General features: G+C 39.7%; 12 protein-coding genes and 2 long non-coding RNA genes across 19 annotated transcripts; 7 read left to right on the plus strand and 7 right to left on the minus strand.

The window, feature by feature from the left end:
- Positions 1-7,437: 7,437 nt before the first annotated feature.
- LOC137582483 (uncharacterized) lies at positions 7,438-9,260 on the minus strand. Its single transcript, XR_011033289.1, has 3 exons — positions 9,081-9,260; positions 7,796-9,018; positions 7,438-7,723 (listed from the first exon to the last, which is right to left on the minus strand). It is a non-coding gene; the product is annotated as an uncharacterized lncRNA (long non-coding RNA).
- Positions 9,261-11,795: 2,535 nt separating this feature from the next.
- srl (spargel) lies at positions 11,796-18,924 on the minus strand. Of its 2 annotated transcripts, none has more exons than XM_068295987.1 (7): positions 18,579-18,924; positions 16,427-16,534; positions 16,199-16,358; positions 15,447-16,133; positions 13,490-15,384; positions 13,278-13,423; positions 11,796-13,221 (listed from the first exon to the last, which is right to left on the minus strand). In XM_068295987.1, the coding sequence occupies exons 2-7, from the start codon at positions 16,525-16,527 to the stop codon at positions 13,016-13,018; spliced, it is 3,195 nt and encodes a 1,064-aa protein (XP_068152088.1). In that variant the 5' UTR covers positions 16,528-16,534; positions 18,579-18,924; the 3' UTR covers positions 11,796-13,015. The 2 variants fall into 2 exon arrangements, with proteins under 2 accessions (XP_068152088.1, XP_068152087.1); XM_068295986.1 differs by having other exon boundaries at positions 15,447-16,136.
- Positions 16,508-18,221, plus strand: LOC137581739 (uncharacterized). The gene is made up of 2 exons (XM_068295988.1): positions 16,508-17,838; positions 17,897-18,221. The coding sequence occupies exons 1-2, from the start codon at positions 16,758-16,760 to the stop codon at positions 18,199-18,201; spliced, it is 1,386 nt and encodes a 461-aa protein (XP_068152089.1). The 5' UTR covers positions 16,508-16,757; the 3' UTR covers positions 18,202-18,221.
- Positions 18,925-24,701: 5,777 nt separating the features above from the next.
- On the minus strand, positions 24,702-28,778 carry eIF3a (eukaryotic translation initiation factor 3 subunit a). The gene is given in 4 exon segments (XM_068298216.1): positions 24,702-25,046; positions 25,109-27,320; positions 27,322-28,421; positions 28,571-28,778. Coding segments are annotated over 4 exon segments (3,411 nt in total). The 5' UTR covers positions 28,620-28,778; the 3' UTR covers positions 24,702-24,996.
- Positions 28,779-28,830: 52 nt separating this feature from the next.
- Positions 28,831-30,557, plus strand: LOC137583255 (tRNA (guanine(10)-N2)-methyltransferase homolog). Its single transcript, XM_068298217.1, has 4 exons — positions 28,831-29,028; positions 29,099-29,894; positions 29,954-30,152; positions 30,211-30,557. Exons 1-4 carry the CDS (start codon positions 28,900-28,902, stop codon positions 30,548-30,550), a joined length of 1,464 nt encoding a protein of 487 aa, XP_068154318.1. The 5' UTR covers positions 28,831-28,899; the 3' UTR covers positions 30,551-30,557.
- On the minus strand, positions 30,541-31,345 carry Lipt2 (Lipoyl(octanoyl) transferase 2). The gene has a single exon (XM_068298218.1). The coding sequence runs from the start codon at positions 31,258-31,260 to the stop codon at positions 30,568-30,570; it is 693 nt and encodes a 230-aa protein (XP_068154319.1). The 5' UTR covers positions 31,261-31,345; the 3' UTR covers positions 30,541-30,567.
- A 1,362-nt stretch (positions 31,346-32,707) lies between these two features.
- Positions 32,708-36,485, plus strand: LOC137582371 (uncharacterized). Its single transcript, XM_068296884.1, has 6 exons — positions 32,708-35,190; positions 35,261-35,414; positions 35,476-35,600; positions 35,659-35,761; positions 35,822-36,138; positions 36,232-36,485. The coding sequence occupies exons 1-6, from the start codon at positions 32,879-32,881 to the stop codon at positions 36,341-36,343; spliced, it is 3,123 nt and encodes a 1,040-aa protein (XP_068152985.1). The 5' UTR covers positions 32,708-32,878; the 3' UTR covers positions 36,344-36,485.
- A 2,833-nt stretch (positions 36,486-39,318) lies between these two features.
- On the minus strand, positions 39,319-74,242 carry LOC137582640 (very long chain fatty acid elongase AAEL008004). Of its 5 annotated transcripts, XM_068297260.1 has the most exons (11): positions 73,907-74,242; positions 49,281-49,535; positions 45,897-45,979; positions 45,435-45,542; positions 45,150-45,230; positions 44,122-44,205; positions 42,651-42,707; positions 42,384-42,489; positions 42,171-42,307; positions 41,937-42,092; positions 39,319-41,232 (listed from the first exon to the last, which is right to left on the minus strand). In XM_068297260.1, exons 2-11 carry the CDS (start codon positions 49,336-49,338, stop codon positions 40,885-40,887), a joined length of 1,218 nt encoding a protein of 405 aa, XP_068153361.1. In that variant the 5' UTR covers positions 49,339-49,535; positions 73,907-74,242; the 3' UTR covers positions 39,319-40,884. The 5 variants fall into 5 exon arrangements, with proteins under 5 accessions (XP_068153361.1, XP_068153360.1, XP_068153356.1 ...); XM_068297259.1 differs by lacking the exon at positions 44,122-44,205 and having other exon boundaries at positions 73,907-74,241; XM_068297255.1 differs by lacking the exon at positions 45,150-45,230 and having other exon boundaries at positions 73,907-74,240.
- On the minus strand, positions 59,331-73,538 carry LOC137582643 (reactive oxygen species modulator 1-like). Its single transcript, XM_068297262.1, has 3 exons — positions 73,492-73,538; positions 59,782-59,869; positions 59,331-59,724 (listed from the first exon to the last, which is right to left on the minus strand). Exon 3 carries the CDS (start codon positions 59,705-59,707, stop codon positions 59,468-59,470), a length of 240 nt encoding a protein of 79 aa, XP_068153363.1. The 5' UTR covers positions 59,708-59,724; positions 59,782-59,869; positions 73,492-73,538; the 3' UTR covers positions 59,331-59,467.
- Positions 74,243-84,112: 9,870 nt separating the features above from the next.
- LOC137582642 (very long chain fatty acid elongase 7) lies at positions 84,113-100,229 on the minus strand. The gene is made up of 8 exons (XM_068297261.1): positions 99,881-100,229; positions 86,616-86,765; positions 86,357-86,547; positions 85,992-86,072; positions 85,763-85,925; positions 85,534-85,670; positions 85,156-85,449; positions 84,113-84,543 (listed from the first exon to the last, which is right to left on the minus strand). Exons 2-8 carry the CDS (start codon positions 86,674-86,676, stop codon positions 84,391-84,393), a joined length of 1,080 nt encoding a protein of 359 aa, XP_068153362.1. The 5' UTR covers positions 86,677-86,765; positions 99,881-100,229; the 3' UTR covers positions 84,113-84,390.
- A 19,114-nt stretch (positions 100,230-119,343) lies between these two features.
- LOC137582488 (uncharacterized) lies at positions 119,344-120,180 on the plus strand. The gene is made up of 3 exons (XR_011033290.1): positions 119,344-119,577; positions 119,689-119,814; positions 119,895-120,180. It is a non-coding gene; the product is annotated as an uncharacterized lncRNA (long non-coding RNA).
- A 696-nt stretch (positions 120,181-120,876) lies between these two features.
- On the plus strand, positions 120,877-123,534 carry LOC137582674 (uncharacterized). Its single transcript, XM_068297302.1, has 2 exons — positions 120,877-121,140; positions 123,195-123,534. Exon 2 carries the CDS (start codon positions 123,205-123,207, stop codon positions 123,457-123,459), a length of 255 nt encoding a protein of 84 aa, XP_068153403.1. The 5' UTR covers positions 120,877-121,140; positions 123,195-123,204; the 3' UTR covers positions 123,460-123,534.
- LOC137582673 (uncharacterized) lies at positions 121,683-122,321 on the plus strand. The gene has a single exon (XM_068297300.1). It carries the CDS (start codon positions 121,931-121,933, stop codon positions 122,249-122,251), a length of 321 nt encoding a protein of 106 aa, XP_068153401.1. The 5' UTR covers positions 121,683-121,930; the 3' UTR covers positions 122,252-122,321.
- Positions 123,535-134,105: 10,571 nt separating the features above from the next.
- On the plus strand, positions 134,106-135,081 carry LOC137582826 (uncharacterized). Its single transcript, XM_068297526.1, has one exon. It carries the CDS (start codon positions 134,314-134,316, stop codon positions 134,845-134,847), a length of 534 nt encoding a protein of 177 aa, XP_068153627.1. The 5' UTR covers positions 134,106-134,313; the 3' UTR covers positions 134,848-135,081.
- The last annotated feature ends 7,264 nt before the right edge of the window (positions 135,082-142,345 follow it).

Consider the following 142,345-nt stretch of genomic DNA (forward strand, 5'->3'; position numbering starts at 1 on the left):
GTCAACATCATCAACAGGAACAAAGTCGCACAGCCGCTCTTTAAAATCGAGCTCCAACCAGATGCAAAGCGGTCGAAGCCAAATGAAGTGCACCCAATCTACAACCTACAGCTCCTATTGCACAGAAGAATCACCGTAGAGGAGCCCCATAAGAGACACCAACCACCGCAGTGTAAAAACTGCCAGGAATACAACCACACCTCTAACAACTGCAATCTCAGGTCAGTGTGTGTTGGCTGTGGCGAACATCATAAAGATGGCATTTGCACCAAGGACAGAAACAATGTCGCTTTAAGATTATGCAGTAACTGTGGAGGGAACCACACGGCCAACTACAGAGGATGTCCTGTCTTCAAGGATCTTAAATCTCACCTAAACGGGCGCAAACCCCCAGCTGGACCAAAAATCACCGTCAACGCCTCTAAAACTACACCCGAGGTATTCTTCGCCAAGGCTGTTAGATCATCTAACTTGCCTGCTACATACAGTCCTAGTGTATCCTTCGCTAGTGTGCTCCGAACTGGACAGACGGAGCCCGCAAAAGAGACCCCGTCACTTCACCATCTACAGAATCCGCAACCTAGCGCACCAGAGCTTGGCCAGCAAACTCCAAGTGGCTTAGAAGCCCTATTGATCTCACTCAATCAAAACATGACCACTTTTATGACGTTCATGCAAAACTGTATGCAAGAACTGATGCGGAATCAAAACCTGCTTATTCAGAAGCTTATCGAGAATAAATAATGGCTTCCCTACGTCTATGTCTTTGGAATGCTAACGGCATCTCCAAGCACAAAAATGAACTGCAACTATTCCTAGACTCAAGTGAAATCGACGTTTTGCTGATTTCGGAAACACATTTAACATCAAAAAATAATTTTCAAATACCAAAATATACCTTCTATGCAACAAACCATCCAGACGGAAAAGCTCATGGCGGGACTGGTATCCTAATCAAAAACCGTATAAAACACTCGTTCCTCAACAGATTTGAAACACAGCACCTACAAGCAACTGCTATAACCGTTCAAACCAGCTGCGGCAACACTACATTGGTTGCCCTGTACTGCCCACCACGCTTCTCAATCTCTGAAAAGGAATTTACCGATTTCTTTAACACACTCGGAGATCGCTTCATTGCAGCAGGGGACTATAACGCCAAACATACGCACTGGGGATCTCGCCTGGTAAATCCTAAAGGCAAGCAGTTGTACAACACAATAGTCAACCCTCTCAATAAGATGGATTGCGTCTCACCGGGTAGGCCTACTTATTGGCCTACAGATCCACAGAAAGTGCCTGACTTGATTGATTTCGCAGTAACCAAGAGAATTCCACGTAATCGGATCACTGCGGATACACTGCTAGATTTAAATTCCGATCACTCTCCAGTATTATTCACACTATTAACAAGACCTCAAGTACTTGATCGCCCAAATAGGCTTACAAACAACAAAACAAATTGGCTTAAATTTAAAATGTACATGAGTGCCCACATTGACTGTTCGCCGAAACTGGATGCTGCAGAGGACATTGATATGTGCGTCTCTGCACTTGAGTCTATGATGGCAGCTGCAGCAAAAGTATCTACTCCACCTGCCTCTTCTTACACTAAACCTGTTGATAGGCCTACGAACCGGCGGATAGAACAATTAGTAACGGAAAAACGACGTCTAAGAAGAGAATGGCAGATTACTCGCTCACCAGCAGCAAAACTTCGCCTAAGGCATGCTAATCGCAACCTCTCCAAGGCGTTAAGACAAGAGGAAAGCTGGGCTCAAAGAAAATACATAGAAAAGCTCAGCCCAACCAGCACTAAACATCCTCTGTGGAAAGCCCACCCAACTTTAAGCGCTCCTGCAGAGACAATTTCACCGATAAGGAGTCCAACCGGTGGATGGGCCCGCAGTGACGAAGAGAGGGCATCCGTATTTGCCACACATCTTAAAATGGTTTTCCAGCCAAATCCAACATCAAACTCATCTGTACTTCCCCCTTCGAGCACACTAACGGATAGTGAGTACTCGGAACTCCAATCGGACGAGATCACTGCAGTTATTAAAAACCACATAAAGCCAAAAAAAGCCCCTGGCCATGACCTAATCACACCGAAAATGATCCTGGAACTCCCTATCATTGCCATACAATACATCTGCAAACTGTTCAACGCTATAATAAGAATTGGCTACTTCCCAAGAACATGGAAAAGGTCCACTATCATCATGATTCCTAAAGTGGGAAAGGACAAAACCCAGCCATCATCCTATAGGCCAATTAGTTTGCTGCCATGTCTTTCGAAGCTTTTTTGAAAAGGTCCTGCAGATCCGACTAAACTCATTTCTGGCATCGGAGAACACAATCCCTTCACACCAGTTCGGCTTCCGCGAAAAACATGGTACAATTGAACAAGTCAATCGCATAACATCCGAAATACGAACAGCATTCGAACTAAAAGAATACTGTGCGGCTGTCTTTCTCGACGTTGCCCAGGCTTTCGATAGAGTTTGGCTGGAGGGTCTGATGTTCAAAATCCGGCAAAAACTGCCACAGTACACCCACAAACTCATGGAATCTTACCTTTACAATAGGCAATTCGCTGTAAGATGTAATGGCTTCGTCTCTGCTGATTTTGAAATCAAAGCTGGTGTACCGCAAGGCAGTGTACTCGGCCCATTGCTCTACCTACTGTACACTGCAGACTTACCAACGAGTTTAGGACTTACAACGTCCACTTTTGCCGATGACACGGCAATCCTCAGCAGATCCAAATGCCCAATACAAGCCTCTGCAAAATTAGAGGAACACCTCAAGGTGGTAGAGGAATGGCTAGCAACCTGGCGTATCCGGGTCAACGAGCAGAAATGCAAACATGTTACATTTACGCTTAACAGAAGAAACTGTCCAGCTCTAATGCTAAACAACGTACCAGTTCCTCAAGCCGAGGATGTCACTTACCTTGGCATCCACCTAGACAGAAGACTAACTTGGCGCAAGCACATCGAGGCAAAAAAGTCACAGCTTAAACTGAAAGCAAGTAGCCTACATTGGATCATCAATGCTCGGTCCCCTCTACGTCTGGAATATAAAGTCCTCCTATACAACTCCGTACTGAAACCCATCTGGACTTACGGAGCCGTACTATGGGGGAAGGCAAGTACCAGCAATGTCGATATTATACAAAGAGCGCAGTCAAAAATTTTAAGATCAATCACGGGGGCCCCGTGGTACATACGGAACGACAACATTCAAAATGATTTAAATATACCTAGCGTAAAATCTGAAATAGGTAGTCAACAACTAAAGTATTCTGCGAAACTGGATGCACACCCAAATGTTCTTGCCAATTCCCTTACGCGAACTAATAATAGAACTCGTCTTAAAAGAAATGACAGACCAACCCAATAACAAGTGATTCGGGCCGCCTGCAATATCCCCAGGATTTATATTAAGTACTAGATTAAGAAAAATATCTCAAACTTGTTGTTAGGCTCTAATTTAAGAGTAGATTCAACAAATATATATTAAACGTTAAAAAAAAAAAAAAATTGTCTTGGACCAAAACTGTGGCAATGACACAACGATATGTGCATTCTTTGTCCTGCAACAGTCGCTAGTCACTTGCAATGTCCATTTGGCTGACAGCTATACAGGAGGAGGAGGAACAGGTACGTTTACAATCATACTCCGAAAGGGCATACAGAATGAGTAGAAAGATGAATTGAAGGTGATGGTGAGTGGAAGAGACGGAACAAGTTTTAAAGGCGTTTGTCCTTCTTGCTTTGTTCAACCTAAAGGAGCATGAATTTGACACATTTCAACTGTCGGCCAGCATTGGCAAAGAAAACTGGCATTAGTACAGCATTTCCACTTCAGTTTTTGCTGTTTGTCCCCCATTTCATATGACCATACAAAAGGTTGTCACAATTGCATTGTCTCCGCTCTCGTTTCTTCCCCACTCTTTTTCCCCTCAGCAGTTAGTCGTGCCTCTCCCCCTTGACTTACGCCCCGTCCGACACAAGTTTTGCCTCTGTTACACATGGCGTATGCGTGTTATTATTCTGTTTACCAGTTCAAATAACAATAACAACATGCGAGAGGACAATGTAATTAATTGCCAGACATATATATATGCATATGTTTGTGTGTACAAGTGTGTGTGTGTGTGTGTGTGTGTCTGTGTGTGCATGGTAAATGGCAACAATTTATGCTCAACAGACACACAGACAGACAGACACAGAGAAAAAGTTCCGCTCCCCAATGCCCCCATGAACTGCCATAAAGGTCGACGCAAAATGCGATCTCTATTGTAAATTCCATGTGAATAATGGCAACTGTTTTTATTCAGTATTTGTGATTTCTGTGTAAACAATTTCCCTGAATCTGGTTGCAGTTGAACTTGTTGCTGATAAAAACAATTGGAAAACTCAATTAGTACGCAAATTGTAATATTATTAATAAATTCATTGTCGTCCAACGGAATTTGTGTAGCAAGGGTGCAATAATACAATGAGACTTTGGGATGAATTTAAGAGTTCAGTAAGCCACAACTTTCCGGTACCATGCATCCTTAGGGTGAAATAGCATCAACAGCCTAGTTGATCTACACAAGTCTGTCCTTTTGTCTTTTTTAACTCCTCGATCTCCATAGCTATCACACATGGCCTTGTCAATTGAATGACTGTCCACTTGGAATCATTGTTCCTGACTACCAATATCATTGCACGAAACGCAAAAGACAAGTACGCAAAAGATGGAACTTTAGGAGCCCACAGATAATTCTGAAGCCAATCAAGCAATCGCTGAATCGGCAAATTTGGAAAAATCTTAATTCCTCCTAGATTGGAGATCCCCAAAATAGTCTGACCGAACACTATACTCAAACATTTTCTTAATAATTTTAATATTTTTATGAAAGTAGCGTTACCTTTGTTTTCGTATTGTAACTCAGATGAAGTTTCCTCTGGGCTATTTATAATAATACCAAATTAAAGCATTTGTTCATTATTTTCAAGCTCTCATCACTGAAAATCGGAATAAAAGTTGAACCTACTGCCACATACTAATTTTCTTTCTTTTTTCTTTTCTAGGTGACACTAGTAACTTGAAGTTCAAGCTGGTATTACAGTTGTGTTCGTCAGTCTACATTCTTTTTAAACGTACAAGCTCTCCAAGTAGAAAAAGAAAATTGCTGGAATATATACATAAGTGGTGGCAGTAGCTACTTCATACGCATATGGCTATTGACTTAAACATTTTGTTGCTAACAAACAAAGGGAGTAGAAATTGTGCAAAGGACATATGTTCCTTGGCCACTTGGCATTACTGGCATTCAAGTGACTGTAAATCTTTGCTGTTTTCTCTTAAACCTTTATTCACATTCCCAAAGCACCGGGCTCCCAATTCATGCAGTCCCGGTGAATTGGAGGGAAATGAAGACTTGTTGCAACAGCTTCTGACAATGTGTTTGCTTGTTGCATTTTGTGCTCGGATATTTCTGTGCTGCGGCAGTCAGCCGAGGAGGCGAGTCCACAAAAGCACCAGACCAGAGGGACATTCGGAACTTTAAGTTACTTAAAGCGCTTTAAAATTCAGGAAACTGCGACGTAACAAGGAGACGAGAGATCTTTCTCTGGCCAAGCGATTCGATGGTAATGGTAGCAATAATGCTGAAAATGAGTACAAAAAGTGACATAAAGCTCCAGTTGCCAGTGCTATGGGGAAGGCTTAGCAGCTGTCATTGATACTGGCGTCTCAATGATTGCACTTGCAACAAGCATTGAGTATGGCATTGAGTACTTTGGATGTTGGGGAGCTTCTTCAGCTGCATCTTGCAAAGCAATTAATTCTAATTAAACTTAATATAGACATAAATAGAGAGCAAAAATGAGTGACAGACATTGTGTGTTCCACTTGAAGCTTTTCATTTGTTTCATTAGAGACTCACTCTAGTTAAAAGTTAGTCTCCTAATGGGCACTAACTTTTGGTGAACTTTTGACACAACTATTCGTTTGGACAAAGATGTAGGTACTTTGGCGCACTTGGTTCAATATTATTGATATAATTATGCGTAATTAAGCTCTTGGGGCTAAATGCTGCGCGAATTTGACTTCGATTTCCATTTTCATTTCTTCGGCGCCTTTCTCATCAAATATGCAAATGGGCCATCGGACAGGCAGGATGACGACGCCAAGGCGCCAGTGTCCTTCTGCTATTCGTGTATCGTACAGAATGAATATGTACATATTGTATATATTTATGTATCTATATAAAGGTACATATAAAGTATGTATCATTCGGCTGCAAGAATCAATAATCCTTATTGTGCTGTCGCCACTCGTCTTTCAATTGAATGAGATGATGTTTTGCAGCTTATAGATTGAAAGAGTCCACTAGTATCTGCTAGCAATATACATAAACTTTTGCCCTTATAACGGAAATTTTATAACGAAATTAATGAGGTAATTTTCCACTGGCATTGACAAAGTTAATGCATTTTGAAAGGTTTTCCCTCTGGCACTCTGGCCATTGATTTGAGATTGTCGTAAATATTTATGGCGTAAAAGGCCAAAAGAAATATATCTTTGAAACTCAACCACGTGGAAAAAACTTGAGCTCTGACAAAAATACCAAAATGAATACCTCCATACATACATATGTATGTATATGTTTGTACCATGAATGAAAGTCAATAAACTTCAAAGCCAACATCCTACCTGAACTGCCGTGCTCACTTGTCTCCTTCTGTATATGATACGTACCTGGACATATGATTCTTAGCCCAGCAGATTAACAGATTCTGCAGTTTTCAATTCCTCCGTGTCAAAGCAGTTGAAATCGCCAAAGGCATACTGTTAACGTCAAGGATAAGCAGAGGCAGAGGCAGAATAAAACGCAGCAACTGTTCAAATAGCCCTCAGACAAATGGTGGACGCAACTGCATAAAGAAATTGAAGGGTCAAGCAAAACTTTAAACACAGAAGAAGATTCTGTACACTTAAATATCGAAAATTTCCGGTCATGGTCGAATAAATAGCAAATACAATCGACAAAACCGTGGTCTACTTTTGTTTTAAGGACAAGAATCTAAGTCAAAACTCAATTCCATATTATTATTCTGTAAATAAAGGCTTTAAAAATAAGTCACGCAATTCAAACTCAGCAGCCTCAAGTCCTGATAGCAATTCAGCAAATGCGCAAACATCATATCATTCATTTGAACAAGGATATATTATCCTGACTAGGAGCACATTTCGTCCCATATGAACGGTTATGTCATTGTGCAAGTTTTTACAATATTGGTTGGCCTCAATTCCGGATGTACTTCCTTTGAACATCTTCGCTCATTTTAACAATCTCCACTAACTACTTTTATTTCACTTATAAATAAATATTTTTATTATTAAAGGTTATCGAACTAAGCCCCAAAATCCAATCCATTTCTTTGATTATTTATAAACCAACTGGAATTCTGCCTGGCCTGTTATTTTTATTTCAAAAAGAAATCTTAACACATTAAAGATGCTAACAGATCGTCAAATTTTCACTATATTAATTTCAAATAACAGAAACTAAAATATACATTGCTTGATTACACATTGCTAAAGACAAGTTGATTTTGGTCTAATAAGCATCTGAGCAGATTTAAGAGATTCGAAAGGAAAATGCCAGTTCATACTCTCGACATCGGTGACTCCACTTTTAAAATATTTGCCGGTAAGGTGACTAAAAATGTAATACAGAAATATATCAGTTGTTAACTTACTTGTAACTCATGCTAATTAATAATGCACTTACACTTTATAACATGAATCGTACCACCAACCACCAGTGAACTGAAGGGCACAATTTGACTCATGCCGATTATCATTGTCACTATCAGCTGTAGTAAACTTCTGACTTAAATGGTATTCCATATAGTTCTCACTTGTCCCTTTAAATTCTCCCAGCGACTTTAATTCATATTTTTCGAATTCATTACCAATTTTAAAATTGTCATGACTTGCAAATTTCACATCTCCATTAAAAAATCCTATTTGTATGTACAATTCATAGCGTTCCGACTTGGTGATGCGATGCAATTTTTCGAGCCCAATAAAAAATTCCCCACCAACGTCACCAAATCCATTGCGATACTCATTCCAAGTTCTATCAAAGTCTACGCTACCATCAAATCGGTTTAGAATAACTATCCATCCACCACCTTCTATATCTCCGTTGCACGAAGCAGAAAACAGATCAAGTCCTTCAACTTCAAGTTGATGAACTCCGGATGGAAGGCCTTTACAACCGGATTTCGGTAGTTTTTTCTTGCACTCGAGTAAATTTTTCTCTGTTTGATTTATACGCAGAGAATTGCTTTCAAGTTCAGTACTTTTATCAGCTAATTTAGTTTGAGTTTCATTCAAAACATTTGTACAAGATGTCACTTTGTAATTTAATTCCTTTACTTCATTACTGTAACTCTCTTCTTTGGCCCGATAAGCTTCTAATTCTTTGCTTTTCGAATCAAGGTCGTCTTTAGCTTCTTCTCGTTTTGCCTTTTCGTTTGCCAAGTTCATTTTTAAATTTTCTATTTCTTTTTTCAAGTTTTTCTCTATGTCCTCCATTTGTTGCTTATCAATTTTCCTTAATTCAATTTCTTTATTTAAATCTTCCTGATCTTTAGTTGCTTTAAGTTTCCCTTCTTCAATCTCATTTTTCTGCTTGTTAATCACGTCTATGACAAACCTTTCAATTCTCGCAATGTTATTTTGTTGCTGAACAGATAGCCCCAGAGATGTTCTCAAGTCTTTATTTGCCGTACGCAATTCCTCAATTTGTTCACTTTGACCTTTGAAATTGGCCATTTCTAATAATCGTTTTCGAAGGTCGACATTTTCTTGTTCAATCTCGGATTGTTTTCCTTCCAGCCCTTTGATTTTCTCCTTCAACTCCAGAATATAACTGAGAGAAGGCTTCACTGAATTGTAGCAATAAGAGGAACACAGATGTTTCTCAACATCGGAGAATCCGCAATACTATAAAAAAGATTTAGCACTTAGAAAGATTTTTATTTCTCTCTTTTCACTTTTGCACTTACTGCCAGGTCGTTCGATATTGTCGTAGATGTTGAGGATACTTTTTGGAATCCAAAATGGAATAAAAAGATACAAAATGGGATGATTCCTCTTGGTAGTTTCATGTTTGAAAGTACTTTGAATCAAATTGGATTAATGATTCCTTTTCAATATGAGTAATCGTTTTGCACGTCCGACGACTTTGCTGGTTTAAAAGGCAATGAATACTGTAAGTTTATTCATTGAATTCAGTATGAGATAAGGTTTAATACGAAAAGATGGGACGTATCAATCTGTTATCTCCCATTAATGCGATGCGATTTTACTTATTTAATACATATATAATTATAATAATAATAAGAAAGTCTAGCTTTTATTTGTAATTTATTATTGGCAGTACTTTGTTGCATTAGACTTTTAGCACTTTTTATTTTCTCGCTGCTTTTATTTAGGATTTTTTAACTTGACTATTTATTCGGCTATCAAATATATGATTTTTTATTTAGCACAAACCGCGTTATTTAAAAAGATATTAATCAATCTTTAACTTAACTCATTAAATAGGAAAAAAAAATGAAGTAGGAGGGATATGAGCACCCTGGCACCGCCAACATGCAACGGTCATCTCCGGCCTTAAGGAAACCCGTTTATATGGATAACTTGGCTATTTTTTGTCCCCTTTGGGTAAAATTTGGAATGTTACTGGATATTAACATTAAATTTTTGAATGCAGAACACTTTCTTGGGCAAACTATTGAGGAATATATTCAGATATATCAGTAAAAACCAAAAGAAAGAGAAATTTTACACGAGAGCCAATTGTAGTCAAATAATCACATTCTTATCATTAGGTAAAAGGAAATAATAAAAATTAACTCAATAGATTTCAATCGAATCATAAGAGTTTGACCAAAAGAATATAAGCCTAACTAATTCTTTATTCCTTACGTATGTATATTTTGTTTGTATTAGCAAGTGTTCATTTGAATATTAATTAATAATTTACCAAAAACTGCTGATGACAGAATTTATTGGTTCTTGAAATAGCCACACAGACAACAGTAGCTCACCTTTCTGTGCTGCCTTTGAAATAATCTTGTAGATTGACTTCGATACGCATTAAACTCAAATGTCCTAATATAAAACTAAAAATCATTATCATTAGATTTTTATTCTTCTCAATGCCTAATTTAAAGCAAATATGTATTACCACTGTATCTTTAAGATTTAGGGACGATTTCTGTCAATATTAATAGTACAAATACTATTAAACAATTATTTGTTCTATGGCAAACTTAATTACAGATTCCACAGAAAGTTCTGATAGTGACGTGTTGTCGTTTAAATAATAATAATACGCATACGCCCTGCCAGAACTAGGTAACAGCGTGCATGTCTAAACACAAACCTTTGACCTCGAGACTAGCAACAAAGTATTGGGATCTGGGGACATTTAAAATATACAAGTGGTAAGAAGATTTGCCGCCTTCATAATGGATTAATTTCCGAAACTTGAGGAATGTTCTCTGCTGTTCATACCATATATGAAATTTCCCATGAAGGCGACAAAATTTAAGGGGGAACCAATCTTTGATGTACTTTTAATCAATCGATCAATAAAGGCAATCCTTTTTCTCTGTTGTAAACCAAAAATCTGGACTTTAGAAAGAAAGGGCATAGACTTAATTCTAATCCAAATAATAAACACGGGTTAGGCGAAAAGTGCAAGCTTTTAGCTAAAAAGTCAAATTTCTCCAAATTTTGCTCATAAAGCATACAATTTTATGTGTTTAATAAACGAATTCATGAAACTTGGTATATTTATTATGAGTATTTTAAACTAACAAATGTAATATTCTGCGTCAATTGCTGGTCGTGAGACAAAAATATATACACTTATGATGACAAAAAATACGTACACCCTAATCATTTTACTCTAGTGACTTTGGACCAGCACAACTTTTTTTCTATTCCTTTAATCATCAAAATTTTAATGATCCTTTGTGTATTGAAGATTTATTAATGGAAATTTACTTATGTTATAGTTTTTGGTTTAAAATAAATATATATAACTACATATATAAATTATAATTTCCCCAAATTGGAAGCAAAACACTCACACGCGTACAGACGGGATGAAGGGAAGAATGGTTGGTATAGCGATATAAAAAGGTACATAGTGATCCTTGGTAGGTTTTGTTTGTGCATTGTTGAATTGAGGAACAGAAAAAGAGTTTGGAATATTATTACGGCCAAGGACTGTAAGGACTTCTTTGATATTTTTAGTTTTTGTTTCATTCTAACAAATTCATTACTCCAAAATTTCTGTAAAAACACAAAGTTCTAAATGAGGTAGGATTCAGAATTATGCCAACGTTGAGACTAACGATTTTCAGACGATTTTGTGTCGGGTTATCCTCCAGCCACCAGCAGGATGCTTGCTTTTTTTAGTTTAGCTTTGGGGGCCTTAAACTTTTTGAACAATTTGTACAAATTTTCTTATTCTTCTAATCTTAGAACACAAATTGGTAAGTTTGATAGATTAATTCGAGGTAAGGCATTCAATTTGCGATTAAAAATTCATTTTAGAAACGATCTTCTGGAATGTTTATGACACAATCCAAATTTCAGTGGATAAAGTGCATAAAAATCTTTGAAATTTGTTTATAAAAAGTTTTAAAAGGCTGCAAAACAGGTTCCTTTCCCTTTTGGCCTTTGGCATGTAAACATCGCAAGGATTTAATTTCAATTTGCTGAAATTAGCACGCATTTATTGAACCATGAAAAAAGAGTAGTGTACAAAAAAGCTTAAATCAAACAATTTGTTTCGGCTACTTAATTACATTTCGTTAGGCTAATAATAATTCATCTTTTATAGAGGTTGGATGATTTCGCTTTCCAGTTACTTATATTTAGGGTTTTTAACAAGAATTGCTTTTGTTCAATGAGTTGCAATTAACTAAAACAAGGAAGCCAAATTTAGATTTAATTGTTATAGGTTTTGTCTAGGAGCGATTGGTCAGTTAACGGTTAGGCCCTGCCTGTTGGTCGCTCGGCCTTTGTGGTATGAATGTATAAAAAATTTGAATAAATTAACAATTCGCTTGGGTTCAGCTTAATCGCGGTCTTGATTTTAAATGTGGTTACTGTTATTGTTGTTCGTTTTATTGGGATGGGAAAGGATAAAAATAAGGGATTAGTTTTTTCTGCTCTAGAAAGGATAATCGCGAGATAGCCAAAGTAAATTAAAAATACATACAAAATATTCTCTTTACAAACTAATATCAAAGTTTAGTTATCAACAGTTTAATTTGTGGTCTACGCATGCAGCATGCGACTTCCCTGCTCTCTCTCCAACTATATTCATATCCATATATGTATATTTATATAAGTATATATAAAGTTTTCTGTATGTGTGTATGTACTTTTGTGTGGGGATTCGTTTTGTATCCGTTTGTTATGTTGTTTTGTGGTTGTAGTTCTTCGTTTGGCTTTAGTTTTTGGATATTTTAGATAGACATGTGCTTTGCTTTCTCTTTGTGGATTTGTTATTCTAGTTCTATGTGGCCTTCTGCTAACTTAATGCAATAAATGACTTTGTATGCATAACTCGTTTATCACAATTTCATATTCACTTTCCACTATCAATTACTTAGATTTTTTCTTTCGCTTTCAGTTTCATGATTTCTTTTAGTTTCACTCAACAACTTATTGCAATCGGTTGCAATGAATGGCGGCTCTTGCTCTATGAATATGTATGTCAACTTTTTTACAATAAATTACAAATGATAATCAGGCTTTTCAGTTAGATTGTACAATTATTGATTTGCGGTGTTCGGGTCTAGTCGTTCAATTTACAAACATCTAGGATAAAGTAGTTATGCCAAAATCTCTTCAACTACTTATTGGCAAATCATACAAGTAGGAATACAAAAAGAGGCGAATCGGAGAAAAGATGTCAAATCTGATTGTTGTGATCGGGTGGTATACTCGGTGCTGTGGCAGTTGTCCCCGACAGTTCTGGCTGCGCGGCATCTGGTTTGCCAGCATTCAATTTGGCCTTTACTTTAAGTAACAGAGCCTCAAAGGAATCCTCCTGCGGCTTTGGAGCCGGAGCAGCCTTTGGATACACATAAGAGTGGTAAGTATCCATTCCGGCATTGTCTGCAAAGATTTCTTTGTTAGTCACGAGTTGAGGCAATTGATGGTTTATAGCTTACCCAAATCGGCATAGGAGGCACGACAAAAGGCACGTCTACCGCCAAAGCTAATGTCATACATATTTATTTGTGGATCTCTAGCACTAGTATCGATGGCTGTAAAGGCGTCATGTGCTCGCTCGTATGTCACAAATCCGTACTTCATGCTGTGCGGACCAAAAGGAACAATATGAAATTCTCAGCTAAACCAATTCAAGTTGATAGCGGCTTACCCATTCTCCTTGTAGTGTATCGTGATTTGTTTAATGCTGCCATAGGGCAAAAACTTTCGTCGCAGCATCTCCTTGGTGGTCTCTGTCTCGATGCGTCCCACATAGACAATGCGACGCTCTTCTACCGCCGGTTGTGATACATTTCGATCAACGAATGCCCGACGATTGTTATTGTTGCTGTTGTTGTTGTTACTGTTGGACCTGGCACGGGAACATGCACGATGTGGACTACGGCTACGTTCACGATCGCTGACATCTGAGCCCGAGCTGGAAAAGTTGCTAGTCCGAGTGTTGGGATTTTTTAGACGACGCTTGTTGTAGCTTGTGCGACGTTGACGTCTCTCATATTTGCCAGCCTCTGAGTAGGATGAGGAGCTGACCGAGCTGCGATGGCGATGGGTACTGCGCGATGAGTAGCCACCATGGCCAATACTACTGTTGCCACAGTTACTATTTGGAGCTAAGCTGTCCGAATGACGCAATTCCTCTAGGGAATTGGAACGTGAACGGCTTCTATAGGATTCCAAACTGCTTGAGCTCGACGATGATGACCCTCTCGAGCTACTAGACCCATCTGATCCCGATTGGTTGACAACCTGACGACAGTTACGATTTTTGCGCTGGCGCTGCCGCGACTGGCGTTTGGTATAGAGCGGCGTGAGCAATGGAAATTCGGGTTGCAAATCAGTTTGAGTAGACATGCTGGATAAAGGCTTGCGGACGCGATCTTTGGGCAAGTGCATGATAACCATATCCTCGCCATGTTGTCTGGACTCGGACTCACCAGCTGGCTCACATGGTGCTATTGGCTTTTTAAGAGTTGTGCAACTGGTCTGCTTGACCACCTCACTTTGTATGCTGGCTATGAGGGAGCTGTTAATATTCTTGCTGGCATCTTGGCTATTGGAAATGTTGTACAACAGCACCGACGACTTAAGCAACGAACGGGGTGACGTGCGGCTCATTTGATTTGGTGGTATCGTAATCTCCGTATTACATCCAACCGAAACGATGATTATTTCCTCATAGTCTGGATGCAAACTGTTGGTTGGTTTGCTGCTGATGCTTGTGTCCGATTTCGCTTCAGCGGCAGTCTCGTCCTCCTCCTCCTGCTCCTGCACCATGCAATAGGTGTCTTTGACAATGTCTTTGAGGGGCGGTAATTTTGTTACGCGCGGTACCTTGGCATTGACACGAGAATCAATTATCTTCAGTTGTTGTGCTCGTTTCATTTCCAGCATGCGCAGCACTTTGTTCTTTGCTATGGTTATAGGATCCATGGGTATATCGCTAACCGGAGCTTTATCGGGGCACTTCAGACTGTTAACAATACTGGCAATCGCCAGTTTCTGCGGTGGTGGCTGTACCAATGGCTGGACCAATTGCTTTGCGACCGCCGTCGTCGTCGCCGTACTTTCAATCCTTGCCTGTTTGGCTGGAGTAGGAGAGGATGTGGTAGTAGGAGCAGTATTAGGTCTGGCCGCTAAAACTCCGCCACTTCGACGCTGCTTGTATTCTTCCAGATTAAGTTTACGCTTCGGCGGGGCAACTTTGGGCGGCTGCTCTGCTACTGCTTCTACGGCCGCAGACTCTCTCTCCTGCTTGAGTAGCGCTAGATTCTTACCGCCCAAACCCAAACCAGTGAGTGAGCTACTGCAAGGAGCTGCGGACGGCATGTTGTTTGGTTGCTTGTTAATTCCCGATTTTTGAGTCTCTGGACCTTTCTTGGCAGCTGCCATCAGCTTGGTCGACCTGCCGCCATTGACTTTACGTTTAAGAAAGTCGCATTGCTTTTTACTGGGCACCAGGCAAATGTTGTTACTGGATTTCGGCTTCGCTGTGGTGGTTGCAGCTGCAGCTACGGGACTCTGCTGATTATCCTGCATCAGCTTTGGCTATAAAGAAATTCAAAATTCATTTATTTCCATTCTTAAAGAGAGCCATCTAATAAACTCACCTCTTTGTGACCTGTGGAAGCGATGGTCTTTTTATTGGCGCTTGATTTTGGGGACCAAGAGGGATCAGACTTTACATTGTCCACATAACGCAGATCATCTGGTCCTGCAGTCTGGTGTTTTGCCCGCCACACGGACTCATCTACGTCAATGACATCGACCGTTTCGACATCTATAATTGAGTCCGTGTCATCATCGATTGCTGCTGCAACTGCTGAAATTGAAGCCGTAGCAGTAATCTCAACTGCACCTGTTTCTGGAGCAGCACAGGGGGATACCTCTAATGTCTGTGATTTTTTTTCATTTAAGCGAACTGCATTTAAGTTTTCAGCAAAATCGTCTTTGGTGATAAACTCGGCCAAATCAAAGTTGTTAACATCGATATTTAGGCCGAAAGCATCGGTTTCCGAGTTAATGGTATTGGTACTCAGAGTTCGATTCTTGCGCTGCCCATCCAGATCATTGTTATCCGGTGCATCGTTATCATCGTCATCATAGTCACTAGTATGCGATTCATAGTCACCAATGGACGAGCTGTCAGTGCGAGTGCGAAATGTCGAATTGCTGCACTGACTTTGGGCATCATCGTCATCGTTTCTCAAAGCATCTCGTTCATATTGGACCAGGGCACTTAACTGCCTATGTTGCTCATAGGCCGATTCCTGATCCATATAGTCACTGAAGATCAGCTGCTGTGTCATACGATCAGGGATTACAGATCATTTGCATTACAATCTCTCACAGTGAGACCTACCAAATTTTTGCTGTTTCCCCCATGGTCCTCACCATCGCCATCGCCATCATCATCATCATCATCATCATCATCGTCGTCCTCACCACGGTGACTGCCAAGTAGCGATACATCTGTAGGAGCTATGGGTAATATTCCATTTAGTGTATCCGTTAGCTGCAATCTTAAATTGTATACATATATATTTAGTTAATTATATCCGATTAATGGATCCAAGTACTAGCAACTTACTCATCATCATTGGCTGTCCAGAAATTTGGTTCCGTCTCGTACTTGGCGAAATTTCCTTCGAACGGATCCTCATGGAACACATTCAACATGCCCGAGTCCATGTCTTGGCTAAACAAAGTAGATACAAATTTTGTGTCATACATAATTTCATACTAGAAGGCTTTGAAAGAAATTTTAAAAATGTTGCTCGAAAATAGTTCATAGTCCCATTTATCTGCCATATTTCATTGAAAACAAAACGGAATAGAAATAAATTCGGTATTAACTTTCGACAAGAAACAAATTTTTATTAACCAAAAACAAAACAAAAAAAAAAAAAAAAAAAAAAGAAATGCCGAAAAAGGTCATTACAAGACGTCAGCGTAAGGCTGCGGAGGCGAAACGAAAGGCTGATGAAGATTCTCGTCTTGTCGTGGCGGGAGATAAGGGGTCTCCAGTAACTGCTGATCAGTCTGCAGGCGCCACCTCCTTGCCTCCTGTGGGAGGACCGCGAAGACAAAAAAAGAAGGCTAAACAGAACATAGAAACGTCGACGGCGGCGTCGGAGACGCCAACATCATCAATCAACGGATCATTAGTCCGTACACCGAATAGATCCACATGTTGCGAGGCTGGTAAACCAATACCCATTTCTCAATTACCCCCAATCAGTGAGGCGCTAAAGGAAATGGAAAAACAACGATCGACGGAGCAATCAAAAAGATTGGCCGGAATTCTACCATTTGGCGCTAGGCTGTGTAGACGTATTGCCCGCCGATTTCGATCTGCATCTGCATCCGAATTATCTAACCCACAGCAGTCACTGGAGGAACCCCAACCAACTTTCAAGCAGCTCAACGCCCTCCATAAAATGTTATTGCAAAAGAGAAAAAAACCTTGGGATGATGATTTTTACAGCAATCTAAAATATTCCGGCCGGAACCGCTCAGGGTCGAAGGGGTGTGGTGAAGTCGAAAAGCAAGCTAACAAACTGATGCAAAAGTATTTGCAGCGATTTTACGATGGATTGGACGACTACTCCGAAGCCAATCAGAGAAATAAGCCAAAGCCAAAAGCGGCAAATCCAAGCAAACAAAATTGTGAAAAAGAAACCACCCATCCTAATCATCCAATTCCTGTCGTTCCCAGGTCCACCATGGACCAGCGTCCTTCACTGAAGACTATTGGAAACACGGGCTACTTTATTTTGACCGGAACCGATGCGCAACTGGCGCTGCAGCTTAAGGATTTGACAACTCAACACGAGTCCTTAGGAGAAAGCCTGCTTCTCCTTGGGGGCATGTCTGACAATGTGGAGGAGCAATTGTACTCATTGGATGCAAATCGGGATCAGATCTTTAAGCAGATGGATGAGAAGTACGCCATGTTGGAGCCAAAACGACAGCGCCGCCAAAAGAGACCAAAGAAATACAGTAAATATAGAAAAAACGAATCCTTTTAAATGATCTCCCACATTGCATTTATCCAAAGAAAAAAACATTTCTCCTTCTTTTTCCACACCCCCACCCCCCACCCCCACCACAAATTTTAAATTTCAGACAAGGTTGGGAAGACTCCCGCTGCCGCTGCTGCTGCTGCTGCCGCTGCTGGTAACAAGAATTGCATTCGAAAAGGGAGCGGGATCCAGAAAAAACAGCGTGTCACGGGCACGGTGTTGGCACCAGCCGCTGAACGAAGAGCAGCAACATGCTGATTTTTATTTTATTTTTTTTTTTGTTATCAAAATATTACATACATACTTTACCAAAATGCAAATATATTGTGATGTAGAATAAAATCATGAGGAATAATAAAAGACGGTTATTTTGAGAAAAGTTGTATCTTTTAAATGGTATCGCGCAACTCTCACGCACACATCTCTAGACCCAACCACGTGCGAGTGTATGTGTGCGTGAGAGTCGCCGTGTGCCATGTGCTTTTTTATGCCCAACAACAAACAAATACGCATTTTTTGCTTTCTTTTAAACTTTACTATCACATTTCACAAACTCACTAACACACCGACAGCCAAAATCCACATCAAGTGCATTTTGTTTAGAAAGTGGTTTTCAAAAGAATCGAAAAGGGAGACAATCAGAAAACTGAGATTGTTTCGAAGCCGGAGCACCCCCTCCACAGACGTGATAGGAAACACCTGTCATCAAGACATTACCTTTAAACGATTTCAAACGATTGCACACTGCACTTTTTTCACCTTTCTGCAATTAATTGTAATTGTCCGTCGCTTTTTCTTTCAATGTTTATTTCTCGCCTGGGCTTAACCTCACATGTTGAGCCGCCGACAATGAGCAGCCGCCAATTCTTTAATAATTATATATTTTTTTTAATTCCACCAGGGGTTTGATATAATTCACAATTTTCTTTTTTTTCTGCACGCTCGCGGTCCGTTTTTTAGTTAATAATACTACGCGAAATCACATTGCCAAAATATGTTGACGTGCACGTGGAACGTGGCGGCAAAAAGTCAAACACCCCGCGGATCCCCCTTTGCTAACGAACTCAAACTAGAGCTGGAAAAAACATCGATGGTACTATCGATACATCGATGGTTTAGTATTTTTATAAAACAGGTAAATGTTTACTATTACTACTCGAGATTTCAGTGTTGAAAAGTGGAAAAATCGGGTAAAGCTAGATTTCAGTGTTGTCAAACGCTATTTTTTATTTGGCGCGCTGTTTGACCGCCCTGGTAGCCAAATATTTGGTAAATGTTTACTATTACTACTCGAGATTTCAGTGTTGAAAAGTGGAAAAATCGGGTAAAACATCGATGCTTGGCCAGCACTACCCTCGCGGACCTCCCTTCGCAATCGAACTCAAACGGTTCGATGCAACTTGCGCGGTCAAGCCCGGTTCGATTTGAAAGGTCGAGAAAAGCAGGCATCAAGCAAAGGAGTCGAACTCGAACTGATGGTGCCAACATTAGATGACAACGTCGAACAAATGACTCACTGTGAGTCCGTTAAAAATTACCGTTTTATAGAAGAAGCGCGGGACTTTAACACACATTTGAAATTAAACGAATATACACACAGCAGCGTTGACGTTTTGTCCAGATCTTTCCTTTTTGAAATTGTGATTGACGGAAAATTTTTGAAACCTCCCCTGAACTGAAGAAATGTCTTTTTATTTAATTTAAGCCTTTTTTTTTATCTAAAATTGTGTGGTGGCAGTTGGAGTTGAAGAAGACCGTACCGTCCTTAATTTCAATAAGGTGCGTGTTGTAAGAGAACATTAAACCTACTCATGGTTTTTAAAGAGTTCAAGTAGACAGATGGCTTACCTAAGATTATAACAGGTCATGAACAGTGATCAGGTAGAGTAAAGTAGTCGTTTTTGTGGTTTACATACATAACATTATTCCTCCAGATTATTAATTTGTGTGTGTGTGTGTAATGTTTTAACCACGTACTATAAGTTTATGTTGTCCTGAAACACAGAGCCCCCGTGATTGATATTAAAATCTTCGACTGTGCACTTTGTATAATGTCGACATTGCTGGTACTTGAATTTCCCCATAGTACGGCACCGTAAGTCCAGATGGGTTTCAGTACGGAGTTGTATAGTTGTTTGCCATCATCGGCTTGAGGAACTGGTACGTTGTTTAGCATTAGAGCTGGACAGTTTCTTCTGTTAAGCGTAAATGTAACATGTTTGCATTTCTGCTCGTTGACCCGGATACGCCAGGTTGCTAACCATTCAGAGGCTTGTATTGGGCATTTGAATCTGCTGAGGATTGCAGTGTCATCGGCAAAAGTGGACATTGTGAGTCCTAAACTCAGGCAGGTAGACCAGCTTTGATTTCAAAGTCAGCCGAGACGGAGCCATTACATCTTACAGGGAATTTTCTATTGTAAAGGTAAGATTCCATGAGTTTGCGGGTGTACTGTGGGAGATTTTGCCGGATTTTGAACATCAGACCCTCCAGACAAACTCTGTCGAAAGCATGGGCAACGTCGAGAAAAACAGCCGCACAGTATTCTTTTAGTTTGAATGCTGTTCGTATTTTGGATGTTATGCGATTGACTTGTTCAATTGTACCATGTTTTTTCGCGGAAGCCGAACTGGTGTGAAGGGATTGTGTTCTCCGATGCCAGAAATGAGTTTAGTCGGATCTGCAGGACCTTTTCAAAAAGCTTCGAAAGGCATGGCAGCAAAATAATTGGCCTATAGGATGATGGCTGGGTTTTGTCCTATCCATCATGATGATAGTGGACCTTTTCCATGCTCTTGGGAAGTAGCCAATTCTTATTATAGCGTTGAATAGTTTGCAGATGTATTGTATGGCGATGATAGGGAGTTCTAGGATAATTTTCGGTGTGATTAGGTGATGGCAGTGATCTCATCCGATGGGAGTTCCGACTATTCACTACTCACCGTTAATGTGCTAAAAGCGGGAAGTACAAATGAGTTTGATGTTAAGATGTGTGGCAAACACGAATGCCCTCTCTTCGTCACTGCGGGCCCATCCACCGTTTGGATCTCTTATCGGTGAAACTGTCTCTGTACATTTTAAATTTAAGCCAATTTGTTTTGTTGTTTGTAAGCCCATGTAGGCGGGAGAGTGATTGGAAGTTAAATCTAGCAGTGTATCCGCAGTGATCCGATTACGCGGAATCCTCTTGGTTACTGCGAAATCAATCAAGTCAATCTGTTAAAAATAACTGTTCATGGAACAAGGCGGTGAAAGTCACTCTGCGTTAAAAATTTCTTCAAATTTACCTTTCTGAATACCAAAAGCTTGTGATACATTTATTAAATACTGAACAAATTCTTCTAATAGTCTAACTATACTTACTCAAGGACGGGGACAAATCCGCCCAAAGGAATGGCCTGAAGGGCCATTGAAAAGAGAAATGATGACTGGCAAGATAAAAGGATACTGAGACCAAGGAACGACAATACTAATAAGAAACGTATATACATACCAATCAGTCGGAAAAAACGACATGGAATCAACATTCCAGTATGAAGATAATGCCTTTAAAATTCTAAAAAAAATTTTTAATAAAAACTCGACAGCGTTGCCTGGGGAATTTTGTCCTTCAACTAATGAAATTTGATTTTTTCATATGATGTTTACCGCAAACCACTTTTTTTTCAAGGCCGGCGATTGCCTATATCTCACTCAATTTTCAATATTTTTGGATGCAAATTTTCACACATATTGTTTTAATGTTGTATTATCACACAGGCAAACAAAAATTGAGACTATCTGTATCTCAAATAAAAATGACCGATTTTAGCATGAATTAACTATACCGCCCTTAATCGAAAAATGAGGCAAGTAAGTCGACTTGTCGACTTGGGTATACCATACACCAGGTGAAACAAATATTTAAAATTTCGAAGACCAAATGTATGTCTATTAAATTGTTTTTGTTGTGCTGTCTCGCTCACTCTACAAACACACGAGCACTAGCGCCGCCACTAGCCAACGGCCAATTCTGGCCTTGTAGACTGCTTTGTAAAATATGTTCATACGCATATTTTTTTGATAAAATCAGTTATTGTTTAATTTGCGGGGGCGGAAATGGGCGTGGCAAAATTTTTAAATAGCCAGTTTCTGCGCATCTCTTAAACTAGTCTGCATACCAAATTTGATGTCTCTAGCTATTATACTTTTTAGGAAAAACAGTTTTATGTGATTCCTGGGGGCGTAAGGGGGCGTGGCAAAAAGTTTGAAGAATTATTTTCTGCGCGCCAACTAAACGGGTATACAAACAAAATTTGATGTCTCTAGCTGTTATACTTTTTAAGAAAAACAGTTTTATGTAATTCCTGGAGGCGTAAGGGGGCGTGGCCGAAATTCCAATTAACTTTATATACATATGTACATAATACACGAGTATACATACCAAATTTGGTGGCTCTAGCTCTTATAGTCTCCGAGATCTGCGTGTTCATACGGACGGACGGACAGACGGACATGGCTAGATCGACTCGGCTGTTCATCCTGATCAAGAATATATATACTTATAGGGTCGCAGAAGCTTCCTTCTGCCTGTTACATACATTTTGGCGACTTTAATATACCATTTCACCCTATGGGTGTATGGTATAAAAATTTAAATTAATGAATGCACTGATATTTAGAAGTATCTCTGAGCAAAGAACGTACCAGTTTGCTGGCTGAGTGCGGTTTTTTTTTGTCGCTGGGTTATAACGTCCGCCGGTTGGAGCTATACTTATACACTCAGCGTAATTCAATTAAAGGCTTCATTTTTTGAAAGTCGGCTTGTGGAATTCGAGCTCATTCTTGAGAAATCGTTACTCTAAGCTCTTCCACCGATTGAAATTTACGTCCGCCAGCATAAACACGTCTGGCAAGGTTCCCCCACATGTTCTCGATAGGATTTAAATCAGGAGATCGAGTAGGCCATAACATGGTGGAGGCTTGTTTCTCCTAAAACCACGCTCGACTGGCCCGTGAAACATGTATTTGTGCATTATCCTATTTAAAAATTGAGTCAGTAAACGGTTCTTCCTCGAAAAAATCCACAAGAACATTCTCCAACAATTTTATATTGCCTTGAGAGTTTAAACGACCGGAAACTTTGCAAATTGGGGTTCGATTGTGGTAGCTAAAAGCAGCTCACACCCTTAACGATCCTCCTGCACTGATTAGCTTTGTGGAATAACGTTCAGGCTGCCGAATGTCATGCCAGTAGTAATTAAATCCATCAAGTCCATCTAAATTGAATTTTTTTCATCTAAAAAAATTACATTCTAATTTTCTGACCACGACATGTGCTCTTTAGCTAAATCTAGCCGAGCCACCTTGTGACAGTTCGTTAGAGCCGGCTTAGACTTAATTTTTTTCCATTTCAGCCGGTTGCTAGTTGCTAAAACTTGCGGCACATGTCGTTTTGTTATCGGAAGGTCTAATTCGGTCACAATCCTAGATTCAGTGGCATTTTTTGAAGTCCTGAGCGTACTGACACCTTTTCATTATTACATTTTTGTCTATTTTTGTTTTATTATTCTAACGACAAAACTAACTGTACATTTCGCTTAGCGTATGAAAGGGCCTCCGGTTAGTACGTTTTCCGCCTTTAACGACGTAGTTGTATCCCTAGCAATGCTGTTGAAAAAGAGGGAGCTGAAGGCAATGACACGTTGCACGAATGTTCACCAAGTGCAAGTGCAGATGTCATCACTTATCCCATGGGATGTCCCGTATAGATTCGTTTCCCTTTTTATACCCTTGCAGAGGGTATTATAAAATTGGTCAGATGTTTGTAACGCACAGAAGGAGACGTTTCCGACCCCATAAAGTATATATATTCTTGATCAGCATGAGAAGCTAAGTCGATATAGCCATGTCCGTCTGTCCGTCTGTCCGTCGGTGCGTACGCGTTTTACTCAGCCATCTTAAGAGCTATCGGGATGAAATTTTTTTTGGGAGCTTTTTTTTACCCGGGTGAGATAAAGTATGAAAATCTTTGGGATCGGACTACTATATCATATAACTCTGGAACAAAAATTTTTGCAAAAATTGGAGTATCCCCATGAAATTTACCAATATAATAGAATTTGATATAAAATCTCAGATCCCAAAATTTGACCCTGATCGGATAAATAGAACACAAGTTACAGTCTATATAAATCGGTTCAATCGCTGCCGGCAGCTCTGCTTGCTGCCTACTACGTCATCATCAAATCAACAAAGCACATGCATACACACACAGACGCAACGCTACATAAACTGTATGTGTATGCGTGCGTTGCTTTGCTTAGGGAATGAGGGAAGAAGAAGAACAAATTGTACATAGTATGAAGAGTAAAATTGTTTTGTTTGTATATTAATGAATTGAGTTGCAGAAAACAAATTTTGAACATGTGAAATTATTATTGTCAAGGACTGCAAGGGTATATAAACTTCGGCATAGCCGAATTTAACTTCTTTGATATTTCATAGTTAAATTTGATGCTGGATTGTGCAATAGTGAGCCCATTCAGTTTAATATTACGTATACGACTCCCAGTCTTAACTGGTTTTCAGGATATAACGCATGAAATTTTCAGTCCCTCGATCGTCGTCATAAATTTAAAGTACGAAATACGTTGAAATTTTGATCTCGACTTACCGGGTTTGTCTGGTCAACTGTATTAAAGTTAATTAAAAAAAAAAAAACACAAAGATTCAAATTGAGCGGTTTTATCAGATCATATTTCTTTGCTGGGATTATACTTTTATTTCTATCCTTAATTATCTCGAAATTTCTAAGGACGAGACGCTTCAGACGTTTTCCCAATAAAGTCTCACTGAATATTAAATTTGAAATTACGGGTATATTTTATTATTTGATCTTGTTAGTATAACAATTATACATTCTGTTCTTATTACGATGTTTGAATAAGGTTTTTAATGGATTCAGCCGAGTTTTATGACCCAAAGGACTAACTATTTGTGTGACTTATCATATTTCAAATTTGCTGGCACAAGCATAAAAACATTCAACTTGTTCAAGATAAAAAATAAAAAAAAAGAATAGAATAAATTTGTTTCCTTTATAGATTTATGTAGTACGAAAATGCAGGATAACTCTAAAGATTACTTGGCATATTTAACGGCGCTTTACGCTGGTCCATTCACCATCGTCGCCAGCCTTGTTTTCTGTAAGAGATAGTTTAAAAGATAAGTTCGAGACTTAAAAGAATGTTCCAATTTCTTCTTACCTTTGTCCTGGGGCTGATCTCGCTGCTTGGGTGCAGGTTTCTCGTCACGAGGGGCAGGAGCAGTGCGCCAATTGCCACCACCGCCGCCGCTACCTTCCTTAGGACCAGCTCCGCGTACATCACGATCACGGTCGCGGTCACGTCTATCGCCGCCGGCAGGACGACGGTTGTCACTTTGACGTGGAGCGTCGCGCCAATTGCCGCCCGATTCGCGCTGCTGTTCCTCATTACGACGTGGACCATCGTTGCGGCGGAAACCACCACGATCGCGATCGTCCTCACGGTCTCCTCCACGGCGTGGAGCCGGTCCATCATTCCGGAAGTCGCGATCCCGTTCCCGATCGCCACCACGACGCCATTTGTCATCGCGGGAAGGTTGAGCTCCACCAGAGCTGCCGCCACCATCCTTGGGTGCAGCATTACGCTGAGAATCGGGCTCGCGGCGTACGCGCCAAGAATCGGAGGCGCCACCAGCTTCGTTGTCTTTGCGGTCACGATCTGCTCCACGGTCGCGATCTGCACCACGATCACGGTCAGCTCCACGATCACGATCTGCACCACGGTCACGATCACCTCCACGGTCACGGTCGGCTGTTGGAGCGGGCCTACGCCATTCGCTGGCGCCGCCTCCTCCTGCAGCGGCGCTGGGTCGTCCTTCTGGACGATCACCACGGGGACGCCAAGTATCGCGTTCCTTGTCGCTACGCTCACGTTCTACGGCCACCTCACGGGCCAGACGGTCCCGATCTTCCTTGATCTTGCGCTCGGCCTCCTCCTCCTTTGCGCGCTGCTTCTCGTATTGAGCACGACGTTTCTCGTCCTCAGCTTCGCGCTCTAGACGCCGGGCCTCAGCAGCAGCTCGCTCCTCAGCTGCTTGGGCCATACGAATTTCCTCCTCTTTGCGGAGACGTTCCTCTTCCTTTTCGCGCAAGTGAGCCTGACGACGTTCCTCGCGGCGACGGATAACACGATCGGCCAAACGCTTCTTCCGCTCTGCCTCCAGGGCAATTTCGAATTTCTCAACCTTCTCCAAATATAGCGAGGCGCGTTCTTTTTTAAGGGCCTCCAGATACTCATCACGATCAGGATACATACGCTTAAGACGTTCCTGCTGGCTAACGGCATCCTTGCGCTCGGTGATGGCATTCTCGATACGCGTGTGCTCCGTAGCTTCCCAGAACTCCTTGTCCTTCACTTGCTTTTCGGTCAGATACTTCTCGAAAAGTGGAATCTCTTCCAAGCGTTTGGCTCGCTCGAAGTAATCGATTTTCTTCTCTTGCGATTTGAGCTTGGACTGCAATTCCTTCGCTTCGCGCTGCAATTCCTCGTTCTCGCGCTTGGCAATCTGCTCGGCATCCAGTTTCTTGATTCCCTCCTCGTCGAGCTTGGAAAGCATTTTCTTGCCATGGGCTGTCTGAGAAATCTGTTGCACCTTCTCTTTGAGACTCTTCTCGCGAATAGCCTGAATCTCGTTCTGGTGGCGTTTTCGTTCGCGCTCCTCCTGTTCCTGCTCCAGACGTTTCTGCTCGGCCAGTTTGGCTTTGCGTGACTCCTCCTCCTGGCGACGGGCCTCCTCCTCCTCGCGTGCATTGTTTTGCTTCTCGATAAACTCCTTGCGGTCCTCGATGATTTTCTGGCGCTGAAGAATGCGCTGGTGTTCCCGGTCCTTGATTTCATGATAATGGTGTACCATCTGGGTGCGCAACTTGGCTCGCTGCTCGCGCTCCCTGTCGGGATACACAATAGAGACGGCACGAGTCAACACGGTAGACATGTTGACCAACTGAGAGCGGATCTGCTCCGACGGCATTGACTGCAATGTCGGACCATCCGGGCGATACTCACGCTGGCTCTCGGTAAGATCAGTGCCAAAATAGATGCAATGTTTCTGGTGATCGATACGAATCTGCATGTCGTTGTGGCGGACCGACTCCACCAAGAGCTTTTCCAACTCGAACACGTTGCAGAAGGATGCCAGCTCCAGCAGCCGCTTGAACTCGATGCTCTCATAAACTTGAGAGATTTGGCGAATTAGCCGCATTATAGTCACATCTTTTAAAGACTGGATGTACGGAGTTAAAAGTGATGTCTCAGCTGGTCCGCTCTCAATGGTGTCCACAACGGACTGAATACGCTGGCAGAGATTCAGTGGGTTGAAGTCAACCTCCAGCCAGTTGTAGAGGTTTCGGAAGTCCTCCGATACGAGTTGGGGGGACATTTAGACGCACAACTTCACGAATGAGGGAAACTCGAGTCGGTGGCTGAGGCAGACCCAGCAAAATAGCCAGCTTTTGGGCTTTTTCCAAGGGACTCTTGTCAGCCTCTATGAATCGATCGAATTCCGGATGAGCCGATGGCAATGGGATCGATAGAGTGGCCAACAGGACATGAGCAGCCATGCGCTGCAGATCGTCCTTTGTCAGATTCTTCTTAAGTTCGCGTGTTAGTTGGAACAACTTAAGCAGAGCAGCTGCATGGAACAGTTGGTTGCCAGCCTTGCTGAAGACCATTGCAAGTTTTTGGTAATAGTTCGCCATGGTCTTGGGCACGGGCGTCTTCTTGGAGAGAGCCATCAGACCATGAATATCCTCGATGGCCTTGTAAGCTTCCTGCCACAGCTCCATTTGAATGGCTGAGTCCAACAGATAGAGCCTAGTGTCAAGGCAGAGCTGCTGAGTCTCAACCTTGTTAATAGACACTCCCGTGGTCTGGTTGCTGCTCTTGCAGATGTCCTCCAGATGTTTGCGAAGCTTGTCGCACAGACGACGGAATTCACTCTTGCGGTTGTACTTCAAACAGAACTGGAAGGCCATGCGGGCAATATCATGGTATAAAGTCTCGCAGTGAGTGTTTACACGCAGCAACTCCAGACACTGGCAATAGGACTCCCACAAGAACTTGACCCAGGGCAAGAGAATGGTGCGATCCGAACGATCCTGGGCATCTTCACCGCACACTGCACTCATTAGAATGCTCTCTGGCGTTGCGATATTGTCCAAATCGTCCAGCTCGAGGACTGCAACAGCAGCCGATGACTGGGCCTGGGCAGCCTCAGTGTGCTCCTCGGCCATCTTAAGGTAGCCACGGATTACATTCTCCAGCGAATTGACGTTCACCAGCTGGAACATGTTGCGGTACTGGAAAAGACCCTCCTTGGCAATGTGGGACTTCTTAAGCTCCACGCACAAGTACAAATACTTGAACATGAGCGGCTCAATGACCGTCTCCGAGTAAGCATAGTTCCATCTCTTGTTCCGGAACACTTCCTGCAGAGTATCCAAGGCCCGCAAAGGTTTGCCCACCTCAATAAATTCTGCCGGTAGAGAGAGAAATCATCATTTAATAAGAATATAAAAACACGAAGTGAGAAAGAGAGGCACAGAGCGAAATCGGCCTGTCATTTTGACATTTCATTTTCCTTCTCTTTTCTACCGCCGCATGGAAAATTCTGCCTGTGCTTACCATTGGCCCTCTTCAGAGCATTTTCCGGACGTTGCGTGTAACGCGCCATGTTCACTTAATCGCAATTCAATATTCGTCCGCTTAAAATTTACTTTTTTATTAATTTTTAGCAGCTGCGAGGCTTGCTATAGCTGAAAATTTACAAATAAATCTTCGGCTCGCCTACGTGTTGGCCACGAGTTTTGGCAAAATGGCCGATTTATTCAGGTACAGGGTTGTACGCCAAGGGTCCAATCGAAAGTTATCGATAACAACGTTAACGCATTACGTTATAAATGTAAACAAATTGCAATATTTTTAAAAAATACAAATTAAAATAAAGCGTGGAAATGACCAAGTTGTGGAAGAAATATATACTCTGGTTTGCCCAGGAGCATGTGGACTTTCGTTTAGCTGAATTTGAGTCACTGTCCAAATTGTTTGGCTTTAAATTTCAGCATTTATCCGATCAGTTTTTGGTACAAATCCGTAAAACGTTATTATGAATGAGATTTGAAATAAAACCCAATTTTTTTTTTTTTACATTAGAAACCGTTCTGGCTGGTAGAGTTTCCCAACGACGAGACTGCCCTACAATATGCCTCCAGGTCGGTTGCCCTGCGTGCCATCTTCGAGTTGTATGCCCACGGTCAAACATTGTCCGCGTTTCATGAAAGACTTCGCAACCATGTGGAAACGCATCCAGCCAAAGTTGAGGCACATTTTGGAGCCAAAACTAGTTTCAAGATCACTGTGGAGACCTATAATAAGCATTTCAGTCAGCGCGAAAAGATAGAAAAGATTGAAACAATGAATTATTTACCATTGTCTGGTCCTGTGGATCTTAAGCATCCTAAAGTGGAGTGGTGGTATATTGAATTCTGGGGATTGGATCCTACGGCAGTGCCACCCGTTCCAGATGACATACTTTTTGGACGCTTGCTGGGCTCAGGCCAGAGGCATTTAATCAAGGACCTATCGCTGAAGCAGCGAAAATTTATTGGCAATACCAGCATGGATGCCCAATTGAGTCTTCTTATGGCCAACCAAGCAATGGTAGCTCCAGGAGATCTGGTGTTCGATCCCTTTGTGGGCACCGGCTCATTGCTAGTAAGTGCAGCTAAATTTGGTGGATATGTAATGGGCGCCGATATAGATTATATGATGCTACATGCCCGCTGCCGCCCCAGTCGTATAACCCAAAAGGTGCGAGAGAAAGATGAGAGTATTAGATCAAATCTAAAACAGTACGGATGCGCCGATCGCTATATGGATGTTGTAGTTGCTGATTTCTCCAATCCCCTGTGGCATCCGCGCGTCTCATTCGACAGCATCATAACAGATCGTGGGTACAATTTCAAAAGAAAAACAGAGAATTATAAATTGATTTCCTGTTCCTTGCAGCTCCCTATGGCATACGCGAGGCTACAGAAAAAGTGGAAACAAAGGTACCTGTCAAAGAGAGCACGCGAAATGCTGATATGACTCATTATCCCTCCACATCGCATTATGCCTTGCAGCATTTGTATGCTGATCTGCTCGATTTCGCATCCAAGCACTTGAAAATAGGCGGCCGTCTCGTCTGCTGGCTTCCATTTCACCGGTAAATGAGATTTATAATGTTTATAATAATTCATTTTGATACTGACTATAACTTTTAGAGAGGACTACAGCGAGGCTACACTACCACAGCATCGTAATCTCCAACTTGTGGCAAATTCAGAGCAATTGTTGACGGGCCAAACGGCACGACGTCTGCTCACTTACGAGAAATGCTCCCAAACAGAGCCAAGCGATAACGGGGCGCCCATACAAGTTGCCACTCCGTCAGAGGATTTTCGGGACCGTTACTTTAACAATTGCGTGGAGTCGCGTCAGGAGCGACGCATGCGCAAAGCTGAACAACGGGAGCAGGGGCGCCTTGAAATGCAAAGAAGAGGCAAAGTTCCATCCGATGGTCGGGCAAAGAAATGCGATTTAAATAAATCACGTTTTGATTAGAAATTAATATTGATTTACTAGAAAATTTCATTATTGTCACATTGTTCGGCCAGGCGACAGTCAAAAACTTTTGCAAATTTCGCTAAAAGCACTTCACTGGCCATATCCACACTCGTGTGCCTCCCCAGCTGCTCGGTTATGGAAGTTACTCCTTTGCCCTCAATCCCGCAGGGCACTATGTGCTCAAACCATTTGAGATCCGTGCAGCAATTGAGACCAATGCCATGAGTGGTGACGTAACGAGACCCGTGAACGCCAATTGCACAGATCTTTCTATCGCCAACCCAAATGCCCGTATCCTGGGTTCTCCCTGCATTTGGTATGCCCATCTGTTGGCATGTTTCAATCACCAACTGTTCCAATGTGGCCACATACCACCGCATACTAGGCTTAAACTGGCGTAAATCCAATACGGGATAGGCGACCAACTGGCCAGGACCGTGGAAAGTAATGAGACCACCGCGATCCGTGCGATGAAAATCTGCTCCCAGGTGACGTAAGCGCAGCTCATCCTCTATCGTATATCCACGGGTGCGTATGCCAATCGTGTAGACAGGATCATGTTCCTGGAGTACAATATAATTACGGAAATCAGCGAAATCCGGCCTATTCTTGGTCGACTCGGCCAACTTTCGCTGCAGCTCCAAACCAGCGGTATAACTATGGCGTCCAGCACGCACTATAGTTACCAATGGCTGTCGAATGGCCATTCGTTAGACGTTAAAACTAAAAATCCTAAATAAACATTTAAAATGTTTCGTTTTGTTATATCGATAATTTATGGGTTCGATAGTCAATCGTGGAAGTACACTGTCTAACAAAATTGTGAACTCATAAGTGGTAATCTACGTATTGGCAAAGCTATTTGTTCTTTAAATTTCTACTGTAAACAGCAGTTTTGTGTTGTTGTAACCTGCTTAACAATAGCAGGATAGAAATATAAATTAATCCTCGTCAGACTCCTGCTTTCTTGGACTGAACGATTAGATGCATGTTCTTTGACCATGTCGTCTACAAGAAGATCGTTTGGTGTTATCCACTTTTTTTCGTCATCGAGCACCTCCTTTGCTGCTTTATAATCGACCAGATTCTTTATATTTACACGTTCCTTCATCGCCGATGACCGCAATTAGGAGAATTTGCTTTCAAACTCCTCGACAGTTGCACTGGACGTCTCCAAAGTTCGGCTATTTGGCTCAGGGGAATATCCCTACTTTCATCTAGCTTTTTTTTACTTGATCGCCTTCATACTTTTGACATCGTTGGCTACACTTTTAAATTATTTCCCGGTAAGGTGACAAAAAATTTTATAAAAAAAATAGATCACAATTGTTAATTCTTTCTTGTATAACACATTAATTAATTATGTACTTACACTTCATAACAAAAAGTGTACCACCGATCACCAGTGTAGTTAATTGCATTTTAAAATTTATATAATATAATAAATTACCGATTTTGTTCATTTGTTTAAGAAATCTTAATAAATGCGATGGTTTAAATATTGGGGAAGCAAATCCATCAGATTGTCGAATAGGATCTTCAAAAATATTAAAATAATGCCAAAAAAATTGGGTGAAAATGCGCCAATAACAATTAAGTCATCGTGTATTCACTTGTATTTACTTAGGATTCTTCAAAGTCATCTTGTCAAGTTATTTAATTAATTTCTACGGTATGGAGGAGCGGGAACTCAAGGTATACCGATACTTGTGATTGTTAAAATAAATTTGAGACTTATTTAATGCTTTATCACAATGTTGTTCGAAATAGAAACTGATGAATTGATTAAAATGTCATATCTTCGTATTTCGAATGTAAATGCGAACCACATAGGGAGTGCCCACTGTCCCAAGTGAATTTCGCTTTCGCCGTCAAGTGAACGTAAACGTGAACCTTCTACGTCGCCGTCATCTAACAAATGTTTTATATATTTTATTAATGAATATATTAACACTCACACACAAACAAAATAGTTAAAAATATATAATTAAAAAAATATAATTAATAGAAACTGATAAATTGATTAAAGTCATATTTTGGATTTTAACAATGCTCAAAAATATAAAATCGAACCACATAGCGAGTGCCCACTGTTCCAAGGTGAAATTCGCTTTCGCCGTCAAGTGAACGTGAACGTAAACGTTAACGTAAACCTTCGCCTTCGCCGTCATCTTACGGAGTTTCGTGTTAAAAAATTGATGCAAAAAGTGTGGCAATTGTCAATACCTATTGATTTGCCATCAACCAGGCAAAGGACTCGGGAACCAGAATTGGAAGCATTCGAATGAAATTGCCATAGTAGACGGAGGGACCCAGATAAGGGACATGACGACACGTCAGGATGAACGCGTCGGCGATGAGATTAATATTGGAGGTGGCGTTGGCAATGAGGCTGTGGCCGCCACTGCCACTGGATATCGCAATTTGCCGCACAGTCCCGAGATGGCTAACTATTTGGCCCATCAACAACACCTGATTCATCACCAGCAGCAACATCAGCAGCAGCACCAAGGGCAGGGGCCTGGTCCAGGAGCAGCCCCAATGATGTGGCCCCCGCCTCCTCCACCACATGTGGCTGCCTCATTTCAGCATCATCAGCATCCACAGCAACCACATCAACAACAAGCACCGCCGCCACCGCCGCATATGTACAACGAATACTTATACAACTTGACCTATTCCGGCCAGGCTGGTCCGGAAACCTATTCTGTGCTGCCTGTGGGCCATGGCAACTTTCTCAAGGTCTACCACCGTCCCGAAAATCCGGTCAATGATGCTAATGCTGCCCTTTATACGCATATCAATATGACGTCACTAAACCAGCATCCCCAACATCAGCACGCCCAGGTGCAGCCAGCACCGACTCAGGCACAGGCCACCCCACTCTACGAATTGTTTGCCACCAATCCTCTGCTGCCAAAACCTGAAATGAATTTGGCAGGAGCAACTCAACCGCAAACGCAGCCGCCAATTCCCCATGCTCCTTCTGCTTCGGCTGCACCGATGTATCAACCATTTGAGGAGCCACCGAGTAATGCCAATCTGCTGATAAATAATCTGGTAAATAATTGGTCGCCCAATCTCACAGGAGGCAGTTACATACAATTCGGTGGCAGCGACGAGGTCAAGGAGAATGTCAATATCAATATCCAAAAAGAGTCCTCGCCCATTCACCAGCAACAGCAGCAGCCACTGCCACCCGTGATATCGGAAGCGCCAGTTTTGAAGCCTGTCCAAGCTATGCCGTCTCCTACACCGCCACCAAAGCCAACCAAAACTATTCCCCCATTGGCCAGCAGCATTCCTCCCAAGTCCACGTCCACTGCCCAAGGAACCAAGTCGACAATCGTGGTGACAGATCGGCCGGAGGCCAAAAAGCGGATAGTTGCCGAAGTAAAGCCCATGCCCATGTCCTATTCGGATGTGCTAAGTAAGGGAACACACAGCAGCAGCAATACGGCCCGAAATGAAGGTCGCTCCGAAAGTCTTGGCCAGCAGCAGCAGCAACAACAACAGCAACGGCGGCAAGGCAAGGATCTGGGAGATGGCAACAATCGAGATACACGTATGTCAAAGCGTTCCCCATTGCATGAGCCAAAGGATATGCAGCAATCCAATCAAGGCACTACAACAACTGGACATGGACGTAGTAAGAAGCGTGGAGGTCAGAACACCCATCAGACAGGAAGAGATTACAAACTGCCACCATCACAACAACCACAACAGCAGCAGCAGCAGCATCAACTGCCATCCGTTCAAGCTCCTCCTCAGATGAAGACAAACAAGGCAAATGCGATTAATCAGGAGAAGAAACGTTTCACCCAGCCAAAGATAAACCATAATCAGGCCAGCAATGGCTTTGCCCTCAAATCCTCAAATGATCATAGTAAAAATAATTCATCCTCTGCTTCCTCCTTGGCATCATCGTCTGCATCGTCCTCATCAGCCTCCAGCTCCAGCAGCCAACCAACTCCAGTTCCCACTACACAATCTCGCAGATTCATCAATAATAACAAAAGCAACTCCAATACCAATCAATCGAATCAATCAGGTGGCAGCAAACGCTATTCATCCTCGTCAAACACAAACATGGGTTCGAATAGCACCAATTCCGGCTATTCATATTCATCGAAACGCAGCAATCGTAACAATGCCTATGCATCCTCATCCTCCAATTCACCATCTCATCATGCCGGTAGCCTTAGCAACGGCGGCGGCAGCAGCTTAACCTCCAGTCGCAATTACGAGCTGGCCAAACGCATTCTTCGCACCTGGTGGATCTACACACTTAAACTGCTTACCTGGCTATTCTATCTGGTCTACGACATCATTGTACTTGGCTGCAGCATGGCCTATGAGCGTCTTACGATTGGTTATGTCTCCGGACTGGCCTATGCCCGGCAACTGCACAAAGAGTTAAAGCAGAATTCTGGCAAGCCAAGCATCTGGTGGCGTAACTATTGGCGTCGTTTCGACGCTCGCTTTGCCAAGACATCGCGATGGGCCTTTTGGCGGCGTTTCTATAAACGTAAGCCGCCCGAGAACACTGCCGAGCAATTCAAGACTGGACGCCTGCCCCAAACGGGTGAAGAGGCCATGTATTCGCTACTAAATTGTAAAGGCAAAGATGCATACAGGTGAGAGATTTGAAATGTTTTGGAATTCGCTTTCGGCTTTTAACATGCTTTTTGTTCTCTTCTATGGCAGCATATTGGGTGTTCCGCCGGACAGTCCTCAGGAGCAGATACGTAAGCATTATAAAAAGATTGCCGTGCTGGTGCATCCCGATAAAAATAAACAGGCTGGCGCCGAGGAGGCATTTAAGGTGCTCCAGCGAGCATTTGAGTTAATTGGTGAACCAGTAAGCTACACCAAAAAAAGGTCCTAAGCAAACAAATCTAAAAATTACCTTATTGATACAGGAAAATCGTCTGATCTATGACCAAAGCATAGCCGAAACGCTGCATGCGGAAAAGGCCTGGACAGAGCTGCATGATTTGTTGTCCCAACTGCAAACCAAAATGGCCGAAGCAGCTAACACTATAAGGTAAAAAACAACGAATTTAAAGAGAAAATAGTCAGAAGTTTCATTCAATCTTACACAGATGCAGCACCTGCGCCCAGCGTCATCCGCGCAAACTGACCGATCGTCCTCATTATGCCGCCCGTGAATGTGCCTCCTGTAAGATACGTCACGCGGCGAAAGATGTGAGTGTTTGATTTAGCTATTTTTGATTCTTTGAATAATTTCTGCTTGCAATGTCACAGGGCGACATTTGGGCTGAGACGAGCATGATGGGACTACGCTGGAAATATTTGGCTCTCATGGATGGCAAGGTGTACGATATAACCGAATGGGCCAATTGCCAAAAGGGGGCGTTGTCGCATTTGGAGCCCAATTCGCATATGGTACAGTATCGCATTGTGCGTCACTCTACACAGCAGCAACAGCAGCAGCAGCAACAACAACAGCAGCAACAACAGCATCAGCAGCAGCAGCAACAACAGCAGCAGCACCATCATCAGCAACAGCAACATCACGACCGTGGCGGTCATCATCCTGGCGCTGGTGCAAGTGGCGTGAGGTGACTAAACTTTGTTTCTTTTCCCACACACACACTATAAATCATAATCCCTCCTTTTTTTCTCTCTCTCTCTCTCCATTTTCCTGTTTGCAGCGAAGCAACGTTGCACGAGTTTCTGGACAATTTGTATAGCGGTCAGCATCCAGGTGCGCCCAATGCTCCGCCTTTTGCGGGCAATACACGTCGCCGTACGCGCCGTAACTAACCGGAGCACTCCGCCCTCCCCTAGTGTGGCCTAATCTTAAGTGTTTTTAAAATCTCTAACCTAACAATTAATAATGATAGCAACATAAACATATAATATACATAAATATGCCCATGCATTGCAGTCGGCTGCATGGTTTTTACTCACTTTTCTTCATACACATGTACATGCCTGCAATTGGCAGTCTCCCCCTCAACGAACCCCTTTTGTTTCTTCATAAGCGTGTCCAACCCAATTGAAATCCTTTTTCTTTCGTTTCTTTTGATTCCCCACTTGTTTCTCTTTCTTTTCTTATCGTTAGATCGTTTGTATGCAATGCTTTACAATTTTCGTGTTGATAATTCTAATGAAATTGTCTCACAATTGCTTACCACTTACTTTATAGTTTACATTTGTACTACCTACTATTTAACTTTTACATTTTTTTTTTTTTTTGCCCAACATTCATGGACAGAATAACACGCCCACATAGCTCGTAGCAACTATGCATAGATTTAAGTTACGTACATACTTATAAAAGATATATATATATAAATATTATTGGCCCTCGCCGATTTGCATACGTCCGTCGTTTGACGTACGCGGCGTGCGGCGTGTCGGAATGTAAATTCTTACGCATTCAAATTAAACATAAATGTTGATTAAAACAATATCGAAAGCATAAAACAAAAAAAAAGTTTTATTTCAATATAAAGTGTTGATTAACTAACTAAAAACAATATTTTATATGTCTAACAAGTTTATTTAGGTTCTTGACCGATTCTTAATTAAGATGTTGTAATCCAGTCAAAGTAATAGCAAAACCCCGCCCTATACCGAAGGAGCGGACTACAGACATCGGCTTCCTTCCCCTATGTTAATATCGTCACAATAGGAATTCAAGCACTTAGACCTAGACTCAATGGCCATCTAAATGATATGAATTTTCTAATTGAACATCCTCCACTAAGATCCTAAACAACTTAAGACAATATTTCTGATTTATTTTAAGAGTTACTCTGATGCTAGAAATTGAAAGAAGAACCCCGGCGTTTCATCCTTGTAAGAATTGTCTTTATATTTCGAATGATTTTGATGCGAGTTTGTATCTATATACTTTCAGTACCCATTGTCAATTTGACAAATTTTTGTAATATGTGCAAAGAAATGAAGAGACTTTCTCATTTCCGACAAACCTATACCATATCAAGATCAAATGTATTATCGAGAAGAAATCCAGAATCCATAACAATGGGAATCCAGCAGTGTTGCTAACTGTAGCTGTAGATTGGATAAAGATATCCAATCCAGTTTATGTCAGATTGGTGTGAAAATTTTTGTTGAAAGCGAAAGCAGCATCTTTGAATCCTACACACAACTTATTTTTTAATGCAAAGCCGTTTGTCATTTCGCCATTACGATTCAGCAATCCACGAAGGAAGCAGGTTAGCTACTGAGCACTCAAAAAGATTACCATCTTTAGGGTCCTTAGTCATCAGTCACTGCTTGCGATATGTGATTGCCCCCTTTTTAATCCCACCAACTAGAAGGACTACTCACAAAGTTGACTTCGTTGAACCACAGATTCCCTGTTCCAGTCAACCTACATAGACGAGCTTGCGTCTCCCAATTCTGTCCCAGTTTCCTTGTATTTTTGTAGATATGACTTCAGTAGACAGCTTTTTTAAAGTACTTCTAAATAAGTAATGAAACAAAAACAAACACATTCTTACATTAGCTAATCCCCTTGGCGAATTTGTATTACTACTAAGTCTAGTTTTGTTAAATTCAAATGGAGAAATACAAAAACTTGCTGTACATTTTGAAAAAAAAAAAATATTCTGGTATTTGCAGTCCTGAATATTTGTCCCAATAACCCAATTGTAGATCTATATGTTGAGGGATGTGAAAGCGAAGATCCAGTGGGTGACCAATGGGTTCGTGTGGTCATCCAACCACTCGCAATGCCAAAAATAAAACAATGCCTCTTCCATGAATGATATGTAAATTTCTGCTGGAGCAGCTTGCGGTTCCCTAAAGCTAATTGTCAAATGTCCATATAGACTTTCTTAGGGATAAGTTTGTCTCACAATCCAGATATTTTATGAAGAAGATATGTGTGGTTACTGAACTATTAGAGAAGACTGAGCAGTAAACATTCGTGTCCAGTTTTATGGCTATGTATATTCCAGTCCCTTAGCCAGGTTTCAAGGTCTAAAAACTGAGGCTTTGGTTTCCATCTCCAAGTGCTGGAAAGGCACTCCAACATCATCAGGATAGGTGCCACCGCAGTTTTTAGTAATTGGTAGGACACGAAAGGCATGTGGAACATAATCGGATGTAGAACATGTTTTCGGGGATTGACCGGTTAGTAAATAAAGATTTTAGGATACGAAAATTCAACAATTTTCGAGGGAGAGACTTTGTCGCTTGGAGCATCTATTAAAATTGCACAATTACTTCAAAGATTTACTAGATTAACGTGAAGGCAATCGCAAAAAGTAACAAATCAATATCGGACTCCCCCTTTATCCGTCCATAATGTCTGATGGCCCAGCACACTTGGGGAACTCAAAGACCAACCGCTCTAACAGATGTTTCCCCGATGGTAATTTGGTGTAGAATCGTCTGTCGCTCAGGAAGAACAGGGTTCTTGGGAGAATAGTTTTCAGTGTATACAGGAGTTCATGATACTTTGAAAAATGCCTGCTGGACGTCAAGAAGAACTGTTGAACATTATTCTCTGTTTTCGAAATGTTTGTTTTATTTCAAATCTTTCCCAAATGGATAGATAAACGGTATCAAGGTCGTACAGCTCCTTCAGGCCTTAGAAAAAGAATCACCAGTCCAGTTATTACACTTAAGTGACAGGATGAGTTAGACGACGTGCCCTACTCTTTAGAATGTCCTTGCAGGGGCTGAGCTCGAATCTCGTGCCGTTCATGTCACCTTTCCAGGTTAAATTGAAAAAATAAAAATAATACTTTTAAATACAGTTGGTTTTTGAATTTTTTTGTTTTTTATTGAAAAAATGCTCCATTCCATTTTCGCCTAATTCTCTACACATTTTATTGTTGGTTTTTGCTTTTGTTTTTTTTTTCTTTTCCGTTTTGTTTTAATTTCATAATGGATTTTTGTTTGTTTGTTTTTTTTTTTGTTGTGTTTTTGTTTGTTGTTTTGTATTTTTGTTTTTCTGTATAATAATAATAATAATAATTACATAATGTTTACATACTGATCCACAAAAATGGCTACTACGCATACAAAACGTAATGCAATTGCATACCCTATAGAACCTAGAGTGTGTGGGACTTACAGTCTATTTTGTTTGTTTTGTTTGTTGCTTTGCTGATTTAAATTGGATTTATGCTTACACACACACATATACATACATACATATGTATAGAACATTCATCATCATCATTTTTATATATGTATATAGTATGTATTTGTATAACTTGTGGGGGGATATTTCGGAATTTGTTTCAATGTTTGTTTTGTTTATCAAAATGAGAGCAAAAATTTGCACATGGCTGCGGCATAATTTATTTATAATAAATTAATAATACACAATCATTTTAGTGATTGTGGTTTTTTGTGTATTTGAATTGAGTTTTGTTTTTGTTTTTGCGATTTTCTGTTTCACTTAAATAGCTGATGACTATTTTCGCTTTGACTTTTAGTTGTAACAATTAATGTGCCTAAATTTAAATTACAATTTCCTTTTTGTGTCTGGGTTTCCTTCTCCATTTTTTTGTTGTTTTTGTTTTTACAAAAGTTGGTTGACTTTCGGTGTGCCACATTTAACTTGTATATATAATTATGCAGATTATGGACTAAATTCTATGCTTAAATAGGTGAATTCCATGTTTGCACATTTTGAAATTTAATAAACATTAATTTTTAGTTTATAAACTGTTTTATGCTGGGCTGCCGTTGTTTTGTTTGCTTTCCATTTGCTTTGTTTGATTTTTTTTTGTTTGTTTTTTTGTTTTTTTTTGTTGTTTTGTTTTATACAATTTTGTAGTATGTACTTATAATTTATAAGCTTTGTACAACTAAAGTAGTTAAAAAAAGAAAAAAGCAACAAAAATGTATTTTTATTTAATCGTTAGTTAGAAGTATGAATGCATTTAGCAATGCCTATACAATCTCTCTATATATATTTCTGTATATATATTATGTATGCATCGAATATGTTTAGCAATTGCTTCTCGATCGCCAGCTGCAGAAATACATATACACATATACATATATATATATATATATATATATATTGGAATATCGATTTTCTATCAATAACAATATGTCCCTTCAAAAAGTGTTTCCACGCGTTTGTCCGTTCTTTTGCTATTTACTTAACATTTCTCCACATTGGATGTATGCATGTTGTGTATGTGGGTGAGTGTGTGGTTGTGTGGGTGGGTGCGTGGTTGGTTGGTTGATGGTGGTGTGTGGTTGTTGTTGTTGCTGTTGTGTAATTATGACTCTGGCGCTGCTGCTGCGGCTGTGCTCCTTGCTCCCTAAGCTCTGTGTTGGCGCCGACCCGCTTTCTGCCTATATTATTTCTGTATCTTTCGCTGTGTCAGCTCCTGGGCCACATCGTCCAGCAATTTGGTGGCATGTCCATTGCCATAACCATTGGCCAGCAGTGTGCCATTCGTTTTGTGCGCACTGCCATTGGCCAAGCCCGACGTCGTCGTCGTCGTGCCATTTGCCAGTGGCTTATAGCCGTTCTTGACTCCATTGACATGACCATTGCTGAAGGTGGCATTGCCATTTGCCTTCGATGCGATCGTCTCGGTTTGTGGCTGCGGCATGGCTAGATCATCGTGGGCATTGATACTCTTGCAGTAGCCGTTGGGTTTGGCGTGTCCATTGGCCGCCGCTGCCAGAGCGGCATTCTTTTTCTGAAAGAAAACACAAGAAGACGCAATCAGAGAGTGTGAGATGAAGAAAGAAACGCCAATATGTATGTTAAGATATTATTATGCAATCAACTGAACTAAATGATTTGTAGCCCCTTCTCCCGTACCCCCTCCTCCTCCTCCAGAGCACTCTCGATTCAACTTTCACTCCGCTGCGGCGGATGCTGTCTGGCCGATGCTGTGGGTCGTTAAACGGCATTCGTTTTGGCATTGTTTTCTTTTTGGGTTACTGCTTTGGGCGCCTCTACACCCCCCTCGGCAATCGAGTTCCCAGAGACCCAACACTTGACGAAATCTTGTTAATGAATTTGGACCACAACCACAACATCAACGCTTCGGTTTGCCATAGGCCCGTCGCAAGGTGCAGAGCGTTGATAGCGATGATATAACCGCTTTGGTTTTGCTTTTCGGTTTTCATTTTCATTAACACAGACCGGAATCTGGAACACCGACAACGACGCGTCGCCGACGACGACGTCACAAGTTTGCCGCTCGCTTAGAGTAAAAGATGCTTTTTGTAAGCAACGTGGGAAGTGCCTCCACCACCACCACGACCACCACCACTTGAATGAGACTGATAACAATGGTCCCTAGGCCCGATGGCCATTAACGATAATGAGACGACCGTAAAGGTTGCTAATGTCGTCACCTAAGTGCTGGCCGAAAGTCATTTCCGGAACACTTACCATGAGACGGCTTCTGTAGGCTGCCTTGTAGAACTCGTTGAACAGGAAGAAGAACATGACGGCATGCATTCCGATCCACCAGACAAAGGCCTTCGGGTAATTGCAGTCGATGAAGAGCAATTGGAAGGCGTGCACCATGATCAAAATGAACTGGACCTAAATGCCAATGCAAAAGCATTAATTATCATAACCATAAACTGGGATAATTGTGGGCTTGAGATGGGAAAAACCTACCATTTGCAGGGTGGTCAGGTACTTCTTCCACCAGAGATACTTCTGATATTGGGGACCCATGGCCGAGAACATATAGTAAGTGTACATCACAATGTGAACGAATGTATTGAGCAGACCAAAGAAAGTGCTATGGCCACCTAGATGGGATCGGATCGGATTGGAATTGAATGACATAGCATCGATTTACAGAGTCAACACAATTTGGTTACGTACCTGGCGTGAATTTAACACCGAACCAAACCGACATGGGCATACAGCCGTGATGGATGACATGCAGTGTTGTTACCTGGCTAGTCTTCTTGCGCAACACGAAGAAAATCTGAAGAGACACAAGACAAGCGAGCACCCGCCATCAAAAGTTATTTTAACGTTGATTTATGAAAGCAATTATTATTATTATTATTATTATGACGATGCGACAAGTATGGACAAATGACTCCATTTCACATCTTGTCGTCGTCGACGAAACTCGCTACTCACCGTATCCATGAATTCTGTGAACTTGGAGAAGTAATACCACCAACAGGCATGGACCATCTACACAAGGCGGCAGCAAAAATAGATTAAACAAACAAATTAACATTAATTTCAGGAATATTAAGTGGATATACATTATTCTCATTCGTTTCTTTTTGTCAGACAAATGCGATTAAGAAGAGTTCTTGAGTTTGCCTTAGCCAAAAGTGAATACCTTGAACTTCTACTTTTAAGTAGAATTATAGGAAACTAAATAATATTTCCAGCTAACTTGCAGTAGATTGGTTAGATCAGACTGGTTGATTCGATTTGCTGTCCGAAGCAATTATGTTAATGTTTCAAAGAAATATTATGAATTGCATAAACAATCAAGTGATAGGAATATATATGTTTACATATAATCAACAGATTTCGACTTTTTGTAGATGTTTGTTTACTTTAAGAAAGCTTGTGGCTTATTCAAACTTTTGGCTATAAGGGCATAGCAAATGATCGGCTAGGCCGATAGATATATGCAAGGGCGTAGCCAGTTATGGGTAGGGGAGAGTTGAATAAAGCTCGGTTTGGCATTTTTATAAATTTAAATCAAAATTTATTACAAAAATTAAGTCAACAAAATTTCAGACTTTCTCAATTTGAATCTTGGCTACGCTCTTGGATATATTCACACATTTATACTCTCTCACACACACTCACAAACACAGACACACACTTGGGTATTCTATTCTTGATACTATTTAAATTAATTCAAATTCATTTCAAATAAAAATTAATGTATATATTCATCATGCACACACACACTCGCTTTAATATAGGGTCGGGCGGGGGAAATTGTAAATTTAATTACAATATTTGATCTAATTAATAGTGGATATATATTGAAATCATTCCTGGGGTGATAATAAGAAAGTTGTGAAGGGGTCAAAGGGATAAACATTCAATAAAATTAGAATCGCTTAGAGAGCCAAAGAGTCCTAGATAGATACATAGATAGAAAGTTAGATGAAATAACTTTTGCATTTAGTAACAGAAATATGGGGTAAAGAAGTGGAGACAAAGGGTTGGTTGACAGTTATATACACGGCAGACACATGCTTAAATCGGGGTTATACTCGTAATCGGTTAGTTGTCCATGACAATGTGTTTAGGTATATAATGATAAGCCCATTAAAACATTTAGTATCCATCCGACCAAAGAAACCGTGGGACTTATGTATTAGGTAGAATATAGTATGTACATACTAGATATATACATATATGTGTAGGTATATAGGAGATTATATAGTATAAAGACCCCATTTGCACGCACTCACACCAAGCGAAAACCAACACTCAAATACTTAACCAAGTTAAATTAAAATAATTGTTATCATTATCGTTATCTTACGGCTCATATTATTTTGTGTGTGTTTTTTTTTGTGTTTTGTCTGTTTGGTTTTTCTTTTCTTTTCTCGTGGATGAGGTTAACACATACCCTTAATGTTCTAGGATTATTACTATAGTCGACTGGCTGACATCGGAAGCTATAATGTCCAGTTAGCCAACCGGAAATGCCTATCTGCAAATGTACAGAGATACAAGAGATTGGCATTTTACATTACATAGTCGATCTTCAGTGGGTGAGTACAGATTTCGTGTGGATGAGATAATGTCATCGACGTTGTCATCGGGTCGAGGTCGAGGGCGGAGATGTTGTGTCTTCCATGGATAGATTACTCACTCTGTTTTTGTTTTTTGTCTCTGTTTCTGATTCTGTGGGCTATTTACACTTGTGCAAGTTGCAATTATTATTAACTTTATCGGGGCCGGGGGTGTGGGGTTAGTAGAAACAGCGTTTAATTGTCTAAATTATTAGGCATCAATGATAAGAGTATCAAAAGAAAGCATAAATGTGTATATATAAACGATTAAACAATAAGCACATTCTGCTTAATTATACAACAGCAATGAAAATTAAAAAAAAAAATTATAAAAATTATTATTAAATATATATATATTATTCACCAGTGTTGCTTGGGGTTTTTGTTTTCTGTTGTTTGCTAGCAATTTATATACAAAACAGATCTTTGTTTGTAGCGACTCCGGTGAGAGAGCGAGACAGAGACAGGGATTAGTTAATAGTAATAATAATAATAATCGTAGATAACCCTCCCAAGGCTTCTATATAGCTACACATTTGCTCGTGATCGTGTAGTTAATTAAACCATAAATCAATTGTAATTTAAATATTGTGTATAAATAAGAATAACTAAGTATATTTTGTATAGAAAGCATTGTTTGTTAATATGGCAATTGCTTAAAGTAATATGAATTAAATATATAAAGCTTCAGATATGTTGTCGTGTAATCGAATAACTGTAAAAAGAGATATCTTCAATCGAATCTAATGTTCAAAGAGATGGCTGACAGGGGATAAAGGGGCAGGGCAGGGCCTAATACAGACACTGAGAGCTAGGCTAGATCACAATAGGGACTATAGAGTATATATGGGATGGCACTTACTCTCCTCGATGTGGCACTATCTGTGTAGTCCACCGGCTGGCAGCGGAAGCTGTATGCGCCCCACCAGCCGCCCATTAAACACTAAAATTAAATCAAAAGTTAATTGCAAATCAAGAAACAACAGAAAAAACAAATAGAAATCATAAATTAAATGTTCAGTTTATCTCTGGTTTCCATCTCGGCCTCCTATGACGACGATGACAACATTAACAGACGCGACGCGATGCGATGCGATCGTGATGATGATGCTGATGTTGGTGGAGGGATTATCTTTCGAATACCTACCTCATAGAAGAGCCACGCGCTAAATACAACCTGTATGGCATTATAGACGACCAGCATTTGTTGTAGATGAAACGGTTTCCGATTCTCCATTAATCGTGGCCCCAAAACCTGTGAATGTGAACATTTCTTCGTATAATTCCTTTGACTCATAATCATAATCAGAATTTAGTATTTTTTGTTGGTTGCTTGGTTCTTGTTATCAGAGGCGTTGATTAATATGTCGCCTAGCCTCCCTATTATAAATAAACCCAGTCTGGGTCGAGGGAAGAGTATTTCGGCCTTATCGGCGGCACGCAACACCCAGATGTATATGTACACGCCCACAACCACAACCACACACAACAAGATATGGCCACTCTCTTCCGCATGGAAATAGCACTTGAGATTGAGACTGCCAGCGATTAGGCGGCCATACGGCGATTAAATGATGGCCCAATTCAATGAGCACCTGTTGGCACTTACCTTAACCAAGTATACATATGTCATACACACAGCCAATGTGGGAAAAGGTGATGACATCATGGGCCAGTCCTTTGTCCTTGAATCTGCAAACAGACAGAAATGTGCGCACACATGTATCAGAAATGTAGTTGGCAATTTGTTTGTGGCACGCATGAATTACATAACAAGTTACAACAAGTAAATGGAGACAAAAAGTGTTTACTTTAAGCCCTTATCGTTCTCAAATCAAATCACATTTCGAGGCACTGGCCATGGCCATGATGTGGGCCATTGTCTCACGTTCAAAGCCCTGCTCCTAACCCTTCCTCTAGCCATTTGAAATCCATCTATTTATGTAGCTAAGCTACTTATGTGGCATTTCTTATGTTTATGTATTTGCAACTTCATTTCGCATTCAAATCAACTCTTATGCATTTGATTATGCAACGTATTGTGAGTTCGATTGGGTAAATAAACAAATATTTCCATTTATTAACTCTCCCAAATTATTAAAACAAAAATAAAAAACAATTTTCACGTTGATAACAAAATCCAAAAACAAAAACCGATTTCGTTGCCACTGACGCAGTTTAAATCAATCAATTATAAAAATATTTGATTGTGAAACAAAAAACTAATTAATTTTTGTCTACTGAAATTTTTTCTCTTTTAATTTAAAGTTATTTTTAAAATATTTGCAAAATTAACCATAATTAGTTGGTATTATTCCATATCTGTTTTTAGGGTATATTCCATGTTCTAATTACGATTCATTCGTTCAATTGGTGTAAGAATTCGAGTTAACGAGGGTGGGTTGATAAGTAATCATCATTAATCTAATCTACTAATCAATGCATTGCAATGCATTTAAGTGGTTCACTTTAACCCAATTTCTCTCCCAATTCTTCATTGATATTTTAAGGGACTCAAGATTACTTTTTATCTGACAAGTACACGAATCAATCAAATATATAAGAAATTCCATTCCATTCTCCACAATCTACATTTTGTTACCGCAATATTTGACAATGGACTCATATCAGTTCCCTTCTTTCTTGGTCAATTTGGCTGCCCTGGCAGACGATTCATGTTAACATATTGTCCCTCTTTCTTTGCATTCTTAACGAAACCTTCAAATTCATCTACTTCCAAAATACTTTAATAGCAAATAATGTAAAAGTAAAAAGTATTATCTGAAAATTGTAACTTTTCTTTTTTCTCAAATCTCAAATTCGATCCCTTTCTCATATTTCTAATCTTCTCATTAGTTTTAGAAGCACTTTTTTTGTTTAAGCCTCAAATTAGTAAACTATAAACATTAAAAAATAGATAATATTTTACGTGCTATCAAAAATTGTTGTATTAAAAACTGTTTCAAGTGAAGTGACACTTTATAAATTCTGAAGATACAATGGGGTAAAACCCACTTAAACTTAAGAGTAAACCCCAAAGTGACTCTTGATGGTAAATTACGTACTAAAATATGTTATTATTACTTCAGCATTTAAAATGATTAATTCGTCGTGTTTTGAAATTGGATTATATATAAATATTCCTAGTGAAAAGTAAAGGATTTAAAAGTCGATTTAAAGAAGACATTTACTCAAAATCTACTTTTATTTTCAAACCAAAAAAGTGATAGAAAAAATTGAGCTTATCTTATCTCCGATTCTGGTCTTGAGATCTCTTTTGTTGTAATTTTTATCGTGAATTTATTATTTTAACCAATTACATCTGGACTTTATTTATATATGGAAAGAGTATTTACATGTTTATCATGTTTGGAATGGCTAGGGTTTAGGTGACGGAGCAGTTAGTTATCTTATACCTGCTAAAATATTTTGACCTGTTAGGTTGTGTGAGTGTGCATATCATATCTATGATTTTATTTTTGATATTATTGCATGTGAAGACCCTCAAAATAAAATAGACACACACACACACACACACTTTACATACTTATGTATATAAAGACTGTGTCTATATATAGTTGGAAGTATATAAATGAGTACATACATACATCTGATGTTGAAACATAATTTTAACACGTTTCTTGTCGTCAGCGAAGGAATTGCTAAACATTTGTCAAACGGGGTGAGAAGTGAGGGGTGTTTGGTATACCAAACTGAATAAATAAATAAGTATATACGAACGGATGGATATATAAATATGTACAAGTGGAAAAGAGAGCCCTGTTAAGTATATAAAGTGGAGAATTTTAAGCACGTGAATAAGTTTTTAATATATACAAATTGATAAATTCTAACATTTTTATTAATTCCAAAACTCTTTCTCTCAAGCTGCTTGCCATTTACTTTATTTATCTCAATGTTTCTCTGTCTCTCTTTCTCTTTCTTTCTTTCTCTTGGCCAATTAGTGATCTGGTGTTAAAAATTATTCAATCATTTGTGTGTTAAACCTTTGGCCGTTTTGCAGTGAAATGGGTGAAGGGGGCTAGAAAAGAGGCAAGGCAAAGCAAAAACAATTTATGGTCCAAGCTCACTCCATCAAGGTTAGACAAATTAGCAGATGGAATACCCATGCCAAGTCCATCCATTCACTAAGATGCCACTGAAAAGTGGTTAGATTTGGTCCGTACGATTTATCATCGATAGATCGATAGACGGCTACACATTCTATTCAAGTTAGAAAATGATGGTCTCGAAGGGCGCCAAAAGATTTTAACTAGTCTTTAATCAATCGCGCCAAAAGTAACGAAGACATTGACAAAAGTCACTGTTTTCGATCGATCGTTACTATGGAAGCTATATATAGTCAACCGATCTTGGTCAAATTTGGGACAGTCGTTTGTAGGCGTAATAAACTGTGTAATATTAAGTTTCACGACAATAGCACAGAAAATAACGAAGTTATTGAGAAATTAGGCTTTCCTTTTAGTCTGTTTACTATAACTCTTAAAAACAAGATCAAAAAATGTAACTTTTATATAATGCAGTCTTTGACCATGTAGATTTAGTAATGATCTAAACTTTCTTTGTAAGTTTTAATATTACAAAATCCATATAAATATATAACACTCCAGGAAAAGGGTTTGGAAAACCTAGTTTTATTTACTAATTTACTTGTCTCATTTCTAGTTAGTTCAAAAGTTATAACTTTTAACCAATTATCAACTCAAAATTTGTTGAATTCCTGGAGTTTTGGAGTTTCTTCTTTAAAGTCGCGTTGACTAATATAAATTTGGATTCCTCTTTTTTACATTTCTGTAATTTTTGTATTCTAAAAACATTAATGAATGGTAAGAAAATATTGATATTATCCTTAACAAACAAATAATTTTAGATTATTTAAAAACTTTTCACTAACTTCAATGGCTACCTGGTAAATTCTTATTATCAAATCGACTAAATAATTTTAAATTTTTGGGATATTATTCTCACTTACCACTATATGAGTCCATATATCTGTTTATGCTGTCGATGTATTTCATAATTAAGGCCATTGTGTTGCTGTGTAGTTGTAGTTGTTTTTGTTTTTAATGATGTTGTTTGCTATTTTATTCAGAAAACTATGTTTTTGTTATTGTAATTGGTGTAATGTTACGCGTAAATGTTCTTCTGGCTCGAAACTCTTGACTAAAGAATCATAAAAGAACAATTGAATGCAAACTGTTTAAATTCCTCCAATGCATTTATTGAGCTGCAACGAGAGAGACAGAGAGAGAGAGAGAAAATAAGATTATTAATTTGTTGTTACCAAAATAAAACTAAAAACACATACACCTGTACATACATACACACATGTATGTGCCCAAAAAGATCTTGGCACGTGATTTGGTCAAGTTTATTTTTAATTTCATTAACACACAGATGCAAAAAATAAAATATATATGTATATAATTCAATATTCAAGCGGTATCTCTGCCCAACGTCTATCCACAAAAGAGCCCTGCAATTCCACTACAAATATTTGGAAATCGAATCGAAACTCAAAAGAAACAGCAAGAGCAGCAGCAACTGGCAACCTCAACGAAAACGTCCGCAGAATGAGGTTAATAAACTAAAGGCCAAAAGATGCAAAGTCAGCATTTCAGCGACATATTTACATGTTGTTTATATTTGACGTTCGTTCTTCGATATTCGAACGCCTTTTTATATTTATTATTGCTATATGTATTATATATTTTATTTGCATTATTTACCTTAACGATGATAAGCGCAGACTTTGAACAGACGCATTATCGCAAATCGATAAATTGTAATTTTGTGTGTGTGTGTGACTTTTTTTGGGTAGATACAAACAAGTATACAGAGAATGTTTTTCCCCGTGCCACTTATCTTATTCAACCAACCAACTAACGAACCAACCAAACAGGCGTATGAGTAATATTTAAGAGCAGAAGGGAGCAGAAGAAAGGGTCAAGGACAATGGGTAAAAAAAGGCACACACATGCACACAAAACAAAAGTGCAAAAGTCTCATGATTACCATCGTCATTATGATGACACAGTGTTATTTCAATAAAAAGACACGCCTTGCATAGCAATTGCAATTGATTTGTTGTCCAAAACAAGTCAAAGCAACTTTACATCGAAAATGCTGGCTTATTTGAAATATTCACTAACATAGTCGACAATTTAATGCCCATTAATTGGAAACGTAAACTAGAATAAGTACATTTGCTATTCAGTTCAAAAGAGATAAAAAAAGTTAAATCGAAAGCTACTATTAAAAATTTCCCATTTGTTGAAGTCTCAGCCAAACACTCATTGCGTACGTCATAGTCTTGAACGTGGACTACAGACTGACCGCACTGTCCGTAATATAAATATTTAACAATAATGCTCAAAGGAATCTGAACAAAAGGGCGTGTAAACTATAATTATGCCAGCCAAAGCGAAAGAATAAAAAGGGCAAGAGGCATAACCCAACTTAATAACTAAACAACAATGCCATGAAAGGATCCCATCTATGTACCACACACACACATACATACATACTTGGCATAGCAACTGGGTTCATAATTGACGACGAAAGCGTCAACGGCCCTCGACAATCTATGGACAGAAGAGTGAATAGAAGGAAACTTTCTAAAAGTGGGTGTGGGGGCTTCAGGACACAGCTAATACATTGCTGTGGGGAGAATTTATGATTGTCACAAGAGTCCTTTGATGGGGGAGTACATGCGATAAATCAAAAATAATTAGCGCTCCCTAGAGACGGACAGGAACAAAGAGAAATTTAATTTAATAAAAAAAAATGAAGCAAGTAAGTCGACTCGTCGACTCGGGTATACCATACACCAGGTGAAACAAATTTTTTTAAATTTCGAAAACCAAATGTACATATGTATGTCTATTAAATTGTTTTTACATGTTTCATAGTATGTGCTATCTCGCTCACTCTACGAACACACGAGCACTCTAGCGCCGCTACTAGCCAACGGCCAATTCTGGCCTTGTGGACCGCGTAGTAAAATACGTTCATACGCATATTTTGCATGTTTCTAGTCCGATTTCAATAAAATTTGGTAGTTTTGTAGAAATAGATAAGATTAATTAGTCTGCCGAATTTGAATGCGATAGTCAAAAAACTACAGGAGAAAATCGGTTTTTTCTTAATTATGAAGGCGGAAGTGGGCGTGGAAAAATATGAAAATATATATACTCTGCGCGAATACTAAGCCAGTATACATACTAAATTTGGTGACTTTAGCTTTGTTTGTTTTTGATAAAATCAGTTTTGTTTGATTTGCGGGGGCGGAAGTGGGCGTGGCAAAATTTTTAAATAGCCAGTTTCTGCGCGTCTATTAAACTAGTCTGCACACCAAATTTGATGTCGGTAGCTGTCATAGTTTTTAAGAAAATCAGTTTTATGTAAATTCCGGGGGCGGAAGGGGGCGTGGCAAAAAGTTTAAACAATTAGTTTCTGCGCGCCAACTAAACGAGTATATAAACCAAATTTGATGTCTCTAGCTGTTATACTTTTTAAGAAAAACAGTTTTATGTGATTCCTGGGGGCGTAAGGGGGCGTGGCCGAAATTCCAATTAACTCTGAACATGTGCATACTACACGAGTATACATACCAAATTTGGTGGCTCTAGCTCTTATAGTCTCCGAGATCTGCGTGTTCATACGGACGGACGGACGGACGGACGGACGGACAGACGGACATGGCTAGATCGACTCGGCTATTCATCCTGATCAAGAATATATATACTTTATAGGGTCGGAGAAGCTTCCTTCTGCCTGTTACATACATTTTGGCGACTTTAATATACCATTTCACCCTATGGGTGTATGGTATAAAAATAACAACCAAAGCTCTCTCTTAAGCGTTCAGTCCGCCCAAGTCCAAGCTACTATACCCATAGGATCATATTCCTTAGCAAATACTAACTGTTGAGACAATTAAATTGCTTGAGTTGTAGCTTCGAGATATCTAGTCACAAGGAAGCAACAAATAGTTTTAGTTGATTAGACACTATTATGGCTATTTCTAATTTGTTGTTTTCTCAACTTCCGAGTAAAAAGTCAGCTGCCGTTAAGGCCAAGTTTTCGTTTTGGCTTTCTAACGGCTTAATTCGCTTATAGAACTATCAAGGTTTGATGAACAATTAAAATTCACTTGGTATGTTGAAGTCCTTGCAAAAATTGATAAACTTTGAGAAAAACTTTCTAGAGAATTACTTTTCCCCTGGTGCTGGATACTTTATTTATTTAGATTAGGGACTAAAGCTAATCCAGCTCTTTACTAAAAACTAATCTAGTGGACTCATTCAGTAGTAATCAATAAAAGTTTTTATCTAAATAAAAAACAAGCAGGATTTTGTGCCTCTTTCTCTTTTTCTCTCAGTATATAACGAAATGTGGCCAATAAATTGAAATCAATCACATCCCTAAAAGCCAACTAGCCAAGTAAAGTATTGGTTCAACTATGTCAAGTGTAACGAAAGCAAATAAACACAATAAGCTAAGAGAAAAAAAGAGACACAAAAAACAAAGCGAACGCTGCAATGTTTACCCATCATTGGAATGGATCTGGTGTTATGGGCCTGGCGGCGGCAAAGGCAAACACCTCAACCAACAACAAGGCAAATTAAGCCACTGCCACCGAAAATCTAACATTTAAACGTATTCAAAGTCAAAACAAGCCATGTCACAACCTAGGGAGGAGGAGAAAACAAACATGGTAGTCCAAAAAAGGGACCGTGGCGTGGCGGCGCGGGTGGAGGGCAGTTGTTAATACCACCTGCCCACCCTACACTCCCACTGTAGTTGTGAGAGCGTGTTCACCTTCATTCAGGCAGCGAAACCCAATGAATAAGAAGAAGGCACTGAAAAGCGATGCCATCCAAACGACTTAAAGCCGTGCCAAATATTGCTATTTCATTGACCTGATTTCGCGGTTGTTTCTGTTGTTGTTTTGGTTGCTGTTGTTAGCTCCCATGTAAGCCCACACAAAAGCCAAGCCATGAAGCAACAATGCAATACATGAGCATGTAAGGCGACACCCTCAACTAAAGCCCCCTCCCACTGTGGCCCACCCACCCCACCGTTTTGGCCCAACCCCCAGGCAGCAACATGCCGCTTAACCGGCGACAACGGAGGCGCCACGTTGTCACATACACACACACAGAGAGACACACACAGTCACGTGATGATAGCCCCCAATCCTCCGTTTCTCCACTAGGGTTTCTCTTAGCGCTCTTGCGCACACAAATTCGTGGCAAAATTTCTTGAATGAAAAACTCATCGAGGAGAGCCCGAAAAAATGTTTTTTTTCGCTTAGACCTAGGCTTAGTCGCGTGACTCACCCGAAGTATGTACTAGCAACCCCAAGCCCCTTAAAAAAAAAAAGCTCATTTGCCCGCCGCCGCCGCCGCCCTTATAAAACAAATGGTTGCTGGCGGGGAAGGGGCCGTAAGGGCAGAACAACTGAAACGTGTTTAATACTCGCCAAGCACGGCATGAATGACGCCGAAAAGGCGCTCGGTGCGTAGTGAGCTGGTCGTAAAAAGGAATTGAAAAAAGGGATTGCTTAACAGAGGACACTAAGAGATGAATTTAAATTGGATCACGTGCGATTTAAGTTATTGATTTGCAAAACGAAAAACCAACGACAACAACAAGTTCTCAAACAAGACATAAATTTGTTAAGAGAGAAGAACTTTGACTTGAGGTCAAAGGGGATCGTGCAGCAAATATATTCCAAACCGATTAAAACTTGATATTCATTGTGACAATGTATGTACATACATCTTCTTTTTTTTGTTGATTCTGATTCTCTTCTTTTTTTTGTTATTTCATCCAATTAATAACAATGAAATAATTGAATTTAATAAACAATGATCAATTTGCATTCAAAACAAAAGTTCAATCACTCCACCAAATGCCATTCTCATACAAAATCAAAACGGGCAATCGAAACTGGTTGACTGGTTTTTTGGAATTCATTGAAACTCGGGTTCGGATTTAGATTTGGAATGGAAGTCCGACTCTGACGTTGAGTCAATTCCAGACACACATACACACACACACACATATTTATCGCCTTCTCATTTCAAACTAATTTATGTACAGGTATTAGAAATAGTCGCATGGTCGAACTAAATTGCAAAAACAAAAAACCAACAACCAAAAAATTGTGTCAAATTAACGGAATTTGTTTATTTTTTTTTTTTTGTTTGTTTCGAAACGTTTTATTAATTTGCATGTGTTACGATATATAATAGGTGTATGTGTGTGTGTGTGTTTATATATAAGTTTTTCACCAAAACCTAAATTGATTAAAATTGAGTAAAATTGAAAATTGACTAGGAGGTTTAATATAAAAATCTTAATGATTGGGGAACATTTAATTAAAATTTCACGAGTTAACGAAAAGTATGGAGAGACACATACATATGAAGGTACATACATACATACATATGTACATATGTATGTATTTGTAGAACGATCTGATCTAAACTCTCTTATTGAAACCATGATTCCATATGTCCGGATTATATGGAAACATAAGAAATTGCGTTGACTTGTTTTTATTAACTTAAAGTTCCTTAAATTTTTCAAAGTTTTCGGATCAGTTATGATAGTTGAGAAAGTCGAACGAGTTGTAAAGGACCAAGGATCATTAAAATAACAACAGTTTAAGACTCATAAATGAATAAAATTTCTTTGCCATAAAAAAAGAGACTTAATTAGCCCATTAACTGAATCGATTCGGTTGGTGGAATTCGTTCGCTTAAAGTGTACCAAAAATTTACCTTTGATTTTTAGACGAACTTGTGGGGGTCTTTGCGCCTGGATATCTGTTGCACTTGGTCTATTCTCGCGCTTTGTTAATTTTTGGGGGAAAACAAACAAAACTTGGTCATAAAACTACAAATAAAAGCTATTTGGAGGAGCTCGAAAAATTTCTCTATTTTATTGCTATTTAAACACAATTAAATTTTCGGGAAATTCAAACGCACTTTTTTTGTTAAAGTTTATCACACTTTGCCGATGGTCAAAGAAGGGGGAAAAGGGGGACAGGGCCTTTGGTTAGGGACAAGGACCAAGGACCTTGAGCACAGGATAAACAGGATGCAGCATTTATTGCACTTTTAGAGACTTTTATATGCCATCAATTACTAAGCGTTCGCTTTTATTGTTGTTTTTATTTATTTTATTGCTCTTTCTATTTTTTTTCCGCTTTTGAATATTTTCTTTTTTGTTTTATTGTCGTTCAACTGACGATGCGGCGATGCGGCTGACACGGAGACGCTAGCAGAGAGACGGAGGAGACACACGACCGAGATATTGGACTAGCAAAGCACGACTAACTGGATGCCACGGTGACTTGGCCAACTAAGGCCCAGCTGCAGTCGCCGTCGCCGTTGACGTTGGCTTTGGCGTTGTTGCTGCCGCCGTTGCAGTCAGCGTCAACGTCAGCTGAGCAGAGAGACAGAGCCGAGCTTGAGCCGATGTTGGGTTTCGCATTAATATAAATTTCTAAAGATTTCCGAGTTTGAGCGTGTGTGTGTGTTGTGTAATGATGTGTGTCTGTAAGGGGTGTGGGAGGTAACATTGGAGTCGGAGAGTGAGAGATGCTGTTTTATTTCTTTTTTTATGTTTCTTGGCAAAATCCAGTGGCAGCCCTTCTACCAACAACAACAGGTGTATACGCCAACAGCGACGCCAACGCCAACGTAAACGTCGCTACTGAGGCATAAGGGGGCGACTCCCTCTCTACTCCCTTCTTCTACCCACATGGTGATCGATTTCCGAGTCGTGCGTTGCCTTGCATACCAAATCAAAAGCTCCGCACTTGTCGATCAATTAATTATTACGGCATTTCACACACACACACACCAGAGACAGCACACACATGAATACTTGGAGCTCTTGGGTTTTTTCATGTTTTTTCGGGTTTTCATTTCACGTTTTTTTTTTTTTTTTTTTTTTTTTGGGACTTTTGCATTCAAAATCGAATTCATGGTCAAACTCTTTACGAATGTATGTCGCCAAAAAAAAAAACTCCGAAACGAAACAGGTAAAAACTTGACGAAATGGAAATTGAAACGCGCTTTGTCTTTTGTCGCAATAATCTAATTTTTGTTTTTTTCTTTTTGTTATTTACGACAGTCATTTAATGGTTTTGCCAGGCTACAGAAGAAGAAGAATGACATTTCATAATTTTTTCATTAAGAAACCGATTCAAAACGAAGAAATATTTCACACAGCCCGCGCAAATATTCAAATGCATGCGCCGGCATGCAAATGCATCATAGTGGGTGGCAGAGGGGGTGGGTCGGTTGGAATTATGAATTCAGATTGGGACATTTCCGTTAGGCAGATTGAATTGTAGCAGCCCAAGAAAAGACTTGTTGAGGGGTCAAGAGTTTGGTCCATGTCGACTAGGTAATGGGAGGGGGGAAGGTGCCAAGCTTGCACCTGATGTTTAGCTCTCTTTCGATTAAAGAGAAAGAGCGCGCCAAGCAAGCGAGAGAGGTTGGTTCGTAAAGAGTGCGAGAGGTGTGATTCTGTTTTTATTCCGTTTCGTACTCTCTCTGTATCGCTGTTCGTTTGAATGTGTCTGTGTAGTATTTTTTCGTTTTTTTTTTTTTTTGGGTGCTGCTGACTGAATGTCTTGGAATTATGTCATATCTTTTACACATGTCTTACAACAACATACATGCCTTCTCTTTTCCGCACAACACGAGTGGAAGTACACTTCAAAATCTAATTGCAAAGATTTGGCTCTTATCATGGCTTAATGAATAGGCTGCCAAAAGAAAATCAAAAATGATGGGCACGACAATAACTGATAACTGCAGGTGACAAGGCGCGCACAGCAATGAGCGAAAGAGATGGAGACAGACAGAGAGAGGGGGTGTGTTTGTGTGTGGGTGAGTGAATATTTGTAGTCGTCGTCGACGACTTTGTTGTCGCACTTGGGTCAATTAATGTTGAAAAGGCGTGCAAGGCATGCAAGGGTCGATGGGCATGGGGCTGGTGGTCGGGGGCAAGGTGACAGGGCTCAGCTAATTGAGCGCATAATGGTCAACATCCCTGCACCTCCCATCACCACCAACACCTCCACCTTCTTCCATCTGTATCACAGGTTCAGTTCGCATCGGATCGGTTCGTTTCGAGTCCGGGGCTCTGGCGGCATCGCTTAATTTATCGCATTCACTAGTAGTGAGCAAAAATTCGATGTATGACAAAAAAAAACTGCAGCTTTCGGTAGAATGTTAATGGGTTTTCTATGGCGGAAACCGTCACTCGAAAGTATTTTGTGTCTGTATTACGTGGAACCCCGTCGAAAAGCGACAGACAGGGGATAGATAGAACGTGTAACGCAACACCGCGACCAAAGAAATGCATAGGGTTTTATTCGTTTCATTTTTCATGTTTTTGCACAAATTACATTAGACTGTGTGTAGATTTTGAGGCACAAACAACACTTGGCTTTGAAAACACATTACTTTTTTGCTTATTTTTTTTTTTTTTTGGCAATTTTCGGTAGGCTTCGACTCCGGGGGCTAGGAATTTCAATATTTCAATATATTGCTCAGATCTGACCCAAAAAAGCGAACCAGAGACGAGGAGAGGCACAACCCAAAGCGAAACGAAAACTGAGGCGAATAAAATGGGCGAAGAACAGGCGAACCCGTGAGATAGTTTATTAACGTTGTGGAGGAGCGAACGAGCGAAATACAGAGAGAGAAAGAGAGAGAGAGAGAGAGAACGAGCGCGGGCGAGTGAGAGAGGCTAAACCAGCAAGAGAATCAAACTTAGGTACATCCATATGTATGTTAGTGTATCTGTATCTAGCCATACCGCATGGGCCAAAGGAGCAAATGGATGAAGAAGAAGAAGGTAGTTGCGTCACGCGCACCACCTAATCAACAGCTCTCTCGCGCGCGTTCTCTCTCTCTCTCTCTTTCTCACTCTCTCTGTTAGTCATTTGCTGACTTGCGCTATCTCTTTTGAAGCAAAAAGGCCGGCTGGCGCGAACCACAGTTAAAGGCGCCAACTCTTAGGTACTCTTAGTTCGAGTTTCAAAACGCTCTTTGCCAAGATTCTCTAGCGTGTATCCGTTGAAGGAGGGTTGTCGCCGTTCTCGTTTGTGGCAAAAAAGGCAGGCAATGTGTCCTAAAACGCACATGCCCATACGTCATAACACTAACATTTGTACACCTATGCTCACATAAATAAAGTCACCTATGTTAACAGAAACATGTCGATATGTGTGTAGTTGAAGGTATGATGAGGGGTATCCAATAGGTATACTAACTAGAATAAAATGACAAAAAGCGATGGAGTTACTTACTTGTCTCCAAGTAAATTGGGTGGCCAAATGGAATCAGCAAATATTGCAGTAATTACCCATTTTTGTGGAAACTTATTTATACGAACCTCATTTTTGTTAAATATCTTTTACAATTTAGGTTTTGAGTCTAAATTAATATTTTTTTAGGCTTGTATGGCAATGGCTTATATACGAGGCCGACAAACAATATGTTTTCAATATTAACTGACTTAGTCTTATGGGCATAGGTGTACGTACTAGCATTATGTCATCCAGTTAGGCGGGAGAGGCCTGGCTGTTTTATTTTGTATGGTGTCTGTTGAGTTGTTTTTTTTTTTTCTTTTTCATAATTTGCCACAAGAGCAGCCACCCCTTTGGCTTGGCAGGACACAAACACACACCACGGACACCAGGACACGGGTCACTTGGTTTATTTACTGGGTGTGTGCTTTCAGTTGTTTTTTGTTTTGCTCTTTTCAGCGGAAGTGAACCCGGATATGATTCTTCTTCCCGCACCCCTTAAACATATGTGCCCCATTCCCTTGCGTTTGGCAATTCTAAGTTGTAAAGCTGTACGAAAATATTTTGTTTTATGATCAACAATTGAGGAAATTGGCACAAAATTGATCAGCAAACTAACGCATAGGATTTGGAATTATTGAAATGATTCGACTAAAAGATACTGTTTTCCTCCGACTCTTCTTGTAGTAGCTTTAAAGTTCATGGACTTTTCTTTTATATTTATCTATTTGCAATAACAAGTTAATTTGAACTAAAATAATAGTTAAGTAAGCAAGTGTCTCGAAAGATTAGGATTAGCATTGGCCATTGGGTAGTCAACAACGAATACCCGTCCCAATGGCCATAAAAGTCCCGAAAGTTCCACCACCTTGAACCATCACTTTGCCCACATTGTTGATCAGTTCACGTCCACGCATTCCATATCGAAGAGCCGAGAATCCTCCGAGTAGGGCTCCACTGGTCATACCCACACAGAATCCAATGAAGAAGCCAGTTTTCATCCTATCAAAACATGTGGGTCCTTGATGAGAGAACGAGCTGGTCGGCAATGGCATTGTGCTTCCCAAAAGTCCTGTCAACTTGGTTTACATTAGCTTATAAATTGGACTCAGAATCATGTGCGAATTACCTGCGTTTCTATCTGGGAAATAATACGACAACTGATGTGAGAGAATCGAAATATTTTTGGATTTATTACAGCAGCACGTGTTGACAAACTGAAATGTCAGAAAGTAAAAGGCTTCCAGACTACTAATTATCAGGTAAATTTACAAATCACAAACAACAACATGTTTACACGAGATCAACATGGGAAAAAATGCATTTTTAAAATCGGTTTCAATAGGTCAATAATAAGTGGCCTATTTGAAAAAAGAAAGTGCGAGCAAACCTATTGATGAACCAAAGAGCTGAACGAGCTCCAACTGTGTGACTGATGTGACTATTCGCAAGTACCCTGGAAAATTGATTTGTCATACTAAATGTGTCATTTCCTTGCATCAGTTTTATAAACTTGTTCATTGACTCAGATGATTAGTTGTTCCGTTAACTTTTTCAATTAGTTTTTAGTTGACGTTCCTAATCTGTATTGATGCTCTTGCTAATAGGAAAGGTTAAAGGTATTGTTGACAACAAAAAAAAGGACATTTCAATAAAACAGTAAGGACTAAATTATGTATCCTTTTTAATTTAAAGTTCTCCACTCTAGGTACACCTGTTAAAACCGATGTTAAATACGGCTGAAATTGTTCTCCAAGATAAAGATATTCTGGAACAGTGAACAAATGATCATTCAATGAGCGAGTCACTGAACAAGTGAGCTCAACTGATCAACTAAGTGAACAAGTAAACTTATCCCATCCTTATGAATGAATCAGTTTATCAAAATTGAGTGGTTTGCCCTAATACTACTCTAAACTATGCCACAATTCTGTAATTTATGATCATCAGCTGCGATCTTAACCATTCGATTTTCTTCGATTTTAACTACTCTCCCCTAAAGGGCTAAAGGAAAATCAGAAATTTGTCGATGATCGCTGTCCACCCATGTAAATCTGCCTTACTTTATGATTACACGGTATCTAAATACATACATATCATGCCAATCGAAATCGAAATACACACATTCATATGAGGGTTTTGTGTGTGTGTGCGTGTGTGTGTGTGGCAAAACGACAACAACGCGTAGTGCTAGCCCAACAAACTATTTCAAATAACCAATTAATATTGCATTATTACGTAACTTAAATGAACAATAAATAAATAAAATGCGACTTACAAAAAGAAAAAGAAGAAGAAAACCTAAAAACCAAACGAAGTCAATTCAAACGAAACTGAGCATGCGCCAATGCTTTTTGCCTATTCGCTTTTCGATTTCGATGATGACGATCGGACTGAATGATTTCGAAAGGGGCCCCCTCAATGCGTAGGGGAGGTGGATGGGCAGGTAGCTAGGTAGGTAGATAGCCAGGTATGTATGTAGGTAGTGGGCGTGGTTTGGCTTGGAGCTAGTGGCCAATATTCTTTGGCTATGGCTTGGGCATTACAATGTCAAAACTAAACATGTCAAGCGCGCGCCATAACCACTTGTGTCATCGCAAATGCTAACGGTTAATCAACGGTCAACCACGTAAATACAAGAGAGAGAGAGAGACAAATTTACATCTCAACCTTGGATCGACGAAAGAAACTGTCCACAGAGGTGTGTGGTGTCTGAAGTCAAGTCAAGTGGCTGGGTCTCTGGGGCTATCACGGGTGGCTATGCCATGGGCCCCCGTGTGCCAGCGCATATAAATCGATTAATAAGTTTCGTAAATGAAATGCCATTATCAATCAAAGGCGGACGATTGCGTTGTCCGATGACTATGCGCCTGCGCAACTTTAACTGAAACTCCAACTCCAACTTCAATTCCAGCTTCAGCTTCACTAGACACATCCACATAGAGAGCATCACAATTAAAATTAGCTTAATTTAATTAGCGTTTGCCCTGCCTTCGTTGCAATGAAAACTTGCATTGCTCCATCTATGTAGTGGTGGGCGGCTGTGGCTGACGTCCAATTAGTTAATCATCCTCTATTTAATTATAATCATAATCCTAATGGGTTATAAGTAAGCCATAAGCGTCCACATATTAAATTGGCTAGGCCAATGTCTGGTCGTTCGGTCTTTCGGTCATATGCATTCTGCGCATGTGCCACGGCCACCTGGAAATGGAGTCAAGGGCAGACGAATTGGACAAACGACAAGATTCCCTACCTGCAGGTAGCTGAAACAATCATTCACGAGTTGACTATCAAAGTTTTGTTTTTTATTTCCAGCCAAACACGTACATAAACACGCATTTTTCTTGTTATTTTCATTAAACTGCGAAAATGTTTTTGGCTTGACGATATTTATCGCTATTTTAAGCGTACAGGGCGTGGCCATTGAGTCGAATTAATGCCTCAATAGATCAATTAGTAATCAGAGACAAGAACAAAAACTCATACTCATTGGTAGTACCCAAAAATCATATTAGTTACTTATCAGAACAATCTTAATTGAATCTTAAGAAGTTAAATTCTCAACTCTTGTGGACCACTTCCAACATGAATGGTTACACCCAATCCGGATTAAATACACAATATTTTGAAAAAATCTAGTTATACTAGATACTAGATCCAGATATCTTCACTATAGGCTCCGAATCCACATCCAAATTGTAGAGTTTATTTAAAAGGCCGTGTCTGTAGACTGAGACTAAAGTGACAAATTTCCTTATCCTCTGAGTCAGTCCCTGATCCGTGATTTCATCATTATAAAGTTAAAAAAGTTAATCATTAACTGCCATGTTCAGCTAAAATTGGATGTATCAAAACTGCATATACCAATATCACCAGGACAATGCATTACCAAAATTGCCAAACGAATCTCTTAAAGGATGCAAAGACTCATTAATAGAGCCAAGAAATATACATAACTAAACCATCTGTCGTTCCAAATATGATAGAACAAATAATTGTCAATATTCAGGATGAAAAAAGTGTTTAATCAAATTTTTTGAAATTCGACCACATTTAAATAGTCTTCATTATTACAAACTACTTGGCCAGTTCTGTCATTTGACATTTAACACGTGCCAAATGTGATTAATTCGATTTACCTGGATAAAATGGTTAGCTTTTAACTGGAATGTCTACAATTTGTTTTGTATTAAAATGTAAGCGGATCCTTTTGAAGATGAACTTTTGCGGAGAGATTCGTCTTGATTGGAGTGGCAACAATAAGTTTGGGCTTAAATCGAAATGAGAATATTTGGATCATCCTCTTTGCAAAGGTTTTTGGAAGTACTCCATAGTTGTTAATGCTCAGAGATGGGCCCACCTTTTGTGCACTTACCCAAGATTCTGTTTATGAATACCATTGAAAAGATACTACCAAATCTCATTTGATTTTGCAACGATTTTAAGCCCCATCAAATGATACTCGCCTTAATTGAGTGAATGAATATTGCTGCATATTCGTTTACTCCCAGACAAAAACATTGTGACAATGCATAAACTTTCTATTTTCGAGATGGGATTGTATCTGGAATTCCTGCATTTTATGACCAAAAAGACAAAAAAACGAAGAAAAAACCGTAAAGCAGCAAAACAGCTTTTCGAAATGTCTGCTGATAGGTCAACTCTCAAATCACAGTATATAATGAGCGGGTTTTCAAATTAAAAAACCAAAATACTTATGATTAACAGATCTCACAATCTCACATTTATTTGGCGGTGTTAGGCATACACACACACAGCTATCGCAACTCATTACCAAAGGAACTGTGATTCTTTTGGCCATCAAAATGACACACACAACAAGCTTACTAAAAATGATTTCATTAAATATGCAGCAAAGGCAAGACCGGTGGCCAAAACCGAATGTAAACTATTCAAATTGGATTCGAGACCGCTGCTGGGCTGTACTCCAAGTAGTACTCACCTGTGCAATTGCACAATGGGCGTTGAAACCAAAAAGAAAATATCAAAGAAGTTAAATTCGGCTATGCCGAAGTTTATATACCCTTGCAGTCCTTGACAATAATAATTTCACATGTTCAAAATTTCTTTTCTGCAACTCAATTCATTAATATACAAACAAAACAATTTTACTCTTCATACTATGTACAATTTGTTCTTCTTCTTCCCTCATTCCCTAAGCAAAGCAACGCACGCATACACATACAGTTTATGTAGCGTTGCGTCTGTGTGTGTATGCATGTGCTCTGTTGATTTGATGATGACGTAGTAGGCAGCAAGCAGAGCTGCCGGCAGCGATTGAACCGATTTATATAGACTGTAACTTGTGTTCTATTTATCCGATCAGGGTCAAATTTTGGGATCTGAGATTTTATATCAAATTCTATTATATTGGTAAATTTCATGGGGATACTCCAATTTTTGCAAAAATTTTTGTTCCAGAGCTATATGATATAGTAGTCCGATCCCAAAGATTTTCATACTTTATCTCACCCGGGTAAAAAAAAGCTCCCAAAAAAAATTTCATCCCGATAGCTCTTAAGATGGCTGAGTAAAACGCGTACGCACCGACGGACAGACGGACAGACGGACAGACGGACATGGCTATATCGACTTAGCTTCTCATGCTGATCAAGAATATATATACTTTATGGGGTCGGAAACGTCTCCTTCTGTGCGTTACAAACATCTGACCAATTTTATAATACCCTCTGCAAGGGTATAAAAAAAGACAAAAACCAACCAAAGAAAGAAAGAAAAAAAACAAAACAATACATACAGCCACCTTTCAAATTGAAGGCTTAGTTAGCTAATGTGTGGTAATGATAATGATTAAGCTTGGCAAATAAACCAAATGCCAGATATGCACGAGCCCATGGCCCTCAGTCGTGGAAGAAGCGAAAGTGTGATGGTCAGTAAATGTGACCATGGCTTTCCAAATGGTTCACTCGTGTCACACGCCTGTGACCAAGTGACTACTTGTTCTATGCCCATTAAAATGGGTACTTATTCAAGCCGGGAGTAACAGCTAATAAAACTTTTAGTTTAGCCATCAAGTATTTAAGTCCAAACAAGTTCTAGAGCCCGCAGAAACGCGTGAAATTTGGCTAAATATCAAGCATATTTGATAATGAGAATCTCATATAGCCAACATGTATGTACATACATATGTGAATACATATATATATATATATTGATTTATGTATGTTTGTATGCCGGACACGCCCAACATGTAGACCAGCTGTTTGACTAACTGCCGGACAGCAAAAGGCAAACATCTAAAACCGAACAAGCTGGAAATAAAATTCACTCAGGCGTTACGATTTCGCAATTGCCAAACAAATACAAAGGCTAACACACTGAATTCCAGCTTAAGATCATGTCAACCCGTTGGATACCATTATTCCCACAACAGCATCCATTGCCAAACCAAGTAATGTGAGTAAAGAGGTTTGCTCAATTCTACAAACGTCTAAGCCACTCATTCATCCGTAACGCAACAAATTTTTGAATGACATGCTAGCCAATGGTTTTATGAGTCTGACCCTTTACCTAAATAGGTACACCAAAATATTCTGGAATCTAGAATCGTCATGCGTTATGCAGGTGCTTGATATTAATTGCATACTTTAAGGCATCAACTAAAAGTAGAAGTCCTAGATATACTTGGGTATTCCTTCCTTTAAATATGGTTAACCATTATACTGACCATAATCATATCCTAACATGATTCCACCAAGTCAATGTGGGATCTGTTTAGTTGGGTCATTAAAGATTTAACGTATACATTTTAGCATTTACCTGCGACAATCGCTACCTATTAGAGCCAATATGCCTTGAGCAATCGACTAATGAGATTTGCAGGGTGCACACAAAAATTTATGTATGGGAACATGGTAAGTTTTTAATGGAATTACGATTTCAGTTTTTTGATAATTAAAAGTGCGAGAATATAATTGAAAGTTTATTTAAAATACATACTAAACGAGGAGGCGCGGCCGTCTCACGAATTGCGCAATTGCTAGCAAAATTTATCCGAACAAACAGGCAGTGTGAATAGTTCAAGGTAAGCAAAGTTTATGTGAAGAGGGCCCCCTTATGAACACACACTTATCCAATATATATATATATGTAGGTATGCATATAAGTACTTATATTTATTTGTCTATGAGTATTCTCTGAACATCCGACTTAGTATTTGCCCAAGTAGTGTACCTTTAGGGTTAAATTTTGGTCAGGTTGTCTTTTTTTTGATTTTCCCCTTTGTTGAATATTTTGGGCATAAATTGGTCAATCCAATCAAGTGGATTGGATTAGGAAATATTTTGCGAGTCGCACTCACCCACTCACGAACACTTCCCTCAATAGGTGCCAACATCCATCGCACGTGTCAAAGATGAGAACGTTAATTAACCGAGAACGCTAACTATTAAAAAATGCCAATGCAATTTCCTGCAAATCAATGGCTCAATCTGTGAGCTAACAACAAAAGTGACGTCGTCACGTCCATCGATTAGTTTAGTTATAGTATAAACAAAATGCCATATAATAGTGAGAAAATTATAGACATCAGCAGAAGTTGTGTTCATGCGAAGGCGGGACCCTCATCCAAAGGTGGCACTTTTGAAAACCTAATCAATAAGCTAGGAATTCGTGTGAAGATAATGATTTCTATCATTTATTAACCCCCCTTTGCACATCTGATTCTGGCCCAATATTTTTAAATTCAACTAGAAACTAGAAACATTTCTAGTATAATGCTTTTGTTAACTAAGTAAGCTAGAATTTCTTCTTTTTGGTCGTTTACACTCATTTAGTTTACATGCTCACATTAATCAAAATAATCTGTTTGATAGGGCCAAAACTGTCTCACTTAAGGACATCACAATATCATATTATATTTTGTTTTTGGTACAACAAAAGAGAGTAATTAAATTTTGTGTCGAATCGCATATTCTTGCGCTTCTTGGTTTTTCCATAAGTTTGTCCTACATATTCTTTAGCTAAAATTAATCAACACTAATGAGAAAATTAAAGACTTATTTTTAATCAATTAACTTTCTTATCTATTCCTATACAAAGTCTGATTCTTCAGTCTGGTTTTAATCTTTGTTCAGTATGATCTACAATCTATTCAACTCAAAAAATGTTTGGTTCAAATTTCATTCAATTTCATGTTTAGACTAACACCTTTTTCTAATTAAGGCCAAACTTTAAATTTATACCAACTCTAGGTCAAGTTCTGTTAGTATCAGACTTTCCTAAATAACTCCAGAATGGCAATGGCCTTACCATATCTTTAATGCTAAAAGTATTTGGGAATGTATATATGATATTATCTTCATTTGAATTATTGATCTTAAGCCGACTAAGACGCAATTTTAGTTAATTTCACATGATCGAAATCTAGTCAAGAAGTTAAAGATTATATTTTCGACCTGTTAGTGCTTCGGGATCTATACTGTAGAAACTTATATGCATAATGCAATATTAATATTATATTTCTATTAACAATTACTAATTGTCAGAATAAAATAGGACTAAAATATAAATTATCAATAAAAGTTGTGAGTTTTCTTGTTGTAAATAGATCATCAGATAAAATAAAGTTTTCCCAACATTAATGTTTCTTCTAAAAGGATATTTTGCTTGAGCGTGTTTTAAGAATTTCATGTACATATGTAGGTATGTATATGTTTTTCACCTACAAAATGTGAAAGGCCTGAAAACATATTGAAGCAGATTTGAAACTTTATCGCACAGAGCATTTATTCTTAGTAATTAACCTTAGCTTAGTATTTTTTTGACGATTAAATCAGACTTGTATGGCTTTAGTATATTGCTGAGGACAACACGCTAATGATCAGCAGTAATTGCAATGCTGGAAATGCACTATCATGTGTGCTCATTGTTAAAATATGTTTTTTCTTAATTTTGTTTTTGTGTTTGTGGTAATTAGGCACTTGAAATACTGTAAGGTCAACACTTAGGCTCATTTTTCACCAGCTGAAGCATCCTCAAGGTAACTCTCTGCTAATAAGTTACTAATCTGTGTGCAAACTCGGCTATGGAGAATGGCCGACCTATATACTCGTTTATATAAGATGTACATATGTACATACATACATGGATCTTGCGAATCAGACAAAAGCGTTAATGCCAAAAAGTCAGCACAATCGGCCAATATCGAAAGCCAGACAAAGACAATGTCAAAAAAGTACTATATCTACTTAATAATAATACAGATGTATATAATATTTGTATGCTTCTTTGGGGGTTTTCATTATGAGCATACCCATACATAAATGTACATATGTATGTATGTAGTATGTATTGTATTATTGTGATGGTTGTTGTTGGTTTTTGACAACTCAATCAACGTCGTCGGACTATGCCGTCTTCGTCTCATTTTCAGCCGCATTTCAATGTCAAAATCTTCAAGTGAGAAGTTTTTGTTATTTCCTTTTGTTGACAGATTTATAGCAAGTTAAATGAACGCAGAATGTATAAACATATATACACACATACATACATATGTATATTAAGTGCGGTTACCGAAAAGGTATCTTTTGCACAATTACCTTTTTTTGTTTTCGTTCAACTAATTTGAGCATAAGCACTTACTTTATTTTATTTCAATTTTTTGTTTTCCTCTTCTGTTTTCATTTGCGCACTTATCAAGGCCTGTAAAAGGGTCAATGTCACGGACATGCTTTGACGGAAGTCATTCAACTGATTTAATAAATAACAAGTATGTATCTTTGCCATCTTCTTATATGCCCTTGCATTTGTAAAAAACTCTTAACTAAATTGATTAAAGTCTTACAGATCTGAAAGAAATGCTTTGTTACAGACCAATTATATTGACTTTAGCCTTATCTTGCCATAAATGCAAACTGATAATATGTACAATTGGTCTGAAGAATTGAAATTCAAATTAAACGAATTTCACCGAATTTAACCCTCTTCTACAAAAATTGAAAGACATTTGATCACCTACCAAATACTATGTATGTATAAAAGGTAAAAAAGGTAAAATTGGAAAGTTTGGGTCCCCTTTATGTAAAAGATATAGAGTCCATAGTTTTTATAAGTTATTACGATGCAAAATGAATATATGTATATGCATATTTCGATTAGGAGCATCATCATTGGAAGCATCATCACACGAGAGTCTAGTCCTTTGCATAAACAACAACAAATCTTTTAGTCGGTCTTATATCGAGTAATAAATATTCTATTTCAGGATCAAGTCGTTTTTTAAACCAGTAGGCAGTCATACCTTTACTTGTCTTTCTTTTGTTTTACAGTGTTAGTGTTCCGGCCCATTTCGAGTCTTTCTAACTTTTATAAAAACCAGCTTTTACTCTACCGTGTACTTAAATATGGCACGACAATTTGCTGTCTACCGTAGTCTATACACAAGAGTCAATAAATCTTGCCACCATTTTGTATTATTATTAGATCTCGAAGACGTTTAAAGCAAGAGCAGGACTTCGGTTTTACTTGGGCATACAAGGTATACCCAATTTTTATGTTATTCTTGCCTTGCCTAAAGCCGTCAAAGCCGAAAAACGTTCTATCTTATGACAATGGCTTAGAAAATACCGAAATTATAAATAAAAGCCGCTGTTCGTGACTGTGCCATTTGTATTGGAGCTAAATGATATAGTGGTCCGATCCCGCTGAATCCGAGATATACAATCTGTGCAGTATACATATACAATCCTACATGCGAATTCGGCTCCATAGCTCTTACTTGTCTAGCTGTCCAGGAAAAGTTTCCGACATAACTATTTGAACAGGACTCGTCGTGCTGATCAAGAACATATGTATATACTTTATATGGTCGGAGATGCTTCCTTCTAGCGATCAAAAAATATAATCCGATCTTAAAGAAGCTGTAGTACTTCAATCAGATTTCTATAAGACATGCTGGACTCAAACGGGATTCCTATGCAGAGAACTTGCATAAAATATATGAAGACAATAATTGACAAACAAATGAATGGATGCACGGAATGGTTTGACAATAAAAACATCTTTAAATAATACCTAAAAATTAAATAGATGAATCCAAAACATGCAGACTTTCTAAAAACAATCTGGACAAACGAACACAAAATCTAAATATCGAAATAGAAGAGACAAGAAAGAATTTTCAAATCCTTAAACATTAAATATGTATTAACTAAATTATCATAATGGAAATCGTAAAGCTCATTGCCTCTGTGCTTCCAATGATAGTAAGTGATTGTTTAAGTAAGTTAACGCTCTTGGATGCAATTACGAAACCGATCAGACCTATTCATTTCTATGCCAATATTTTACAGTAGTACTTTACGACGGAGCATTAGGTCAAATTGTTAACATGGCAATATGTAATGTCTATTTTTTGCTGAAGCTCAACTAATCGATTGCAAATTGCAAGTGTGAAAAGTAAAAATTAGCCGATTTGAAAGTGTTCGTTGGGTCGAATAAACAAACAAATAAATTCATAAACTGTACGACCGATGAAATAAAGGCAAGTTTTCTTTATTGTTAACATTTTATCCGGTCCTGAGTGCTGGTCCACCCTGCGTATGAGTAACGATTTAATAAGAAGGGAAGGAGAACATGTGACGACAATTGTATGAGCTATTAAACAGATCTGATTCCTAGGATATTTTATTAGTAAAAAAAATAAACAAAGGAAAATGGAAAATTCCGTTAATAAATGCAGCAAAAATGCAAAAAACTTCCTTAATTTAGTTAGCAATTTGTTTGCTGTAATTGAGTTGAGTGTTTTTTAATGGCAATTTACATGTTTATAATTTAGTTGAAATGTGCAAATCATGTCATAGGTTAGCTAATTAAACTACCTTCCGCTCTCTCTCTCTCTCTCTCTGTTTCGCTGCCTCTCTCTTTGTGCTCTTTGTGTGTCTTTACCTAAGTTATAAGTTAGCCTGCTGACTGACTAATACACTGACTTAACTGACCGATCTGACATACACACAACATTTGAGGCAAAAACAAATCATTTATGGAAGATTTTGTAATGATCAATTTGTTGTTTTAGCCGATGTTGTTGTTGGTGTTGTCGTCGCTGTTGCTTGTTCGCGCTTTGTTTGTGTTTAGCGCGCTAATTACGGCTATTAACAGGCAATATCTGTGGCCAACATACAATACATACACACAGACACACATATAAATACATATGTATCTTTCACTGTCTGAACATTTTGTGTTTCTTTACGATTTTGTGAAATAGTGAATAAAGTGGGCCAACCAGAGCAATGAAGTTCAATCAGTTCCGAGTAGCAATCGAAATTTAATTATGCATACTTAGTTGCAATTCCCTCATTATGCTTATTGATTAACTGATAATACGAAAGGAAATGAACGCTCTACACACAGACACTAACACTAACACACCTTTTAAAGTTTAAACAATTGCCAACATCGTCTGTCAACTGATCTGTCTGCTCCTAGTCTGGTCTATATGTATGCATCACACGTCCAAAACTCTGTTAATTATTTTGATTAGTCACAAAAAAAAAAAAAAAAATAAATAAATAAAACCTCATCTGTCTGACAAATGAAATGATATATATTTACATATCGTAGCGAGGCTTTTTCCATAATTAGTCAACAAGTAATACGAGGGCTAGTCATGGACTTTTTTTACTCACAGTTGTTGGGGTGGGAAATTTTCTTCCCACAAACCGAGATTCGCTACATCAAAATGATGAGCTAAATCCGCCACAGTAAACAGATTCAAAACCATAAAATATGGGAAAAGACTAAACCAATTTTATTTATGGACTTACTTTATTACGAAGAGGTTCTTAGTCTAGTCTAATTAAAAATTAAAAGATTGATTCGAATCAGCAGAAATGGAATATCGGTAAATATTATGATATCGACGTTTTACAGACGTCGACGAATCCTTCTTAAAATTGTTAAACTAAAATATTGAAACGGCAGAAACAAGTTTAAAGAAAACATATTTAAAGAAAACATATTTAAAATGTCTATAATGCGAAATAAAACATAAACATTATTTTTTGAATTTTAGTAATAATAATCGCTTCAACATCAAATATCATTTACAATTAAATCAAAAGTTTATTAAACTTTCAATTAACAACGAGATATTTGATTTATATGTACTTATCTGCGAAGAAATCGAAAATAATGCTAATATTGGCAGTGGCGTAGTAACGGGGGGGGGTTTTGGGGATAAAACCCCCCCCCCGAAAATTGGTTCATTTCTTATAAAATTGATTCAGCCAATTCAATATCTTTGATCCTAAAACATGTTAACCCCCCCAAAAATTTTCTGGCTACGCCACTGAATATTGACACAAGTTTTTGAAATTGATTCGCACAGAGGGACAGACCGATCTGGATATATCGATTCGGCTTCTCATGCTAATCCAAAATATATATCCTTTTACAAACACCTGACTAATTTTAAAAGGATTTTACTGTAAAATATTACATATATTATCAACAGAAGGTTTGCTAAATAACTTAAAGTTTTAAAGTTGAGATTCTCAATTTCGGAATGCTCAAAACTCTTGAAATGACCCTCGTCTGTGTGCTTGATTTCACAACAGTTTCAGTGCAAAGTTCAAATTGCCAAAAACAAATATGACGTTTCAATTCTAAAGTAATTATTCATTTATTTCCACCCATTCGGTCACGGTGTCTGAACAATCTCCAGCGATTTCCCCTGAAATTGCTACAGTTTGAGAGCCATTGTGCAGCCACTGAGTTGGCTATCATTCTGCAGAGTTGTTTGTTTGGAGTGTTGTGTGTTATGCTTATCAATTAGCAAGCTCCATCCCCAAGCCCATTTCCAACTTTGGCCATTTGACGATGATGGTGATGATGAGGAAACATAGCACTAGCAGATCCTGTTCTGTGTACACTTTTGGTATTATTTATAGAGAGTGAGCCATAACCAGCCGCGTGTAAGTCATACCCACGCGAAACAGTCAGTCCGTCAGTCAGTCAGCGGAGTGACAAAGTGCTAAACATTTATATGTTTGGGTAATTTTGTTCCAAGACCGCAGCTACCATCGATCGGGAGGCGGGCCTTAGATCTTCGAGTGCGATCACTGGGAAGCGGGCATGTGAGAATCGGTCTGTGTAATTCACTTGAAATGTATTCTACGTGCGCAGCATTCCCAAGAGTCCGACCAGCCAAAGGCACTCAGAATATAAGCATATGGAATTTTTGTAAGCAAATTTCTCAGGTGATAATCGAAAAATCCCCAGACAAAGGAATCGAGTTGAGTAGGAATGACTGAGGCGAGAACTTGATTTGATATTGAGCATCAATCAAAGTGACTGCACTTATGAAGGTCCTAGCATCTAGTAGCCAATCAAGTCCATCCAATTATCGTCACTTAATGGCCCTACACGGAAGTGGGGAATGGAACGTGGAACTTTTATAATAAATATCTTGAAAGTTGTTCCAAAAGCCGTTTAGCAGAGAGGAAAAGAAGCAACAACAAAAACCCACATCCCGGAATAGGCAAAACAACGAGACACTGCACAATGGAATCAGGGGAAGTCCATGCAGCACAACCTGACAGGTTTCGGGGGGTGGGGGTAAGCATTCAAAATGTTGTCAGATGCTCGTCAATGCCAAGTCCAAGGTCGTGTCTGGCCAAGACGAGTTTAATGGAATATTTTTCCTACTTGTGTTGATTCTGTTGCATCTTGTTATGCATCAGGTGGATGCACTGTACCCACATTAACACTAATTTGACAACTATGTGGTGTGGGCGGGAAGTGGACGCAGCAGGGTAAACAGAAGTCAACTAGCCAAGATTTGTTACCTTACCTGGCTTACGATTTTGCAAGAACCACAACAACAACAAAAAAACTCGGAAAACTCGAATCCGAGGCGAATGTGAAATGTCCAAGAATTGGCAACTTGGTAAATTGTGAAATTTCAAAAACTTTAATGTAAACAAATGAAAAAAAAAATACAGCTACAAGCAGAAACTTAAATCGTAGACTATAGATAAGACAAATAGACTGATCCCTTAATTAATTAATTAAATTTTAATTTAGTTTTGTTTAGCTTAGTATGTGTGATTGCTTTGTGCGTGGTATTTTTGTATTATATGATCTGGCAACGCCAGCAATTGAAATTTTGGCAAACCCCCTGTAAAATAAAGAAAAAAACGAAACACACATGTAAAATAAACGGTGCGTTGGAGGGTGGTGGGGATAGCGGGGGAAGCAAAACTTACCAACTCTAACTACGTACTCAGTAACACACACACACACACGAGGAAAATGTTGGCAAATCACCGCGCAGAAACCGCACTCAGAAATTGCGCGATCTGGCTTCGAACTATTTCACAAATTTGTAATTGTTGCCAAAGAACTTTGTTAAAATAACTATTTTCGCAAGTGCACACACACTGCACATACCAATACAGACTCACGTTCACCGCACACACAAGCACACACACACACGCGCGAATTCGTAGACACCGTTTCGTGGCGAATGCAAGAAGGAGAAGCAAAAAGGAGAGAAGGAGAACCTCAGCGACCGCGCAACTTCAACTTCTGAATGAAAACTGAGCTTGTCGAAAATTGTGCAGCCGATTAAAGCCAAAATCCGGGCTTTGGACGCAACCGCGAAACGGCGCTGCGCAGCAGCAGAACTTGGACCGAAGCAGCTAAATGTTATGGCTGGAGTGTGGGGCGTAAAGGGGTTTCTTGTGGCTTGGGGACTTAAGTGGGGAGAGGGTGGGTGAGGGGTGTTAATAATTGCAAATGCAACGACAAAATAAATCCAGCTGCCGGCCAAAGGTGAGTGCGAGAGAAAGAGGGCGTAAAGTGCATAATGCATATGTATGTATGCATATGGAAAACAAATATTCTAATTGCCCCAGTCCGAACTGAGCTGGTGCCTCCCTGCTGCTCCTGTTTGTTAGACTCCCTCCCTCATCCACTGACTAAAGTTCATGTGAATGGACATCGGTTTCTCCCATTGAGTGGTTTTAAGAGATCATCTACATACAGATGGCGAGAGAAATTGTATGCATTAGCTGGGAATCGCCTCAAGTCATTAGCCGCCTCACGTTATAATTATTCCACCCAAACTATTAACTAATGCACTAACAATTAGTCAAGGCGACTGGAATGTATAATTCTAAAGGCAATTTCAAATTGGGTATTAAAAAATTTAACTACATTTTAGATCCAGTTATTCAGATCTGCGGCTACCTTAGTCTATACTCAATACTATGTCTATTCCTATGGATCAGACGACTATATAGTAGAAATTTGTACCCTCTAGTCATGTTAAAAGTCGCCATATAGATAAGTAGTAGATATAATCTTGATCAAACTGCTTGGCGTTCCCTTCCGTCTTCTAAATTCTTACAACTCAATAACCAAATCCGCCACTAGGTGCGCTAGTGTGCTGATGAAAGCGTTTAGGGCGTTCGTCAGAGTTCAGGTTCGACGGGGATGCCCCGTTTAAGGAATGTTTACAATATTTACATGTTTAAAACTAAAATAAAAGATAGAAAAATAAATACCAAACTTACTCTAATACTGGCAATCGACATGTAAAGTTTTCTTTAATATTAGGACTTCCTTCCTTTTCCCTATTTCTAACACGTTCACTTCTCTTGAACAGAAAATGAACAAATTTTGGCACTAGTTTGTCCACTATCACTTGGCACATTTCATCAATATCAATATCACATATGAATTCTTTGAAGAAATTGTAGAAATGTTAAATTTACATATATAAAAATTATTATATTATATTTATACTTAATAGTATTTAATTTATCCAATATTTAGCTAATCAATTTTGTGATAAAGGGCATCTAGTGGACAAAGGGCGAAAGCTGTGCTGACGAAATTTTCAAAACTTTATCTTAATATTTAACAGATGACTTAAATTTTTTCCCCCTAACTTACTTAAGACTTGAGAAAATCAAAGTTCGATAATTCTCAATGTGCTAATTTCATGGCCGTCACTGTACAAATATCAAGTTCAATGGGTGTCAAACGAGTGGAATTCGGCCCTATTTCGTGTACTAAAGGTAAAAACAGTTGCATCCCTGTCCTTATACTTAATATAATTCATTACTTCAACAAGAGGCCGATCCAGAGAGGAAGGGGAGCTACAGGGCAATGTTTTAATATGGCTTCCGTAGAAGCCAGCAACTGAAAAATCAGTTATTTCGCAATATTCTTAGTGATTGTTATAAGATTATACATTTAATATAGTTAAATATACTCATTCCCTTGGAAAATAATTAACCATTATGTCTGAACACTTTGTTAATGTCCTGTCTTTAATCGACACAAAAATATGAGGAAAATAGTCTTGAAAACTTACTTGAATCTAACATTAAAAACAATAAGACCAATGCATTTAAAGTTAAAGTTGTTCATTAGTAAGAAAACTAGGAAACAATTTTTTTGCAGTAGATTGTGTCGTTCAAGGGGATGTTGTCCTTAACCATGACCACTCTAAATAGGCAACCAATCTTATTTGGTTTTCATATCATATTAATTGTATGGAACACCGTTTTACCGGATTTCGTGAGTAACGTATCCTCTGTAAGCCAAGGTACCTTATGTTTTTTTTTATCTAATGTGTACATAAAAATAGATGTCGATGTACATACAAAGTTAATGTTATGCGTAAATATGTCACACAATGTCATAATTATAACAATTTGTAAAAAAAAATTACGAAACATTTTAATTTAAAGATCTTAGTCTCTTCGACATTTCTATAGCGTATACGCATTGTACCCTATCTTCAGGACGACGGCTTCACTTCACATTCGTTTTTATACCAAATATGTGGCAATTCGAGCACCTGTGAATGGCCATAATTAGTTTGCATTGTGGCTTTCAAGTCCTTTACTTTTCGTACTAATAGTTTTCTTTTCTGAAAGAACTATTCGATTTGAAAATGATACTTGCAAAATTTTTAGGGTCGAAGGGTTGGGTTTTTTCAGGAAGCTAAAAGTGGCAATCAAAATGATGTCCCAAAGAGCAAATTTTAGAATTGACTCCTACCGAATGGGTAAAAAAAAAGATTGGATTGATCTTTTGAAACTTTCTTCCGTACATACCTCATAAATTGGTTATTAAGTTGTGAATTCAATTTTTCTAATAGGCTTCATGTCAGTCATTGTAAGTCAAAGGATTAATTCATGCAACGATCATTTCTTTCCCCAGCTGCATACATTCTTAGTTCCAATTGATATTTAACGATTTGCCTTTTTAAGTATGGGTACTTACTTTTAAAAATTTGTAGGTTTCAACTTAACTTTTATGTTTACACTTCAATCAATAATAGGTCTAAATGATGTAATAGCCTTTTCTATATCTTTCCAAAGGGTATATTAATAATGGCCTGAGGTTTGGGCCGGACGGAGAATAGAATTTTTAATTACTCAATAGAAAACTATCGAAATAGTTTGTTCGTGAGTGCTGATGATGATTAATAATTACTAAAATTACACTTTTAAAAATGAAATTACTTTGGAAATTAATAGTTATTGGAACGCACGGAGTTCGAAATGGGGAAAAACCTCTAATGCGTAATATAATATCTGAATACACGTGTAGGGGGATATATGTAGGTAATTAATTCAAATGAAATTCTCACTTTGATTCGAGAGGGGCAATTCGATGGCGACCAAGGAATATTTGCTACTTTGCGATGGCAAATTACATAACAATAGAGCTAGAGTGACAAAGTGCATTTGTGAACAAGGGGACAGTGGGACGCGCACATGTCTAGTTGTCTAGGCTGGCTCATCGCCACTTTGAATCGAAGCTGCATCTATCCGTTCATCCCCATTCACATGCATTTAGTTGTGTAAACGATCGGCTGCCCGCACTTTGGCAAGGTCAAGTGGGTGTCAAATATTTACCAGCCAAGCGCTCATCCTCATCATTAGCATCCTCATCATCACCTTTTTGACTCGGCACACGCAGCGATCCACACCAAGCGTCAAGTTTGCATCGCTGTCGGCTCCATTTGTTTGCCAATAATTAGTCAATTAAGTAATCGCTAATTTTTACATTTAGCCGATACCAAACGAATCATCGTTATAAACTTTTACCCAACTCCTACCTCATGTGGCACGCTTCTTTGCCTTTGCCCAGCCAAGCGGCAAGTAACGACCTTGGCGGTTTTTACTTTCGACTCCAGGTGCATTCGGATTTGGAGCCAAGTGTACTTCGGGCAAAGTGTCTTACTATAAGATCACTCTGTGGATTTTCAACTAGCCCCGGATGCGAGTGTGCGGGTGCAAAGTTTTCCGATTTGACAATTTCCGATTTTAGCATTTTATTGACTTATTAACGAATTATTTGTATTGCGGTTTCGGTATAACCAAAACGTAATCTTAAATCGTAAGCTGTGCTTTTTTATAAGCCCAAAACTTGCATTCGCAATAATCATTTACTTAACCACTTTTTACAAATTGAATACCCACTTACTTACAGTTTTGTACTACGACTTAAAATCGAAGATGATTTAAAGTCAGACTTACTTTGTTTCAGCTTAAGATTGAATACCCTACACTTAAAAAACATCAACTATCGGCAATGTGGAAAGGTTTGGATAGCCATAAGTGATAGGTCATGACTATCACGGTTGACTCCCTATTAGACCTATTTTAAGAGGTCGCCCTCCTGAGGTGGATCAAGGTTGCCAAAGATCAAAATACATCCATTTTGTGACCTCTTCCAGGCAGACCTCAAAAGGAAAAAAGTGATGGTTACTAGATTAGTATGCTTTTGGTTTTTGAACGTTGATTGTGATTTTAACGGTTCTAAAGTAACTTAATTAAGATTTTTTACAGTAATTTGAAGATTATCGCATTTAGATGATGATCGTAAGTGTCTTCATGCCAGCTTTTGCCTTTTTTCTACAGAACCTAGACTCTGAAATTAATATAGTACAACCGTTGAAGAGTTGAATTAACAGAAGATGAATTAAGAACAGAAGTCAAATCGGCTAGTCTAAATAATAATAGAACCTTAAACGTTCTAAAATTTCAGTGAGTTGAATCCATAGGCTAGCAATCTATCTACACGAAAGTAGAAGGGGCGTGGCAAAAATTGGAATTGAACTCGATCGCTTTACATACTACTCGAACCTACATAACAAATGTGGTGGGTCTATCTTTTAAAGTCTCCGAGATCTACTGGTTTATACCCACGGACATGGCTATCTAGCCACCCTATGGATGTATGGTATAATAACATGGTGAACTGAACAAATTAGCTTATTTATATAATATTTACGATAACCACATGATAGTCCTGTTCGATGTCTCAAAGTCTATAAGAGCTAAAGCCATAGTTTTGTTTTGTAGTCCGATGTATGTATAAAACCAAATTTCTTATAATTTACACAAGTCGTATACCAAATTTATCAGTTTATTTCAAATTTTGGCCGAGATATTCTATTATTTTATGCTTTGCATCTTCGAAGATAAGCAGTACACCTCGGCAGTCTTCCTGCACGTCAAGCAGGCCTTTGACCGAGTTTGACACGATGCACTTCTAAACTAATTGAAATTACTGCTCCTGCTCCGCATTACATGTTCTTTAAGTACCTCGCCGATAGACGCTTTTACTTCAGGTGTCAGAGCTCGATGTCCAGTATTAAGTGCATAAAAACAGGCCTTCCTCAAAATAGCGTCTTGGGCTCCATTCTTTATGCTTTTTACACCGCCGCTCGCAGGCGCAACTGCCTCCCAGTCAGCCTTAATTGAATGCTTCTTCCGAGTGTGGATAAGATAAAGGACCTAGGACTTACCCTTGACAGGCGTTTAACCTGGAAAACTCAGATCAAGGTCAAGAGAACTTAGGTAAACTTGAAACTCTTCAAGATGCAGTGGTTACTCGGCAGAAGATCTGAGCTCAGCACCTGCAACGAATTGCTGCTGTACAAGGCCATTATTGATTACAGAAAGCTCTCATTACGCATAACTTGCAATTTGAAATTAAATTAGAACCAAGTGATAAGGAGTCTGAAAAGATGGACCTGTCTGAGTTAGAATGGTGAGCTGACCCCGGAACCTCAAAAAATGTGGCCGTCGCCCTGGCAACTATTTTTTGTCATTTTAAAAATGTTTGGAACACGAAGCCAAAACTTCTTTACTATCTAATCCCAAATTTTATTGCGATTTTGGAGCTAAAGCTTGTTCAAAGAGAGAACCAAGCGCACTCAGGATTCCATGAGTCGCCGGCGAGAACACCAGGCCAAGATCTGGACCAAGACCACCTTGTAAGAGTATGCAATCGTCGGTATTGCCGAATTATTATACGGAACCATTGAATTGATAAGAAACAACAAAGCGATTCCCTTTTATTTCGGAATACTTTCCAACATGAATCTACCAAGAGAAAGGCCACTTAACATCCCATTTTTTGTCTTTTTATTCCTTTTTGGACTCCAAAAAGTAGCCTCAACATTGGACGACAAAGGAGTGAGTGAAATTCTTTCCGATTGCCATGTCTATTTATAGTATTGCTGCTTCTTTGATGCTGAGGAGAATCTATGTTCCTCTTATTGCTACAATTCAGTGAAGCCTCCTCTTGATTATATTCTGGAGTTAAAGGAGAAAATCAAAGGACTTGAAGGAAAACAGTCGGAGGTTGAACAAGAAAATGTCGAACTTCGAATAGTTATTGAAGATGGTGGATGGATAGTTGGGAGAATTTAGAGGAACAATTGGGAACATTATGTGTTACCATTTAAGTCAGAAGTTTACTACAGTTGATAGTGACAATGATCATCGGGATAGGTCAAATTGTGCCCTTGACTGTGAACCACCACCACCAAAGTGGTGGTTGGTGCTACAATGATTGTATTTGGATGTAGGTACGTAATTTATTAATGTGTTGTACAATTAAGAATTAACAATTCTGAGTTGTTTTTGTATGAAATTATTAGTCACCTCACCGGCAAATATTTCAAAGGTGAAGTCAACGATGTCAGGAGTATCAACTTTGATCCTTACAAATCTCACAAATCTGTTCGAATGCTTATTCCACAAAAATCTAAGGCTTAACATTATCGTAAATCTTTAGAAACCCCCAAAAACAATATGTAATGCAAAATATTTATAACTTTTTAAATCCCAATAAAATGTGTATATAAAAAATATATTTTAATGTTGTAAAGCTTAAACGAATAAAGCAATTCGTAAAATATGGAGACATGCGAAATGAATTCTAGGTATGACAAGTAGAACCTCAAATTGCGAATTGTAAGATCCTTTCAGACATTCGTCTATATGTTGGGAAGGAGGAAGAGATTAATTATAGGTCAACATAGTTACAGAAGAAGTAGTATTTGCTGCCAGACGAGATTATAAACCAGAGGGCCTGGGCTAACTTCGACCGCGTCAAAGTTTGTATACCCTTGCAACTTTTTTGGTAACTCTTTCCTTACCTATTAGCCATCAATGTGGAAAAACGTTCTATCTAAAAAGGCTTATGTTTGCGAAAGAATGGCCTACAATCGTAGGAAATAACGAAGATATTGATCAAAGTCACTGTTTTCCACCGATCGTTCCTATGGGAGCTATATGATATAGTCACCCGATCTTTATCAAATTCGACACAGTCATTAACAGATATATTAAATTAAGAAATGCTTAATTTGAAAACAATCGCGGTAGAAGTAACGAAGTTATTTACAAAACTCACTGTTTTCGACCGATCGTTCCAATGGGAACTATATGATATAGTCATCCGATCTTGATTAAATTTGGCACAGTCGTTTATAAACGTAATAAACTCTCTAATATTAAGGTTCACGATAATAACATAGAAAATAACGAAGTTATTGAGAAAAGTCACTGTTCGTGACTTTGGGGTTTGTATGGGAGCTATATGATATAGTGGTCCGATCCGGCTGAATCCGAGATACATACAACCCCAGCAGTATATAGAAGCCTACGTGCAAAATTTCAGCTCTGTAGCTCTTACGGTCTAGGAGGAGCTTGCGTTGATCCAGACGGACGGACGGACATGGCTAGTTGAACTCGTCTCGTCGTGCTGATCAAGAATATATATACTTTGTATTGTCGGAGATGCTTCGTTCTATGCGTTGCACACTTCTGACCAAAATTAATATACCCTTTTTGCAAGGGTATAAAAAGAGATATTCAAGTTAAATAAGAGAACGAAGTTTCTATTTCTATCATTTTAATTTATCGAAACAAAATCCGACTTTGTAACTCGTATAATGCTATAACAAGAGCTATCCGATCTCGATTGAAAATTTACGCTTTTTGTGTGCATCTGAATTATATATGTAGATGCTAATATATGATATATATTATGAGTGTAATACCAATTTATACCATTTTATTTCAAAAACTAATATTCGCAGCCCAGGAACATATATTAGATCCCTAAATGGTTTGCTATCAATTTGTTGGGCATTAAAGCACTTTAATTTGGAAAAGCATTATAATAATTCGCCTTAAAATCAATTCAATTTTGCAGTTTTTTCAATGGGTAAAAAAATTATAAACAAAAAATGCCCTGTTTGCATACTTTTAGGCAGTATCATTAATTCGTATGAAGTATATAAAAGTTGATCTAAAATTTCAATTTTTTATTACTTTTTAGCTCACTGAATATCTATAGAATTACTTAGGAGTCATTAGGAGCCATAAAATTAAAAAATTGAGACGAGCCGGGAAATTAATTGTATTTCCTCGATGTAAGCGGACAGTATCAACTGTAAACTTGCCATCAGGTTATAGTTATTTCGATTCCATGAAATATGTTGGACGAAATTCAACTTTCTACAAAAATATACAAAGTTAAATACCTAAAACTAACTACCTAAACACACTTAAAATTACCTACCTTGATATTTTTTCTCGTGCTATTTTGTTTCCCACTTTGCACAATTAACAAAGTGCTGACTAGTTCTACTTTAAGGCCCTCAAACAGAACAAGGGTCGCAACTAAAAATGATCTTTAATTATCTTTGCTGTTCAGGATAAACACTTTTTATATTAATTATCAAAACCAGCGAAGCTTTCCATGACAAATTTGACTTTATGACCAATTTAACTCCTAACCATAGTGCATCGTTTCCTCGTGATACAATATAATTGTAATGTTTAATTTCGATTCCATGTGCAACAATAAAACAAGTTGATATGTATTTTGGTTGAATTTTATGTTTTTTTTTTATAAATTAATAAGCTTTTACTCAGGTTTTTCATAGTTATAGTTTTTGAACTTGTCAGCTTAAACCATATACATACATAACTTAACAAAGAAACCATTACACGGATTAACAGACACAGTTACAAATAGCTTTTCATACTAAAATCTTATAACATTTTCGACAACCTAACAGACCAAAAATTGTGTGAAAATTACAATACAGTTAAATAATACGCACAAATGCCAAAAACCAAGTCAAAAATATAAAAAAAAAACCAATAGAAAACGAGAATATTGAATAGTTAATAACATTTGCCAACTAATTCGACCTCTCTCTCTCTCACACACACAATTTAGTTAATAAAAGAAAAGAACACCATTTTTGAAATGCTTATACATATCTCCTTACTGAGACTGATTGTCTGCCCTTTCATTCAGTTGGTTCACTTAATGTCTAAGAGCCTGTTGTTTGTGCTGTATGATGGGTGTGTGTGTGTGTTAATTTAACAATTGGCTAGCTAATTACAACATTGCGCTTTACATTTAAATATAAGTTTTACTATTAGACCATTACAAAGTATTGCAACAAACTTTACTTCCTTACAAAAAAAAAAAAAAAAAAAAAAAAAGCTAGAAATAGTTTAACGTTTTCATTTTCAATTTTCTCATTTTCAGTTTTTTTTTGATTTTTTAGTTTCTGATTGTTCAATTTAAAGCAGTTTTTTTAGTGTTGTGTACCATGATTATGATTACACCTTCAGCTTGTCAGCGTTATCAAAATTTGCCATAAAAAAAGTTTACAACTAGAGTTCTTTTGTGTAGGTGTGTGAGTACATTCATGTATATATACTTTGTGTGTGTGTGTGGCATTATATTGTACCTGATACTATACTTTAGAATACACTTTTCACATTTTTATAAAGAAATACATGTATAATTCGAAAATATACGTATATATACTCGTAAGTGTAGCAATTAAGTGCTTCTTGTCTGTGGGATGATTGTGGGGCCCTGTAAAATTGTGCCTCAATCTATAGAAAACATTTATATAAAAAAGTTAAATCAGTTTTTGCATTATCTCTGGTTGGTTTTTTCTCTCTCTTTCACATTCTTATCCTTAGAGTTTACCTGGTGACGGCTCAGGTGAGGTGGGGTGGGATTGGGTTCTTGTTGAGGTCTGGTTCGGATCCGTATCGGTTTTTTTTTGGGTTACTTTCTTGCTATTAAACCTATTCAACATTATCTGACGATTCATGTGGTGAGTGAGTTTAACGTTTTTAATGTTATAAATTATTAAAAAACAAATAATAGATTGAATGTTTCATATTTATCGCCATTCACTTGGCTTCCCATAACTCTGCCAATTGTCAATAGTCAGGCGCATTGCCGCTGCTGATGCTGTTTGTTGTTACCAAATCGTCTGGCTCTTTCTTCCACTTCCACCGACTCCTACTTCTTCATTATCTTCATCTATTACTTGCTAAACACTTAAAGTACACATAATGAATATCATCGTAGTACATCTTAGTAGTAGTTATTTGACTTTGCGTTGATGCAGACTAGAGCTACTGCTGTCCGGATTCAAGATGGCATCGTTGCTCGATAGTACGCCCTCCTTGAAATAGCCGTCCTCAAAAGCCGTGGCATGCCCATTGCTTTCTTTAACATATTCATCCTCCAGCACAGGCTACAAGAAGAAGAGAAGTTATAGTTTAGATTCAGTTTAGTTTCTTGAATGAATTTGATGTCAAATTGGTCTATAGCTCTTTTGAGAAGATATTTTGGTGGCTTTTACTAATTTTTTTGGTATTGAAATTTAGGAATTTCTATCAGAAAATTGAATAATGACAAATCATTGACACCGAGGCACGTGCGTCTGAAATACTTAAGCTAAAGTTCAAATGCGTTGCATTTGTGTGAGTGTGGTGTGTGTGTATTTGTGTGCTTTTCTAATGGACATGATTGCGATTAGGCCTTCGCATCCGGCTTCACATGTGCGCGCTAATTGAAACGTCCCCCGCGAGCGTTGAAAGTTTGCAAGTGATGTTTGCTTTGCTTAACTTAGCTAGTTAGAATTTTTAAGTTGATAAACAAAAATGATGATACAACTGACTGCTGGACCGGCTGACTGGTTGACTAACTGACAGGCTGACTGGACTGACTTAATGTCAAGTGGTGTGGACCACTGCGCGAGAGTTGTCAATTTGTTTGTTTGGCCATGGCCAATAACTAATAGTATTCAAGGGCCACTTGATTTAATGTTGCTTAATTGCGCATCAATGCTAATAGCGCAGCTTACCATGCAGGCACCCTTATTGCTGCCGTTGCCGTTGACCAGGGGGGCATCACCGGAGCTTAAATGCTTCGCATTGCCATTCGCTTGCACTCGACCATTCGAGTGTCCGTTCGCTTTGACAGCCTGCTTGGCCTGGCGGCGACGCTGGACACTCAGATATTTGGCTTTGTAGAAGTCGGAGAACAGAAATAGGAACATGACGCCATGCAGACCAATCCAGACCATGAAACCCTTGGGATAGTCACATTCGCGGAACAGCAGCTGGAACTGATGCGTAAAAATGGCCACGAATTGAACCTAAAAAACAAAACCAACGATTTTTAATGAAACAAATTTCAGTACGACGAACGATAACATATCTATCGATGTCAATGTAATTACCATTTGGAAGGTGGTCAGATACTTCTTCCACCATATATACTTTTTATAGTTTGGACCCATGGCGGCGACCATATAATAGAAGTACATCACAATATGTACAAACGAGTTGAGCAGGGCGAAGAAAGTGCTGTGTCCACCTGCGATAAGAGATAAGGCAAAAATTAGATTCTAATTCCTTTATTGGGTCACGATAAGGCGGCAAACACATAGTTGGAACAGCAGTGCGCACCTGGAGCGAATTTGAGGCCCATCCAGACGGAGAATGGCATGCACCCATGATGAATGACATGCAATGTGGATACATGCTCGTTCTTCTTGCGTAATATGAAGAAGAGTGTGTCAAAGAATTCGGTGAATTTGGATATGTAGTACCACCAACAAATGTTGACCATCTGCAATGAGATGAAATATCGTGTTAAAAAAGGATATCATATCGAAACATTGACGACAATACTTACACGCATGGCCAGGGGACTATTGCTGTAGTCAACGGGCTGACATTTGAGACTGTAGTGGCCCCACCAACCGCTCATTAAGTACTGCAAAAATCAAGAAAGATTCAATCAGTATCGGTATGTACATATATAGGTATATATATGTGACACTTTTTTATGCCAAAAAATCAAGTTTAAATTTTGAAGGATTTTTCTGGCCAGGCTGCTTAAAAAGCCTCTTCCTTTTAGTATTAATTGTTTTCTACACTCAGTATGTGAATAAATCGTTTGAAGCTTAAACTAACTTTTATCCAAAATTAAAGGAAGTATAAGACTGGACTGCCTAGTTGGCTATATATTTTGTGTCTGGTTGTGTGGGTGACTCTTACCTCATAGAAAATCCATGCGCTGAATATCGTCTGTATGGCATTGTAAATGACTAGCACCGAGCGCAGCTCCATTGGTTTTCTCTTGGCCATCAGTTGTGGTCCCAAGGATTTGCTGAAGTATGCATAAAATATGCACATGCCAAGTGTGGGTAACGGTGAGGACATCAAAAAGAAGTTATTAACACGAGGATCTAAGTATGAGAGATTAAAAATATTGAAATTAGAAAAAGTTATATCACTGAATGATCAATTCACTTACCGCTCTTATTGTCGAAGAGGTCATTGTACCAGTCGCGGGCATCATGCAGAATTATATCCATTTTGGTTCTTTGTTTTTTCTATTAATCTATAGTTTTGTTGTTGTGTATTATTGTTATTATTATTATTATAATAAGTAATGTATATGAATCTGTAATGGGAAATTGAGAAGCATTTTGTTAGTTTGTATCTTAAAGTGTTAAATTTTTTGTTTTCTTTTGAAACTGGTAATGAAACTCAAAGCCAACTCTGGAATTAACAATTTTGCGTGGGAATCGTTAACGAGAGCGAATCGAGAGTGGAATAAACCGAATCATGCAAAAAAAACGGAAAATTTACACAGATTCGAAACGAATTAAAATAAGGCAATTAATTAAAAAACAACAAAAATAAAACGCACAAAAGCAAAAAGGAAGCACACAAATATTTTATATGCCACAAGTACGATAAATGACATTGAACTTGCCAACAGATAGTAAGAGAAACAGAGGGAGAGAGAATGAAGCGAGCTAGAGAGTGGGCGATCAGAGTTTTTGGATACCGCAAGCTTAATACTCTCATTTTCTCTCACTGTCACTGTGTACATACATGCGATGTTATTCTCTTATTTTGGCTCTCTCTGCCATGAACCGGTCAGAACGTACTTAAACATCAGTTTTAATTGCATGGCAAAAATTCATGCAATTAAAAAAAAATCATTTGACCGTTAATCAAACACCAGATCCGGAAATACTATAGATGTATGTAGATGTGGGCGTTAATTAACCGTTTTTCTTCGATTACATAGATAAGTAATTACATGTATTATACAATGCAAGCCGTTATTTGATTTAGGGACAACAAAGAGAGTGCTCTTGGATGCCGCTCTCACATTACATTCCATTCAAATTGCTCAACTGCTCTCAGGGGCTTAATGGTGGGGTAGTGGGGAGGTTACAAACTGAGCACAAATGCTTCACAGCATGCAAATGCCTGGCTCCCCCTTTTCCTATGGTAATGCGATGCTGTCTACGCCACTGCCTGGGTTAATAACCGTCTGATTACCGCTCACTCTCATCTTTCTCTATTTGTCGCCTGCAAATTGAACCATTTGAATATCAATCGAATTTGTTTTCCTCATTTGATTAAAAGGATCAGTGCAAATGAAGTTTGCCTTGGCCATGCTTTTTGGGGAACCACTTAAAAAGTTGTCGTTGCTGCAAGCGGTTTTTTTTTTTTTGAATGTCATGAACAATGACTGGCTACGTAAGTGGCGCCGCCGCCACCTCCGCTGCCCCTGTCGCTATCTTTGTCTGCCACCAGCGCTTACTCAATCCACCGTTGACAAAAATGTGCCGCTTTTATTACCGTTGCTCATAGCTTTCGCAATTGTTGTTATTGCTTGCTGGCCGCCTGCCTGCCTGACTGACTGGCGTTGTGTGGGTCAGTGGCACGTTCGAACCTACACGCTACAATCATTTAAAGCGAAGGTGTGCAGCATCCCAAAGAGAGAAAAGTAAAAGAGGTTGACACAGGTGTGTGTGTGTGTGTGGCACAAAGACGATAAATTTTGGCATTTGTTTTTAGCGCTTTTGCATAAATTATGAAATCTTAAAGTGACGCTAACGCCGCACACAGCTCAGCAGCCTCTCCCCGCTGCCGCAATGTTGACAGTTCGTTCGAATTGTCAAGGTAAATAGAGAGATATGTATGTATACGTATTTATGTATGTGGGTATGTATGTATTTATATTGGGGGGGCAGGGCATAGTAAATCCGCTTATATAATAGGCTCGTCCAAAGTGCCAGTGCCAAGAAGAAGAGATACAAAACGCAAAGCGAAGCAAATATAAATTTGCAAACAAGTGGGTGCGGGTACAGGAGTACTGTGAGAATATACACACACACAGTACACACACACACATGCATACGCGTATATGTATGCACACATATTTGCTGTGTCATCGTCTGCGCCCAGTTAAACAATCAATGAGGCACATCAAGAGACGCCAAGACTGCCAACCAAGCACCCTTCATCCGTCTAAAAAGTATTCGTCTTCCACTTGGCAATCAGTGCCTCTGCACATCATTCGAAGGGGCAGAGTGTTGGGGGAAGATCGATGGGAGATCGGTGCAGGAAAAGGCGTTTACATGAACATGTTTACACGGTCTGTTATGCAGTTGGTGTTGTTTTTTGCTGCCGGCTTGCATTTTCGAAATCAATTAGACCAGCTACGCCCACCGCAGCTCCCAGTACACAACCCCGAACCACCCATCATCCCATCGGCACGTAAATAGTTTAGAGTATGTTGATTTTATCGCCCCGATGGCGTTATGTAGGTTATAAGGCCATGCATGCAACCACCCCCGTTCCTCCCCCTCTGCTCCTCAACGTCGATTGTCCATTGTCATAGTAGGTACATTTAGAAGACTTAATTAAGTGTAAAATCGATGCAGAAGCGCGCTAATTGTGAATCCTAGACAATAAACGGACGATGACGCATGGCGAAGACCCCCTCTCTGGGTCTTAGTCACAGGGCGATTGCTTTATCTAAGGCTGATAGGAAGGCAATTTCCCTTGAAGCCAACTCATACTCATAATTGCCCTCACATTAATCAGTAATCGGTCCACTTGCTGCCCATTGGGCTCTTATCATTGGCTTCTACACTCACACTCACAAGAATATCGCCTTAAGAATGCAAATTAAATTTACAATTTTCATTTCAACTAAAATTTTGTTCTTTTTTTCCAAGTGTATCAATTGACTTCGATTAGCCAAAGGTGGCAATTAATTTGTAATCTGGCCTTTTTGCACTTGTGGGATTGACTAATTGGATTTTCGGGGTGATAAGCACACAAGATTAGCCAAGAGTTGGCTAATAAACCAAAGCGCGCACACATTCACACACAGACACAAACAAAACACTTGAGTGGAACGCGTCCCCCATCTGATCAGTGGCACTCGTTTATTCCAGCCAGCCGACAAATTGAGATCATAAAAAAATGTGCTTCTGACCAAGTAGATTTTGTTGTTATTGTTGTTGTTGTTGTTGCTATTGCTGTTATCGATATCGATCGCTCTATAGTCCCGGCACGTTTGAAGAAGGCACACTTGGTCCGATTATACAATGCGGCAAATTTCAAGCAAAAGTTCATTAGTTTTTAGCCACGCACCTGGCTTATTTTATTGTTATTATATTATATTAGTTTGTTGCTTTTTTTTTTTTTTTAATTTTTTTTGAGAAAGTTTAGTTTTTTTTGTTTTTTGATTTTATTTTTTATGCATTTGTATACAGGTACATAAGTGTGTATGTATGTGTTTACAACGATTAGATAATCACTAACAAGACAAGACAAGACAATCACAAGAGAGCAGAAATTTTATAATATTATTATTATTATTTATTTTGTTAACTTTTTTTTTCATTATTATTATTTTGTTGGTTACAGGTTTTTTTTTTTTTGTATTTTATTTTGTTCCGATGCTTTACCTTGCACGCTTTTCAGCCAACTGACGGTTGGTTGGATGTGCGTCTGAACCTTATCAGGGAGGCACAAAAACGACAACGACAACGACCCACCAACCGACCGACCGACTGTCCGTGATGTTGGAATCGATCAGTGCGCGCACGAGCAAAGCGATTATACGGTGAATCACTCCAAGTACCAGAGAGGGATCCACTGAACACAAGCGAATGAACGACGGAACGAACGAACGAACTAACGAGCGAGCGGACGAGCGGGCGAGAGGGAGATTTTGGGATAGAGCGAGCGGGCGGGAGCGGTAGAAGAGCTTATCAAAGTAACAGCCAACGGCGCAGACACCAATCCGATTCCGCTACTTGAACCGTTGGCCAGAGTGCCAGAAATACAACTGACTTTGGCTTCCGATCCGAAACATGGAGCTTGGCTTGGCTTAACTCGGCCAGTGTCGCCCTCCCTTCCCCATAATGGTTTATGCTCCACTCCGGCTTACATTGCAAAATACACAGAAAGAAAATCACAGAGAAATAGAGAGAGAGAGAGGGAGAGAAGGAGAGAGTGAGAGCAAGATATTGGTCTGAAGCTGTGGCGGCAAGTCGCCATCATCTGATGTAATGGCCATTTTTTGTCTCCTTTTTTTCACATGCATTCAGTTTTTGGCCAATGGTCAGAGCTGGCTTTGAGCCATTAGAGCAGCTGCCAAAACCACTTTCGCTTTCCGGGTTGACTATGCGAGCGATCTGTGTCAGTGGCTCTACGTATGGACAGAGAGAGAGAGAAAGAGAGAAACAAAGAGACAGAAAAAGAGAGAGAGATAGAGTGTGTGTGTCTGTGTCGGGCAGACGTTTTGCAGACGCCAAGCTTGTGCTGCATGCAACAAGTGTGCAAACAAAACGAGACCAAACAAAGTTTTTGCCACTGCCACTGACACGAAAGTACGTTAAAATGCGATTAACCGTCAATCAAGACACGAAAAACAAGAATTACTTAAATAAGCCAAAGCGAACTATGAAACAAATAAGACAAAAGCTCACTGAAATATTGAATTGATGAATTCGTATTCCAAAAATTCGTTTCTAAGTCAAAATTATTTTGTTATAACATTGAAAAACTAAATCAAACGATGAGGGGCTAGGTTTTGCTTAGTTCGCTCTTCCTCACCACCTCAAACCTCAGGTGTGATCGATTTAAAGAGGGTCGATAACCTCACAAAGAGTTAAAGACGAACCCAAAATACATTTGGTTCAATATGAATAAGTATTTTTTGGAAAATGCTTATCCATTTAAACTGAAATGCTGGTGAATGTGAATATGAAAATAGTAAGTCAAATCAAATGCGGCTGTTCGAATTTAAAAAAACCGTTAACTGCATGCTTTGAGGCCTAATTTGTTAACTGGTTGGCTAAGCAGAGGCAGAGAACCAGAGCCAGACATGGCCAACTGGAAACGGAATATTATATTATGTTATTCTTGATACTTTCTTTCTATAGAAATGTTTCTCTTTCTGCCTCAACGCCTAATGATATGCAAATGTGACAAGTTCTTTGAACAAGTTATAGCTGGGCTTTTATTCAATGGCCCTTCCCCTGGCTAACAGAGTAGGCGTTTTACTTAATACATTGTGATTAAGTTTTACAAAGAAATATAATTAGTAAATAAAAATTTATCACTTTTACGCAACAATCGAAGGTTGAATGTTTTTTGGGGAAGAAACTAAACTAATCACCCAAAAAGTATCTAGAAATAATAATGAATCATTCGATTCGATAGTTTAGTATATACATAGGTGCACACACACACACACACACACACACGTGTTATCGTATCTTAAATATATTACCAAATAGCACATATAGATTAAACATTTCAAACATTTCAAAGCTCAAGTGTTGAGCTAACAAAAACCCACAAAAATGCGTACCTCTACCTTGATTAGGTGCGAGGGATACTTCAAAAGTTATTAATGTTATATTCTAAGGGCTCGCAGGAATTAGGCGTGATTATCCACAGAAAAACTTAACTCAACCAGAAAAAGAAAGAAAATTGAACAAAAGTAATACTTTTCATTCTGCTGAAGATTGGAAATCGGTGAAAAATATAACAATAGATATTTTAAATGATTCTATGTTTGTGTGTTGTGATTATGCAATCAAGATCTTGGAATATAAATGGGATTGATTGTTTATCGTGGCCCTTTCTTATCTCGCTAGGGCTTAAAAAGACAGGATTGAGAATGGAATGTCTTCAAAAGGATGACTTTTGATCTCTTTGCAGTATTTAATACTCAATTGCGGATGCTTTTAACTGACTATCTTACAGGAAGTTATGACATGCACGTGGCACGTCATTAAGGGTTGCACTGTGAACATTAAGCTAAATACATTGTAGAGATGGCAACTAACGAATGTTTGCTCCAGGGCAAAAACCAATAGAGAAAAGCATGCCATTGGCACCACCTTAAAAATCTGTAGGGGAAAAACAAATAGGAAATCTATTTTAAAGTTATTTGCCTGTATCTAGTTACTTATATTTGTAAGTATCTTTAGAATCGCAAAAAACTTCACCTTGGCCTCTTCGACAGTTTGGTTAATTTGGCGAATAGAGAGAAAAAAAAACAAAAAATGGCATGAAATTAAAAAATAATACGCAAAGCGGGTCAAAGTCAAAAATTTATTACAATACGACTGAGTAAGTCGGTCGTTCGGTCCTCCGCCCTTCCTCACTCCCAAAGGGGAATTGAACGTTTGTTTGTCTCGTGCCCCGAGTACGAGAGAAAATTGCACAAATCAACAACAACGACAACAACAACGAAGCTTTCTTACAAAACGGAAATAATAACACGTAGCCCTAAATGAATTTCATGGTCAAATTGCGAGTGTGCAGCCAGCAGAAGAGCCAGCCACATCTATATGTATCTTGTTAGATGGCTTAGACCAATTATGAGTATACAAGCAAAATCACAAATTTGTAGTTTAAAGCCACGCAGATTGTGGCTACTGAATCCTTTTGTATGTTCATCTAATTAACGCTAGATGGCGCTGATTGCTTGGGCAAACAAAATGGCGTCGTCGTGTAGGCTCACATGCCTCACACTATGTTCAGCATGGTCTCAAAGCAATACATATGTTATTTATGAATGACTTGGGCACACATACGGATACATATATTGGAAAAAGAAAAACACCTGCCAAACCAACCGAGCCACCAACTAAGACACACAAACACACACACCGCACACCATAACACACAAGCAATTGGTTAACAAAAAGGCAAACAACAACACAAGAGCCAATTAATTTTTGATGCCCTGAAAATTGGCGCAATAAATGAGTTCGCGTCCAACGATTTCGCTAGAGATGAGCATAAATATGATTTTTATTGGGTGAACTACATATTTCTTTTTTTAGTAGCAGTTTAAGCAATCTTGTATTAACAAGCTAAACAAGCTCCTCTTGATACGATATCCGGTACGATAAAAATTATGGAAAATTCTCCACTAGATAAATCGTCCTTTACGCTTCCTAGATTTGCATAGCTCAGTCATTTCGTTTTCTACATCTTTTTCTCTCAAAATTCATTGACCAAACAATAATTGCAAGTCAAAGGACTAATCCTGCTATCTCGGGAATCTGGGTAACACGTTTCCAATTTGTAAGTTTATTGAAATGTTTTCCTAGGATTGGAGAGATAGGTTTCTCTTTATAGTATTTGTGAAGAGTTTTTATCATGTCAGTTTATAGCTTTGGCCATTGGATTTTTTGTCAAAATAGTTTTAGGCGTTTCTTCTGCCAGGTAAAAAGTAATGTCCATGACAGAGTGATTCGACTTGGCGTGAAAGAAAGTGAATTCAATTCCCCAGAAAATGAGATATTTTGTTTTATATAATTCGGATACAAATTAATATGCAAAAGTGCAAAATGCACTTGTTGATCAACTTGAAAATTATGTCTACTTATGAATACTTAAACAAGATTAAATGATTACAAATTGGAGTTTTGGAATAGAAGAAAAACTAAAGATGAATATCTAAGGTTAATCGTTGTGTCCTTATATAAAAGAATTCAAGTTCTTATATAAAAGAATTCAAAACACATTTAAATTGTTTCAGTAATGTAATTCTATGCCAAATGGATCGAATTAAACAGATTAGATTGAAGTAATAAATATAAAATTAGATGATATTTGCCGGTTTTTTGTTTTGGCAGTATCCAAATGTGATGGTGGAGGTTCCATAAGTCAACGTGTTGTCGACGACCAATTCGTTCTTAACAGGTTCAGTGGCCTTGAAAAGGCTAAAAGCAGTAACTCGAAATTATTACCAATGAAATGACACAACACTGAAAATGATGCGAATTTCTATTACCCTACAAATATGTAGGTCAAATTATTGAGAAACGAATGGAAGTTAGTAAATAAGATTGCAACTACTTTTACTCTATCCAAACGAGATAATGCAAAGTTATCAATATTTTGCTCATCTCTAAGCATTGAAATCGGCAGTTAATAAGCCCCCAAAAAAAAAGAGGTCACAGTGTAAATATATATAAAAAAAGAGAAAAAAAAGCACAAACCAGACAAGCCAAAGTAGCTCAACGCCCAAAAGAAACAAAAAAAAAACCCAAAACCAAAACAAAACCGAAAGAAAAAAGCAAAAGCTCTTCAAGTGCGTGACGTACGTTTCGGCGTTTTGGCCGACTAGTTGGGGCAATGCTAAAAAAAAAAAAAAAAAAAAAACCTGCAGCCAAAATAAAGTGAAATGCTTAGCATTCCAACCGTTTCAATGGCCAAATAAAGGCGATCGCCTTTGGCGCTGATAATGTTGAAATGAAAGCGCAAGTATAGCCATCCGATCCGATCGACCCAACCCCAACTGTGTGAGTACCCGGCCCATTCCCTTCGATATCTGTTTATTTACTCGATACAAATGAAGGCCCAACTACATCTTCGAAAGTTTCACTCAACTGGGAACTTGTTAATAATATCAAAAAGAAGAAAACCAAAACCGCCGGCATGTGTGTACACACATACATACATACATATTTATAAATGCATAATTTTTAATTTTTTTTTGTTTTCTTCTTTTCACTGGCGCATTCTAAGTTGTAGTGAAACTTTCAAGTTTATGTTACATAACCAAATATCAAAAATATCAACGCCAAAAATATGCTAAAGCAAGACAACGTTGACATTTGTATACCCTTTCGGCAAATTTCTGGGATTTTACAACGTTTTTTTAAAAAAACCATTGTTAACTCTTTAAAATTCACTCAAAACAGATTAAACAATGAATGAAAAATGTAATGCTTCTTTGTTCTTCGTACTTTTGAAATGTTTTTCGTGAAAATAGTCTTCCATCAGTTAAGTCCCATCTCATGGTGAACGAATGAAGAAATTAAGATACTCAGGACTGTTTCCTAACTAATAAACAAAACAAAGCTAATGTACTCTTCTTGCAAGAGTATTAAAATTCGTACGCTTAGTTCGCTTGCAAATTCGAACTAACGACTTAAACTCGGCCTCAAGCCAACTTCAAAAAGTTAACGATATAAAATATCTTTCGATCGAAAGGCAACTATAAATGTTTGAGATTGTGAGGTTCCAAAACAAGCAAACTTCTGCTAAAAACTAAAACAACCAACTTTGGTTAGGATATAAAACCTGCCTGGAAACTAAAATGGGAGGGCCCAAAGATAAACGAAAACGAAAGGGAAGATACGCGAAAAAAATATATAAATATTTATGTATATACATATGTACTTCCCAAAAGCGAGATAAACCTTCCACCAGACAAATGTGCGAGCCAAATTTGAGCCAAAGTTTAAAAACTACGTAAAAAAAACACATAAACTGCATGAAATTCATGAGACAAGAGTTTCCAGATTGTTCGGTGGATTACTGGATTTTAATTTTGAGTTCGGCGTGGCAATATTTCAAGAAAGCATCGTTCACAACCTCTTCAAAGTATTCCTCATTTGAAAAAGGTTCCTTTAGAATTAGAAAAACCCCAAAAAGAGTATAAGGTTTTACTAAAATATTATTATATTGGAACAAAAGTTTTACTCATTATGATATTTCATGTTCTGAGACAACTAAAACACATTTTTAAATAACTAGTTAGTTAGTATTTAGTTTCTTTAATATTGCATTCTTTGTATACTCATACAAATAGCTTTATAATTTGTCTCTTAATCAATGAAAGGCCTTAAATGTGTGCCAATTTTGTTTTCTATTGACTAAATTAGAAACTCTTTCTTTTTACCAAAAACTTTGGATAGCATTGACTTAATTTTGTTTAAGAATGCCAAAGAGTTTGGGTTTGATTTGCCGGTTCGTTTCTCACACTGAAGATAAGTTTCGAATATGTATATGCAAATTATACATATATAGAACCCACTTACATCATGAATAATAAAATATGGGTAAAATTCTAAAGGTTTCTTCATTCAAATCGAATTGTAATCGAGTTTTAGAGCCAGCATCGGCATTCGAGAGAAGACTTTCAACTGTTTGGTAATAATGTGTTGCCGCATCTAACGGCATCTTTTGGCTTCATCAACATCACCGCAGCAGCAGCAGCAGCAGCGGGAGCAACAGGTGGTGTTTTTGAAATGTTTGTGGTCAAACACAATGAAAGAGATGTGTGTGACAACAACAACAAAATGTGGTACAATGACCGTAACAAAAAAGTTACGAATCGCATTGATTTTTGTCGTTGAAAATTGAAACCGGTTGAGGAAAAGAACTTTTCGGATTGTTTTTGATGAAGTTTAAAACGCAAAGTGCTTATTAAGCATGAGATGCCAAAATACAAAACACACACACCACACAAACTCCACCTACTTACTTACATATATCTATGTATTCACCTAGTATACCTCCAAGTTTATGTATATGTCTCTGTGGTCTATCCAATCCACCTTCCCACAGATAAACATACATACATTAATATGGTCTCATCGCCACCGAGTGACCGACCGACCACCGAAAGAAGAAAACAAAAAGCGCTCTGTGGACTTTGAACCAAAGCTGCTCGACGTTCATCGTTTTGCACTGAAATGAAATTTCTATGTGCTACGGAAACAATATATGAACCATACATACATAAAACAAAATATACATATATGAATGTATATATACTTGATTGTGCTGCGGCGAATTTTACTCTCAATAAATGAAAAACGAAACTGAGATATGTATACTCGTCGTCCATTATATGTATGTATATCTACATATATGTACTTATATTTGCTGATGTTACTTTGTAGCCAGAGAATATCAATTGAATCATTAAAATTTTTAAATATTTAACAAAGTTTGCTTATATTATTATTTACAAGGTTCCATGCGGGGCTACTACAATTAGCCATTTGCTATTGACTGTGCTATTAACAGTTGACGTAAGTCACCGAGTGACTATCTTCTAGAATTTTTGTGTCTTCTATCCAGAATTGCTTTTCGTGTTTTGCTTTAGGGCCAAAGATCAATGGAATTCTATTAGCACCTTGGGATTCGCCATGCACATTGGCATTAGCCCGACTGCAATTCCCCCAAACACAATATTTGCATAATCCAAACAAAACTCAAGTCAATAGGAATTTCAGTACTTGTCAAGGAATGCAATAAAAACGTATTTACAAAACTTTTGCCTCTGAACTTACGTTCAATCTATTTACATATATTTCATCCGATGATTGTTTTATGCCCAATCATCATGTTTTTTTATTGAATTTTATTTAATTTAATTGAAATGGTTCTCTTCATTACTATTCATCATTAAAATTAATTTTTATTTATCTAGTTACTTTATGAACATATAATTATTTGTTAAATACAAAAGAAATAATGATTATTTAGGGTTCCCGATTTTGAGCACTCAGAATTTTTCAAAATAGTTCCAAATCGATTATATGTACAAATATCAAACTCTAGTCTAAAAAGGTAAAAACTTGTAAAAAACCCAGATGATTTTGTTTAGGCTGTGATGAATTAACTATCAGCTTGACGTCAATAAATTTTACTAATTTATAAGACTTTTAATCACAGGTATCGCAAAAAGTGAGCAGGTTGTCTGTATAGCTATTTGGAGAAGCATCTGGTTTTATCACATGTTTGTAGTTCTAAAATGGGCGTTTAATTTTCGAAATTTATGACATAGTCTTTAGGTAATACCTATTGAATTAAAATCAAATTAAATTTTAAATAATAGCCTAGTCGGATTTGATTATTTTAGATGTTTTTAAGAATTCTGATTTGCTGCCATGAGTTTATGATCAGTTTTTGTTAGTATTTTAGAGTAATTGGTTGGTAATTTAATATAGTAAAAGCTGAAAACAATGAATTTCATTTATTGAAGGAAAACTGTAACAATAAGAGTCCATGTATTTCAAAAAACTAATTTATATTCCCTTTAAAACACAGACCAAGAAATTGGGAAAAGTCTAAGATATAATATTTAAACAACAAAAGTTCGGATATACGTACATATTTTGGAAAACATTTTATTTTAATATACTACATTTGAACATACAGTAGAATTCGGTTATAACGACTCGGCTTATAACGTCCGTCCGGTTATAGCGACTAAATTTCGATGAGTAATTAGTTGGTCCTAATAAATGAAAGAGCCTCTGGTTAGTACGTCTTCCGGCTATAACGACGAAAATCGTCGATTCTGTATATATAAGCATATATCCTTTTAAACTCAAGCTCTATTCCTGCATTTAGGTAAATATCTTTTGAGATTCTTTTACTTAGAATGAAATCAGTTTCCGAACAATGACGTGTCGAAATCAATTTAGCTTTACCCGCCCCCTACCCTCCCAGCCCACTCCTTTGCAAGTTCTTTAAAGGAGTATATATGTATGCATATGTTATTTTGCTTGATTATCGATATCAAGGGCTTGTCACGATCGTCCCGAAAATTGAGCCTGTGAGATCTTTTGTGGAGTGGAGCTTCTCACGTTAATAGAGAGGGCCGAAATAGTTCTTTCTTAATCGTGAATAACTGTACTTGAGCATAAACGGTTAGGCTTGAATTTCATTTGGTTAACAGTTAAGGTTACACACACACACGCACACACTGTCTGGTCGGTCTGGTGATATGCATATGTATATGTAGATATGTATGTCAGTTGCAAGTTGCAACTAATTTGTAAGTATTTGGCGCATTAACTTGCTGACCTGGCAGAAGAGAAGAGAAAGAAGAAGAATGCAAAAATGCAGCCAACTGCAGTTTCCGCATTGCAGACAGGTGAAACTTGTCTTGTCTTGATTGACACAGGTGGCAGCGGTTTTAACGGACTACTCAAAAACACACACATATATTTGTATGTATTAATTTAGCACAGGGCTGCGACTGCGTGATGCAATAATATGTGGACTGAGTATTACAAAAATACATGTGTGTGTGTGTGTGGTCAATTGTCGCCCGCATTAGCAATTGAATTGAACAATGTTTGCTTTGCCCTCATGCTGAATTATTTGGTCACTCTCTGTCCATTTGGCACCCGTTCCCCTTGAAAGGGTCTTGTCTACGCCCCTGAAGCTTGGCTCTCACTCCCGCTCACACACACACTCTCTGTTGCCGTTGGTTCTCTTAATTGGACTGTTGCTTCCTCTAGCGCTCTCTTTGGTTTTTGGGTGCGGGACATGCGTTTTTTTCGGTTTTTTTTCTTCGTTAATTAAAACCATTTTGGGACAATGCGAAAGTATGGGGGCAATGACTAATTTTCTTCCACATCCCAGGAACCACATCCACCGTTTCAAGAGATGCAAAAGTCACCAACAAGTGGGCAAAAGACTTACCGCCAAATATTTATGCTACGGGGTCCACCGGCGAGTCGGGCAGGGGGCAGTTAAAGTTGAATTTTATTTTGCTAAATTTTAAACCACGCACTTATACACTGCACACTTAATTTATTTCTATCTACAAAAACGAACGCCGGCGTTGAATTTCCGCTACGCCCACAATCCGAACGAAATGTGTCTTTTATTTCCAATAATAATTGTGTTTCTTTTCCGTCACCTTGGTTACTCTTTCTTTTATTTTCCACCAATTATTTCTTCTCTTATTCCTTCACTCAATTTACACAGCAACGTCCAATTTCTCCCACGCTTCATATTATTATTGTTTATTGTTGCTTCATACCGCTGCCAACTTGCCCAGAAAAACACCCAGTATTATACAGGGTCTGTTGGTACCAACGTCGAGTGGTCGTCAAAATAGTGGGAGGCTCAAAAAATAGTGGCTCATTCGACCAATGTAATTGAATTCGCCCAGCTGCTCCTCGCCGCACAACGGCGAAAGTTCGAGTTGCTCTCACCAGGTTCGAGTTGGACTCATTAATATGCGTCGGCTCCCTTAAAAATACCGTCGCTCTCTTAAAATTTAAAACCATCTCTTGAAAGCGTAAAAATATCATATCTGGTGGGACCAACAAAAAGCATCCAATTTCCAACACTGAAATGACATATGTGAGAAAGCGGGAGTTTTGAATATGAGGACAACATGGAAAAATTATATTTTCCTATCTTAAGGTAATCATAAACGACTAGATTTTAAATCGGCACGCTCTGCAAGTATCTGTGAACTTTGATGCGGCCAAAAATTTGATATTTTTTGTATGTTCAATAAAAAAAACTAAAAGCCACAGGTGTATGACATGTTGCTGAAATTAAGAAAATTTGTTAGTATAGGATCAATATACTACAATATTGGAAGTCCAAGAAGTGTTTGAAAAAGTGAATTTAAAAATAATGAAGATTATTTCTAACTGCTAAATCGGTTGAGGATTCTCCGACGCCGATATATGTACATATGTATATTGTTTTCCTATTATGGTAACCCAGTGAACACTTCTTTCGCATATTGTATGTATAATGGAGTTGAAAGAGATAAAACAGGCCGAAATTTTTCAGGTCATTAAAAAATGTTTTAAGTTCAATAGGTCTTCTATAGTAATTGGGGAGTGCTGATCACGGCGGTGTACTTAGTTTTTCTCCATCACGTCAGGATTTCGAAAAAAATGCGTTAAAATTATTGAAAATGATATTCTATGATATAAGTATAATATTTAAAAGAAACTTATAGATATAAAAGAGTTATTTTTTTGTTATAATGCATTATATTGGATATGGTTCTATAATGAGTATAATTTGAACCAAAAAGTATGCTATGGGGATTCTACGAATTGTCTGCTTTTAAATTTTACAAATCTAACAAATTGTTTATTTGTCATATGTGCAAACAAGAACTAATTTTCTTACACAGGATATATTAAAATCTTTTAAAACAGTTTTACATTTTTTTTTTTAAAACTTTTTGTAGTATTCTTTTGGGTGCCTATTTTCCAACCCCAGATCTCCAGATTTCACAAAATCTGTACGTGATGGACACAAACCAAATATGCAGTCAGAATCAGCGTATCCGAATTAGTTAAGAACACCTCTCAAGTTAAAGTCAGCAAAAATTATTATCTATAAAAAAATTGAAATTTTTCATTTCAATTTCCAATAGAAAATCTATACATACAAGTTCTCTTCACTTATTAAATCGTCCAATTTGGGAGTCTTTTTGATTTTTATATATGAAATATGGCCATGAATGTTTTTTTTAAAGAATATTTAATGATTCATATACATATGTATATGTATGTATTATTAAAGAACATTTAAATGATCAGTTAATAAATTACACACCAAATCATGTTAAATCCAAATACGACCAATCTTTTCCAAACGACTGACACACCAAGGGGATTCTGTCAGTACCTTCACAGAACTTTAAGCATATGATTTAACCATAGATAGATATTATAATTTTCTAAATCTTGAAGCGAAAAGCCCTTTGAAATTTATGATCGGTGAATCAGAGTTTTTGTGGATTATATAAGGTAATCCTTTTCATTCAAAATAAGGAATTTTAGAATGATTTGTAACTAAGTAACTAAGGCCAAATACATTTGTACCGATTTCCTTATTCTAGTCGTCAATAAAACGAGAACTCGTTCGTTTAAGACCTGGTGGGATTAAAGAATGAGAAATTATATCGAAATTTAATTGTAAGTCCAGGACGTTGATGGTATCGCCGACAAAGTCATACCATCTGATCACCAAGATGTATCTCTTCCTTGAGGAAACCTGTGAGTGCCGAGTTCGATGTATGTACATTTATCTGATAAGGTAAACCAGAGCAATCAATTTCTCGAAGTTTCAGCTAATTAACTTAGGCAATTATTTAAAAAAAATGGTCTATTAATTTAAAATCAATTACAATTTCATATAAAAACGAAGATTGACTATAAGCAAATTTTAACATTTCTTTTCAGAACGAATTTTTGAAAAAAATTTTGCTTCAAAAATACAATTTATCTGTTGCATTATTGAACTTCAGAACAAAAGAGATAAATCTTATGCTCAGAACAAAATGTGGGTTATATTGATTATAAACAATTGTTTATTTATAATCGACTTGTTTAAATGCTGTTCATCATCGCATCTCAAAAAATTTCCACTAACTTCATTGTTCAATCTGTTTGCTCAGCCGATATTGGAATTCCGGGCCATGGAATCGATTGTCAGGGGCAATTGTCGATCCTATATAAGCGGCAGAATTTATCCAAGCAAGCATAACATTTCAGTAAAGATGAAGTTAACAGTTACTTTATTAGTTCTCACCATTGTCCTTTATATGACCAGCTTGAGCGCTGCACAGCGTTGTCCTGATAGATGTCGTCGTGGTGGTGTTAGAGTTTGTGGAACTTACAAGCGCCGCGGAAGGGATTTGCAATGTCCTTTTAGAAATGAGTGCTATGTAAAGCTCCATGGTTGCAGAAAAAGGGAAAGTAAGTATTGCAAAAACCTACATATTTAATCAAATTTTATCGTAAATTTACGACTTACATAATATTAATTACTCTCTTAGGTTGGAGTTCCGTAGCAGGAAATTGTCGTCGTCCTTCAAACCCACGCGATTGTAGATAAGTTTGGAAAACAGGAGCAAATAGGACCACCGACAACGACTATTCCTTTATACTACGATCTGAAACTAGAGATCAACATTTCTCGGAAACGGCTCACCTGATGTCTGAAATTTTTAGATAATCTTTTTAACTTTTTTCCTTTAAACTTAATTCAAGCTCTTTTAATTTTCAATAAATTTTTTATATTTTTATGCAAAAAACCTGCCAAACTCTGCTTTAGCAGATTTGTTTTTTAAATCCTTATTTTGGTCAGATGTTTGCAGCTCAGAGAAGACGGTTTTGACATCATCAGCTATATATTTTTTTGATCAGCATTTGAAGCCAAGTCGAAATGGCTATGACCGTCTGACCTTAGGTTCGTTTGTGTTTATTAACGTGACGCCCTTAATTAAATGACGACTGAAATTAACCTTGATATTAGGCCTAATCGAGAGCATATCCGAAATCCTCGATCGAAAAACCCTCTTTAATGAAAATTATCTTACAATCATTAGAAATATAGAAAAATCTTACGATAAAAGTATGTGGAAAACACAATTTATTTAACGAAATATATTGAAAGAATTGCCAATTTGAAAAAGACTTTAAACTACAATGGTAAATGAATTTCGGCGTCTATTGTCTATTAGTATTTTTATGATAAAAGGTTACAATAAAAAAAAAAAACCCTTAAGGAATTATTATAATCAATGGAATGGAAGGAAAACAAATAGAGGTTGAACAAGAAAATGCCGAACTTCGAGTAAGATTATTAGAAATGGTGAAAACCAAAGAATTAAGAATAAGGTACAGTAAGAGATACAGATACTTGAGAATATCTCTAGGGCAATCTGATAAACAACAGAATAATATTGCAAGATTTGAAATTTTTATCATTGATGTAAATATGTATATGATATTTAACTGTAACAAGTGAAACTTAACTAAAATAATGATCAGGATCGATAAGCAATAATGGAAAAGATGCAAAAGCTAACTTACGACTGAAAGGATTAGGACTTTTGGTATGGATGGAGTATGAAACTACCAAAAGCCATTTGCGAATTCCTCTTAACTAAATACCACATAAATGCAATTTAAATGATAAGGCAATTCAATTTCAGAGCTAACTAGACTTCATTAAAATCACTTTAGATTCTTAGGCCTTGTTTATTAATTAATTGACAAAAACTTGATCTGTGAATTCACTACACAGATCTATAGCCAATTTTTAATGCATTTTCTCGTAAAATGTCCGAGGTCACCGGACAAATATTGATAAAGTACTTGAAATACTTTACGCAGTCGGAAAGTCTTCCTAAACACTAAAAAATAGAGACGAGTCCTGGCCTTTTTTTAAGGCCCAGCCCAGCAAGGAGTCAAAATCAGTTCTTAGGACACGGAATCGCAAAGCATTTTTCAAAGTTTTCTCAAAAATAAAGATTTAGCATGAAGTTAGAATTGAACATTTCTATACTTATCTGAGTTGGCGCTTTTAGCCTGGTTTGTCTGTCCTTAAAAGGATAAATTGAAAACCCGTTGCGTTGTTAACTGCTACAGCCTACAGCCAAAAATTACTGACCGTTAAATTTGTTCGACTATCGATAACACAATATAGCTATCGCAGTTGCCCAGTGGCTCCCGCTAGATAAATGGCGCGAAATTTGATATCAAAATTTCTTTATATTTTATGCAATTTGCAACGCAAAAAGTGAGCTAAATATCCATTAATTTGCGCTGATCTTGTGAACATGTCAATGTCAATTTCTTAGTGGGAATAAAAACTGTTTTAAAGATTGCCTTTTAAATCTTTGCTCGAACAAACAACCAAAGTTGTCGACCAAGTCGGCAATATTTCATTGACGCCCCTCAATTCAAGTAGATGTGGGTTGATGTGTGTGAGTGTGAGTTCAGTAGACGGAAATGCATTTGGCATGTCCGGTAAAATTGGCCAAAACGAAGGAAAGCAGCTTTGTTGCTTCAATTTTCTTTCAGTTTTTCGCATTTCTTTTTCTTCTTTCTATTTTTTCTCCTTTTTTTTTTGTTTGCTAAAGTTGAATGAAGTTGCTGGTAAAGCTCATTTCGGACGTATGTCTTCTGGCTTGGCGTTGTCACATTCCGATTGTTGTTCCTTCACTTGCCATTTCTATTTCTATTTCAGCTTAGCCATGGCCAAATGCGTGAGTGGCATGCAATTTGCTGTATGTGGATGTGGTTATTGTTGTTGTTCCAAGAGCAATCACGACCAACAAATCCAACAAATCTCTTGACCTCGAGAGGGGTATTGAACCTCCTCCAGCCAGCAAAACTTCCGTTCATATCCACACTGATAAGAGCCGCAGCACTTGGCTGACCAGGCCACTTGAAGTAACTATAAAAGTCTTTGGAATTGCGTTTAGATAGTCATATCTTGTCCATCTCCAAACCATGCAACTGCAAGGTAGGTTGCCAGGTTAATTTAATGCATCCATTACCCATCACCTGGTCATCTAGTTCTCGTTAGGCTACTTCTCTGCTGCCTATGCCTTTGGTTGCCGGATGTCCGTGGACAATGCATAGACACCTACGAGCCGGGCTGTCAGCAAAACGTGGAACTGGGATTTCCACAGCGTCACTGCATCGATCCGACAAAGTATTGGATATGTCGCAGCCTAGGCAACCAAGCAAAGGCCGATCTGAAGTCCTGCGCTCCGAATATGGGATTCGATCAAGACGTAAACACTTGCATTCCATGGATTATCTGGCGTTGGCAGCCATGCGTTGAGCCTCCTAGTCGTCCAATAGGCTGGCAGAGCTGTGATTGATGTTACCTCCTGGAATTCTGAACTTTAAACATTTAACAATAAAGAGAAAAGTTATCAAGAAACATTCACTTGCAAATGAAGTACGACTCTGAAAAATGGAAAGAAACCAAATTCAATACTAAACTTTTGAAGTTTTATAACTACATCTTAACATTAACATCTCCAAAAGGTTAAGGAATCATTTCCAGATGTTTTGGATATATCTTGTTTATGTTGGATATATGAAATTTTTCTTTAAATGTTTGTAGTCTAGCAAACAGTGCAAATATCTTTAACCCCACTGAAATCCTAAACTTCCTAAAACAAAACACAAAGACATACATGGAACTAATAGTCACTAATACATCACAACACTACAAGAACGTTGTCCAAGACAAAACGTTAACACTAACACCTCTCAAACTGATATAGTGAAATTTACCAGACTATGACTGGGACACACAAATATGACCCACAAACATATCCTTAACAAATCCCCTCCTCCAATATGTAAACACTGCAACACACCAATCAACATTTTCCATATATGTACTTATTGATTGCCCGTTATTCCAACAGGAGAGATCAAAATTTCTGAAATCAACAATAAAAGAAACAGTTGAATTCCTAAAAGCTACCAATATCTACCATCTAATTCAGCCATAGAGTCAATACAAATGTAAATAATAATATTATTACTAGGTCAATTTAATTTAATGTTAAACATAAATAAACCCAATAAGCTTAGGGCCTTAGTTGCTATAGCTTAACTTCTTAAGTTGCGTGAAATTTACAATTTCGCGTAAATCTCTTAATAATAATAATCTTTAACGTTAAAAGTAGTTGAAAATTAAAGCTACTTGAGGCGAAAGATGAACCTTTCACCTTTTTTACCATTAGAATTAGTGTAAAGGTTTCTCCTTAATCAATTAACCCTCACACATACTTTTTTTGGTTACAGTAAGGGCAAGGTAACACAGCCGAAAGAACCTATTTTAAATGTTAAGTCATCATTTAGTATGAAATGGAATTGATACTGCGCTATGTGGGACTTACTTATATATCAGTATCAATATCGAACACTCCAAGACAAGATCGGGCAAAGTTCTATAATCATTTTGCAAACTTTTATTTCTCCACTAAAATACACTTTCTATTTTTTATAGTTTCCGAGATCTATGTAGGACAGACAGACGGTTGGGATTTGTCTTAATCTGTCCTTGTAAGAACCAATTGATTTATAGTTTAATTTGGGTTGTGTTCGAACTATTAAAAATCTTATTTTTCCCGAATAATAGTAAGTCGTTCGATCTGGAAGGGAAAGTTAACTTTCTGTGTATGTTTATACCAGAATTGTTTATATTGTCAGCTTATCTGTTATGCCTTAACCATACAAAGTCGAGAGGAAAATATAGACAGATGTATGTAGGGAGTATTTAGTGGCTAAAGATAATGTATCTGTGTATCTGTTGTTAAGTGGACACAGATAAGTGCGGATGTGAATCATGTTAATGACTGGAAACAATTCGCACTTCACACCTGCTTTTACCTGGCACAGTGTCAAGGTAATGAAACAAATATCCAAAGGTCTAATTTGTTTTTTTTTTTTCCTGACTTTTATCTGAACTATAGATGCTCTGCATTTATGATTGCCGATTTGAGCTGCCAGCGGCAATTATGATTTCAATTGTTGATTCTGACACTTGCCACGCCCTGAACGCCACCATAGAAGGGGCGGGAAAAACTGTTGATGGAGTGTTCCAAAAGAGTTTAACTGAGTTTTTGTTGTTTTTTGCCAAAGTATTTGCCATAAATCAATATGGCACGATTGCCCCACTGTCAGTAGCATATTGCATATGCACCCTGTTAACACCCCCTTCCCATCCATAAGCACAGTGGTACGCAATAGGTTGCACTATTTTCATTTTGATTCATTCTCTCAAACACATTTTGCAGGAAGCATTTTATTTCATTTTACAGTTGTCAGTCAAACGCTTTGTCAGTCCAACGAGCACATCAATAAACCGACCCAGAGCCAGCAACATAAAGAGAACCAGCCCCAGACCCGTCCCCATCGAGTGGCATCAACAACGAGAACAAGAAAAAAAACATTTCAATCGAAATTTTATTTGCCACTGCCGTTGCGTGAGTGAGCGGTTCGCAAAACGAAAAAATTTGCATGTAAAAGAATTTTTCATTCTGACTGCTAGAGAAAATATTAACAACCAGTAACAACAACAACAACAAAGAAAAAAAACCAAAAAACAAATAAACCAACGCTACAGAAGTGAGCATGAAAAAAGTAGTGTTAAAAATTTCGAAATGAAATTTTACCATACGTGACGTATACGCAATATATTTAATTACATTGAGAAATCGATGTCATATATATTTTTCGGTGCTTCTTTTTTCTCAATATATTGCATTATTCAGTGTTCGTGGGGGGGCGGAAGGATCCAAATGAAATACAAGGAGTTGGCGGGTGCCAATTTCTTCAGTTTGTGGTGAGCGAGTGGTGAATTAAAACGCACGAGAAACTTCGGTTAACTAAATGTAGGTTTTATTATTTATATAATATTCACAGGTAAACCGGCACACACGGAAATGGTTCGGGTTGAAAGTGATTAACAAATCGTAAAAAAAATGCAAGAGAACGGGTGTTCGGGTGAAAGGCTCGATTCTTAGTGATGGCGGTGCCCATTGGAAAAAATCAAGTCACTCCTCCTGGTGTGACCGTAGACGCCGAGGATCAAAAAACCCTCCTCACTCCTCACCGCTCACTGCTCTTCGCCGCTCACTGCTGTTCACCCGGTGGCGTGAACATACCGCCCCCCTTGCAACATGTTGCAATTGTCACCCTGGACATATAAAGGATGGGGGACGGCAACGTCCTGGAGCGCCTAGATCCCACAGGAGCCGGAGACGACCCATCCGAACACGGTGCTCTGGGCTGCGGGAGTACCGCTATGACCGGGCACACAGCCTGGTTGGATGACCTCAGGATAGAGGTCTGCCCCGAGCACCACGGATACCGACGCCGGCCGATAGAAGTAGGGGTCGGCCAGGATCAGGGTTGCGAACTTCTCTCGGACCGGCGCCGCCACTTCCCGGATGGGAGTGCGGATGAGCAAGTCCTCTTCGACCCGGAATATAACGTTCCGTCGGAACGTCTTGTCGGACCTCGACTCGAGGACGGCCGTACAGGCTTGGTCGACCCCGACCGTGGTCACAGCTAACCCCAGGGACCGGGCAAAGGAGAGATTGATGCGGCTCTCAGCCGCACACGCATCAAGAAGGACGTTCTCGTTCCCGTGCATAGACTAATCCACTCCCCCATACGTAATTTCTTTCGTTACAGTTCATTCAGCTCGCCCTTTCATAGCGACATGGCCCCCACGCGTCTGCCGCACCACCGCAGCAAACGAGCTCCACAGGGCACGAACGTGTACCGATGCCGGGTCTGTCGGGGGGTTCATGCACTCCGGCAGTGTCAGCGCTTCCTAAACCTCCGAGGGGAAAAGCGGCTTCGGGCGGTGCTCATCAATAAATATTGTCCCAATTGCTTGGCCCACGAGCATTCATCCGACGCGTGTCGGACTCGCCATGGTTGCCGACGATGCGGGCAAAGGCACCATACCCTGCTCCACATGGCCGACCAACCGCCGAGACGACGTGCCTCCGCCCGGCGTCGCAGCCGATCACCCCCCTCCAGTCGTGCTGCACCCCCGCTACAACCCCGTTCCCGATCATCGTCCGACCGCTCCGCTTCCCCAGAAGGCGCACCCGAGATTTCGTTATCCTCCCTGCTCCACGCCAGGACGACGACTGTCCTGCCCACCGCAGTCCTACGGTTGGGCAATGGCTCGAAATCCTTCGAGACCCGCGTCCTTCTTGATGCGTGTGCGGCTGAGAGCCGCATCAATCTCTCCTTTGCCCGGTCCCTGGGGTTAGCTGTGACCACGGTCGGGGTCGACCAAGCCTGTACGGCCGTCCTCGAGTCGAGGTCCGACAAGACGTTCCGACGGAACGTTATATTCCGGGTCGAAGAGGACTTGCTCATCCGCACTCCCATCCGGGAAGTGGCGGCGCCGGTCCGAGAGAAGTTCGCAACCCTGATCCTGGCCGACCCCTACTTCTATCGGCCGGCGTCGGTATCCGTGGTGCTCGGGGCAGACCTCTATCCTGAGGTCATCCAACCAGGCTGTGTGCCCGGTCATAGCGGTACTCCCGCAGCCCAGAGCACCGTGTTCGGATGGGTCGTCTCCGGCTCCTGTGGGATCTAGGCGCTCCAGGACGTTGCCGTCCCCCATCCTTTATATGTCCAGGGTGACAATTGCAACATGTTGCAAGGGGGGCGGTATGTTCACGCCACCGGGTGAACAGCAGTGAGCGGCGAAGAGCAGTGAGCGGTGAGGAGTGAGGAGGGTTTTTTGATCCTCGGCGTCTACGGTCACACCAGGAGGAGTGACTTGATTTTTTCCAATGGGCACCGCCATGACTAAGAATCGAGCCTTTCACCCGAACACCCGTTCTCTTGCATTTTTTACGATTTGTTAATCACTTTCAACCCGAACCATTTCCGTGTGTGCCGGTTTACCTGTGAATATTATATAAATAATAAAACCTACATTTAGTTAACCGAAGTTTCTCGTGCGTTTTAATTCACCACTCGCTCACCACAAACTGAAGAAATTGGCACCCGCCAACTCCTTGTATTTCATTTGGATCCTTCCGCCCCCCCACGAACATTGGTCCTTCGAGCCGGATGTGGACCACATCCTATCCTGGCAGTTCATTCCGCCAAGCGCGCCCCACATGGGAGGACTGTGGGAAGCAGGGGTCAAAAGTTTTAAGACCCTGTTTTACAAGTCCTCGTCCACTGTCAAATACACCTTCGAGGAACTTTCCACTCTCCTGTGTAGGATCGAAGCGTGCCTAAACTCCAGGCCAATCTCTCCCATGAGTGAGGACCCAGAGGATCTACTGGCCCTAAGCCCGGGACATTTCCTGATTGGAGGACCACTCTTAGCCATTGCGGAACCGGAAATTCTGGTCGAGCCTATGTCGCTGATCAACCGATGGCAGCGACTAAAGGCAATCCAGCAGGCTTTCTGCCGCCGCTGGAAGAGTGAGTACCTCAAGGAGCTTCACAAACGGAACAAGTGGAAATCACCGACTCGCAGCATCCAGACCGGCGACCTCGTGATCGTGTCCGAAGATCATCTCCCCTCCAACGAGTGGCGCTTAGGGCGAATTGAGCGCACTCTGCCCGGGGCTGACGGCCTCGTCCGAGTGGCTGATGTCACCACCGCGCGTGGGTCTATCCGAAGACCCGTAGCGAAGCTCATTCTGTTGCAAGACAGCAGGAGTCCTGAGTCTAAAACCTTATCGTGACTCCTAATCCCTCTATGTTTCCTCCGAATGTCCTCGTCTCCGTGCATGTTTCTCGTTCCCGTGCATAGACTAATCCACTCCCCCATACGTAATTTCTTTCGTTACAGTTCATTCAGCTCGCCCTTTCATAGCGACATGGCCCCCACGCGTCAGCCGCACACGCATCAAGAAGGACGCGGGTCTCGAAGGATTTCGAGCCATTGCCCAACCGTAGGACTGCGGTGGGCAGGACAGTCGTCGTCCTGGCGTGGAGCAGGGAGGATAACGAAATCTCGGGTGCGCCTTCTGGGGAAGCGGAGCGGTCGGACGATGATCGGGAACGGGGTTGTAGCGGGGGTGCAGCACGACTGGAGGGGGGTGATCGGCTGCGACGCCGGGCGGAGGCACGTCGTCTCGGCGGTTGGTCGGCCATGTGGAGCAGGGTATGGTGCCTTTGCCCGCATCGTCGGCAACCATGGCGAGTCCGACACGCGTCGGATGAATGCTCGTGGGCCAAGCAATTGGGACAATATTTATTGATGAGCACCGCCCGAAGCCGCTTTTCCCCTCGGAGGTTTAGGAAGCGCTGACACTGCCGGAGTGCATGAACCCCCCGACAGACCCGGCATCGGTACACGTTCGTGCCCTGTGGAGCTCGTTTGCTGCGGTGGTGCGGCAGACGCGTGGGGGCCATGTCGCTATGAAAGGGCGAGCTGAATGAACTGTAACGAAAGAAATTACGTATGGGGGAGTGGATTAGTCTATGCACGGGAACGAGAAACATGCACGGAGACGAGGACATTCGGAGGAAACATAGAGGGATTAGGAGTCACGATAAGGTTTTAGACTCAGGACTCCTGCTGTCTTGCAACAGAATGAGCTTCGCTACGGGTCTTCGGATAGACCCACGCGCGGTGGTGACATCAGCCACTCGGACGAGGCCGTCAGCCCCGGGCAGAGTGCGCTCAATTCGCCCTAAGCGCCACTCGTTGGAGGGGAGATGATCTTCGGACACGATCACGAGGTCGCCGGTCTGGATGCTGCGAGTCGGTGATTTCCACTTGTTCCGTTTGTGAAGCTCCTTGAGGTACTCACTCTTCCAGCGGCGGCAGAAAGCCTGCTGGATTGCCTTTAGTCGCTGCCATCGGTTGATCAGCGACATAGGCTCGACCAGAATTTCCGGTTCCGCAATGGCTAAGAGTGGTCCTCCAATCAGGAAATGTCCCGGGCTTAGGGCCAGTAGATCCTCTGGGTCCTCACTCATGGGAGAGATTGGCCTGGAGTTTAGGCACGCTTCGATCCTACACAGGAGAGTGGAAAGTTCCTCGAAGGTGTATTTGACAGTGGACGAGGACTTGTAAAACAGGGTCTTAAAACTTTTGACCCCTGCTTCCCACAGTCCTCCCATGTGGGGCGCGCTTGGCGGAATGAACTGCCAGGATAGGATGTGCTGGGGGAATGCCTTCATTATTTCAAGCTTGGTGGCGTTCAGGAAATCTTTTTCGAGCGCCTTTGAGGCCCCTACGAAGGTTTTGCCGTTGTCGGAGTAAATGCGCTGTGGACATTGTCTCCGTGCGACAAACCGAGAGAAGGCTGCCAGAAATCTTTCAGTGGTGAGGTCGGAGGTAGCCTCGAGATGGATTGCCTTCGTGCTGAAACACACAAAGACGCAGACATAACCCTTAGTTATGAGACACGCACGCCCGGTGTAATTTTTGATCTCGAACGGCCCTGCGAAATCAATGCCCGTGTGGGTGAAGGGCCTGGAATACGTGATGCGTTCTCGCGGGAGATCACCCATCATCTGGGTCTGTAGTCGTCGACGATGAACGATGCAGACCTTGCACCCCTTGATGTGGGACTTTACCATGTTCTTTATCCGTGGGATCCAGAATTTGGTGCGCAAATACCGCACCATCAGTTGATTGCCGCCATGCAACGTGATGCGGTGGGCGAATGCGACAAGCAGGCGAGTGAAATGAGTACTATATGGGAGGAGAATAGGGTGACGTTCATCATATCGGAGGGACTCAGCGGCCCGGAGTCGTCCGCAGGAGCGGAGTAACCCATGCTGGTCGAGAAATGGGTTCAGATTGAGTAGAGTGCTGGATGATGGCAGGGGTCGCCCTTCGCCCAGGGCCCGTATCTCCGCGAGGTATTCCCGCCGCTGAGAGGTCCGAATCAAGGCGCGCTCGGCGGAAAGAAGTTCGTCATTGGTGAGGCGAACCGTGGAAGGCGTCGAAATCCTCTTGGTGGCGAAGCGTAGGATGTACGCGATGACTCGTAGAGCCCTACCATAATTCGAGAACCGTTCGCTGACGTCCTCGAGTAGCGTGGTCGCGGTGGTGTGGCACTGGACCCGTTGCTCCAGCTGGGTGTCTGGGAGTTCGTTATGGGGAGTTGGCCAATACTCGGGGGGCTCTCTGGAGCCAGTCCGGCCCATGCCACCAGAGGCTGCTGGCCGATAGCTCGGCCGCGGAGACTCCACGGCTCGCCAGATCCGCGGGGTTGTCCTCGGAGCGCACATGTGACCAGCTTTGGCCACTAGTGCTTTCGGAGATCCTGGATACGCGATTGGCCACGAAGGTGGACCAACTGCACGGAGGTTTATTGAGCCAAGCCAACACGATGGTAGAGTCGGTCCAAAACTGGGAGGTTGCAGGTCGGATTGGAAGTTCAGGAACGATCGACGCCCAGAGATCGGCTAGCAGAACCGCTCCGCACAACTCTAGCCGAGGCAGCGAGACTGTTTTGACTGGAGCTACACGGGTCTTAGCCGTTAATAAATGGACGTCTACTTGATTGCCGTACCGAACCCGCACATATAGGGCCGCTCCATACGCTTTCTGTGACGCGTCACAGAAGCCATGAAGCTCCCACGAGAGCTTATCGCTGGTGTTTAGCCAACGGGGAATGCGGAGTCGACTGAGGCCTGGGTAATCCTGCAGGAATTCATGCCATTGCTGCAGCAGGAGAGGCGGCAGAGCATCATCCCAGCCCAGTTCGGTAAGCCAGATTTGCTGCATGAATATCTTCGCTCGGATGACAAATGGGGCTAGCCACCCAGCGGGGTCGAAGAGCTTAGCGATATGAGACAGAACCTGCCTCTTGGAGATCGACTCCTTCAAGGGGGGGGTCCGCTGTGGTGAAGAAGAAGACGTCCTCAGCAGCTTGCCATCGAATACCCAAGGTTTTTGCGGTGCTCGCGTCTTCCAGCTCGAGAAAGTCCTCTCGCAGCAGGTGCTCTCTCGGAATGGCTTGAAGTACTTCCTTCTTATTGGAAGTCCACTTCCGAAGCGGGAATCCCGCAGATTGGAGGACCGCTTGAAGCTCTCGTATGGCGAGACGAGCGTCGGCTTCAGTGTGAGCGCCGGCAAGGACATCATCAACATACATGTAGTTCCGAAGGATTTCGCTCGCCTGAGGATACATCGTTTGCACGTCTTGTGCCAGTTGTAAAAGGACTCGGATCGCCAAGAATGGCGCGCAGTTAACCCCAAACGTGACAGTTTGTAACTCGTAATCCTGAATATTGCCGCAGCGGTCTCGGTAGAGGATCCGCTGAAAGGGGGTATGCCTGGGATCGACTCGGATTTGTCGATACATCTGCGTTATGTCGGCATTGAAAACGAATTGAAAGAACCGCCATTTCAGTACCTGAAGCGTGAGGTCGGCCTGAAGAGTAGGACCGGTGTGCAAGACATCGTTGAGGCTGACGCCTTGTGTGGAGGGGCTCGACGCGTTAAATACCACGCGTACCTTAGTGGTGGTGCTATCGGGCTTAAACACCGCATGATGGGGGAGATAGAAGTTTTTCCCATCTTGAGGCGGCGTCACCCGAATCATATGACCCAATTCCTCATATTCTTGAATAATGGCATCGTACTGCGTTTTTAGAACCGGATCCTTGAGAAGGCGTGCCTCATTCCGCAGGAATTGAGCCAGCGCGATCGGTCTTGAGTGGCCCAAGTCAACGCTATTCGGACCTTTGAACGGTAGGGACACAACATATCGGCCGTCCTTTCCCCTTTGGGTGGTCTCCTGGAAGTTCCGCTCGCAGAATGCGTCATCCTCCTTTTCCGGCTTTGCGGGAAGGTCTTCCACCTCCCAAAACTTGGTGAGGAGTACATCAAGCTTTGCTTCGGGACTAACTCGCGTCTGTGCCGCGAAAACGGATCTAGACACCGGGGGGTCAGGAGTGATAGCCCCACACAGAACCCATCCAAAGATGGTTTCTAGCCCGACAAAATCACCAATATCCTTTTTGATCCGTTCTCCGAGGATGTGGGGAAACAGGTCTACACCGATGATCATGTCAATAGGCGCGGGCTTGTTGTAGTACGGGTCAGCCAGGGGGCGATCGAGGCACTGCGTCGGAACCGTATTAAGGAATGGAGCTGTTGGAATGGCCCCTGACAATTTGGATACGACCAGGGCGGAGACCTCAATCTTGTTCAATCTGTCACACGGGGGAGACAGCATTAGCAGACACACCTTGTCGGCGCAGCCTCCATCACTCTGGCCCATGCCAGTAACCGCGGCGTCTACTGGGTAGAAGGGGGGCTGGACCATGCTGAAGACGCGTTCGGAGAGAAAAGTTGAATCGGCTCCCGAGTCGATCAACGCCCGAATATGATGATCCACACCACGATGGTGCAGAGTGACAATCGCAGTGCCTAAAAGGCCTCTGCCTGGGGTAGATGCAAAATAACTTTGAGCATTTGTGAGCTGGTCGCTCGCGGACGGGCGCTCTGTGACGCTGGATGGTGGGACTTGCGCAGCGGATGGCGAGGGCACGGACACATCACTAGGATGCAACAGCGTATGATGACGTTCCTTGCAGGTATGGCAATTATGCGCACTGGAGCAGCCCTTCACTTGATGACCGCGGGCAAAACAGTTCAGACAAAGTCCCTGCTGTCTAATGGTTTCCAGCCGCCTCTGAACAGGCATATCAAGGAAACTAGGGCAGAGCCGTATTGGGTGATTTTCCCGATGGCACAGCTTGCAAGACGCCGATTTGAGCTGAGCTTTCGCTGGAAACGCTTGGACTTTCATCGTTGCAGAGGATTTGCGGGGGCCAATGGGGATGGCTTGGACACTTGGGGCCGACTTATGTTCGTCGGTGGCATCCAGGACCCGATACCGATCGGTAAGAAATTGGTTCAAATCGGACCACGTTGAGACGACAGTCTTATTGGGCACTGATTGCTCCCACAGGAGGATTGTGGCCTTCGGCAATTTACTAGTGCAGATGGCGATAAGTAGGACATCCCAATTCTCAGTACTAACACCCGAACGCTCAAGTGCGGTAAGACACCCTTGAAACGCGGTCTGCAGCTCTCGCAAGGATTTGCCCGACTCTTGTGCCACCGCGGGAATCTGAAGGAGTTGTCTGGCTTGAGTCATGACCAGCAGACGGCTGTTTTCGTACCGTGCGGTGAGGTTCTCCCACGCGGCCTGGAAACCCTCATTCGTCAGGGGGGACTTAGCCACGATGGTTCTCGCTTCCCCTCGCGTCTTGGCGTTCAAGTGATAGAGCTTCTCCACTTGTGACAAATACGGATTGGCGATATAAATGGCGGCGAACAAATCGCGGAATGTGGGCCATGCTAGGCTGTCGCCATCAAATGTCTCTACCTCACACGGAGGAACTCTATGCCCCGGTGGCCCCGACGGAGCGGTTGGCTGACGCCTAAGAGTCGTCATCTGTACCGAGAGCTGTTCGATGCGTTCTCCGAACAACGTCCCGCATCGCACATATGCCGCGTAAGCGGATTCGTGCTTCGCCTTGATGTGGCTTATGTTTGCCAAGCTTTCCTCGTCGGCTTGGATTGTCAAGGCCTTGTGACAACGGGAGTATTCCATCTCGACAGTTGACCAAAGGGATTTGAGCTGCTCTAAGTGCATTTTAATGGAAAACAAGGGCACTTCAGAAGTTAGAGCTTCACTCTCGCGAGCTTCAAACAGAGTCAATGCGTCGCACGCTATAACGAAATCGGAAAGGGACATTCTGGAGTGTTCTCTACGCTGTTGTGATACGGATCGGGTGACGGGAGCGTCAGAACAGTGCGTCACAACAACGTGCGGAATCTGGGTCTGAGTTGAAAGCTTGGAACGACCTTGGTGTTCCCTCGAGTCTTTAACCGAGAATCTGCGACCCTCAGGTAAGCTGGACGAAGACGGACGGGACCTTGGGGATTCGCTGCGGCTGCGAACTGACGAGAACTTGCGCGAAATATCCGTACGCTTCACGGTCACCGGAGTTGTCGGAGGCCGAACCTTCTCCGGAGTTGCAGAGGGAGACGAAAGACTGTTGGACTTCGGCGCAGTCTTGGACGGCTCCGTGGACATACTCAGGGGACGAGCTTACCGACGAACACCGCGTTTGTGCGCGTCCCTTTTTTTTGTTTTGGAAGTGAGAAGTGGACTGTATGGGGACGCAAGAACTTCCTCACTGTGCACCGCAGGATTGCGGGAGAATTTTCTCGCGTGTGGCTCGGAAACGAAGCCTCTTTAATGGGGATAGATGCGGAATAATATACGAACGCACGAATGCGGATTGAAAATTACCGATGGGAGTACGTATAAAACAAAACACGGATGAAATATATAAACAAAGATGTATAGGATAAAAGGAAAATACGTTTTTATATAAATCTGGATCTGGATATATATGTGTGCGCAGAATAATGGCCGGAAAAAATTGTATATATAATTTATAAATATGGGCGGATATATATATGAGCGCAAAAGGCTGGCCGGAAAAAATATATATATAGTTTTTAAAGCTGAACGGATATATAAATATGGGCCCGATAGTGCTGGAAAAAATTTATATGTGTTTATTTATAAATATGGGCGGATATATATTGAGCGCAAAATACTGGCCGGAAAAAATATATATATAGTTTTTAAATATGAACGGATATATAAATATGGGCCCGATAGTGCTGGAAAAAATTTATATGTGTTTATTTATAAATATGGGCGGATATATATATGAGCGCAAAATACTGGCCGAAAAAATTATATATATAATTTATAAATATGGACGGATATATAAATATGGGCCCGATAGTGCTGGAAAAAATATATATGTATTTATTTATAAATATGGGCGGATATATATATGAGCGCAAAATACTGGCCGAAAAAATTATATATATAATTTATAAATATGGACGGATATATATATGTGAGCGCAAAAAGTTGGCCGGAAAAATTATATAAATGATTTATAAATATGGACGGATATATAAATGTGGGCACGATAATGCTGGAAAAATATATATGTATTGTTTTATAAATATGGGCGGATATATAATTAGGCGAAAAAAGAGAATCGGAAATAATGTGATTTAAATTTGGCGCGCTTGAGCCGCCTATCGATATCACGACTCGACTCACGTGTCACCACTACTCCGAAAACAGCTGTCGGCCGCTGTTTATATATTTGGTTTTTGATTTTGTTGTTTAATTATGTATGTGAATAATTTTTTTTTTTGTGGTTGTGCGGAAAAACCAAGAACAAGTGTTGTGCGGAAAAACAAGCGAGTGTTGTGCGCAAATAAAACAACCGATCAATGCATATGGACAGATGCTTTGATCTATGTGTGTACGTACATGCATAAGTACACAGGTGAGTATAGATATGTATGCACACGCGTTGTTCACAACAACAAAAAAAACGTAAGTAATTGTAATTTAATTGGATGTGGGGTTGTGTTAAATCAATGCGCGACACCGAAATGTATTATGCGTTGTGGATATGTACATATGTATGTGCAATGTATGACTATGTAAGCATATACATATGTATGTATGTACGTATGTAAGCAAGTGCACCGGTATCCAAAGACGCGCGTGAGGAAATTAATTTCGCACCTAATTCGAACGCGCAAGAAATCGCGGTGCATACGTGAAGTGCTATTTAAAAAAAGAATATTTTTTTGCCTTTTGTGTCGTGGTAAATGTGCGAAGGGATTGTATGTATATGGATATGTATGTACATATGCGCGTACATCAACAGGTGACGATGTATGTATGTACGTAGATACGCGCGTGTGGAAATAAGTTTGGCATTAAAGATTATTATTCCAACACATAAGAAAACGCGGTGAACACTTTGATTTTTATTTTTCCCTATTTTTTATAACACTTTAATAATTTTTTTTTTTTTTGTTTTTTAAACTTTTACGCGGATTTGGCAAACAGCTGTGGAAATTACATGTACATGTGAATGCATATGTAAAAAAGGTGGATTTGGACAAGTGCGAGGAAAAAAAAACATAAATGAAAATGGATAATCGTGGAATGTAAAATGAGAACGTTGGACAATCACGCTAAGGATTAGGAACTACCATGAAACCTTGGAACAGGTCAGGTATGTACATACAATATGTAAAAGTGTGTAGGTCGCTATGGAGAAGCGGGAAAACCTCACACTTTTAGTAGTATGTAAATGAAATGAATAATGAAATTTTGTACTTATCAGGAATTCCGCCGATGCAAGCTGGAGGAGCGGAAGGATATCCGGCTCGAAGGACCAATGTTCGTGGGGGGGCGGAAGGATCCAAATGAAATACAAGGAGTTGGCGGGTGCCAATTTCTTCAGTTTGTGGTGAGCGAGTGGTGAATTAAAACGCACGAGAAACTTCGGTTAACTAAATGTAGGTTTTATTATTTATATAATATTCACAGGTAAACCGGCACACACGGAAATGGTTCGGGTTGAAAGTGATTAACAAATCGTAAAAAAAATGCAAGAGAACGGGTGTTCGGGTGAAAGGCTCGATTCTTAGTGATGGCGGTGCCCATTGGAAAAAATCAAGTCACTCCTCCTGGTGTGACCGTAGACGCCGAGGATCAAAAAACCCTCCTCACTCCTCACCGCTCACTGCTCTTCGCCGCTCACTGCTGTTCACCCGGTGGCGTGAACATTCAGTTTTTTAAAGTTAAAGTTATTAAAGTCAAGATATGGCATGAATTAGGTGTAAACAATTTGCATTAAAATTACAAAAGGAAAGGAACGAATGGAAAAAGTGAAAAATTGTAAAAGTTATACATACATACATATGTATATATACATATGTATATGTGCGTGGGTGTATATATTTTTGATTAGCATAAATATGATTTTTATATGGTGCTTTTCAAGTTCAATTGCTTCAAGATCAAGTTCATGATACCTTTAGCCAAATTATTCTCAAACTTTTTGAGGGTATCTTGAATTATAAAGGCAAGGTATTTTCAAAATTAACTATATATGTATATTCTTGATCAGAATTAGTGCTACAGTCTACAGTCTGTGTCTATATAAAATTGGATTAAAATCGGGGTCCTATGTCTATTTTTAAAGACCTTTAGGCTCATGACTTTTAGGGCATACAAACAATACATAATCTTGGTTAGAATCTGTTTCAAAGTCTTCCATATGAAGAATAAAATTAGGGCCTTGAGTATTTTTACAGTTATTTATGACCCTTAAGGTCAACTGCTTGAGTTTTTTACTTACTTCGTCGTGATTCTTAAGAATCCTGCTCAAATCGCCTTTGGGTATTCGTTTCTAAGGGGTATTTGTGAATTGAATTTGGCTGTCGGTGCGAAAAGCATTTTTCTTTTATGTGGTAATGAATGGGTTTATAAATATATTTCCGTGAAAAATCTTGATTGTGATGTTCAATGTCGCATGGTCTCTTACATATTTTCATATAATATTTATAGATATACATACATATGTACCAACATGTCTCTCAATATATCACTCTCACGCTCTCTTTCTCTGTCGGCCTCAAGTTTTTTAGCTGGGCCAAAAGAGAAAGCAAACGGAAGAGGCAAAATGCATATAACAAATTTTGCTGTAGTCATCTGAAAATCTGAAAATACTTAGGAAATGCTACAAATGCCGCATGAATTAACATAAATCACTCGCACAGAGTGCCAGCGAGTGAGTAGACCAAGGATGAGGATGTTGAATAGAACAGGGGATTTGTCTGCCATTGTGTTGCCTGTAGCTTCATTTAATGGCAGACATTAATAACCTGATTTAATTTATGGCCCAAAAACTAACAAAAGCCCAGTCTCAGTCTCAGCCGTGTTCCCCATTCTCGGTCTGGTACTCGGTCTCGGTCTCAGTCTCAGCAAAGTGTGCAACAAAAGGCAATGCAGCGCCAATGCAAGGGCAATTACTCAAGTGTGCCAGGACCTAATATGGCTTAAAGCAGTCCAGAAGTCAGCCACGCCCCCACAACGCAATTTCGAACCGTCCCCGGTCTCAAGTCGAGTCCGAGTCAGGTAAAATTTGTTGGCGCAGCCCCAAAAATGCCTTTGAGGCAGTGTTTTGAATTAATTAGCAACGTTGCGGCTCGGCTTGTTTGCGGCTTGCCCGGGCTATCTCTGAAAATAATTTACAGCTGCCGTTGTTGATGTCATGAATATGCAAGCAAAACAGCTGATGTGGGTGTGTGCGTGTGTGTGTGTGTGTGGGCGGCTAACTGTTCCAACGAAGCGTTGGCATGGCCAAACAAACAGGGCCATAAAATGTTTTGCCACATGGCAAGTACTATGAATGAGACCTGTAAAGCTATACGGAACTTATCTATCTTCATGTTGCTAGAACATCTCAGCTTAGTTCCGCTTGATAAGATTACGTGGAGTCATTCTACTCGGACCCCCAGATTTCGCTATAAAAACAGAAGCACTCGAACCAAAGATATCAAATCGCAAATTGGAACAACATGAGACATCTGCAACTATTCGTGCTCGCTCTTCTCTTGGCCCTGTTCAGCCAATCTAGTGCTGCCTCCACAGGAGTGACCAAACCCACTGGACAGCCAGGTTGTCAGACTGAGAACGAAATCTCCGTGGCCTTCTACCGCCACTTCTACCTCAAGAACTACTATTGGGTATGCGAGACTCAGGGAGTTCCAGCCACGTTGGCCGTCTGTCCTGTCCCAAGTGCTTGGTTGGATGATCTGAAGGCCTGTGTGCCGTGGTCTCAATGGTACTGGTCACCCACCGAGCTGCCCCCAAGTGAACCCAGTCCTGCTGTGGCCTAAGAGCCTCAAAACAACCTGTTGCTGTAACAATGATAAGAATAAACTCAATTGAATAACGACAAACCGAAAAGTGAAACATTTTGTGACATTTTGTTGTATATGTATATATGTAAGTTACGAGTCCTGGTCCCTGTTTTTCGTTTCGGGCTGTGGCCTTACTATGATCCTTCGGTTACACATGGAAAATGACACACAAGACTAGTTTACCATGAAACTAACTATACATAAGTTTTGCTTGAACATTATAAGACTAACACTGCCCCAAAGATCGGGGCCTTAAATATACCTCAAGGGGGCTGATCAACGTCCAGCGATCGAGTAGGTCGCTCTTTCGGTGAAGTCAGCAGAAACGGATTGGTTACAAAGGAAAAGACAGAAAGAAAGACAGAAAAGCGCTTATGCTATGTTATAGAATGGATGTGGATTAAAATCGGTCACAATGTACTAAAGGTTATGGCATGTGTGTGTTGTGAGGGCGGGTAGTAACCGGAACTCATTCAGCGGTTTCTGGCATTGCGTTCCATTTGTACTCGCTGCATCATAGTTGGTCGGGGTACAAGACATGTTCTTTAAGATGCGGCGTATAGCGGGGGACGCGTATGCTGACTTGTATGTATATTCCAGATTCAATTGAGGAGTATTATAACATTTTCAGGATTCCAATTGATTGTGAAGCGCTTTCGCGGTCGTTTTCGAAAACAAACTGAAATTTTATTTTTTAAATGAGTCAAAGAAAGTATAAAGTGCATGAGACGTACAATGTGAATGTGAATGCATTCGTTTACAATTATTTTTTACATACGAGAATGGTTTTAGTTTAAAGCAAGCTGACATTGACCAAGGCCCCTATATATTAAGTATTCTTCACATATATGTATCTGCATTCTATATACAAAAATATATTTAGTAATGTTCTTTGTCCACTTTGTGGTTGCCATTTCAGCCCTCCACCCATGTCGAGGCCACAACAATTGCGCGACTATAATGGTGAACCTGGCTGCCGCTCGGCCAGCGAACTCAATCAGAGCTATCGCCATTTTTGGGATCCCACAGCTTACTGGCAATGCGGCGCCGACCAAGATCAGCGGGCACAACTCAAACGTTGTCCAGCCAATGAACTGTACTACGATAAGGCCCAACGTTGTGTGAAATGGAAGGATTGGCAATGGACTGAACCACAGGAGCCGCCCACAAAACCGGATAAATAATACGAATTGTCGAAAATTTAATTAAAAAGGAATTTCCACTTAGTGGGAGAGTGGCCTAATTTATGCACAATACGGGAGCAGCTTGGCGGTAAGGGTAGGGGATTGTGGGGACATTTCGCTCGAAAGACCAACAAAAATGACATAAGCCGCTTTGAACGAAGCCCATCAAAGTGGTCTGGGGGTAGGCAGGCAGATAGCTGGATGCACTCCGTGTTGATGGTGGCAAGGATTTGCCTTTGTTGTTTATTGTCCAGCCAACAGCCGCGACCAGCATATGTGCGACAATTACGGAAAGTGCGTGGGTTTACCGCCACTCCACGTTCATGCCCGTTCCCTCTTATCCCAGCCATTGGTTTGGCCACTTCAGCTCGCTTTTCTGTTTGTTTGGGCAATTTGGAATATTGTGATTATGCTAAAATTTCCCTGCGCTTATGAGATTTAACTTTGTTGGCAGTATTCATAATTTTTAATTACCTCATGCTTTGTGCATAAATTAACAGAAAAAAGCAAGAATACCGTGTACCCTGAATCCGTTTTCCAAAATTGAGGCTTACTTTTTGGTAAAGAATTCATAATAAGGTCCTAATACCGCCTACCTCTCGATGTGCATATTGAAATCAATGCAAATTTTAAGCCAGAGCTCTTGCTTTATGTAACGGGCGACTCGTGCAACCAAGAACTTTGATTATGAAAATTAACTAAGAGAAAGGCGTCCCTCCGAAAAGCATCCTTAGTAACTTAATAATAAGTTCAAGTATAGGAACACGCACGAAATGACAAGTTCGTATAGTTATGTCCGTCTGTTTCAATTACACTCACACCCTGAAAAGTTGCTAGGAAGAAATTTGAATCGAAAGATAAGTCTCAATGATAAAGAGACACAAAAAAGACACAAAAGTACTCACAAAGATACCAGCTCGCAGCTGAAGATCCTTTAAAGCACTCCGTCTGCGAATAAAACTTTAGCTTTAGCGGTGAAGACACCGACAGTGTTATAAGCATGATTGAAAGTCCCAGTCAGGCAGTTTTGAAGCTCCTCTTTTTAATTCAGGGGTCACCACTAAAGGGTGATACTAGATTGTAGTAGTAATTAGGTTAATTAGCGGCGAAACTTTTGGAAATACACTCTTATTTACTGTAATCTAAGGTTTAGGTAAATTGTCTGTGAAAAGCGGCCCAAACAAAAGTAAGATACGTTTTAATCGAGATTCGTCCTTCCTGCCAAATAGAGCTGGAAATGTATTTCTGCATTGTAATCTAGAATTGTTTGAGCTTCAATTACCCCATTGACAATATAATCGAATATCCATAATGCTTTTCCACACTGTCATTCAACGATTAAATTGTAAGTGTATTCTGTTTACGGAAAACTGTTTTTCTAGGCCAATTTTCTAAGGTGATTCCTTGAAGCAGCTGCACCAAAGTATCGAAATATTTTGTTTCTCTTTTATATATATTTTTTTTTTTGGGTGGGTTCGAGTCCCACAATTTGATATACACAAATCGATTTACTTGCGCATGCAAATAACTTTATTTGTTTAGTGGGTGGCACACAAAAGACATAGCAAGAGTAGACTGAGAGAGGCGGAAGGAGACGCCAAAGACGCCAAAGGAAAGGCAAGAGGAGCACAAAAAAGGGAAGAATAAAAAACTGTTAACAAAAAGTCGACAGACAGGGGAGAGAGAGAGAGAGACGGACGTTTGGTGGGGTGTTGGCTTGACTGAGCAGCTCAGCAGCAAACAAATTTGCATAAATCGCAGTTGGTAGCACACAACACAGTCTCACACACACACACACACACACGCACACACATACATGTCCTTATTCACACCCATGCATCGACAACGCCATCGACACGAAGTGAAAGGCGCAAAGACTAAGTGCATGCTTAAGTGTTTTCTTTTCTATTTACGTGCGACGTTGGACTGAGCAGCCAAGTGTCGTTTGTTTGCTCTGTTGCGGCTTGTTCTCAACCTTCTCAACCAGCCAAACCCATTCCCACCCACTACTAGCAATACTCCCTCTGGCAACACCATTCTCCCTCTTTCTCTCGTGCATATGTATGTAAATCAAGGTAAACAGAAATCTGTTACAGCATGATACCATTACAATGAAATGCAATGGGCGACTGACGACTGGGGGAGACGGCGAGGACACGCCCACAAGAAAACAGAACTAGATACTTATACACGTGTCTCATATTGACTGCTATATGTTATACAAATGAGATATAGATATTGGATGCCACACCATTACAACAACAACATCAGCCACAACAACAACAACAAGAACAATATCCATAGCCTGGAGTGATGGCGGCCAAACAAAGCACAAGAGTTGAGTTGAAAAGCAGAAAGACCTCATCTAACGAGGGTTGCTTTTACATTTCGAATCTGTTCTTAGGACCATCTTACTTTAGGCAGACGTCTCCTGGTAAAATTAATTCTGTGACTTAAGCTAAGTTTTCTGTTTAATGAGTAGTTTAATGGTTTTTTAATCTATCACCCAAGTTTCAGAGCACATCGTAATAGGACTGAGCTGTCTTCGTATGGAACTTGGCCATGAAGATAACTGGAGCTTATTAAAGAGGCAAAAGTGATATGCTTTGGGAAAACTTAAAGACCAGCCCTCGTATGAACATATGTATCAATAGTAACTGGCATCTATAGGCATAGTCATGGACATGGGCACGGATAGGGATTGTTTGACTTGCGGGAAGTATTGGCAGAATGGAACGAAGTCGGTCTGGATAGGACTGCCTTTTACGTAACTAAATGCCCATGGCCCAAAAAGGGTAAACTGTGAAAGGTAGAGGCGACAAAAGAGACATATATGTGAGTGTCCATTCTGAAGCCTATCGAATGACCTGAACGGAGTAAAAGAATGTGAGTGATGACTAACAACGAATTCAAACACTACAAAGGAGAAAACAAACTGTAGAAAAAAAGTAAAAGAGAAGAGTACGACTGAATGGACGTAGACCAAGATAGACTGTCAAATGATAAAAACAATTTTCAAGAAAAAGTGCTTTTAAATTTGTCCTCAGATTTCGATTTCTCGTTTTTAGATATTAAATATTCTTTAAAGTTGTTCCGGAATAAAAAAGAAAACTGCACTTTGTCGATGCTTGAAATTGAAAAGTCAATGGCCCATAATGAATACACCTTCAAAACAACCTCAACCGCAACAGAACTGGCAAGAATTAAGGGTGTACGACAATAACAACAACAACCACAACAATAACAAAACACCAACAACGAAATGCAATAACTGAACTCAAATTCTCGAAATGTGGCGGAAATTGAAATCGAAGGCGTTGAAGTGATTTCGTCTCGCAAAAATTCAATTGAAATGGCAAAACCCACAGTAAATTGTCAGACGATTGGAGAAAGGGTGCCTTTTGGTTCATGTTACCCCGCGCGCCCCGCTAACTCAGAATTGAATTCGCTTTGCTGTTCCCTTGAACTCCTTATGTGGCAAGGCTTTGGGTTATGTGGCTTGGCTAGATGATGGTTGCACAATTTTTCCGCTGCATGCAATTTTAATGCGATTTTGGATTTGATTTGTAACCAAAAAATAAGCCAAACAAACTTTTTGCCAGCACAAAGTGGTGCCGCTGTTGTTGTTGTTGTCGCTTGTTAAGTGCAAATATAAATTCAACGGCGCCATAAACTACAACTGTGAAGCCGTGATGGTGGCAGCAGTAGCTGCTGCCTGATGGGGGTTTAGAGAAGGGGGGCAAATATTTATTTGTTGCAGTACAGAAATTTTATGCTGCATGCTTTCATGCCCCGTTGCAACACAATGTAGCGCCAACTCAATGGAGTGGCGGGGGACTGTGGCGCATAAAACCTTCCGTTGCCATTCAAGTGGAAAAGTTTAAGCCAACTTTGTGCCACCCCCCGACCCTTCCCTTCTCCAGTCGCTATGCCATCATTCGAGTCGTTGCCTCACAAACAATTCAAGCGAAAAAATGCGCGCTCTGAAAAATCATTCAACAGCAAACAAAATCCTGCGAGTGGGTAAGTGTGGGCCATGAAAAAGGAGTCCGGGTCTGGACACCGTTTGTGTAGTAGTTGTCACCACTCGAGCGGTGGCAGTTTCCTCGGCATTTGCTGTCTAAGAATGCCAATTATGGCCGCTCGAGCGGCAGCAGTAATAATAAAAGAACCAAATATTGTTGCATACTTTTATGCGCATTGCGTATGCGTCCCAATGTCCAAGGCAGAGCACACGAAACTTAATTAAAGTAACAACCGGATGTCAACGACTGGAGCAAAAAAAAAAAAAAAAACGGAAACTGCAATGGTTCAAAGTTCACAACACTTGAAATAACTTTGGGGGAAACTTGAAGAGCAGACCAAAAGCCAAAGTCAGTCGAGGCAGGCCGCAAAGCAATTGTAAACTCAATTAAATCTAAGCACCGCTGCGACAGCGTTCTGTCCCTGTCTTGGTCGTCTTTGGTTTAGTATTTCTTTCTCTCTCTCTCATTCTCCCTCCCTTTTAGGTTTCTTCTTTTTTGCCGGGTTTTGCTGTGTTGATAACATACGAGACAATTGTGACTTTAAAAATCCCTTTTCCGCAATTTTTGCACACAGAAACTTGTGCAGGATTAATGGTCCGAAAGGCTCAGCTAGCCAAGCAATTAAAATGCAACAACAACCAGGAACAGGAGCACCATCAGACGCAGCAGCTGCATGGCTCCATGGTATCGAGGTGGCCTGAAGTGGGCGGAAATGGAGCAGAAAGATTGCCATGACTTTGGAGCGTTTGAAAATTCGCATGTGTGACGGGACCGAGCCAGAGATAGCCACGCCACTATTAAAGAGGCTGCCACAGCAGGAGGCAACAGCATCAGCATCAGTTAGTCGCCTCCCATGGGAGGCCACACATAGTACACTACCACATCTCTCTCTCACACCACACACACATACACACTCTCCTTGTTGTATTGTGCACTTTTTGTCCGCAATAGCCAAAGACAAATAATGCAATTTCCTGACTAACTCATTTGGCTGAACTCGCAGGAGATCGAGTTGCAGTTTGAGGCGGGGCAGTCCTGCCGTCTCGTGTCACTGACACTTTGCCCCGCCATGTATGTATGTATTGGGGTGTGTTTTGTGTGTGTGTGATGTGATTTTCTACTCAGGCATTTATTACCTTGGCCAAAAGGGAAAAGCAGGATGCTTGCAAACGGGTCCTGACTGTAGTTAGTAATGCTAAAAATAAAGAAAGTACAAAATACAAATTCCAAACCTAATAAAATCGAAAAAATGGAGGAAAGAATTAGCAGTGATAATCCAGGCAGAAAAAGGAACTGATAATTGTGGCCATTCCAAAAAAGAGAGTCTAAAATTAAACACTATAACTCTTGATATCAGATTAACAGATTGTACCTATTTATAAAATGATGTTAGGAAAAGAGAAGACGTCCAATGCTACACAAACGTAGGTTTTCCTTCTCCCTGGAATCCCTATTCATGAGTCTCATCTTTGTTTAGAGTAAAGAAAAACTGATTATTAGGATGCAACAACCACTGATTACCAGATAAGACATTGCTTGTAGCAGTGAACTCTTTAGTTTGTCTTTATACGAATCGGATAACTAAGTTAGTAATGAAAAAGAGAAATATATTTACTTTGGATCAACTTTTTGATGATGGTAGTTTCAATAGCCTAGAATGCAATTACAAATCAAGCTTTTAAATTACATGCAATTGTTTGCTTTACTTAAGTGAATTCCTTTTCTCCACCAACCTTTCCTTTGAAGGATTCAACTGACTTCATGACCCAAATACATGAAAGCTACATGGAAAGCTAATGCGGTTTTAGTATCAAACTTTAAACTCATTTTGCACTCGGATAGAGCTCAAAGCAGGTAGTTGTTGACAGTCACGCAGTAACAACACAGTCGGAAACAGGGCAGGAAGTAACTAAGGCACTCAATACCCTTTCAAATGGACACATGCTCGCTTGCTGAGAGTCAGATGGCTCGCATCTTGCCTTTCACCTCGGTCCCTGGCCCTGTAATTTGTCCAATTCGTGCTGCTTGCAGTTTGCTTTGCGCAAAACTTTGTGGTGACAATTGTTTTGCGGTGTTGTTGTGCAAACTCACATAGACACACTCATACACGCATATACAAAAAAATACATACACGTAACATTTATTGGGCTATGTGCTATGTCCTGTGTCCTGCAATGTATTCTTGGAAAATATCTTGCTGCAATGTAATTTCGGTTTTGTCCACATGAAAGGGACCTAAAGAAAGATTTATGTACATTTTATTGGGATTTTGTTTTCAGTTATTGTTTATGAAAATGGTCGGACAATCAGTGTTCCTTATCATATCAGCATGGATCAATTATTTTTCAATCAATCAATTTGAATCTTGATAAGGTGTAACTGGTGGAAAAATGATTATAATTAAAACGCACAGTTGGGCTATGGACATAATTATTTAAAAGATAACGGCCACTTTACTGGGGACAATCACGCACTTTGCGCCATTCGGCCCATTCGAAACATCCGAGATAACCGTCCTGGTTGGCGAATGCCTTGTCCTCAGTGCATGTTAACTCCGTGGCACTCGCACCCTCCTTGGGGCACAGATAGAAATTGGTCAGGGTTTCGCAGACTTGCGGTTGCTTCAGGTTTTCACCCTCGCACTCTGGAGCAGTTGCATCCAAGTTCACACAATTCGGGTTCATATCGGCAGCGGGAATGCAACCGGAAACAGTTGCATTGTTCACATAGTAGTAGCCCTTGTCGCATTCATCTTCAAGTACTTCGTTGTCCTCACAGAAATAGAAGTAGCGTATATCTTCATCGCCCCACATTTCGGTTTCAGATAAACACACCGCTTTGCTAGTGGTGGTGCTAACGGTAGATGCCGTAGTGGATGCCTCAGTAGATCCGTCAGTAGATGCTTTAGTGGATGCTTCGGTGGATGCTTCGGAGGATGCTTCAGAGGATGCAGCTGAAGATGTTTCAGAGGATGCAGCTGAAGATGATTCAGAGGATGCCTCAGAAGTTGATTCAGTGGGTGCGCTCGTAGATGAGGAATCTTCTGTGGAGCCGGGACTTACAGAGCTGGTCGATTCATCGGAAGTGCCTGAACCACTGCCTTCGGTGGTTGCCTCACTCTCCGCTTTGGTCGTTCCACTGCTGGCGGTACTTGTCACATCGGCCACAGTAGATGAGGATTCCTCGCTACTTGCAAGAGTACTAGCCACGGTGCTGGACGATACTGCTTCGGAGGTTTCATCTTGGGCAAATACATTCGGAGCATTACCCAAAACCAACAGGCCAAGACATAACAGAAATGCTACAAAATCAAAAACATGTCACAAATGTTATTCTTGGTAAAAAGTTCAATTTTTAATTTTACAATTGTTTCAGTTTTAAACGGAAGCTGAAAATACGGTTAATTTCCACTTAAACACTTAAAACGAGTTCTTAACAATACCAAGGGAAGATCTTTAACTAGTTTATTGCTTAAACCTCAAGGTTTTGGCTAGTTCTTTATGTCCGATGAAACAGAATGTTCACTGTTCACAATCTAAAAGTAGTCCTTATGAAAGGTTTGACTATCCTTATAAAATCCAGAAGGCATTGTATTTATACCTATTTTCATGATGTATTCTTCAACTTTAATTATTGGATTTCACTCTTTTCACAATCGAAAAATCGACAATTGACTAAATTGTCTTGCGTCAAGCGCCAGGGTTTTTATTACATTTTTTCCCAATATTATAATCTTGAGCACTTATCTTTGCCGATTAATTGTCATTGGCTTGTTGACTAGCGACTCATGGTTTGTGATGAGCCGCGAATGATGTATACGCAGAGTTGGCCAGTTATCGGCCGAATTCCTGACTCAATTTCCCCATTGATTCGTTGTCTGTCCCACTGTTATCTGTCCCTCTCAAGTGGCCGGAATAATTATATTTAATGAGCATTTTCCAAGAATCAAGACTGAAATCTATCAACCAAAAACATTAAAGAGTGCTATCTATGTATGTATGAAGGAGAGATTGTGCTTGTATAATATTTCAGTTGTAGCTGAGCATTTGTCTTGGCTGCAAAAAGTTTTAATTGAATTCCAATGCCAACCGCATGCATCGATGGCAAGCCTATTGGAATTTATGTCGATTATGTTGTCAACTTTTGCTGCGCTTCTCACGAAGTTTGCCTATTTAAACTTGGCGCTCGCGTAAATAGACTGCGAAGATTGCGTGGCAGCCATCGTGCATCCAAAGTAAAAAAGTTCAATTGACAACGTGACTTAACAACAAAGAGCGATTCAGCCATCCAGCCATCTAGCCAGCCATCTGCTGACGAAGTTTTCCTGTTTACCGGGCAGGGGTCCAGGACCCAAAAGTGACTACTACTTCTTTCCGTTAGACACAGCAGATGAGGTCTCTCTCGCCTTTAAGCCATATCAATTAGAAGTTTTGAGAGCTGTTGTGCCTGCACCTGATGGCACAGGTGTGGAATGTGGAGTTCGGAGTTCCCGTGTGCTTTATGTAATTAAATTTTGTCTGATCAGAATATCAATGAATATCAATCAGCCATTGTTTCAAAAGTCAATTAATTTTGATACTTTTGCTCAGATAGGACAAAAGCTGCACAAATAGTTACTCCAAGTTAGTCTGAATCATCAACTTTTACTAGTCTTACAATCAAGCTAAAAAAGCTTTGTCGATAAACACTTTTCGGTGATTTTCAGCTAACAGCCAATAGCTTTTGTACTTAGTAACTTTTATTCTGTTGTTTTAAATGTTCTTGTTCTTTTAGGTATAGGTACATATTTCAAACTTCACACCTGCAAAAAGCAATAGATTCTTAATGAGCATTAATCCATGACTTGTTTTCCTTTTTGTCAAATTAAAACAATTGATTAATTTTAAGGAATTTCAATGCCAAATAAGGAAAATGAGGGAGGGAAGCATATAGAATCTAGTAATAAAGGAAAGACCTTGCGTCTCCTTGATAAATGTTTTTTGAATAAGACGGAAGAAGACAACTTTCAGAAGAAGTACATATCAACAAGAAGAAGGAGAAGAAGAAGATGGATCTGATGAACTTGTAAAACATGCAATGACTTTAAAAATTTGTTATTTTATATTCATTTCCTATTAAATACTTGAAACTTTGCCTTAATAGGTAAGTCAGTCAATCGGCAGTAAAAAAGGGTAAACAGGTTGTCTAATGCTGAAGCTAATGACTTTAAAACAACTGTAATTGCCTTTAGTTGTATTCTGCACCAAACATATTTAAAAGTATATATAGTCAATACGGAGTCCCATGCTTTCTGAAAATGTCTAGTTTACTAGTTATGATAATATGGCAGTTGGCGATTCAGACTAGAAATACGAATTTAAGTCATTGGGAGACTTTTGAGAGACAGTTCAAAACAACAAATCAGAAATTTGACACAATCGATAGTGACAAAGATCGATAGAAGATAGAATAATTTGATAATGTGTTGGTTGGTGGTACAAAAGCTGTTTATATAAAAATTAGTCTTAATGATTGCTTATTTATATCCCTTTGCAAAAAGTGTATATTAAGCATCTCCGACCATGTTAAAAACATATATGTATATACATATATATTCTTTGATAATGGAAATATTTTGCGTCTTCTGCAATTATTACCAAACAACCAATTCTATAGTTTCGATTAAAGTCGGAAACCTATATCTTATGGCAGTATATTCCATGGAAATAATAAACAAACTTGCAGGGCTACTCGAACTTTGGCACTGACGAAGTGGCTGGCTTGGCACTCTAGTTTAAAATAAATATATCAATAAATCTTAATAATTTATAAGATTTAATATCATAGGCAGCACAAAAGGTAAGCAGGTTGTCTGTATAGCTATTTCAAGAACCAACAAGTTCTATCATCAGCAGACTTCGCTAAAGAATCCACATTTAAAAATAGCGTAAAGTGAAGCGAAAAAGAACGGCATGAGGATAATGTTACAAAAGATCAGTGTGACTTTTAACAGTATTCGACTAAAATATAAGTTTAGAAGCCGACTCAAATGGCGTCCGTTAAACAGCTTATTTCCATTTTGGAAGGATAAAAGGGAAAGGAGAAAGGAAAAAAAACCCAAAAACTGTTTCAACCTTTGGCCCAGACAAAATTTAAAAGTTTCTGTGTTTCTTAATAAATCTTTTTGTTTTAGACAACAAATCTGTACTCTGGAACTGAAACTTCTCGGTGGCCAGTTCTTTAAAAATGGACTTGGACTGAATATCGTAATGAATTGAGACTTGCTAAGGTACAAGATATTCGAAGCATCACTAAACGAAGTGTAGTTTGAATAAACATTGATACACACATGTCTCGCACCTTGGACGTATACACAGATAGAATAGAAGTATAAAAGTCATTGCGTATCTAATCAACTGGTGCACCATTGTATTGTATGGGTGAGAGACTACGTCATGAGTTTATTTCAAGCCCAAAATTGCCCAATCCCCCAATGAAAAATGCCAGTAAAAATAGCATTGATAACGCTGTTCAGACAACATCGGGCTACATCGACAACATGGACATGGACTAGTCATTACACACGAACATGGGTATAAAAACGGAAGACAACGCCATCGACATCAATCAGTTGATTTTTGGTGCTGGTTGATGCACAAACAAATAAACTCAAAGACAGAGACAAAGAGCATATAAATTTATTAACGTTCGCAGCTTTTGGCCAAATGATGAAAACATTGCAAAAGGCATAAAAATAATAACAATAACCTGAATGTGTTGTGCGTTGTGTGTGTAAACGAGACAGACATAAAGAAAAAGAGAAGCAAAGAGGGAGAGGGAGAGTTTCGTGATGAAATTATTTATGAAAAATAAATGCAATATATTGCTGTTGATGTGGCTGTGGGTGGGCCAAGTTCCGTTGCTGGTCATGGGCGAAGCATCCGTCATGGACACGGCCACGAATGCAACATGCAAACATGCCACGGACATGTGGGGAGATCCAAATCCCAACATATTCTACGTATGTGCTATGGTGGAGGAAAAGCAAACGCCACTGCAGCTGCAGTGCCCACAGGGACGTGGATTTTTCAATGGCCTCGGCTATTTGGGTTGCCTGCCCTACGACCACTGGCCAGCCTGTCGTCCGACCGTGGAACAGACAAACGTCCAGCTGGCGGCTGGCTGTGATAACCAGTCCCAGGCCGAGACCCAGCCGTGGCCCACACAGGATCCCAATCAATTCTACATGTGCCCGGGCATTGCGGCCGAACCGTTGTTACTCAGCTGTGGGCCAGGAAAGGGTTTCGTGGCCACAATAGCAACTGTGGGCTGTGCGGATTGGTCAGTTTGGCGACGTCAGATGCAATGCGAGGAGTTCTATTGAGAGGCATTAACTCAGAATGTTGAATAATAATAACCATGGCAACATTGGCATTCACCCACAGTGTGTGTACATGGGCATTTTCATGTGAATTTTTCATCTTGTTTCATTTAACTAGAATTAATCTAAGTCAGTAAATAAGATGGGTGATATAATCTCATTGAGTAGTAAGTGTCGTATTAAACTTATTTTTGTAAACAAAACAAACAAATTAACAATTATACCTACAAACAAAAATTTTCCACCTTAAAAAGTTAATTAATTTGCTCTCAACTGATTAGAGTGTTTACTAATAAACAGTTGAGTCACTGATTATCAGGATTGAAATACTAGAAAAAGTTGTCTTAGGATCGATATCTCATTCTCCCAGCCAGACTACTTCTAATTTTCTATTAAACAAATTAATGAATCATTTGATTGGAATAATCATTCATACTGATGAACTTTGTGTAATACGACTATCAAATGGTGATTTTCATAGGGTTTTCTCTTATGTGTGTGAGAATCTTGAATCTCTTTGACTGAACTGTCTGGTATGTGATTTTTTTTATACTTTGTCCCTTCATATGATGGACCATAAAAGTTGATAACAGGTATGAGGTATGTGAAGATGTCTGTGCATCCACCTGCTGATGGCATAAAAAAGTAGAGGCAAAAGAACAAACAAAAGCAAAAATACGGTGAATTTGATCGGAAATTACATTTTGCTTTGAGCGTGTCCAGTAGCAGGAAATTACTGTCATTGGTCCCCGTTGAAGCTTTAATAAATCTTCAATTTGCGCATTTCGCAGTTTTTCGTTTTCTCCTTTACTTACTTTCTTGTGTTTTTTTTTTTGCCAGGCCATTAATCAATGGCCCAAAGGCAAAGGTAAGGCAACAACATCACGTATACGTTCTCGTATAATTTTAATTGCAACTCGTGAAATACTCGTGAAACTGTTTAGGATTTGTTTCAAGAGTAGGGGATGGGAGCGAGCATTTTAATTAAATGTTTTCCGCTGCTCTCAGCAGAAATCAATGGAGCCAACTTCTTATTTATTACGTATCGTATGACCCGTATCCTCGCCAGAAGTTTTATCAACGTTTGCAATCAGCGTAAAATTAATTAACATTAACCAATTGGTAACTGAACAGCAAAAGCTGATAATGAAAACGCTGCTGGCACAAACTTGAGTAGAGTTCAGTCAAGTCAAAGCGTTGCTCCTTCGTAAATACAATTTTTTACAACCTGAGCCTCTAGCCAATAACGCTTATTAGAACTTTTCCCACGCACTCATAGACTATTCGGAGTGTAAAAGGACATGTGCCCATGTTGATTTTTCACCCATCTGTAATAACTACTGGACTGCTTCATTTGTACAATTGATTTTCATACCCCGGGCATATATCGATCGACTTTAAATTTTGAAATGCTGTACAGTTGGCCTCCAGTCGAACCGCAGCGAGTTATTTGCCAGGTTTCGCGATTTGTGGCAGACTGACTAATGTACCCATATGACAGTTCAGGGCTGGTAGGAACCATATTTTGACCCCTCAATCGAAATTAAAGGCAACTTTAACAGACGTACACTGAAACTGATTCATCGATCAGATGTAAGTTATTATAATAGATCGATGGTAGTTCTTAATAATTAAGTAAAGTTTTATAATACTAAAAGGAGGTTTCGTTTCGTTTTAACCTTTCCCTGAAATACTACATATGTATATTAAAGGCCTTTACTTATCTTTTCTTATTTCTTAGATAGTTTTGCAGAAAATTAAATAGTTTTTCTTGTGAAAATGGCTAATTCAATAACTACAAAAGAAAATTTTTGGTTTTGTGTTATCCACAGTAGGGTTTGGGCTTCGAAGACAATCTTCAGGTTTTAAATATGCAAATAGCATTTGCTGGCAAAACACAACAACACTTAACTAGCCATTCCGCTCCTGTCTTGCCGGACAGTCGTGGTTTCAAAGCGTCCGGTCTACAGGTGCTTGTCCAGCGTCAATACAAGTGCAGTCAATCGTAAAACATTTGTCACATTTACATTAAATGCAGCAGGCAGCATCGAGCGTCACACGAGTAGCCTGCATCGTGTGCCTAGTGTAGGTTTACTGGGCCCCCGCCCCCACTCTTTGGCTATGCAATTTATTTGCACACTGCACTTGCCAATTAATTCTTATCTCAGCAGCCATGCGGGTCCCTTTCCCGGCGACTGAATAAATCAATTTTGCCTGAATTGATAACTCATACACGAAGGCACACAAATCGTACTCCGGATGGAAGGAGGCTTCCTGCTGCCAGTTACTTTGATTGCAAATGCAGACGGAGAGCCCAAAGAAGGCCCGTTAAGCGGCGGTATCAAGGAGGTGGCTGTTGGTTTGTATTTGCAGTGCCGTTCACTCAATTTCATGGTGTCAAATGTGCTGGAAAGATTCTTGCACACACACACTCACACTCGCATGTGGTACATAGAGACAAGGCAGACTGTTGCAGTTCATCTTCAACTTGCCACTCCCCTTTTAGATATCGGACCCCAGCGGCATCTAATTGAATTGCACTGCGATAATGGTTCGCTCAGATTTGGTGGCACCACATGAGGAGGATGGTGGTCAGGGGAAGGGGGAGTCGGCGATGAGTGTGCTACTAATTGAAAAGTGCTGTTACTACAATGCCCAACTAAATTGTGGTGTCAACTTTAAGATAAAACTGCAATCAGTTAAATGTGCTCTGCCTTTTGGTTTATTTTCAAAATTGCCCATTTTATATGAGTTTAAGTAACTTTTTTGATTTTATCCATATAGAAGGTGCGATTTATAAATTTCTGTTTGTGTTGAAATATTGAAAGTATCCTTCGGTCAGTTGTCGTCTCTTATGGTATTCGGCGATTCTTAAAAGCGTCAGAGGAAAGCTATTCAATCCCAGACTTAATAAATCCTAGATACAATAAAGCAGTCAAATGATTAATTGCCATTTTCCACGTATCTCTTTCGTTCGCTTCTAGCAAAGTCTCTTCTTTTCAGCTGTAGTCCCTACACGACTTCTTTCAATAGTACTAAAAAATTTGACTTAGGTCCGATTTGACTGGTCTTGATATCCAAAACTAAATTTCGATATTAAATTGTTTTTACAAGCCTCATATGCTAGGTCAGTCTTACAAACACACGGGCACTTTAGCTCCGCCACTAGTACACGGCCAGCCTTAGTCCGTTCAATGTTTTTAGTCCGATTTTAAAAATTTGGTAGGTTGTTAGAAATTAGCTAAGCCAGTATACATACCAAATTGAATGACTCTAGTTAGAATAGTCTTTGCGCAAATCTGCTTTATCTAATAAGCGGGAAGAAGTAGGCGTGGCAAAAATTTGATATAAACTCGATCACTGTAAATACTACACAAGTCTAAATAGCAGATTTGTTGGCTCTAGCTTAAATAGTCTCCGAGATCTAGATGTTCACACAGACGGACGGATGGACATGGCTAAATTGACTCGTCTGTTGGATCCTGATCAAACATATATACTTTATGGGGTTGGAAATGCTAAGTACTGTCTGTTACATACATTTTGACGACTTTTATATTCCATTTTGCATATAAAATGTATTAGCTGTTAAAATAAAATATTTTATATGGCCATTTGGAACTCTTATTTTCGTGACTTATGAATATACAATTCTGATTAGTTCCTCAATATCTTCGAGGACTCTGAAAATTGGAATCCAACAATTGGAGCGACATATGTATGTATGTTCATATGCATGAGACAATGTGGGACAAATTGTTGTTAAGTTGCCCAGTCATGTTGCTAGACGCATAAATTTATATAATTAAAGCAGCCAGCCAATTATCCTGCATTTTGTACGTTTTGTTGGTTGGTTTCTGGTTGCTTGCCGTCTTTCTTCTTCTTTGCCAGCTGTCAACGGTTTCAACAGTAAATAGCGCCACGAGACCGGGGCTACCTTTTCCGTTTTCTATTGGGGTGTTGATTGTCAAGTGCGGCGACTTTCCCAACGTTCGCGGTACGCCTCAGGTGGGGCACACGCAGCCGCCGCTGACGTTGGTTCTGGGACGACATGCTCGCGCTCTGGTAATTAATTATGTCAGCTGAAATGACGGCGCTAAAAATATCCTGCAACTCGCAAGTGTTGCCAAGTTGGAGAAAAATAAAAATGGGCTCAGGCCCATTCTGTCGCACAAGCGGAAACGGAAATAAGCGCAAACAGTTGGCGACGACGACGACGACGACAGCAAGTACCAAAACAAACAGCAACAACGAACTTGCTGCTGAATTTACAGAAATGATTTATTAGCAACGACATTTCAATTTTTCATTGCCAAGACACAACAAAAGAGAACAAAAAATAAAAAGGAAAATTCGCCTGTTGACAAACAAACGTGGCAATTTCACATGCAACTAAATGCGTATTTCCGGTAATAGAAAGCACGGGTGCGTAAACGGATGTTCTGACAGCACTTCCGCTTTGCCGCCATTTGGCTGTTTGATTGACGCTGTCCTTGTAGAAAGCCAAATCCCTTTTGTAGGTGCAATGCTCATGAAGTTCAAGCAGCGCATAAAAGTATTCTCCAGACCCAGACAGAGAAGCTTATAACAAGAAGTCCAGAGTGGCTATACAATCAAACCGTGCAAGAAAAGGCATAAAAAAGAGTTTGCGAATGGAGTAGGATGAAGGTGGAGGAGAAGGTGTGCCTAAGGAGATCTTAAGTACTTAGAAATAAGAACTGAACCACCCACGACACACGAAAAACCGCAAGGAAACAATAAATTTCTAGCAATGCGAAACGGAAATGTTTGTAACGGAAATAGAGGAAACGCAGCAAGCCAAGTGCAGCAGCATCCTGCCGTTGTCCTTGGAAATTGTCGCACGGCACTCGGCATACAAACAAAGTAATTGGCGTACAAATTGCCCCGAGAAAAGAAGTGGCCAAAGATCCTGGGTGAACATAGAACAAAAACGCCAAGGCAAAAGCTAGCATGGCCAACTGAATGGTTAGTAAATTTTATTATGACCATGATGTTGCTACTTTCTTTTCTTTTCTTTCTTTCTTTCTTTCTCTAACATCCAGTCATCTAGTCACCGGCACATAAATTATGCATATTTAGCAGAGTGAAATTGAAAACTAATTAATTACACTTGCAGCCGGAAGCCGGAGGGTGAATGAGGGGGAAAGTAAATGAAAGAAGGTGAGGGGCGGTGAACGTAGCAAACAGCAAAAGAAAAATGTTGTTCAACTTTTTAATTGCCAGCATCAAGTGTTTTTCAAATTGCTCTTGGCTGTAATTATGGTCGAAAAGTGGCTGAAACGTGAGACATTTTATGCTGGGCAAGGGTCGCCAGAATCGCTGACGCGCGGAAGGGTGTGGCGTGGAGTAGTGGAGCCATTCAGTTAAAACTCAAAGCAAAAGTTCAGGACACTTGTTGGTTACCGTTAGCGTTGCCGCTGCCATTGCTGTTGCCGTTGCTTCTTGACAAACGATGCTGCTGGGAGGCGGAGTAATACACATTTTTCATTGCCTACATTGCGGCGTTGTTACTCAAGGTAGCGTGAGGTAGGGTCTAAGCGTTTTCACGGATGCTTTAATGCCAGACATTGGGTTTGAGTTGAAGTTTAATTAATTAAAATGAGACTACTGCTGGATAAGAGATGAAAGTTGAATAAGTTCAAGCTAAAGTAATGTACGTTCAAAAATTCAACTTATCCAACCAACTCATTTAAAACACATGATCCATTTTTGGGTTTTCAGCATTAGTCTCTGCGAAATATGTAAAACCTTCTAAAGGTATCACTAAGGAAGGCATAGAAAGTTGATTTGATTTGTAACTCATCAGAATAGATCAGCATCAGGAGCTTGGGTCAATAGACCCATTCTTTACTCTTCCTCATTAAGGAACTATTAAATTGACTCGACATAGCCTAATTTTAAGAGATTTAAGAGACTCGTGAGGATTAATCCAGTTCATACTCTTCAAATCGTTGGCTTCACTTTCATAATATTTTCGGGTGAGGTGACTAATAATTTTACATAATTTTTTTATAATTTAAATAGATTTAGAATTGATCACCAATTATATCAATTATGCAATTTTTCGAGCCCCATAATGAATTTCCACACATGTTACCAAGTCCATTACGATACTCATCCCAAGATCTATCAATGTCTACTCTACCACTCAGCATCTTCTCCGTTGCACAAACCGGAAAAACGATCAATTCCACTCAATTTAATTTGATAAATACCTGATGACTGGATTCCGGAAGTTTTACCTTGTATTCGAGTAAAATTGTCTGAGTTTAATTTAGTTGTAAGGAAATTTTTTTTCAGTTTAGTCTTTTGTCAACTAATTTGGTTTCTTCCAAATCGTTTATATGTGTAGTACTTAAGCATTTTACATAATGCAGTATTTTTTCTAAGCTTTATAAGTTTCTATGGCTTTTCTTTTCGAGTCAAGGGGTTAACCTCGATTTGCCTTTTTATTTGGTAATTTCATTTTTAAATTTTCTATTTCTGTTTTCAAATTTTTCTTCATCGTCTCCGTTATCTGTTTAGCAATGTTCCGTAATTCTTTAATTCTTTTTTTTCTTCAATCTAAATCTCAAAGTCAATTTGACCTTTGACCACTGCTAATAATCTTTTTCGAAGTTCGACGATTTCGTTTTTCTTCCAGTCCGTGGATTTTCTCTTCTTCAGAATATAACCGAGGGAAGGCTTCACTGAACTGAAGCAATAAAAGGAACACAAATGCTTCTCGTCATCGGAAAGTCCGATGTGCTTTAAAAGGATTTTAGAAAGAAGTTTTCTTTTCTATATTGACTTTCGCACTCACTTCTGGATCATTCAGTATTGTGGTAGATGTTCAGGTTACTGTTTGGGATCCCAAAAAACGTTTTTGCAGATTCATGTTGGAAAATACAAATTAAAACATATTGGCAATTTATTTTCTATGTGGATTTCAGAGTAATGATTGCAAATTGGAAACAATAATTTAATTGTTGACATTGCCATCGGCATGAGTTGTGATAAGGTCTAATACAAAAAGATGGAGAGAAACATTTTGTTATCATATGTTACCGTTACATTAGGAAAGATAAGGATGTTTTGGAAAATATTCAGTTGATGTTGTGTATTAAAGTGAGAAAGAAATGTCGACGAGTGAGAGAAGTGGAGAGGTGGATTTATCTACATGTTAAATTCAATATTTTTGGTTAATGTATTAAAAGTGTTTTATGTTTAATGTAATGTAAACTAAATATGCATTAAATATCTAAGGTAAAATAAATCTTGATTTCCAAGCGGTCAAACTTGCAAGTTTTTATATATTAATCTGACCAAGTCTAAGATCATGCAAATGGGAAGGGGCAAAGCCAAGGAAAAAGAAGGAGATAATTATAATCATACTTTTGTGGATAACCTGAGACAGACGAAAAGATTTTCGAACATATTGAATACATGCAAGTCACAGCCTAAGTCAGTTTCTACCATATTTTACCTTTATTGGAAGCAA

This window comes from Drosophila tropicalis, unplaced genomic scaffold, assembly GCF_018151085.1.
Source record: "Drosophila tropicalis isolate 14030-0801.00 unplaced genomic scaffold, ASM1815108v1 contig_859, whole genome shotgun sequence".
Taxonomy (NCBI): Eukaryota; Metazoa; Arthropoda; class Insecta; order Diptera; family Drosophilidae; genus Drosophila; species Drosophila tropicalis.

What these genes read in the sequence shown, in the direction of transcription:
- srl (XM_068295986.1), bottom strand. Translation starts at nt 16,527, where the DNA reads ATGGACTCGGGCATGTTGAATGTGTTCCATGAGGATCCGTTCGAAGGA. An exon ending in TGGACAGCCAATGATGATGA is followed by an intron (nt 16,359 to 16,426) that starts GTAAGTTGCTAG and finishes ATACAATTTAAG; the next exon opens with ATTGCAGCTAACGGATACAC. An exon ending in GGGGAAACAGCAAAAATTTG is followed by an intron (nt 16,137 to 16,198) that starts GTAGGTCTCACT and finishes CGTATGACACAG; the next exon opens with CAGCTGATCTTCAGTGACTA.
- LOC137581739 (XM_068295988.1), top strand. Translation starts at nt 16,758, where the DNA reads ATGCCGAAAAAGGTCATTACAAGACGTCAGCGTAAGGCTGCGGAGGCG. An exon ending in AAAGAGACCAAAGAAATACA is followed by an intron (nt 17,839 to 17,896) that starts GTAAATATAGAA and finishes ATTTATCCAAAG; the next exon opens with AAAAAAACATTTCTCCTTCT.
- LOC137583255 (XM_068298217.1), top strand. Translation starts at nt 28,900, where the DNA reads ATGACCAAGTTGTGGAAGAAATATATACTCTGGTTTGCCCAGGAGCAT. An exon ending in ATTTATCCGATCAGTTTTTG is followed by an intron (nt 29,029 to 29,098) that starts GTACAAATCCGT and finishes TTTTTACATTAG; the next exon opens with AAACCGTTCTGGCTGGTAGA. An exon ending in TGCTGGCTTCCATTTCACCG is followed by an intron (nt 30,153 to 30,210) that starts GTAAATGAGATT and finishes TATAACTTTTAG; the next exon opens with AGAGGACTACAGCGAGGCTA.
- Lipt2 (XM_068298218.1), bottom strand. Translation starts at nt 31,260, where the DNA reads ATGGCCATTCGACAGCCATTGGTAACTATAGTGCGTGCTGGACGCCAT.
- LOC137582371 (XM_068296884.1), top strand. Translation starts at nt 32,879, where the DNA reads ATGACGACACGTCAGGATGAACGCGTCGGCGATGAGATTAATATTGGA. An exon ending in TTGAGTTAATTGGTGAACCA is followed by an intron (nt 35,415 to 35,475) that starts GTAAGCTACACC and finishes TTATTGATACAG; the next exon opens with GAAAATCGTCTGATCTATGA. An exon ending in GCTGGTGCAAGTGGCGTGAG is followed by an intron (nt 36,139 to 36,231) that starts GTGACTAAACTT and finishes TCCTGTTTGCAG; the next exon opens with CGAAGCAACGTTGCACGAGT.
- LOC137582640 (XM_068297260.1), bottom strand. Translation starts at nt 49,338, where the DNA reads ATGGCCTTAATTATGAAATACATCGACAGCATAAACAGATATATGGAC. An exon ending in ACCTGACCACCCTGCAAATG is followed by an intron (nt 42,093 to 42,170) that starts GTAGGTTTTTCC and finishes ATTGGCATTTAG; the next exon opens with GTCCAGTTCATTTTGATCAT. An exon ending in CCTACAGAAGCCGTCTCATG is followed by an intron (nt 41,233 to 41,936) that starts GTAAGTGTTCCG and finishes GTTTTCTTTCAG; the next exon opens with AAAAAGAATGCCGCTCTGGC.
- LOC137582643 (XM_068297262.1), bottom strand. Translation starts at nt 59,707, where the DNA reads ATGCCATTGCCGACCAGCTCGTTCTCTCATCAAGGACCCACATGTTTT.
- LOC137582642 (XM_068297261.1), bottom strand. Translation starts at nt 86,676, where the DNA reads ATGGATATAATTCTGCATGATGCCCGCGACTGGTACAATGACCTCTTC. An exon ending in CCTCTTCGACAATAAGAGCG is followed by an intron (nt 86,548 to 86,615) that starts GTAAGTGAATTG and finishes TCTCATACTTAG; the next exon opens with ATCCTCGTGTTAATAACTTC. An exon ending in GCGCATGGATTTTCTATGAG is followed by an intron (nt 86,073 to 86,356) that starts GTAAGAGTCACC and finishes TGATTTTTGCAG; the next exon opens with TACTTAATGAGCGGTTGGTG.
- LOC137582673 (XM_068297300.1), top strand. Translation starts at nt 121,931, where the DNA reads ATGAGACATCTGCAACTATTCGTGCTCGCTCTTCTCTTGGCCCTGTTC.
- LOC137582674 (XM_068297302.1), top strand. Translation starts at nt 123,205, where the DNA reads ATGTCGAGGCCACAACAATTGCGCGACTATAATGGTGAACCTGGCTGC.
- LOC137582826 (XM_068297526.1), top strand. Translation starts at nt 134,314, where the DNA reads ATGAAATTATTTATGAAAAATAAATGCAATATATTGCTGTTGATGTGG.